We start from the raw sequence: 144179 nt of genomic DNA, 5'->3' as shown, positions 1-144179 counted from the left end.
TTGTTATTGTGTGCAACTATTTGTACTTGATTATATTATATATAGATATAATCAACTTTGGCTTATTTACAATTTTGACTAACATGGTTTATTACTATTTTCTTAAGAAAAAATTGACCACAATTACTACTACGATAAAAGGAAATTATGCATACCTCTTTAAAAAAAACTACAGATGCATCTTCTAACATCCCGTTTTCCCAACTTAAAAATTTCACATTTAAATCAGAGTATTTCAACATAAATGGAATGTCACACTTCTTTTCATAAAATCATAAACAGAATAAAATAACTATTTATCCTTCAAATTCAACAATATATCAATTATTTCATCGCAACGGAATTTATTCAACATTTAAACATCTTTGGCACTAAGGCCTCAACATATATAAAATCTCTTAAAGTTATTCCATAAAAGTATACGTAAGGAATAGAAATCAACAACAAAATTCTCATCCCGTTACGTATCAGAACACCTAAGACACACGTGAGAGAATTCGCTCACGACCGCAACTATTCTTGATTACCTACAAGTTACGCAATTGTGAGGACAACATTTCCAAGCAGAAGGGGTGAGATTTCACATTCAATAATAATAAGCATATAATTCATCAAAAGCATTTAACAACTTAAACTTCATCAATTAATAACATTAACTCTTCTTATAATACTTCATTAATAACTCAACCAACTTCTAATCATCATTAACTTCATATTCATCACATTATATACAACATCATATAGCACATAATAATCAGATCATAAACATCATCATATAACGACATAAACATCACATCATAACATCATCTTATAACAACATAAACAACACATCATAAACATCATCTTATAACAACATAAACAACACATCATATACATTATCTTATAACAATATAAACAACAACGATTAATAAATATTAATACATCACTTAGTTCTTTATTAACAACTAATTGAGAAATGACAACTTAACGACAACGACAATGCAACTTCTACAACTTAAACTCAACATATGCAACTTCAACTTCTTAAACTCAACATATGCAACTTCAACTTCTTAATCATGCATGTGGTACCAACCGGGGCATCAAGCCCTCAACATAAAGAACATAAATACACTCACAGGGCATCAAGCCCTCAACATAAGAGCAAAACCCCCCACAGAGCATCAAGCCCTCAATGTAAGAGCAAAAGCACACAGGGCAACAAGCCCTCAACTTCAAATGAGTATGCATGGACTCAACAACTTACAACTTGGACAACATCAACAACTTATATGACTTCAATACTTTGGAACAACATCTTACAACTTTGTAACTTAGACCAACACTTGCAACTTAATGACAATAATGGTTCAACAATAGCAGAAACACAACATAAACATCTTGCAACAAAGCAACATCAATAATAACAACTTGAATGATATAAACAATAATAATTTCTATATCATACATTTTCAACACCTTATATAAATATCTTAAACTAACCAACAATCATTAATCATTTGATTCAGGCTCTCTGTAAGTCTATAACTTAATAACAACTTTCATTCATATCCCAAGATCAACTCACAACATAGGTTAAATACTCTTAAACACCTTAATTGAACTCATAGTACTTCTAGTTTTGAGGTTTGGAATTATCCCATAAGTTTTGGATTAACTTAGAAATGGTTATGCTGAATTTTCATAAGATTTCACTAAGACCTCCTTGAAGTATTTTCATCATATCTCAAAAACTAAAAATCATTTTCAAGTCAAACCAAAGCCATTGGAAAGCTAACGAAATTATCTAAAACTTTCATGTTTACACCAAATGTCAATTAAAAACAGAAACATGTGAAAAAGACGCAAGAACACGAATAGGGTATGCTGTCACTGTGCAGCTCGCGAGGCGAGTAAATTTATTCGCTGTGGCGAGTTGCGACAGACAGCACTGCGGGAACAGACCAGTTTTCAGCCAAAAACCCAATTTTTCATCCACCCAAATCCCAAATTTGATAGGAAACTTAACCTATGATTAATCTGCAACTTGGACACCAATTATTACCCTAATTCATCAGATTATCTACTCTTAAATCAACTAATTACAACTTCTAAACCTAATTCCCAAAACATCAATACTAACAACAACTACAAGGTTAAACCCTTTTTTAGAATTATACAACCCATTATTAGAGAAAGCTAATCCCACCCTTACCTTAGATTAGATGATCGGTCTCTACGAGATTGCTCCTCTTCTCTTTCTCTGACTTCTCACTTTCTCCCTTTTTCTCCCAAATGCAGTTTGCACGTAATCCTTATTTTTTTTAATTCTAACTCTCCATTTTTATATAAATCCTTAACCTACTTATTTTCTCTTATTTCCAAATCTGCCCTCCAAGTCTCTATATTCTATTCTAATATATATATATATATATAATATAAAATATTTCTATAACAAATAACAAATATTTCTATAACAAATATCTCTATAACATATATATTTCTATAACATATATTTGTACACCAAATAAGAAATATATTTCTACATCAGATAACATATATATTTCTACACCAGATAACATATATATTTCAACATCAAATAACATATATATTTCTACACCAAATAACAAATATATTTCTAATAAATACCAACATATAACATAACAAAATATCACTCATCAAAATAAATCGACTAAATTATAAAAAGACATCTAAACTCAATAAAATAAATAAATAATAAAATAGGGCATTACACATCTCAGACAATATTGATCTTGCATTTGTTCACTTGATCCCTTAAGTAGTGGAATTTAGTCTCAATGTGTTTGCTTTTACCATGGGAAATATGGTTCTTAGCTAGATTTATGGCATACTTGTTATCTATTAGAAGCTTGATAGGTTGCTTAAGCTTGATCATCGACTGTTCTAACACATTTTGTAACCAGTTGGCTTGACAAGCTGCAGATGAGCCTACAACATACTCAACTTCACAGCTTGAGAGAGCAACAATTGGTTGCTTCTTAGATGACCATGAAATAGGTGCTCCTTGCAGCATGAACAAAAAACTTGTAGTTCTTCTCCTATCTCTTTTATCCCGACACCAATCTGCATCTGAGTAATCTATCATGCTGAGCTGCTCAGTTTCTTGTGCCTCAGGGAATAAAATTCCATACTGCAATGTACCATGTATGTATCTTATAATCTTCTTGGCTGCTAAGAAATGAGTTTTGAGAGGGTTACTCATGAACTTGCTAACAATTCCAACTGAATAACTTATGTCTAGTCTGCTTTGACATAAATATCTCAATAAACCAATGAGCCTTCTCAATATAGTTGGATCCACACCTTTATCTTCTTCTTTTACTTCATTTATGTTGTTAGCATATGCAAGAGTGATGGATGAGTTGAAATCTAACATATTGAACTTCTTCTGGATCTCAGTATCATATTTGGTTTGATTGAGTATCAATCCCTTTGTAGTTCTGAGAATTTCCAAGCCTAAGAAATATGCAAGCTTACCTAAACAGTCATTTCAAACTCAGACTTCATGACTGATTTGAATTCTTCATACATACATACATATAATCAGTAAACTTGTTCCTTCACTCCCTTTCACATAAACTCCATGCTCAGCTAGACATTTCTTAAAACCTTGTTCAACAAAGAATTTTTCAATTCTTTTATTCCACGCTCTAGGTGCTTGTTTCAATCCATACAAAGCTTTATTTAATTTGAAAACTCTATCTTCTTTCCCTTTGATTATGAAGCCAGGGGGTTGAGTGACATACACAGTTTCGTCTAGTGTACCATTCAAGAAAGCAGACGTTACATCTAAATGATACAGAGGTCAGGCATTGCTAGTTGCAAGTGCTATCACAAGTCTGATGGTTTCATGTCTTGGAACTGGTGAGAACACTTCAGTATAATCAAAGCCTTCCTTCTTCAAGAAAACTCTAGCCACAAGTCTAGCTTTGTGCTTCACAATCTTCCCTTCAGGATTCAATTTCAACTTAAAGACCCATTTAACATCTATTGCTTTCTTACCATCAGTTAGTTTAATCAATTCCCATGTCTGATTCTTCCCACTAGATTTTAGTTTATATAATGGCTTAGTGTCTACAAGCATTGCAAAATGCACTAACTCACCATCAGAACCTATCTCATCATCACCAGTTACTTGACAATCCTGCAATCTCCTTAGCATTTGTTTGTTTCTTTGTGGTCTGGCTATAGTTGTTGGCTCCTCATATGATACCTCTTCAGAAATAACTTCTTCATTTGTGAGAAGCTCATCAGACTCCTTCTTATTTTCAATGATAACATTTTTTTCATACACACTGCATTCATTTGAATTCCAATCCCAGTATTCTTCCTCTAACACTTTCACATCTCTAGTTATTGAAATCTTCTTAGAGTGTAGATCAAGCAATCTATAAGCTCCAGTGTTGTGATAGCCAACCAAAATCATAGCTTCAGTTTTGTCCTCTAGCTTCTTTCTTCTTGAATCAGGAACATGCTTATAGAAGATTGAACCAAAAACTTTCAAATTACTGATTGAAGGTTTCCTTCTTGACCAAATCTCTTCAGGCACCTTATCCTTCATCTTCTTAGTAGGACATCTATTTAGAATATAAGTTGCAGTGTTGACTGCTGCACCCCAAAATTCATGAGGTATCTTTTTCTCTTTCAACATACTCCTGACCATATCAAGCAAATATCTATTCTTCCTTTCAGTAAGAGCATTGTGTTAAGGAGTGTAAGGAGTTGTAACTTCATGGATTATACCCTGATTTGTGCAGTAAGATTCAAAATCTTTAGAAGTATATTCACCCCCTCCATATGTTATAAGAATCTTAAGCTTCATGCCACTTTGTTTCTCAGGTAACACCTTGAACTTCTTAAATACTTCCAAAGCATCACTTTTGAGCTTTATCAAGTATAACCATAGCATCTTTGAGTATTCATCCACAAAAGTGATGAAATATCTATTTCCACTGTAAGTAGGAACTTTTATAGGTCCATAGATATCTGAATGCACTACATTCAATACATGCTTTGCTCTCATCTTTAATTCAGACTTGAAAGCTGACCTAGAATGCTTCCCCACTAAACATATGTTACATGATTTTTCAACGATCTTCACATTTAACTCCCCAATCACCATATTCTTAGTTTTCAGTAAACATAAGCTTCTAAAGTTCAAGTGTTCATACCTTTTGCGCCAAAGTTCAGATTCATCATCTTTGATTGAAGATTTATATCACATTTCCTCCTTAATCATTATGTTGGTTTTGAAAGTTCTATTCCTTGTAAGATTTCACTGTAGTATAAGCTTCTTTTCAGGATTGTACAGATTCAAGGTATCATTCTCCATTGTTACTGAATAATATTTCTCTATGAGTTGACATACACTTATGAGATTACACTTCATTCCAAGAACATAAAGCGCCTTCTCAATCATTGCTTTATTTCCATCTTTGCCTTGTATGGTTACATTCCTTATACCTTGTGATTTCATACTTCTGCTATCAGCCAATCTCATACTAGTTTTCTTTCTATCATCAAATTCACTTAGTCATTCCTTCTTACCAGTCATATGATTTGAGCATCCAGTATCAAGATACCAAGTATCAAAATGACTGTATCATCATCAGAATGTGAATCTTCCTGAGAAACATTTGCTTATTGATCTTTGTTCTTTCCATTTCTATCTTTATTGAACCAGCATTCAGAAGCATAATGTCCATACTTCTCACAATTAAAGCATTGTACATTCTTCTTGTTAAATTTCTTCCCTTGATTCTTAGAAGATTTACCTCCACTCTTTAAAGATTCAGGCTTGTCACCATGCTTCTGATGATTCTTTCCCTTTTTCTTCTTCCAGTACTCTTTCATGGATTCTTCTTGCTTGAATCTTGCAAGGAGGGATTGTTCTTCATCTTTCTCTTCTTTCCTACTAGTTACCTTCATCTCATGAGCTTCTAATGCTCCTTGAAGTTCTTCAATCTTTGCTTCATTCAGATCCTTGGTTTCTTCAATGGTTATCACCAAGTGATCAAACTGAGATGGAAGGGTTCTCAGGATTTTTTCCATAACTGATTTATCAAAAAGAGTCTCACCACAAATCTTCATCTGCTTTGTGATTGTTAGAACAGATGAGAAATAATCTTTTATCTTATCTTCTTTCTTCATCTGAAGTAATTTGTATTGTCTTCTCAATGACTGTAGCCTAATCTTCTTTACTTTGTCATCTCCACTGAAATACTTCACAAGAGTATCTTATGCTTCCTTGGAACTATCTGAATTAACAATCTTCTCAAACACCTTGTTGTGCACGCACTGATGAATGTAAAAGAGACCCTTGCAATCTTTCTTCTTGGCTTCTTTGTGTGCATTTCTTTAAACATAAGTGGGGTTTCTGGAAGTGATTCAATCCATTTCTAACAATTTCAAGAACATCTTGAAATCCAAAGATGACTCTCATCTGTTTCACCCACCTGTCCCAATTTTCCATTTCATCAAGGATTGGTAAGTGCGCAGCAATATTCCGATCGGAATTCATGATTGATATTCTTCTTGGATCAAACTAGTGTATGGCTCTGGATACCAATTTTTAGAGCAACAATGGTGTTTTACTATATAGTACCAGGTGGATAAGCCTATAGAACAAGGTGGATTAGGGTTTTTGTGTTTGTAACTTAAGAATGAAGAAAAACTCTTATGAGAAAGAGAGAATGAGGGATCACTATATATATATATATATATATATATATATACAAAGGTGTTCCTCTAATACTTGCACACCAAGTAACAAACAAAGGTGTAACAAACTAGCTAGAAAATAGGAAAATCACTTAGTTACTTAAGAAACAATTAACTAACCATAACTAACTAAACAAACATGATTAAGGTTTGAATTACAAACTAACACTTTCCAACACTATATTGTCAAAAAAATGTCATTCAAAATTCCACAAAGTGTGTTGGAGAGTGACTCAAAATTGGAATTACGGAGGTGCCAAAATCGGTGGCCGGTTTGGAGAAATTGGGGCCCGATTTTGGTTGTGTTTTGAGCCTTCCCACTCGACAAATATTAGCATGGAGGTGCCAAAATTAGGGCCCAATTTTTGCTGTGTTTTGAGCCTTCCCATTTGACAAAAATTAGTGCCCGATTTGGTAAAATTGGTGCCCAATATTGTTAGTAGAATAAAAATAGAACGTATTTTTATGGGCTCAGATTTGTTCCAATTTTATGATGGATGCTCTTACCATAAATATAGACCTTGCATCCGATTAAACCTTGAGATGGAGAGAGAGAGGCAAAAACAAGGGTTTAGAAGCCAACAAGAAAATTAGGGTTTGTAGAGTTTGCTCTTGGCAACAAACACTAGGGTTGGGATTGATTCATCTTGGGAAACATTATTAGGATTGAGTCTCTTAGTCACGGGAAGATATTGGAACTTGGGGTAGAATTAGGTTTGAAGACTTATTTTTGGAACCCTTTGGTATCTCTTTTGTAAAGTTACTCATCATAATAGTGGAACGGGTGGCTGCTCTCTCCCTTAGACTAGTTTAGTATTGGACTGAACTAGGTAAACAAATTTTCGTGTATTCTCTCTTTATTTCTTGCGTTGTTTTCTACTTTATTCATTGAGGAATCACTATATATATATGAAGTAGATAAAATAGTCACAAGGAAGGGGGGGTTTGAATTGTGACCCTTTAAAAATTATCCTGAAACTTAAAAATGATTCTCAAGTTGTTTACTTGGAATTATGTTAACTTTCTGACTTCAGAATGTTCTGAAGTTCATAAACAAAAATGTTTACTAAAGTATAAGTGTAAGTGTGTGTTGTGTATACTGTAAATAAAAGAGTATAGAGAAGAAAGAAAGAACACACAAAGAGTTATAGTGGTTCACCCAATGTGGGCTAGTCCACTCCCCACAATCCTGTGAGAGTTTCCACTAAGATGCTTGAGATAACCTCTCAAGTCCTGCACCTTACAATCTTGTTCACCTGAACAATTACAATCCTGTATTCTCTAAGCCTCAGCAGGCTTGCACCTTCTTGCTAAGTTAACCACTTAGACTTTTACAACCTTTGCTCAACCTAACACTTTAGGACCTTTAAAAGCTAGATGAGACTTTGTTACAATTTATATGGAAGTTGGATGTTTGTAAAACAAACAGTGGAAGAAGAAGAAGAGGTTATCCTACAGATAACAAGAGTATTGATTTGCACTAAGTTGATGAAAGACTTAGAGATTGATCAATTTCAATTTGCAAAAGCTTCAAACAAAATCAGAGTTGTTTTCTTGTATGCTTTGCAATGGTGCAAGTTTTGCTAATGCCTTGATCTCTATTTATAGAGTCTTTGGGCTCATATAGCCGTTGTAGGATGTCCAATGGTGTTATGCCATGTGTCCTGGGTCCCACAAGCTTTAACTTGAAATTCTGGGCAAACATTCTGATCTCTGATGAACATCAGAATGTTGTTGTGTTCATGATGATCTTCATCTGGGTTCATCATGTTCTTCATCTGGGTTCATCATGTATGAATGAACACATGAAGTTCTGGGCTATGCATATGCTTTTCATATGAATTTCTGGACAATAACCAATGTATGGACTTTTCTTCATACATCAGAATGTTCCTTTCCCAGATTTTGTCTTGGAACCGGTGCAGGAGGATTTAGTGGGATTCTGCATCTTCATGCCCATGCTTTGAGAGATTGTGTTGTCCTTGTTCAGTACCAACTCTCAAACGTGTCTATCTCTTGTTGAAGATGACAGATTTACTTTGCTTTTGCTTTTTGCTTTTCACCTACTATACTGTTCATAAAGTAAGCATGAGCTGAGCTTGAACATTCTGATCATCAGAATGTTCCATCTGTTTCACTTAGGATGATTTGTAAGACTATCATTTGATGTAATCAAATCCTAATAGTGAAACAATAATGAAGAGCAGTGATAATAACATCTAGGATGATATTCCTTTGTGAAATATTCCTAGTACATCAATGTTTATAGTCTTAAATGAACATTGAATGCCTTCTTTGACATAACCCTTGTATATGCCTTTATTGCTTGATTGATCCATGCAAATGTACTCTTCTGGACATATACCCATGTCACATGTGCCTTGCATGACCTTTGATCAAAGTTCTTGAGACTCTTGGCTTGTTTAAGAACAACCTTCTGATCTCTGCTTAAACATTCTGATCTTCAAGCAACATTCTGATCTAACTTTCTGACCTCAGTGTTAGATCATGAATTCAAATGTCCTTTGATTTCTTGATTCTTGGTATGATCTAAACCTTGTTCCTGTCTTAGTAAAACACTCAAGAGCACAAATTAAATACCAAGGAATTAATCAAAGTCCATTAATTCTTTAATCATATTGGTTTATTATCTTTAAAATTAATTAGGGATTTTGTCTCAACAATCTCCCCCTTTTTGAAGATGATAAACTTATGATTTAGGATTAAGGATTTTGATTATATATATGAAAAATAACAGAGCTTAAAAATTTATTTTAATGCTCCCCCTCATTTTTATAATCCATTATACAGAGTTTTTAAGAACTTTAAAAAGCTCCCCCTCAATTTCATAATATATTGCATAATATAAAAAATGCAAGATTGAACCAAAATCAATATTCATTCATTGATATAAGACATGAAGTACATTACATGATACATTTGGTTCAAAAACAAAAAAGAAATTCAAAGTGCATGTGATCAAGCAAAAGCAAAAGATGGAGTTTGTAAACCCCAATAACAATTGATCACCTAGACCTACTTAGGGCCTATAACTAAAGAAAAACTTAAAGACTTTGAATCCTAAAGCTTCTCCCCCTTTTGTCATCTGCAAAAAGGATAGGGAGGAATTCTGAAAAGATTCATGGAGTGGAGTCTCCAGAATCAGAAGATGGTTCTGCTTCAAAGATGGAGGGGTCATCAAAAACTGGAGGTAAAATGGCCAAACCAGGAGCATGAACTTTGACAGTCCAGTCAGCCAGAGCACACACAATTTTGTGTGTTTTGGTGGAAACCCTGAGAGCCCTAGAGGCTATCTTCTCAGCTCTTGAGGTTTTGGCAGGAGGAGCAACACCAGAAGGTTCATCGTTCTCTCTGTTTGCAGTAACAAAAGTATTCAGAGAGTCAAACAATGCAGACATGTTTGGAAGCTTGCTTGTGTTGGTGGTTTTCATTGGTGGTGGTGGAGGAGTATATGAGGGGATGGTGTTTGGAGTGGGAAGATCAGAAACCAAGAAATTGCTTGCTTCAGCAACAGAACCCATGGTGGATGAAGAAAGATTAACATTCTGACCAGTTTGAGCCATGAGTTGTACCTCCACAGAGGGCAAAGATCCTGAGGCCAGAGGCGCTGGATCTGCTGACAGCTGACCACTTTGAAGGGGTTCATTTGAAGCATGCTGATCATCAAATGCTTGATCATCTTGATTAGCCATAACTTGAACTTCTTCAACATTCTGAGCTTCAGAGACTTCAACATTCTGAGTTGGAGGAACTTCAACATTCTGAGCTTCAGTTGTTTTCTGAACATACTGAGCTGTTTCTTGGCCATCTTGAAACACTTCATTGTTGAAGTCAGTGTTGATATCTTCAACATTCAGATCAATCCCAGTTGAGAAATCCATGTGCTCAACTTGAACTTCTTCTTCAATACTCATGTTTGAGGCCAGTAATTCAGCTACCTCTTGAGTTGCATCATCAACAATCTGAGCATCAAACTCAGTATTTTCTTCAACTCTCTGATTCTGATCAAGAGAGTTTTCCTTAGCATCTTGAGGTATCACTTTATGATCCTCAGTGGTCTTCTTGGCAATCTCAGCTTCTTTTGGAATAGGTGCCTCATCAACCTTCTGAGCACTAACTTCTCCAAGCAGAGCCTTGTACTGAGAACTGCCTTCATGAATAATTTCCTTAGCAAGTTTGGAGATTTCAGAGAATAGGGCTGGAGCAGATGGAGAGGAAAGACTAACACTTGTATTCTTGGAAGTCATATCCCTGATTTCTTCTACCTTTCTTTTCTTCCTTGTTCTCAGAACATTTTGTTTGGACATTCTCTTAGTAGATCCAGAAGTTCCAGAGGTTGTAAAAGTAGGCATGTTTGAGGTGGTGATACGAAGTTGACCTAGAGTTTTAGATGTGAACTTCATGAAATCAAGCTTGCGTTTTTCACCATCAAGTGGTATGTTTGCTTTCTGAAAGATGGAAGTTAGGTGCATTCCATAAGGCAACCCAGCAACTGATTGTTTGACAGCCAAACATGAATCTATCATGTGTTGAATGATGAGAAAGCAGAGGTTTAGTTTAGTTTTGGTGATGAGGTGGTAGAGTATACATAGATCCATGTCAGAGACAACATCAAATGAGCCACACTTTGGAACAAGAGTGTGTCTGATCATGTTGTGAAGAATCTTTGGAACATCTTCCAGATTGGTGGAGTTGAAAGTACGATTTTCTTTGATGTATTTGACTATAAGTTGATTACGATCAACTTTTGCATCATTATACCAAGAGAAAGAAAACAGTTTGTTACCTTCATTAGGAATATTCAAAGCTTCAGAAAGAAAGTCTTGGGTGATTGTGATCTGAACACCCTTGACAGAAGTGATGAGATAGTTTTCATTTTCATTTTTCTTCTGCTTTACAGACAAGTTGGTGTAGAATTCTCTGACCAAACCTTCATAAGTATGCTCTTGTAGAGATACAAAGCTTGTCCATCCTTGTGGGTCAGTGAACTTTTTCAAATCCCATCCCTTTGTTTCCAGACTTTCAAATTCAAAGTACTTTGTTCTGCTCATTGGTCTGAGAGCAATCCTTTCTGCTCTTTGAGCCAGCATGACAGCAGCTACCTTGGAGATGTCTTTTCCTTTGCCATGTCTTTTTGAAGAAGCTTGTTCTTCTTCTTCTTCGTCCTGAGTTGTTTCTTCAGATCCTTCTGTCTCAGTTTCATCTTCTTCTTCTGAAGTCTTTTCCTTAGATAAAGGCATGGGTTCAGCAGCAATTTCTTTTCTCCTTTGAAGTATTTTCTTTGAAAGTTCCTTATCTCTTTTAGAGGAAGCTTTCACCACTCTCATTGTGTCAGAGAGAGTTTGTTCAGAATCTTCGTCTTCTTCTTCTGGATAATCCTCTGTTTCATCCTCAGAGTCTTCATTTTCACTAGAATCTTCGTCTTCTTTTTCTTCGTCAGAATCTAGATTCACGTGAGATACCTTTAGTTTCTTCAAGGGTTTCTTCATCCTTGTTGATCGTCTGGTAGGACGAGGTCTGGGTTTGATGATGGGTTTCTTAGAGGATCTGGGTTTGGAGGATTTGGGAGTATCAGAAGTAGGAATAACTACATCTTGAAGAACGGTGTGAAGTGGAGTTTCGTTTAGTAGTTGATCAGAGGATTGATTAGCAGCGATATTTGGCGGTGGTGATAGGAATCGTTCTTCTTGACTTGACTCATAATCAGAAAATTTTGAGGCGTTTTTGGTTCGAGCCATTTTCTTCATACAAGCAAAGAACAGAGATATTTTGAGAATTTTAGTGGAGAGATGAAAAGTGAAACGTTTGGTTTAGAGATGGATGGGAAATAATCAGAGGTGGTTACTGATTATATGGACCAAGCGTGCAAGAAGGAAGGACAGAGAGAGAAAGAAATGATGGCAGTTGTCATTGGGAAAGATGAAAACTGTCAAAAAGCAGCCGGACAGGAGAGAGAGAGAGAGAGAGAAGAAAAGTAGCCGTTTGTTGGAATATGAAGGGATTTGTTGATTTGATAGTTCAGACTTTACATGGTGGTTAAGCTTCAAAACACAACTTCTCATAATCAAACATTAAATGCTTAAGATTATGGAGGGATTTTTTGAACAAGTCAAAACAAGATCTTACGCATGAGATTGTTTGACCCAGAATTTAGGTTCAGAAGAAAAAGTTTCAAGAACATCATGAATGGATAAACTCAGATGAACATTCTTGTGAATGTTCTGATCGTATGAATATTGCAATGACCATTCTGATCATTTGAACATTCTTACCTGATGAACATTCTGAACTCAGGAACATTCTGAAGAGTGTGAGATTGAGATGGATCTATCTGATTTGTATCAGATGACATCAAGGGGTTTAGTTTAAGGCCCTTAGTGATCAGTAATCAATCTTTATTGGGATTTTTCATGATTAACAATTTTTCTTTAAGAAAATTGAATCTATCCTCAACAAGGGGTTTTGTGAAAATGTCAGCCAATTGATTTTCAGTATCAACAAAGCTTAATGCAATATTCTTTTTCTGAACATGGTCTCTAATGAAATGATGTTTTATTTCAATATGCTTAGACCTAGAATGCTGAATAGGATTCTTAGAAAGATTAATTGCACTTGTATTGTCACAATAAATAGGAACACTTGTGTACCTTAGAGAGTAATCTTCCAGCTGATTTCTTACCCATAAAATTTGAGAGCAGCAACTAGCTGCAGATACATACTCAGCTTCAGTTGTGGAGAGTGCAATAGTGTTTTGCTTTCTGCAAGACCATCCAATCAATGCTTGTCCTAAGAATTGACAGGATCCACTTGTGCTCTTCCTCTCAACTTTGTCTCCAGCATAATCAGCATCACAATAGGCTACAAGATCAAAACTAGAACCTTTTCTATACCAAAGGCCAAGATCAGTAGTACCTACTAGATATCTAAAGATTCTTTTAACTGCAGTTAAGTGAGATTCTTTTGCACATGTTTGAAATCTAGCACATAATCCTACTGCAAACACTATATCAGGTCTGCTAGCAGTCAAATATAATAATGAACCTATCATGCCTCTATATTCTTTTTCAGAAATAGATTTTCCACTCTCATCCTTATCTAAACTTGAAGATGGATGCATAGGGGTGCTCATGATTTTTGCCTCATTCATTTTATATTTCTTAAGAATGTCTTTGACATACTTTTCTTGACTTATGAAAATTCCATTTGAATGTTGTTTGATTTGTAAACCAAGAAAAAAACCAAGTTCACCCATCATGCTCATCTCAAATTCACTTTGCATAAGGTTGGAAAATTCTTCACACATTTTTATTTTAGTAGCACCAAAAATGATGTCATCCACATATACTTGAACAATAAGCAAGTCAGTATTATGTGTTTTTCTAAAAAGTGTGGTATCAATTTTTCCTCTTGAAAAACCATTTTCAATTAAAAATGTGCTAAGTCTGTCATACCAAGCTCTAGGAGCTTGTTTAAGACCATAAAGAGCTTTTGTTAATTTGAAAACATGATTTGGTTTTTCTTTGTCTATGAATCCAGGTGGTTGACTTACATAAACTTCTTCATTTAGAAAACCATTTAAAAATGCACTTTTCACATCCATTTGAAAAAGTTTAATGCTTTTATGTGCAGCATAAGCAAGAAGAATTCTGATGGCTTCTAACCTTGCAACTGGTGCAAAGGTCTCATCATAGTCAATACCTTCTTGTTGGTTGTAACCTTGAGCAACTAACCTTGCTTTGTTTCTGACAACCTTACCTTCTTCATCAAGTTTGTTTCTGAAAACCCATCTTGTTCCAATGATGGTTTTATCTTGATTATTTGGAAACAAGTTCCAAACTTTGTTTCTTTCAAACTGAGAAAGTTCTTCCTTCATGGCCTCAATCCAAGAGTCATCAATAATGGCTTCATTGATTGACTTGGGTTCCATTTGAGAGATCATTGCCATGTTGTTATCTTGAAAGGACAATCTGGTTCTTACACCATCAGTTGTGCTTCCAATGATTTGATCAGTAGGATGATCCCCTACCATTCTCCAGCGTCTAGGTGGACTTTGAAAAGATTGATCTTGAACATTCTGATCATCATCTTTCTCTACTGTGTTCACAGTATTTTGAATTGGAACATTCTGAAGTGTTGGTACTTCAGTGTCTTCATTCTCTTTAGGTTGAGAATGTTCATCATATTCATCAAATATGATATGCATACTAATTTCAACTGTCTGGGTTTTTAGATTGTACACTCTATAACCTTTAGAAGTTGTAGAGTATCCTAAAAAGATAGCTTTATCTGATTTAGGATCAAACTTACCCAATTTTTCTTTATTGTTCAGTATGTAACAATAGCAGCCAAATATGTGAAAGTAAGATATGCTAGGTTTAATATTTTTCCAGAGTTCATATGGGGTTTTGTTAAGAACCTTTCTTATAGAAACTCTATTCAAAATGTAACAAGATGTGTTAATGGCTTCTGCCCAAAAGTAATTTTCAACATTTGATTCATTTAACATTGTTCTTGCCATTTCTTGCAAGGTTCTATTTTTTCTTTCAACAACTCCATTTTGTTGTGGAGTTCTTGCACAAGAAAAATTATGTTTAATACCATTTTCATCAAAGAATGATTTGAAGGATGCATTTTCAAATTCTCCTCCATGATCACTCCTAACTGTGATGATATTATAACCTTTTTCATTTTGAACTCTTTTGCAAAAGTTTTGAAATGCTTCAAAAGATTCATCTTTATGTTTTAAAAATAGAACCCATGTAAATCTGGAGAAATCATCAACAATAACAAATCCATATCTTTTGCCAGTTAGACTTGCAGTTTGAACAGGACCAAAAAGATCAATATGAAGAAGCTCTAAAGGTTTCTGAGTTGAGATAAACTCAATAGTTTTAAAACTACTTTTTACTTGTTTACCTTTAACACATGCTTCACAGATTTTGTCCTTTTCAAAGCTAATCTTAGGCAAACCTCTAACTAGATCAAGTTGAGAAAGTTTAGCAATGGTTTTCATGCTTATATGACCAGCCCTTTTGTGCCAGATCCATTTGTCTTTTTCAAGAGACATAAAACAAGATTCAGCAGGCATATCATTCAGTTCTAAAACATATAAGTTCTTTCTTCTTGAACCAGAGAAAAACAATTTGTTAGAGGAGGTTTGTCTGACTTCACATATGTTAGGTTTAAAGATAACTTCAAATCCACTATCACACAATTGACTTATGCTAAGTAGATTATGTTTTAAACCTTCCACATACTGAACATTTTCTATTTTAGCAGAGTTAAGATTACCTATAGTACCTTTACCTCTGATTTTACCTTTGTCATTGTTTCCAAATGTCACTAGTCCTCCATCCTTCTTTTCAAAAGTTAGAAAACAATTCCTGTCACCTGTTATGTGCCTAGAACAACCACTATCCAGGTACCATGGTTTTGTTCTTGCACCCTGAGGCAGGACCTACATTTGACAAGATAAAAATTTTAGGTACCCATGTAATGTTGGGTCCTTGAGGGTTAGTTCTTCTAAGAGATCTTTTCTAAAAGTATCATTCTGTCTTTTATGATCAGATTTGTTAGAGTAGAAACATGTCTTCTTAGCCTTTTCAGCCTTTTGTGAACTTTCTGATCTATTGAGATGAGAACGTTCTGAACTAAGATTTAAATTATTTTGTTTGATAAATTTTTTCTTAACATGACATACTGATTCATTATGTCCATACTTATCACAGAAACAACATTTAACTCTTATTTTAGCTTTAGGTACAAAACTTCCAATAATTTTGCTTGGATCCTTAAAGCCTAAGCCAGATTTCTTAGTACTTTCATTTTGAGATCCTACTATGTTTTGAAAAGTTTCTGTAGATTTTATAAACCCTGTCAGATCCTTTTTCAATGTTTCAACTTCCTTTTTCAAAAGTATGTTTTCCTTTTGTACTTCAGAAGGTACAGACATAATGCCTTTTTGTTTTCTGTTTATCTCTCTTTGTTTTTCTGACATGTCAAAATGAGAATCTTGCAGAATTTTTATGGTCTTTCTAGACTCATCATACTTGTTTTGAAGTATTTCTTTTTCTTCTTTTATCTCAGAAAGTTCTTTAATTAAAGAGTGACATCTATTAGTTAAGAAGTTTGAATCATATAAGAGACTATCAATTTTATTTTCAAGATCTTTATATAGAGACTCAGTTTTATAGATAATTACCTCTTCCTCATCATCTGACTGAGCCATCAGTCCCATGTCTGTATCTGCATCTTCTTGAGAATCTGATTCATCCATGTCATCCCAAGTGATCATTGCTTTCTTCTTGAAAGGAGGTTTTCTTTGAACCTTTTTGATGTCAGGACATTCATTTTTGAAATGTCCAGTTTTGTTGCATCCATAGCAAGTGACTTGACTTTTGTCAGCTTCAGTTTTGATGCTGATGTTGGTCTTTGGAAACTTCTTTCTGATCTGATTTCTTCTCAACATCATCCTTTGAATTCTTTTAGAGATTAGTGCAAGTTCATCTTCAACTTCTTCTTCATGAACTTCTTCTAATTCTTGTGGTTCTTGCACATCTTCATCAGCAACTGGTGGGGTTTGCTGAGATGCTTTCAAAGCAAGTGTTTTTACCTTCTTCACTGGTTTGTCTCCTTGAAGTACAACTTCATGAGCTCTTAGTGAACCAATGAGATCTTCCAGGTTCATAGATTTTAAATCTTTGGCCTGAGTGATTGCAGTGACCATAGGTCTCCACACACTTGGAAGACATCTCAGTATTTTTCTAATTCTATCATGAGTAGAATATGCCTTTCCAAGAGATCTCATTTCATTTACTATTGTAGTAAATCTGGCATACATCTCATCAATGGTTTCATTTTCACTCATTTCAAAGACTTCAAATTTTCTGACTCCAATGTCAATTCTAGTTTCTTTGACATGAGATGTACCCTCATGATGTATTTTCAGAGTATCCCATACTTCTTTAGCATTTGTACATTCATCAACTCTTTCACTTTCTTCCATGGTTAGTGCACATGATAGAAAGAGTCTAGCTTTAGAGTTTAGTAATACCTGAGCTTTTTCATCTGTTGACCATGCACTTTTTGCTTTGACAGCTCCTTCTTTGGTTGTTGGAACAAAGTCTCCATCTGTGATGACTGCCCACATATCATTGTCTTGAGATCTGAGAAAGAGTTCCATCTTGCCTTTCCAGAAGTAGTAGTTTGATCCATCAAAAAGTGGTGGTCTATTTGAAGATCCTCCTTCAGCTATGTACTTGACTTTAGACATACTTCCTGAATCTTTTCTCTAACACTTGTTTAAGTGTTCAAACCCTTAGAGCTTGGCTCTGATACCAATTGAAGTAGATAAAATAGTCACAAGGAAGGGGGGGTTTGAATTGTGACCCTTTAAAAATTATCCTGAAACTTAAAAATGATTCTCAAGTTGTTTACTTGGAATTATGTTAACTTTCTGACTTCAGAATGTTCTGAAGTTCATAAACAAAAATGTTTACTAAAGTATAAGTGTAAGTGTGTGTTGTGTATACTGTAAATAAAAGAGTATAGAGAAGAAAGAAAGAACACACAAAGAGTTATAGTGGTTCACCCAATGTGGGCTAGTCCACTCCCCACAATCCTGTGAGAGTTTCCACTAAGATGCTTGAGATAACCTCTCAAGTCCTGCACCTTACAATCTTGTTCACCTGAACAATTACAATCCTGTATTCTCTAAGCCTCAGCAGGCTTGCACCTTCTTGCTAAGTTAACCACTTAGACTTTTACAACCTTTGCTCAACCTAACACTTTAGGACCTCTAAAAGTTAGATGAGACTTTGTTACAATTTATATGGAAGTTGGATGTTTGTAAAACAAACAGTGGAAGAAGAAGAAGAGGTTATCCTACAGATAACAAGAGTATTGATTTGCACTAAGTTGATGAAAGACTTAGAGATTGATCAATTTCAGTTTGCAAAAGCTTCAAACAAAATTAGAGTTGTTTTCTTGTATGCTTTGCAATGGTGCAAGTTTTGCTAATGCCTTGATCTCTATTTATAGAGTCTTTGGGCTCATATAGCCGTTGTAGGATGTCCAATGGTGTTATGCCATGTGTCCTGGGTTCCACAAGCTTTAACTTGAAATTCTGGGCAAACATTCTGATCTCTGATGAACATCAGAATGTTGTTGTGTTCATGATGATCTTCATCTGGGTTCATAATGTTCTTCATCTGGGTTCATCATGTATGAATGAACACATGAAGTTCTGGGCTATGCATATGCTTTTCATATGAATTTCTGGACAATAACCAATGTGTCATACCCCAAATTTTGACCTAAGGTCCCACTGACACACGTCTCCGAACTCGGATCAGACTCACATTTCAGTGAAAAATTCGGCAGGGAGGTATTTTGAAATACCTCATAAAGTTCCAAATCGGGCCCTCTTTCTCTCAGTCTTTAATTATTTATTTCCATCTTTTATTCTTTTTTTAAATCGTTTAATTTTTATTTTGTTTTAGTCTTTATCTATTTAATTAATTATTTAATTTTTTGTTTAGATAAGTCCAAAAGAAGTCTGCATTTATTTTCATTTTTGTTTTTCTCATTTATCACTTTATTCCTTTGTTAATATCCATAAAAAATCCAAAAAAAAGGTCCAGGTTCAGAATAACAGTCTGTCACGCGTTTCATCTCAACCCAAACACAGGAACAAATTGCTGTCTCGGCTCCTTTCCAATCCAAATCCAATCACATATTTTTTGCTTTTTCTCAACAAACCCTAGCCTCAAACCACACTATAAATAGAACCTGCAAAACAACCAAAACAACAACAGCAGAGAAGCCAAGGCAACAACAACAGCGGGACACGAGAGACAGAGGAAATACAACAAAAGGGGAAGGAGTAGACGCACAACAACACACACACGCACAACAGCACACACACGCACAACAGCACACACACGGGAGACAGCAACACACACGGGAGACAGTAACACACAGGGACATCCATACTCAAATCCGAATCAAAATCCGAATCAAAAGCTCAACAAAAGGTAGTATTACTTCTCCTTTAGATCTAGGTCTCTGGGTGTATGTTATAGAAAATCTAGGTTTAGAATCGTGTAGAGGGGAAGAAAGCAAGCAGAAAGAACCAAAAAAAATCAAAAATATAAGTTGTTAGGGTTCCGGCGCGGTGGCGCCGCCGCACTGGCCGGCCAACCACCGCCGGAACCCCCATCCCCTTCGCCGGAGAAGAAGAGGGAGAGGAGAGCTAGAGAGAGAAAGAGAACGGAAGAGAGAGAAGGAGGGAGAAGAAAATGAGAAATTTAGGGTTTACAACCCTTATATATCCCCCAAACGGGTCAACCCATGACCCATGACCCGCGACCCGGTTCGTTTCCTTAAGCCCAATTCTTTTTTTCTGCTTTCTGCACACCCCTGTTTACCACTGCACCCCACCATGTGTTTGGACCTTTTTTTTTATTCTTTTTCGCATTTATTTATTTTTCTTAGCATTTTAATTTTATTGCAGACCTTAGAATGTAAATAGGCTTTTTATGTAATAGTCATAGATTTTATATTTCTAACTTAGGGTAGCCGCGCTTTTATTCTTTATGCTCCGTTAGTTTATATATTTATTCAAAAATCACAAAAACATGCAAATAACCAAAAAATCACAAAAAAAACATTTTTCCATAATAAACCTTGATCCTAAATCAAGTGATCGTCCTTTTTTTCATTTTATTTTCTCAATCAAATATCAATCAATTTAATCATACTTCGAGTTATCTTTTTTTTAATAAAAAACACAAACAAATTCTTATTTGCCACTTGGCTTTTATCTTTAAAACCTTTTTCAAAAACTAATAAAAAAACACAAAACCAATCAAACGTTGTTTTCTACCCCGAACTACGAGGTTTTGATCCTTCACGGGTACGTAGGCAGAGGACACTCGTCCTTCCAAACAATAAAAAATGTAGATAAATTAGGTCTCACTTTATTTTCTTTCTCATCACATTAATTCCTTCTTTTCAAAAGCAAGCAAGTTATAGCACATTAAATTAAATAAAACCAAGAGGTTCCCGTAGAGTACTGCGGACATAGAGGGTGTTAATACCTTCCCTTTATGTAACTAACCCCCGAACCCTAAATCTTTTCAAATAGGGGTAGTTTGAACTTTTTCCCCTTTTCTCAATAAAATTAAATGTTCAGTCGTGAAATAATTAGTGAGTCAAAAGCTAATCAAATAGCCTTGATCTCCGAAAAATGACGCGACAGAAATGGCGACTTCACTGGGGATCCCCTAAGAGGGTTGAGCCTAACTTGGCCTTATTTAATTCTCTATGCTATAACTTGCTTAAAAACAAAAATAAAGATGGAAATAATTGTATATATCTTTTATCTTCTCTCTTTCTTCCTTTCTTTTTAAATATGAGTGGTGAGATAAAGCCCTACACCCGGGCTTGAGAGAAACATAAGATAGGACGGTGGTATAACCAAAGTGCCTTTCCGAGAGTCAAGTCTCGTGTTTAGGTTCATGTGGTATAACCCCACTCAATGGAGGAATCTTGAAAGTAATCTATGTTGGCATGAATAGTCGTGTTGGCATTATATTTTCAAGTGACCGTCGAAGTTGAGGACCTTTAGTTACCTTAAACCCATCTTGGCCTTTTAGGACGTAGTGCGGTGGCTAATCAAGAGTAGTCTTGAATTAGTTGATACGCGATACTACACTCAAATGAAAATTTCCTACGCATATTATTGGATCAAGAGTAGTCTTGTAACCTGATAACATTCGGAGGTAGTTAATGACTTTGGGAACTTGGTAGAACCCGAAATACAGGTACAAATGAAACCATAGTCCTTACCAAATGGCGTTGTTACCTTTAAGCTCCATCATTATGGACCTAACATCACCATGCATTCCATGTTCTTTAGCATAATCATGCATACATGCATTCATTCATAAAAACTTTTTTTCTCTCATTAATATCAAAGGACTTAGATAAGTTTCTTGTAAACATCAAAGATATGGATCTTGTAAGAAGGAACACCAAGAAATACAAACTCAAAAACCTTAACTAAGCTTTAGCTTTTGTTAAGAACTTTTTTTTCCTTGGTTTCGTTCTTACTTTTGAAAAGGGAACCAATTGCAACATTTTCACAAATTGCAAAAAAACAATGTTCTTTATCAAGTCTACAATTACTTTGACAAGTCCTTCAAAAAACGTGTCTAAGCATATCATACATCATTTTGCATTCATAATTTCAAGTCTAAGTCTTACACTGTGTTTTTTCTGCTAAAGGTCAATCCATCTCAAAAGAGTCATGGCATCCTCATCTGAAACCCACTCGCATTTACAACACTCGAACAATCATGAGGAAAAGATGGAGTTCCTCGAACAAGAAAATCAATTGCTTCGCGAGGAAGTGGCAGTCATGCGAACTAAGATGGATGAAATGACTGAATTGATGAAAGCATTGACGGCTGCACATAATCAGCCACCACCTCCTCCCCCTATCAGCACTCAGGCCGAAGCAATTGTCTCTATTGCCCCTGAATGGGCGATACCTGTCAGTATTCCACCAAATTCTATGCCAGAAAGTCGTCCTTGGGGTGTCCCTATTTGTCTCAGTGAAGTATTCCAGCCTATTGCTTCTGAAACTCGGATGCCTACTCATCAATATACAGCTTGTGTGCCTCCGCCTCCTGTGAGAGCTCCTCTAGCTGCCATGACTTCCATCCCACAAAATGAAGAACCCATCTTCCATTCAGGGAACATGGAGCCCGATGATAGAGTGAATGACTTGCGGGAAAAATATGATGAAATGCATCGAGAAGTGAGGGCTCTCCTCGGGAAAGAAAAATTTGGAAAGACCGCTTATGATCTCTGTTTGGTGCCGAATGTCCAGATACCTCACAAGTTCAAGATTCCAGATTTTGAGAAGTATAAAGGGAACTCCTGCCCTAAGGAACATCTGAAAATGTATGTAAGAAGGATGTATGCATATGCTCGGGACGATCAGGTCCTAATTTTCTACTTCCAAGAAAGCTTGACTGGCCCCGCCTCAAAATGGTACACGAATCTAGACAAAGCAAAAATCCAAACTTTTCGGGATCTATGTGAAGCTTTTGTGGAACAATACAGTTATAATGTGGATATGGCTCCAGACCGAAGCGATCTTCAGGCAATGACTCAGGGAGACAAGGAAACATTCAAGGAGTATGCCCAGCGATGGAGGGATACCGCTGCCCAAGTCATCCCGCGTGTAGAAGAGAAAGAGATGACCAAGCTCTTCTTAAAAACTCTCAATCAGTTCTACTACAAGAAGATGGTCGGAAGTACGCCCAAGAATTTTGCTGAGATGGTTGGTATGGGTGTACAGTTGGAAGAAGGGGTCCGAGAAGGACGATTGGTCAACGAAAGTGTCCCCGCAGGCAGTTCAAAAAAGAAAGACCAAGAAGTGAATATGGCGAAAGGTCATCCTCGACGACAGGCTCATCCGCAATTAAATCCACCTCATCAGGCTCAGAAAACACCGCAGTATGATCCGATTCCTATGAAATATGCGGAGCTGCTTCCTTCATTGCTTGAAAGAAACCTTGTCCAGACCAGACCACCTCCGCCGATACCTAAGAAATTACCGGCTAGGTGGAGACCTGACCTCTTTTGTGCCTTCCATCAAGGGGCACAAGGTCATGACGTTGAGCATTGTTTCTCCTTGAAGATTGAAGTCCAGAAACTGATTGACGATGATGTTTTGCCTTTCAAGAATTTGAATCCGAGCGTGTAACTGCAATTGGGTTGATGTTTATGTCTTCTTCTGCTACTCGATTTGTTTCTAGTGATATGTTTGTTTTTTTACTACCTTTTCAAAAAACATCCTTTCGTCCCGCCCGAGATGAAAGTGAACTGGTGTAGGGCTTTTTTTTGCTTTAAGAATTGTCATCATTTATAAAAAAGGTCGTTTTGATCCCGACTTTGCTTTTATTTTGTGCTTTTTTTGGAAAATGGTAATACAAAAAACCAAAAAATCTTTCTTTAATCATTCTCAAATATCTGCATAATCATAACTTATACTTACTTGTCAAAATCAATAATCAAATCATGCATTAATAAACCCGTTGAACACAATAACCATGTACTCTCTACCAACTTTGAGTTCCTTGTATCCGAAGCTGAAGAAGAGGAAAGTGAAGAGACTCCCGATGAGATCTCTCGCATACTGGGGCATCATAAGCCGTCAAAGCTACAAAAAATCATGAAGATAGTTCAGAGGATGGCAATCGCTTACAAAGATTAGCTCGAGGTGCTATCATTTTCTTTGCTCAGATATCCTGCTTCAGTACACATTTCAACAGGGGCATCCCCCCTCCTTCGCTCAAGTATACAACATGAAGGTCGTGCTTCTCGCGGAGGTCGAAGTCCCAACAATAGGAGTTCTGCTGAAATCCAAGTTTGAAAGAACTTAAAATCACAAGAGGTTGAAACAAACTTCCAACAATAAGGTTTGTCCCCGTGACTTTCAAGAAGAAGACTTTGTGCCCAAAAAGGTACTACATTTCCAACTAGACTCCAGGGGCAAGTGGACGCCTAACCATGAAGGCTCATGTGCAAGGACTTTTACAACTATGGATGGTGACAAACTTGCACTTCCTATGAATGCCGGTACAGTCAAGAAATACTCTGTCAAACATAAAAGCTCGATAAGTCGTAAACCTGAAAAGGTGGCTTAGGCAAAAATGAGCGTCTCGGTGGACTAAAAACCCAAAAGGGCGGTCCAGGCAAAAGTTAGAGACATGAACAAAAATGATTATCCTGATAGATCGAAAACCCGAAAGGGCGATCTATGCAAAAGTTAAGGATCAAAAGACAAAGTAAATGCATTCGGTCGGACATAATCCACTTGGGGCATCTAGCTATCAAAAGACCTCCGATTCGAAGCATCTGCAGATCAAAGACTCGGAACAGGGGCATTCAAAGTTGTTAGGAAGAATAGCGGTTATTTGTGTTCAATGTACCCTTCCCATTACATTTACCATTATTCCAAAAATTCAAAGATCCTTGGAACCATGCCATTGGCAGGTCACCACTCAATTCATCAAATTTGAGCCTGTGCCCATTTATTTGGAACTCTCATTTATTCTATTTGCATAATTTCTTCTATGTTTGATAGCAATACTTAAAGCAAAAGTTTCAAAATACAAAAACTTTTTTTACATCTTTTGAAAAGTGTGAACAAACAAACACATTCTCTTTGAACTTGTGAGTAGATGGAGCATACATCAGCATCCGTCTCGAGAACGATTATATTCTGAAAGAGAAACATGGCTAAGCATTGTGGAGAGGACCTCTGTCTTGAGCAAAATGCTGTCGCAGTCCAAAAATAAAAATACAAAAAATATAAATGCAAAAAAATCAAAGCTCGCTAAGTCGAAAACCTGAAAAAGCGACTTAGGCAATAGAGAGCGCCCTGGTGGACTGAAAACCCGAAAGGGCGGTCCAGGCAAAAATTAGGGGCAAAAAAAAAAAAAAAAAAAAAAAAAAAAAAAATTCCCGGTGGACTGAAAACCCGAAAGGGCGGTCCAGGCAAAAGTTAGGGATTCTCAAAGAAAATAGAACAGAAAAAGCACGACTACTGAAGCATACCAATGGAAAGACACTCTGTGCCGGTTCACAAATGGCGACTTCTTCCATATCTTTTATTAACAATGGGCTTTACCCCCAAGAGGCATCAGTTGCTACCCTGTGCCAGATCTTACACCGTCAACGGCTCGATTTGTTCACAATAGTATCATCTCCAAGGATGTTTGCCGAGTGTTTGTACTGCGATGTTAGTCCACCTCCCATCTTACCTGTCTTGTCTCGGTTCATCGAGTCATCTGGCATATACGGTCTATATAGTCATGCAGTTATACAGTCTATACAGTCATGTAGTCACACATCCATACAATCATACAATCACGCATTCATCAATCTTCTCACATATTCATACGTTTATACGTACATAGCATATGCACAACATCAATTCACACATAATTGCATCAATCATCCAGAATTTCGTTTTGGTCGTGTCTCTTCAGTTCGGTCTTAACTTATCGTTTTGTGAACCCGCAAGTTTCTAACAAATGAACGTCTTGTTTTACTTTCTTTATCAAAAGTGTCATCCCCAGTGTAGCTGTTCCAGAGATGTCACCAATCAAACATTTCAAGTGGCAAGTCCCAACCAACGGACAACTTGCATCTCACTTTTACCTTATTTCAAGTGACAAGTTCCAACCAACGAACAGCTTGCATTTATCTCTTTACCTTATAACAAGTCACCAAGTCCACCAACGGACCGCTTGAGGTTACCCTTTTATCTTGTTTTTTCCATTTGTCTTCGTACGACTATCTTACGGATAGTAGACAATGTCTTGTTTCGTCTTACCTTCATACGACTACCATACGGGTAGTAGGTAATCTATGTCATTTGTCTTCATACGACTATGTTACGGATAGTAGACAATGTCTTCTGTGTCTTACCTTCATACGACTATCTTACGGGTGGTAGGTAATCTCATTTATTCGTCTTTATACGGCTATCTTACAGATAGTGGACAATGTTTTCTTTCATCTTGCCTTCATACAACTATCATACGGGTAGTAAGGTAATACAACTCTTGTCTTCTTACATCTACCATACAGATAGTAGACAACCTTTTTCCCCCCAGTAAAACTACAATATTCCCCTAGCAGAGTCGGATCCCTTTCTCAAAGAATTTGGATATCCGTTGTCATTTCTCATTCGAGTCAAATTATCTTGCATTCATCACATCAACGCTTCCATGCACTCATACAACCACAAACTCATAACAATCATGCATTTACTGATAATCATGCATTCGTGCGTACACAACATGTGCACGACATCAATTCATACATAAACTCATCAATCGATTCGGTCATGTCACTTCGGTTCAGTCTTAGTTTACCATGGCGTCAAGCCGCAAGTTTCTACGAGTAAAGCGTCTTCCATTTCAAATTTCAAAGGTGTCATGCCCGGTGAAAAACCGTGCTAGGTCATGTCACTAATCAACGTCAATTTCAACTTTAGTTTCGAAGTGTCATCCCCGGCGGAAAGCCGTACTAGTCATGGCGCTAGTTAATCTCGATGTCAACTTCAACTTTAGGTATCATCCCCAGCATAGCTGTTCCAGAGATGTCACCGATCCAACTTTTCGAGCAACTAGTTCCAACAAACGAACAACTCATGTCAATCTTTTATCTTTATGCCCAGCGACCGATTCCAACAAACGAATAGCCTATGTTTTTTCTTTCGAGCAACTAGTTCCAACAAACGAACAACTCATGTCAATCTTTTATCTTTATGACCAGCGACCAGTTCCAACTAACGAACAGCCTGCAACAAGTGGCCAATTTCAACCAACAAATAACTTGTATCCTTCTATTATTTCATTTTCAAAACCAAGTCCACAAATGGACATTGGAGTCCGAACCATTGCACTTTGTTTCGAGATATCGAGACGATGAGGAACAACCATTTTCCCCAGTGAAACCAGATTCCCCAGTAAAGTCGGATCCCTTTCTTCGAAGAATTTGGGTATCCCAGTGTCTTTTCATTCCAGTCGAGCCGTCTTTGTCATCGTGCATTCATAATTAAATCATGAGCATTCATGAACATCTTAGGTCAAAATCGGTGCACTTTTTGTATTTAAGTCTCTTCGGCTCGTCGAGTCAAAGATTTTACCTTCGAATCTCTGAGCGAAGAAACTTAAATAGGGGTATCTGTCATACCCCAAATTTTGACCTAAGGTCCCACTGACACACGTCTCCGAACTCGGATCAGACTCACATTTCAGTGAAAAATTCGGCAGGGAGGTATTTTGAAATACCTCATAAAGTTCCAAATCGGGCCCTCTTTCTCTCAGTCTTTAATTATTTATTTCCATCTTTTATTCTTTTTTTAAATCGTTTAATTTTTATTTTGTTTTAGTCTTTATCTATTTAATTAATTATTTAATTTTTTGTTTAGATAAGTCCAAAAGAAGTCTGCATTTATTTTCATTTTTGTTTTTCTCATTTATCACTTTATTCCTTTGTTAATATCCATAAAAAATCCAAAAAAAAGGTCCAGGTTCAGAATAACAGTCTGTCACGCGTTTCATCTCAACCCAAACACAGGAACAGATTGCTGTCTCGGCTCCTTTCCAATCCAAATCCAATCACATATTTTTTGCTTTTTCTCAACAAACCCTAGCCTCAAACCACACTATAAATAGAACCTGCAAAACAACCAAAACAACAACAGCAGAGAAGCCAAGGCAACAACAACAGCGGGACACGAGAGACAGAGGAAATACAACAAAAGGGGAAGGAGTAGACGCACAACAACACACACACGCACAACAGCACACACACGCACAACAGCACACACACGGGAGACAGCAACACACACGGGAGACAGTAACACACAGGGACATCCATACTCAAATCCGAATCAAAATCCGAATCAAAAGCTCAACAAAAGGTAGTATTACTTCTCCTTTAGATCTAGGTCTCTGGGTGTATGTTATAGAAAATCTAGGTTTAGAATCGTGTAGAGGGGAAGAAAGCAAGCAGAAAGAACCAAAAAAAATCAAAAATATAAGTTGTTAGGGTTCCGGCGCGGTGGCGCCGCCGCACTGGCCGGCCAACCACCGCCGGAACCCCCATCCCCTTCGCCGGAGAAGAAGAGGGAGAGGAGAGCTAGAGAGAGAAAGAGAACGGAAGAGAGAGAAGGAGGGAGAAGAAAATGAGAAATTTAGGGTTTACAACCCTTATATATCCCCCAAACGGGTCAACCCATGACCCATGACCCGCGACCCGGTTCGTTTCCTTAAGCCCAATTCTTTTTTTCTGCTTTCTGCACACCCCTGTTTACCACTGCACCCCACCATGTGTTTGGACCTTTTTTTTATTCTTTTTCGCATTTATTTATTTTTCTTAGCATTTTAATTTTATTGCAGACCTTAGAATGTAAATAGGCTTTTTATGTAATAGTCATAGATTTTATATTTCTAACTTAGGGTAGCCGCGCTTTTATTCTTTATGCTCCGTTAGTTTATATATTTATTCAAAAATCACAAAAACATGCAAATAACCAAAAAATCACAAAAAAAAACATTTTTCCATAATAAACCTTGATCCTAAATCAAGTGATCGTCCTTTTTTTCATTTTATTTTCTCAATCAAATATCAATCAATTTAATCATACTTCGAGTTATCTTTTTTTTAATAAAAAACACAAACAAATTCTTATTTGCCACTTGGCTTTTATCTTTAAAACCTTTTTCAAAAACTAATAAAAAAACACAAAACCAATCAAACGTTGTTTTCTACCCCGAACTACGAGGTTTTGATCCTTCACGGGTACGTAGGCAGAGGACACTCGTCCTTCCAAACAATAAAAAATGTAGATAAATTAGGTCTCACTTTATTTTCTTTCTCATCACATTAATTCCTTCTTTTCAAAAGCAAGCAAGTTATAGCACATTAAATTAAATAAAACCAAGAGGTTCCCGTAGAGTACTGCGGACATAGAGGGTGTTAATACCTTCCCTTTATGTAACTAACCCCCGAACCCTAAATCTTTTCAAATAGGGGTAGTTTGAACTTTTTCCCCTTTTCTCAATAAAATTAAATGTTCAGTCGTGAAATAATTAGTGAGTCAAAAGCTAATCAAATAGCCTTGATCTCCGAAAAATGATGCGACACAATGTATGGACTTTTCTTCATACATCAGAATGTTCCTTTCCCAGATTTTGTCTTGGAACCGGTGCAGGAGGATTTAGTGGGATTCTGCATCTTCATACCCATGCTTTGAGAGATTGTGTTGTCCTTGTTCAGTACCAACTCTCAGACGTGTCTATCTCTTGTTGAAGATGACAGATTTACTTTGCTTTTGCTTTTTGCTTTTCACCTACTATACTGTTCATAAAGTAAGCATGAGCTGAGCTTGAACATTCTGATCATCAGAATGTTCCATCTATTTCACTTAGGATGATTTGTAAGACTATCATTTGATGTAATCAAATCCTAATAGTGAAACAATAATGAAGAGCAGTGATAATAACATCTAGGATGATATTCCTTTGTGAAATATTCCTAGTACATCAATGTTTATAGTCTTAAATGAACATTGAATGCCTTCTTTGACATAACCCTTGTATATGCCTTTATTGCTTGATTGATCCATGCAAATGTACTCTTCTGGACATATACCCATGTCACATGTGCCTTGCATGACCTTTGATCAAAGTTCTTGAGACTCTTGGCTTGTTTAAGAACAACCTTCTGATCTCTACTTGAACATTCTGATCTTCAAGCAACATTCTGATCTAACTTTCTGACCTCAGTGTTAGATCATGAATTCAAATGTCCTTTGATTTCTTGATTCTTGGTATGATCTAAACCTTGTTCCTGTCTTAGTAAAACACTCAAGAGCACAAGTTAAATACCAAGGAATTAATCAAAGTCCATTAATTCTTTAATCATATTGGTTTATTATCTTTAAAATTAATTAGGGATTTTGTCTCAACAATCTCCCCCTTTTTGAAGATGATAAACTTATGATTTAGGATTAAGGATTTTGATTATATATATGAAAAATAACAGAGCTTAAAAATTTATTTTAATGCTCCCCCTCATTTTTATAATCCATTATACAGAGTTTTTAAGAACTTTAAAAAGCTCCCCCTCAATTTCATAATATATTGCATAATATAAAAAATGCAAGATTGAACCAAAATCAATATTCATTCATTGATATAAGACATGAAGTACATTACATGATACATTTGGTTCAAAAACAAAAAAGAAATTCAAAGTGCATGTGATCAAGCAAAAGCAAAAGATGGAGTTTGTAAACCCCAATAACAATTGATCACCTAGACCTACTTAGGGCCTATAACTAAAGAAAAACTTAAAGACTTTGAATCCTAAAGCTTCTCCCCCTTTTGTCATCTGCAAAAAGGATAGGGAGGAATTCTGAAAAGATTCATGGAGTGGAGTCTCCAGAATCAGAAGATGGTTCTGCTTCAAAGATGGAGGGGTCATCAAAAACTGGAGGTAAAATGGCCAAACCAGGAGCATGAACTTTGACAGTCCAGTCAGCCAGAGCACACACAATTTTGTGTGTTTTGGTGGAAACCCTGAGAGCCCTAGAGGCTATCTTCTCAGCTCTTGAGGTTTTGGCAGGAGGAGCAACACCAGAAGGTTCATCGTTCTCTCTGTTTGCAGTAACAAAAGTATTCAGAGAGTCAAACAATGCAGACATGTTTGGAAGCTTGCTTGTGTTGGTGGTTTTCATTGGTGGTGGTGGAGGAGTATATGAGGGGATGGTGTTTGGAGTGGGAAGATCAGAAACCAAGAAATTGCTTGCTTCAGCAACAGAACCCATGGTGGATGAAGAAAGATTAACATTCTGACCAGTTTGAGCCATGAGTTGTACCTCCACAGAGGGCAAAGATCCTGAGGCCAGAGGCGCTGGATCTGCTGACAGCTGACCACTTTGAAGGGGTTCATTTGAAGCATGCTGATCATCAAATGCTTGATCATCTTGATTAGCCATAACTTGAACTTCTTCAACATTCTGAGCTTCAGAGACTTCAACATTCTGAGTTGGAGGAACTTCAACATTCTGAGCTTCAGTTGTTTTCTGAACATACTGAGCTGTTTCTTGGCCATCTTGAAACACTTCATTGTTGAAGTCAGTGTTGATATCTTCAACATTCAGATCAATCCCAGTTGAGAAATCCATGTGCTCAACTTGAACTTCTTCTTCAATACTCATGTTTGAGGCCAGTAATTCAGCTACCTCTTGAGTTGCATCATCAACAATCTGAGCATCAAACTCAGTATTTTCTTCAACTCTCTGATTCTGATCAAGAGAGTTTTCCTTAGCATCTTGAGGTATCACTTTATGATCCTCAGTGGTCTTCTTGGCAATCTCAGCTTCTTTTGGAATAGGTGCCTCATCAACCTTCTGAGCACTAACTTCTCCAAGCAGAGCCTTGTACTGAGAACTGCCTTCATGAATAATTTCCTTAGCAAGTTTGGAGATTTCAGAGAATAGGGCTGGAGCAGATGGAGAGGAAAGACTAACACTTGTATTCTTGGAAGTCATATCCCTGATTTCTTCTACCTTTCTTTTCTTCCTTGTTCTCAGAACATTTTGTTTGGACATTCTCTTAGTAGATCCAGAAGTTCCAGAGGTTGTAAAAGTAGGCATGTTTGAGGTGGTGATACGAAGTTGACCTAGAGTTTTAGATGTGAACTTCATGAAATCAAGCTTGCGTTTTTCACCATCAAGTGGTATGTTTGCTTTCTGAAAGATGGAAGTTAGGTGCATTCCATAAGGCAACCCAGCAACTGATTGTTTGACAGCCAAACATGAATCTATCATGTGTTGAATGATGAGAAAGCAGAGGTTTAGTTTAGTTTTGGTGATGAGGTGGTAGAGTATACATAGATCCATGTCAGAGACAACATCAAATGAGCCACACTTTGGAACAAGAGTGTGTCTGATCATGTTGTGAAGAATCTTTGGAACATCTTCCAGATTGGTGGAGTTGAAAGTACGATTTTCTTTGATGTATTTGACTATAAGTTGATTACGATCAACTTTTGCATCATTATACCAAGAGAAAGAAAACAGTTTGTTACCTTCATTAGGAATATTCAAAGCTTCAGAAAGAAAGTCTTGGGTGATTGTGATCTGAACACCCTTGACAGAAGTGATGAGATAGTTTTCATTTTCATTTTTCTTCTGCTTTACAGACAAGTTGGTGTAGAATTCTCTGACCAAACCTTCATAAGTATGCTCTTGTAGAGATACAAAGCTTGTCCATCCTTGTGGGTCAGTGAACTTTTTCAAATCCCATCCCTTTGTTTCCAGACTTTCAAATTCAAAGTACTTTGTTCTGCTCATTGGTCTGAGAGCAATCCTTTCTGCTCTTTGAGCCAGCATGACAGCAGCTACCTTGGAGATGTCTTTTCCTTTGCCATGTCTTTTTGAAGAAGCTTGTTCTTCTTCTTCTTCGTCCTGAGTTGTTTCTTCAGATCCTTCTGTCTCAGTTTCATCTTCTTCTTCTGAAGTCTTTTCCTTAGATAAAGGCATGGCTTCAGCAGCAATTTCTTTTCTCCTTTGAAGTATTTTCTTTGAAAGTTCCTTATCTCTTTTAGAGGAAGCTTTCACCACTCTCATTGCGTCAGAGAGAGTTTGTTCAGAATCTTCGTCTTCTTCTTCTGGATAATCCTCTGTTTCATCCTCAGAGTCTTCATTTTCACTAGAATCTTCGTCTTCTTTTTCTTCGTCAGAATCTAGATTCACGTGAGATACCTTTAGTTTCTTCAAGGGTTTCTTCATCCTTGTTGATCGTCTGGTAGGACGAGGTCTGGGTTTGATGATGGGTTTCTTAGAGGATCTGGGTTTGGAGGATTTGGGAGTATCAGAAGCAGGAATAACTACATCTTGAAGAACGATGTGAAGTGGAGTTTCGTTTAGTAGTTGATCAGAGGATTGATTAGCAGCGATATTTGGCGGTGGTGATAGGAATCGTTCTTCTTGACTTGACTCATAATCAGAAAATTTTGAGGCGTTTTTGGTTCGAGCCATTTTCTTCATACAAGCAAAGAACAGAGATATTTTGAGAATTTTAGTGGAGAGATGAAAAGTGAAACGTTTGGTTTAGAGATGGATGGGAAATAATCAGAGGTGGTTACTGATTATATGGACCAAGCGTGCAAGAAGGAAGGACAGAGAGAGAAAGAAATGATGGCAGTTGTCATTGGGAAAGATGAAAACTGTCAAAAAGCAGCCGGACAGGAGAGAGAGAGAGAGAGAAGAAAAGTAGCCGTTTGTTGGAATATGAAGGGATTTGTTGATTTGATAGTTCAGACTTTACATGGTGGTTAAGCTTCAAAACACAACTTCTCATAATCAAACATTAAATGCTTAAGATTATGGAGGGATTTTTTGAACAAGTCAAAACAAGATCTTACGCATGAGATTGTTTGACCCAGAATTTAGGTTCAGAAGAAAAAGTTTCAAGAACATCATGAATGGATAAACTCAGATGAACATTCTTGTGAATGTTCTGATCGTATGAATATTGCAATGAACATTCTGATCATTTGAACATTCTGACCTGATGAACATTCTGAACTCAGGAACATTCTGAAGAGTGTGAGATTGAGATGGATCTATCTGATTTGTATCAGATGACATCAAGGGGTTTAGTTTAAGGCCCTTAGTGATCAGTAATCAATCTTTATTGGGATTTTTCATGATTAACAATTTTTCTTTAAGAAAATTGAATCTATCCTCAACAAGGGGTTTTGTGAAAATGTCAGCCAATTGATTTTCAGTATCAACAAAGCTTAATGCAATATTCTTTTTCTGAACATGGTCTCTAATGAAATGATGTTTTATTTCAATATGCTTAGACCTAGAATGCTGAATAGGATTCTTAGAAAGATTAATTGCACTTGTATTGTCACAATAAATAGGAACACTTGTGTACCTTAGAGAGTAATCTTCCAGCTGATTTCTTACCCATAAAATTTGAGAGCAGCAACTAGCTGCAGATACATACTCAGCTTCAGTTGTGGAGAGTGCAATAGTGTTTTGCTTTCTGCAAGACCATCCAATCAATGCTTGTCCTAAGAATTGACAGGATCCACTTGTGCTCTTCCTCTCAACTTTGTCTCCAGCATAATCAGCATCACAATAGGCTACAAGATCAAAACTAGAACCTTTTCTATACCAAAGGCCAAGATCAGTAGTACCTACTAGATATCTAAAGATTCTTTTAACTGCAGTTAAGTGAGATTCTTTTGCACATGTTTGAAATCTAGCACATAATCCTACTGCAAACACTATATCAGGTCTGCTAGCAGTCAAATATAATAATGAACCTATCATGCCTCTATATTCTTTTTCAGAAATAGATTTTCCACTCTCATCCTTATCTAAACTTGAAGATGGATGCATAGGGGTGCTCATGATTTTTGCCTCATTCATTTTATATTTCTTAAGAATGTCTTTGACATACTTTTCTTGACTTATGAAAATTCCATTTGAATGTTGTTTGATTTGTAAACCAAGAAAAAAACCAAGTTCACCCATCATGCTCATCTCAAATTCACTTTGCATAAGGTTGGAAAATTCTTCACACATTTTTATTTTAGTAGCACCAAAAATGATGTCATCCACATATACTTGAACAATAAGCAAGTCAGTATTATGTGTTTTTCTAAAAAGTGTGGTATCAATTTTTCCTCTTGAAAAACCATTTTCAATTAAAAATGTGCTAAGTCTGTCATACCAAGCTCTAGGAGCTTGTTTAAGACCATAAAGAGCTTTTGTTAATTTGAAAACATGATTTGGTTTTTCTTTGTCTATGAATCCAGGTGGTTGACTTACATAAACTTCTTCATTTAGAAAACCATTTAAAAATGCACTTTTCACATCCATTTGAAAAAGTTTAATGCTTTTATGTGCAGCATAAGCAAGAAGAATTCTGATGGCTTCTAACCTTGCAACTGGTGCAAAGGTCTCATCATAGTCAATACCTTCTTGTTGGTTGTAACCTTGAGCAACTAACCTTGCTTTGTTTCTGACAACCTTACCTTCTTCATCAAGTTTGTTTCTGAAAACCCATCTTGTTCCAATGATGGTTTTATCTTGATTATTTGGAAACAAGTTCCAAACTTTGTTTCTTTCAAACTGAGAAAGTTCTTCCTTCATGGCCTCAATCCAAGAGTCATCAATAATGGCTTCATTGATTGACTTGGGTTCCATTTGAGAGATCATTGCCATGTTGTTATCTTGAAAGGACAATCTGGTTCTTACACCATCAGTTGTGCTTCCAATGATTTGATCAGTAGGATGATCCCCTACCATTCTCCAGCGTCTAGGTGGACTTTGAAAAGATTGATCTTGAACATTCTGATCATCATCTTTCTCTACTGTGTTCACAGTATTTTGAATTGGAACATTCTGAAGTGTTGGTACTTCAGTGTCTTCATTCTCTTTAGGTTGAGAATGTTCATCATATTCATCAAATATGATATGCATACTAATTTCAACTGTCTGGGTTTTTAGATTGTACACTCTATAACCTTTAGAAGTTGTAGAGTATCCTAAAAAGATAGCTTTATCTGATTTAGGATCAAACTTACCCAATTTTTCTTTATTGTTCAGTATGTAACAATAGCAGCCAAATATGTGAAAGTAAGATATGCTAGGTTTAATATTTTTCCAGAGTTCATATGGGGTTTTGTTAAGAACCTTTCTTATAGAAACTCTATTCAAAATGTAACAAGATGTGTTAATGGCTTCTGCCCAAAAGTAATTTTCAACATTTGATTCATTTAACATTGTTCTTGCCATTTCTTGCAAGGTTCTATTTTTTCTTTCAACAACTCCATTTTGTTGTGGAGTTCTTGCACAAGAAAAATTATGTTTAATACCATTTTCATCAAAGAATGATTTGAAGGATGCATTTTCAAATTCTCCTCCATGATCACTCCTAACTGTGATGATATTATAACCTTTTTCATTTTGAACTCTTTTGCAAAAGTTTTGAAATGCTTCAAAAGATTCATCTTTATGTTTTAAAAATAGAACCCATGTAAATCTGGAGAAATCATCAACAATAACAAATCCATATCTTTTGCCAGTTAGACTTGCAGTTTGAACAGGACCAAAAAGATCAATATGAAGAAGCTCTAAAGGTTTCTGAGTTGAGATAAACTCAATAGTTTTAAAACTACTTTTTACTTGTTTACCTTTAACACATGCTTCACAGATTTTGTCCTTTTCAAAGCTAATCTTAGGCAAACCTCTAACTAGATCAAGTTGAGAAAGTTTAGCAATGGTTTTCATGCTTATATGACCAGCCCTTTTGTGCCAGATCCATTTGTCTTTTTCAAGAGACATAAAACAAGATTCAGCAGGCATATCATTCAGTTCTAAAACATATAAGTTCTTTCTTCTTGAACCAGAGAAAAACAATTTGTTAGAGGAGGTTTGTCTGACTTCACATATGTTAGGTTTAAAGATAACTTCAAATCCACTATCACACAATTGACTTATGCTAAGTAGATTATGTTTTAAACCTTCCACATACTGAACATTTTCTATTTTAGCAGAGTTAAGATTACCTATAGTACCTTTACCTCTGATTTTACCTTTGTCATTGTTTCCAAATGTCACTAGTCCTCCATCCTTCTTTTCAAAAGTTAGAAAACAATTCCTGTCACCTGTTATGTGCCTAGAACAACCACTATCCAGGTACCATGGTTTTGTTCTTGCACCCTGAGGCAGGACCTACATTTGACAAGATAAAAATTTTAGTTACCCATGTAATGTTGGGTCCTTGAGGGTTACTTCTTCTAAGAGATCTTTTCTAAAAGTAACATTCTGTCTTTTATGATCAGATTTGTTACAGTAGAAACATGTCTTCTTAGCCTTTTCAGCCTTTTGTGAACTTTCTGATCTATTGAGATGAGAACGTTCTGAACTAAGATTTAAATTATTTTGTTTGATAAATTTTTTCTTAACATGACATACTGATTCATTATGTCCATACTTATCACAGAAACAGCATTTAACTCTTATTTTAGCTTTAGGTACAAAACTTCCAATAATTTTGCTTGGATCCTTAAAGCCTAAGCCAGATTTCTTAGTACTTTCATTTTGAGATCCTACTATGTTTTGAAAAGTTTATGTAGATTTTATAAACCCTGTCAGATCCTTTTTCAATGTTTCAACTTCCTTTTTCAAAAGTATGTTTTCCTTTTGTACTTCAGAAGGTACAGACATAATGCCTTTTTGTTTTCTGTTTATCTCTCTTTGTTTTTCTGACATGTCAAAATGAGAATCTTGCAGAATTTTTATGGTCTTTCTAGACTCATCATACTTGTTTTGAAGTATTTCTTTTTCTTCTTTTATCTCAGAAAGTTCTTTAATTAAAGAGTGACATCTATTAGTTAAGAAGTTTGAATCATATAAGAGACTATCAATTTTATTTTCAAGATCTTTATATAGAGACTCAGTTTTATAGATAATTACCTCTTCCTCATCATCTGACTGAGCCATCAGTCCCATGTCTGTATCTGCATCTTCTTGAGAATCTGATTCATCCATGTCATCCCAAGTGATCATTGCTTTCTTCTTGAAAGGAGGTTTTCTTTGAACCTTTTTGATGTCAGGACATTCATTTTTGAAATGTCCAGTTTTGTTGCATCCATAGCAAGTGACTTGACTTTTGTCAGCTTCAGTTTTGATGCTGATGTTGGTCTTTGGAAACTTCTTTCTGATCTGATTTCTTCTCAACATCATCCTTTGAATTCTTTTAGAGATTAGTGCAAGTTCATCTTCAACTTCTTCTTCATGAACTTCTTCTAATTCTTGTGGTTCTTGCACATCTTCATCAGCAACTGGTGGGGTTTGCTGAGATGCTTTCAAAGCAAGTGTTTTTACCTTCTTCACTGGTTTGTCTCCTTGAAGTACAACTTCATGAGCTCTTAGTGAACCAATGAGATCTTCCAGGTTCATAGATTTTAAATCTTTGGCCTGAGTGATTGCAGTGACCATAGGTCTCCACACACTTGGAAGACATCTCAGTATTTTTCTAATTCTATCATGAGTAGAATATGCCTTTCCAAGAGATCTCATTTCATTTACTATTGTAGTAAATCTGGCATACATCTCATCAATGGTTTCATTTTCACTCATTTCAAAGACTTCAAATTTTCTGACTCCAATGTCAATTCTAGTTTCTTTGACATGAGATGTACCCTCATGATGTATTTTCAGAGTATCCCATACTTCTTTAGCATTTGTACATTCATCAACTCTTTCACTTTCTTCCATGGTTAGTGCACATGATAGAAAGAGTCTAGCTTTAGAGTTTAGTAATACCTGAGCTTTTTCATCTGTTGACCATGCACTTTTTGCTTTGACAGCTCCTTCTTTGGTTGTTGGAACAAAGTCTCCATCTGTGATGACTGCCCACATATCATTGTCTTGAGATCTGAGAAAGAGTTCCATCTTGCCTTTCCAGAAGTAGTAGTTTGATCCATCAAAAAGTGGTGGTCTATTTGAAGATCCTCCTTCAACTATGTACTTGACTTTAGACATACTTCCTGAATCTTTTCTCTAACACTTGTTTAAGTGTTCAAACCCTTAGAGCTTGGCTCTGATACCAATTGAAGTAGATAAAATAGTCACAAGGAAGGGGGGGTTTGAATTGTGACCCTTTAAAAATTATCCTGAAACTTAAAAATGATTCTCAAGTTGTTTACTTGGAATTATGTTAACTTTCTGACTTCAGAATGTTCTGAAGTTCATAAACAAAAATGTTTACTAAAGTATAAGTGTAAGTGTGTGTTGTGTATACTGTAAATAAAAGAGTATAGAGAAGAAAGAAAGAACACACAAAGAGTTATAGTGGTTCACCCAATGTGGGCTAGTCCACTCCCCACAATCCTGTGAGAGTTTCCACTAAGATGCTTGAGATAACCTCTCAAATCCTGCACCTTACAATCTTGTTCACCTGAACAATTACAATCCTGTATTCTCTAAGCCTCAGCAGGCTTGCACCTTCTTGCTAAGTTAACCACTTAGACTTTTACAACCTTTGCTCAACCTAACACTTTAGGACCTCTAAAAGCTAGATGAGACTTTGTTACAATTTATATGGAAGTTGGATGTTTGTAAAACAAACAGTGGAAGAAGAAGAAGAGGTTATCCTACAGATAACAAGAGTATTGATTTGCACTAAGTTGATGAAAGACTTAGAGATTGATCAATTTCAGTTTGCAAAAGCTTCAAACAAAATCAGAGTTGTTTTCTTGTATGCTTTGCAATGGTGCAAGTTTTGCTAATGCCTTGATCTCTATTTATAGAGTCTTTGGGCTCATATAGCCGTTGTAGGATGTCCAATGGTGTTATGCCATGTGTCCTGGGTCCCACAAGCTTTAACTTGAAATTCTGGGCAAACATTCTGATCTCTGATGAACATCAGAATGTTGTTGTGTTCATGATGATCTTCATCTGGGTTCATCATGTATAATGAACACATGAAGTTCTGGGCTATGCATATGCTTTTCATATGAATTTCTGGACAATAACCAATGTATGGACTTTTCTTCATACATCAGAATGTTCCTTTCCCAGATTTTGTCTTGGAACCGTTGCAGGAGGATTTAGTGGGATTCTGCATCTTCATGCCCATGCTTTGAGAGATTGTGTTGTCCTTGTTCAGTACCAACTCTCAGACGTGTCTATCTCTTGTTGAAGATGACAGATTTACTTTGCTTTTGCTTTTTGCTTTTCACCTACTATACTGTTCATAAAGTAAGCATGAGCTGAGCTTGAACATTCTGATCATCAGAATGTTCCATCTGTTTCACTTAGGATGATTTGTAAGACTATCATTTGATGTAATCAAATCCTAATAGTGAAACAATAATGAAGAGCAGTGATAATAACATCTAGGATGATATTCCTTTGTGAAATATTCCTAGTACATCAATGTTTATAGTCTTAAATGAACATTGAATGCCTTCTTTGACATAACCCTTGTATATGCCTTTATTGCTTGATTGATCCATGCAAATGTACTCTTCTGGACATATACCCATGTCACATGTGCCTTGCATGACCTTTGATCAAAGTTCTTGAGACTCTTGGCTTGTTTAAGAACAACCTTCTGATCTCTGCTTGAACATTCTAATCTTCAAGCAACATTCTGATCTAACTTTCTGACCTCAGTGTTAGATCATGAATTCAAATGTCCTTTGATTTCTTGATTCTTGGTATGATCTAAACCTTGTTCCTGTCTTAGTAAAACACTCAAGAGCACAAGTTAAATACCAAGGAATTAATCAAATTCCATTAATTCTTTAATCATATTGGTTTATTATCTTTAAAATTAATTAGGGATTTTGTCTCAACAATATATATATATATATATATATATATATATATTTAGTTTTGGACCGAACTAGGTAAACAAATTTTCGTGTGTTCTCTCTTTATTTCTACTTTATCACATGAGAATGGCTAACTTATGTGAGAATGGTGAGAATAAATTGCAGCCATCGGATTAAAAGCAAGGAATGAGATTAAAACACCACTTAAATTACTCATGTGCCAGGCATGTGACCATTCTCTCCCTCTTTTCCATCATTCACGCGCGAGCTTCTTCCTCACAGTGCTTGGACGTTTTTTTTCTCTCTTACTCAGTATTGCTACAAACATTTCTTATTTCATCACATTTCAATCTCATTTTTTCGTCCCAAAATTTTTGCTTCAATCGTTTTTTGTTTCAACACTACTGCTTCAACATCAGTTTTTCTTACCATCATCGTCGCATTTGTTGCCGTTTTCATCGTCGTTGTTTTGCGGTCGTCGCCGTTTTTATCGTCGTTATCACCCTTCAAATGTTTGTTCTTCCTTCCCTCAAACATTGATAACATGTAACAGTTTATTTGTTTTTGATACTTTATAATTTGTCAATCGATTACTTTTTTTTCTTTCTTCCTTCAAATGGTGTTAGGGTTATTATTATTATTTCTTAAAGAAAATGGTGATAGAGTTATTGTTTACTTATATTCTTTTTCATATCGTAAAGCTCACATGTAAATTTTATTTTTATGGAAGTTTATATCTTACGTTTCTTTCTTTTCTTTTCCTTCTTTCTTTATTTTTACTTTTATTGATAATGTTGTGTTTATTTATAGGAATATTAGTATGGAGATGGATGATAATGAAGTTGACTGTGATTCACCTATAGAAGAAGAATTTGATGAGTTAGCAAACAAGTCGGAGGAATGGATTCTAAACTGTGATGCAGAGCTGAAACCTGTGATTGGTAAGGTATTTGATACTTTAAAAGAAGGGGATGATTTCTATAAAAATTATGCTTATGTTGCTGGTTTTAGTGTGCATAATTCTACTGAAACAAAGGATAAAATTGGTGTCAAATGAAAATATTTTCTTTGCTCAAAAGAGGGATTTAAAGTGGAAAAAAAGGTAGATGAGCCTGAATTGCTTATTAGTGATGATTATTTGCCTAAAGGAAGAAAAAGAAATTTGACACGAGAGGGATGTAAAGCAAGGATTGTGTTCAAGAGAACTGATGAGGGTAAATTTGAAATCTCCAAATTTTATGATGGTCATTCACACACACTTGTCTCACCTAGAAAGAAACAGTTATTAAGGTCGGTAAGGAGTGTCAACAATGTTCATAAAAATTTATTGTTTGCTTGCAATAGAGCTAATGTGGGCACTTCGAAAGGCTATCAAATATTGAAGGAGCAAGTTGGGAGTTATGAAAATATAGGATGCACACAAAGAGATTTACAAAAAATTTCAAGGAATATGAAAGAATTGATCAAAGATTCAAATGCAGATATGTTCATTGAAAATTTTAAAAGAAAACATGAAATTAATAATTCATTCTTCTATGAGTATGTGACTGATAATGTAGGGAAGTTAAAATATGTGTTTTGGGCTGATGGCATTAGTCGAAAAAATTATTCTTTGTTTAGAGATGTAGTTTCATTTGACACTACATATAGTACAAATAAATATCATCAGATTTTTGCACCATTCACCGGTGTGAATGATCATCGTCAAAGCATAACTTTTGGAACTCAGAGTCCTCTGAAGAATTTGAATTTGAATGGAATGATATTATTAATGATTTTGGGTTGGAAGAAAATGGTTGGCTTTCTACAATGTATGAACTTAGATGCATGTGGATACCAGCTTATTTTAAAGATATATTTATGGCTGGAATTTTGAGAACAACCTCAAGATCAGAGAGTGAAAATTCATTCTTTGGGCACTTTTTGAATAAGAAGCTTAATTTGGTTGAATTTTGGATGCGCTTTGATTCTGCTTTAGAAGCACAGAGGCACAAAGAACTTATGGCAGATAATGCTACACTTCATTCTATTCCAGCATTGAAGATGCACGTGGATTTAGAGAAGCATGGTAGAGAGATTTATACTCATGAAAATTTTTACATATTTCAGAGTGAGTTAGGAATTCAGTGTAAATTGCGGCATTGAAGGAACAAAACAGAAAGGTGATAATTTAATTTTTTATATACTTGATAATGTTGTGATCAATAAAACAAAGGTGACCAAACATAGAGAGGTTGATTTGAGTCTTTCTAATAACATTACAAATTGTTCATGCAAAATGTTTGACTCTGAAGGTATTCCATGCCGACATATTCTTTCTGTATTAAAGGGGAAAGGTTTTAGTAAAATTTCAAGTCATTACATTGTCAATAGATGGACTAAATTGGCAATAAGTAGACCGGTATTTGATTGTGATGGAAATGTATTGGAGGCATGTTCTAAAGCTGAAAGTGAGAAGATATTAATTTCAAAAGCATGGGCACAGATGTTTAAATGCATGCATATGGCTGGTAAAGATAAAGAGAAATTGCTTCTTGTTTACAAAGAAGGTTGTAGTATTGAATCAAAATTGTCTAATATGAGGAGCGATGTTGAATCAACACCCTCCGATGATGTGGAGGCTTTTATTGGATTCAATGTACCTAAAAAAAATCATGTTCTTCCACCTGAATCGTCAAATACCAAAGGTTGTGGAAAACGGATTAAAGGGGGAAAAGAGAAGGCAATAGAGCAACAACAAAAGAGAACAAGGCTTTGTAAAACTTGTAAGCGATTCTCATCCCACGATAGTCGCAATTGTCCCACAAAATCCTCTTCATAGCTTTTGGTAAGAAACTTTAATATTTTGTATGTACTTTTGGGTATTTATTTTATCATGATAAGATTCTTAACTTTACATTTTACTTTTGGATAAGATGAAGTTCAATTTGCTTTTAGACTATTTTCAATTTTGGATTGTAGTTCTGTATTCTAACTTTGAGAGTATGAACGGATCATGTAATTTACTTTAATGTTTTGTTTTGGCCTTGGCATGGTTGCTTAGCACTTGAACTGCATCATTAATAGTATTTGGTTTGGTTTATAAAATAATTGCACAATTTTAGCTATTGCTTGATTCTACACAAATTCATAATTGAGAAATAAGGCTTGAACAAAAACTGGCATAACAGGAAGGAAGCAATGCAGTCACAGAATTTGCTCCTTAATTGTATAAAACATCAAAACCAAACCATGAAAACTAACGCAAAGGAACTCTTAAGAAAATATAACAGAGAGACTAGGCAAGGGCACAAAACATCAAAACCAAAATAGCTACACACCAAAATCAACACAGACCAAAACAGACTTAGGTTACAACAAAATTAAAAGTCCAGTTCATAGACAAGACAGTTGTGTTATATACATGTACCATTAAGAACTGAATTATGAATTTACACCTCTGTGATATTTTGGAAGTTTGATTGCACAAATACCAAACCAGCCACACTTAGAAAACGCAACGCAGGAAAGAACCCTCAAAATCAAAATTGAAATTGGGAAGAAAAAATTGAAATAATCCAATCCCTAAATCCCAAAAAGAAGTTAAGTAATTAGAAGAAATTAGATGGAATTTGACATAAGGGGATGAAATACGATATTCGAAAGAAGGTATACAAGAATTAGTGAAGTGGAACTGCAAATTCAGAAAAGAGGGAGAAGAAAAATCAGTGACAAACATAAATGAAGAAGCGCACGCTTGAATGATGGAAAAGAGAGAGAGAATGGTCACATGCCTGACACATGAGTCACTTAAGTGGTGTTTTAATCTCATTCATTGCTTTTAATGCGATGGCTGCAATTTATTCTCACCATTCTCACATAAGTTAGCCATTCTCATGTGATATGCCCCATATATATATATATATATATATATATATATATATATATATACACACAAAGGTGTTCCTCTAATACTTGCACCCCAAGTAACAAACAAAGGTGTAACAAACTAGCTAGAAAATAGGAAAATCACTTAGTTACTTAAGAAACAAGTAACTAACAATAACTAACTAAACAAACATGATTAAGGTTTGAATTACAAACTAACACTTTCCAACACTATATTGCTACAAACATGTCATTCAAAATTCCACAAAGTATGTTGGAGAGTGACTCAAAATTGGAATTATGGAGGTTTCAAAATCGATGGCCGATTTGGAGAAAGCGAGGCCCGATTTTGGCTATGTTTTGAGCCTTCCCATTCGACAAAAATTAGCGCCCGATTTGGTAAAATCGGTGCCCGATATTGTTAGTAGAATAAAAATAGAACGTATTTTTATGGGCTCAGATTTGTTCCAATTTTTTTAGGGATGCTCTTACCATCAATATAGACTTTGCATCAGATGAAACCTTGAGAGGGACAGAGGGGCAAAAACAAGGGTTTAGAAGCCATCAAGAAAACTAGGGTTTGTAGAGTTTGCTCTTGGCAACAAACACTAGGCTTGGGATTGATTCTCCTTGTAAAACACTATTAGGATTAAGTCTCTTAGTCATGGGAAGATATTGGGACTTTAAGTAGAATTAGGTTTGAAGACTGATTCTTGTAACTCTTTGATATCTCTTTTGTAAAGTTACTCATCATAATAGTGGAACGGATGGCTGCTCTCTCCCCTAAACTAGGTTAGTATTGGACCGAACTGGGTAAACAAATTTTCATGAGTTCTCTCTTTATTTCCCGCGTTGTTTTCTAATTTTGCTTGTGTTTATTATTGTCACCCACTTTGATATTGGTTGCTTGATTAATTTTCTCAACACATCAAGTATTTTATTGGTGTGATTTTCAACGAATTCACAACAATTAGCGCCCACCGTGGTGCAAGGATCAAACGATAATCAATTATCATGGGTTCAAAGTGTAATATTGAGAAAATTTTCGGAGATAATGATTTTGGGTTATGGAAGGTAAATATGGAAGTGGTTTTAATATAGAAAAAGTGTGACAAAGTATTGAAAGGTAAAGGTGCGTTACCGGTCACCATGTCACAAGAAGAGAAGACGGAGATGGTGGACAAGACCAGGAGTGCCATTATTTTGTGCCTCGGGGATAAAGTTTTGAGAGATGTAGCGAAGGAACCAACCGCGGAATCGATGTGCTTAAAGTTGGATTCTTTGTATATGACAAAGTAATTGGCTCATCGGCAATTCCTAAAGCAACAACTCTACTCATTCAAGATGGTAGAGTCAAAGGTCATCATGGAGCAACTTAAGAAGTTCAACAAAATCGTTGATGACTTGGAGAATATTGAGGTGCATCTTGAGGATGAAGATAAAGTTATACTCTTGCTGTGTTCTCTACCGAGTGAAGCATCTAGCTATAGTTTTGATGATGTTTGCCTCTTTGGTTCTATTTCTATGTTGGTTAGTTTAGATGTTGTTAGTCTAACTTTTCATTTTAGATTCTTTTAAAGCACCCTAGTGAAACAATCGGTATATGTTCATTTGTGTCCTTTATCTGCATGAATCGATTCAACCTTGACTAAATCATCTCATTTAAGTCTCTGACTTCATATGAATCGATTCATGATGTTTATGAATCAATTCATGTTTGGATCGTATCATTCATGTTTGATTCGCATCATAAACTCTCTGACACTCTCTGAATCGATTCAAATCAATCCTGACTCAATTCAGACCTTCATCTGGGCAGCTTGAATCGTTTCACATATCACATGACTTGCAATCTCTCCTTGTGTCTGGGCTTATCTTGGTGTCTGAATCAATTGACTTGTTTAATTAATCGATTCACTCAGTTGTTTTTGTGCGAAAATTTGGCCTTACTAACTTCCCCTTAATATTGTCTCCTCCTCTTTACTCCAAAATTATTGAATCATTTCCAACTATTTTCTCTAGGTCTCAAAAAATCATTGTTCATGCATTCTTCAAGATTAAACACTTTTTCTTAGAATGACTTTGTTCTTTGAGTCTATAGATTCTCTAAGGTGCTAGTAGGAATTGTAAGTTGGTTCTCTCAAGAAGATTAATTGGGCTTAATCAGGGCTTCAACGGACATGAATAAACTCATTCCACCTCCAAAGGACTTGGGGGTCTTTCTAACCGTTCTTGAAGTTGAAGGGGATTCGTTTACCGGATGTAGCATCGAAGGCTTGAGTGAAGAGTTCGCAGGGGTGCACGGGTAATCAAAAATTCGAAGATTCAAGGAGCACCAAATTGAAGGGTTACTTGAAGTTTGGGGGAGTGTTTTACATAGGAGTTGAAGAATTAGGTTTTAATTACAAGGAACTCTTGTAAAAACATTGTATTCAACATTTGTTACATAGTGGATGACCTTGGTGAAAGCGTACTTCATCAAGAAGAGTAGACATAACTCTAGCGAGGACGAGAAAGAGAGAGCTACTATATTTTTTTTTAAGAGAAGGAAACTTGTCTTGACAAGTCCCATTAGATTGATAATAAAAAAAGAAAGAACAACAAATAAGAGGGGGGACAAGAACCTGACCCTCAAGGTTAACAAAACCTAAAAAGAGGTAAACCCAACTATTTATAGCATAATCCCATATAATTTCTCTAGGAATACTATCCCACCAAAATTGAGATTGAATAGAAAAACCAATGTCTGCCAATTTGTCTGCACAATGGTTACCCTCCCTAAAAATGTGAGTTACAAAGAAAGACCTAGAGGAGCAAAGTTTCAAGCATTTTTGCCACCTATTTCTTAGGTGCCAAGGAACAATTTTGATCGACTTGAAAGCTAAGGTTACCAGCACCGATAAAAATATCGGTATTATCTCTTTTTCCTATCCTCTTTACATTTTAACCATTGCATGTGATTAATTGAATAATTGTTAGGATAATTGCTAGTATTGATCTAAGTTGTTTTTCATTGAAAATCAATCTAATTTGTTGAATTAGGTTTCATATAATTTGCTTAGATCAATTGATTTTAAAATCTATTCAATTCTTCAATTACACATGTATTATGTTTTTGAATTGATAGCTTAGTAATTTTGTTCATATAGGTTTGGTTTGAAATTGTATATTGTTTTGTACATTGTTCAAGGAATATTAACATTTGATTATATAATAAGATTTGAATCTTGAATCTTGAATCTCTCAATTCTAAGATTAAATCTTATTTCACATATATTTGTCTTTTTGATTCATTGATTGTGATTGTTCGAGCACGAATCCAATAGTCAATTTTGTTAATATCGGTTTTTATTAAAACTCTGGAAAATCTTTTAAAACACTATTCACCCCCCCCCCCCCCCATCTTCTAGCTTGGTAACCATCTATCCATATAGAACAACAAGTGATATCATAGAGTTTGGTCTCTTCTTACGGGTAACTACCGGAAGAGTTGATCCATATGGCTAGTAAGGAGCCGAAGGGGGCGTATAATAGAGCACCTAACTTTTATGGAGAAAATTACGACTATTGGAAAGAATGGATGTGTGGGATGTCGTGGCCAACGGGTGGTTTCAACCGCAAGATAAGCCTAAAGCCGATTGGAGCGATGATGACAAAAAGAAGGTCCAATACGATTTGAAGGCACGAAATATCCTCATCTCCTCTCTTGGGGTTAATGAGTATCATTCCGTATCTCATTGTAAGACCTCCAAAGATATGTGAGATGCATTGGAAACCCTTCACGAAGGAACCAATGAAGTTAAACAATAAAAAAATTAATACCCTTGTGCAACAATATGAGCTTTTTTATATGAAAGATGGTGAAACCATCTCATCCATGCAGATGAGATTTACTCAAATTGTAAACAAGTTTCAAATCCTTGGTAAAACAATTTCAAACCAAGATTGCACTAATAAAATTTTGAGATGTATGACAAAGGGATGGCAGCCCAAAGTTACCGCTATCAAGAAATCATAAAATCTCGATGCTCTTAGTATGATTACACTCTTTGGAAAATTAAAGGAATATGAACATGAGATTAATTGCTTCAAGTCAAGTGGGGATGACTCTAAGAAGAAGGAAAGGAAGTCCATTGCTTTAAGCACCACTTCGTTCGTCTTTACCTCTTCGGTTCAAAATGATGATGAATCCGATGATGATGCTATAAATGAAGAGGAAATGAGCATGTATGTTAGGCGGTACAACGGTTACATTAAAATAAATGGGTTAAAGCACAATAACAAGAATCTAGTGAACTTTAGAAAGGCCTCAATGAAAGGAAAAAAATTGGATAGTGATGAGAAAGTGGCTAGTTGCTATGGTTGCGGCAAAGTAGGACATTACAAGAATGAATGTCCAGAACTTGCTAAAGAAATAGGAAGATCCGAACCCAATCAAAACTCAAGAGGAAGAAAGGCCTACATTGCTTGGGATGAAGATGAAGTTACCTCCAATAATAGTGATGCCAAAAACAAGGATCAAGACGATCTTTGCTTCATGGTTCAAACAAAGAAAGCTAAAAATGAGGTAATCTTCTCCGACTCCGACTCTAATTCTAACTCCGATTTTAAACCCACCTATAAGGACTTACAAGATTCAAGAAGGCGGAAGGCATTCCGATGGTTGAAGAGGTTGGGTGGAAAACTTGTAGAGCTACTTGGTGTAGGTGGAAGCAAGGGAAGATGAAGCAAGGAGACATCAACAAGGTGATTGATCGTTAAATTGACATCATCACTAATTTAGAGTCAAGGTGGAGATTGTTGGAGAGTGACTCAAAATTGGATTTCTTGGAGGTGCTCTTGGCAACAAACACTGGGTTGAGATTGATTCACCTTGGGAAACACTATTAGGATTGTGTCTCTTAGTCACGAGAAGAGATTGAGACTTTGGGTAGCATTAGGTTTGAAGACTGATTCTTGTAAACCTTTGATATCTCTTTTGTAAAGTTACTCATCATAATAGTGGAACGGATGGCTAATCTCATCAGCAGACTAGGTTAGTATTAGACCGAACTAGGTAAACAAATTTTCGTATTTTCTCTCTTTCTTTCTCTCGCATTTTCTACTTTTTCCTGTGTTTATTATTTTCACCCACTTTGATATTGGTTGCTTTATTAATTTGTTCCACACATCAAGTATTTTATTGGTGTGATTTTCAACGAATTCACAACAAAGTGTTATTTGAACAATCATTTCCTGTAACAATCGTTGAACAACATAAATTTACAAAAAAATAATAATAATAAAATAAAGTAAAAATATAATGTGAGTATAACCGAAAAGGATTTTATATATGTTTAGTCCTTGCAAATAGGGGTCATTTAAAAATTGGTCCCTGTATTCCTTAATCCTGGCATTTTGCCCTGCCAAAATTTAATCACTAAAACTTTCGTCCTTCTCCCCACTTAATCACTGCCACATCACTAATGATAGGGGTATTTTTGTAATTTTACGTTTGTAATTACAATGACGTGGCAGTAATTAATTGGGGCACATGACCAATTTTTAAGTGATTAAATTTTGGTAGGACAAAATGTCAGGATTAAAGAATACATAGACCATTTTTTAAAGGCTAAAATATGGTTTTAGTCCCTGCAAATATGCCTTGTTTTGGTTTTAGTCCCTGGTTAAAAAAAAAATTTGTTTTTGGTCCCTGCAAAATTTTTTGTTTTTGAAAATAGTCCCTGACCCCACTTTTGTGATGATTTGCATACGTGGCACATTATAACTGAACCAATTTTGTAGTTTTTGGTCCCTGCAAAATATTTTGTTTTTAAAAAAGGTCCCTGCAAAATTTTTTTGTTTTTTAAAATAGTAAGGGACTATTTTCAAAAACAAAAAATTTTGCAGGGACCAAAAACAATTTTTTTTTTACCAGGGCCTAAAACCAAAACGAGGCATATTTGCAGGGACTAAAACCATATTTTAGCCTTTTTTTAAATAACCCCTATTTGCAGAGACTAAACACATAAAAGTCTAACCAAAAAAGTTGTCATAAAAGTTTGAAAATTGTTTTTCTGACATAGAATACTTCCTATTGACACAAGTAAATGACACTTTTACCCCCAGCGGCAATTAACAACCGTTAAGCTATGCGCCGATAGTTAACTTTCGTTGCTTTCTGTTATATGAACAAAACAACATAGGAGTTTCCAAAACTCCATTGTTGCGGATTGAAGATCAAGAGGTGTCATTTTTCTCAATTGTTGCAGATTCAACGCCAATTACGCTCACAAAATCAAGTATGAGGAAGGAGCAGGAGGACATGCTATTTTGGTCCTCAGCCAAAAGCAGGTGCCCTAGGGACTGTCGAGGACGACCCAATTGACTTGTGTATGAGGAAGATGATTAAATGTAATGGGTTGTAATATCAAATTATTTTGAATCTTTTTTTATGTTTTTTTTATGGTACATTTTGCTTGACATATTGATACTTTGAATAAATTCGCGTTTTGAATAATTTTAATTAAAATCGCATTTGAATAATTTCGATTAAAGTCGCGTTTTGAATAATTGCGTATTTGAATAAAAACTAATTAAATCTAACGTGAATTCAACTAATTAAAATTGAGTAATGAATAAATAAATTCGAAAAGTGAATAAATAAGATAATTATTGTTCCATTCAAAACAAAATGTATTATGCATATTCAACTATATACGTTATCACATTACATTACATTTCGGAATGTACTTTCCAACTGCAACAATTATCTTACCCTTGAATGGGGCAAATTCAAACTTGCTAAATAGCAGGACTCCAACTTGCGATGAGCATCTTGAATGATGGTATTCAATTGTCAAAAGAATGGGGTGCATTCCTTGACACTTCAATACCAGTATTCAAGATGTTTATCGAATGCTGGATTCCTTCCGTTTAACAAGTTTGAATTACCCCATTCAAAGGAAGACAATTGTTGTTATTGGACGTTTATACCTTCCAACTACAACAATTGTGTTACCTTTGAATGGGGTAAATTCAAACATGCCAAGCAGCAGGACTCCAATGTTCGACCAACATTCCCATAGTTCCATTCAAAAGATTAAATTCTTGTTAGGTTTGGTTTAAATGACGGTATTCAAGTGTCAAAAGAACCAGGTCCATTCATTGACACTTCAATTACTTCATTTAAACCGGCCTAACAAAAACTTAATCTTTTGACAGGAACAATGGGAATGCCGGTAGAACATTGGAGTCATGTCGTTTGGCAAGTTTGAATTACCCCGTTCAAAGGAAGACAGTTGTTGTAGCTGGATGGTGCATTCATTCGGTACCTAATGACGATCTTCTGGCAGAATCAAACTTTTGATGATATCTTTAGTTGATCTCAACAACGTCACCCGCATATCGATCCACTGGAACATGTTTTGCTCCCAAAACATGCTCGTCACGTTTTCGTTGTTCGTTAATTCCACCCAAGTGAATGATACTCTTTACTCGTCGAACGTTGGACGTTTATACTGAACGTGTTCCACCCTCCTTGTGTCTCTGAGGTTGAATTCAGTCAGTTCATCCTTGAGACCTCTTAACGTTACAACAAGGCACTGAACCTTCAACCTCTGAGGTTCTCCGCCGTTGAATTGTGCATGAACGTCGACCCACCCGGCCATTTTTTCAAATCTATACAATTAGAAATTAAAAATAATCAATGAAAAACTCATTCAAACACTTGTAGAGAAAATTTGACATAACCCCTAAAAATCCTAAACAAACCCTAAAAAATTTATAAAAATTCGAAAAAATATATATATAAATTTAAGCAATATAACTTCATTATAACAGGTATTCATAATATATGTTAATAACATTTCAGATCTACAGCATAACCATAATAAAAACAAAAATTCAAATCCTAATTTTTTTATAAAATTCGAAAAAAAATTATAAATTTAAGCAATATAACTTCATTATAAGAGGTATTCATAATATATGTTAATAGCATTTCAGATCTACAACATAACTATATTAAAAACAAAAATTCAAAATTTAATAATTAAACAACAACTAAAATTATAAACATATAAACACATATACTAACTAAAATGTATGACAATAGCATAAGTGATAACTTACTTGTGATTTTAGTGGAAATTTTTTTTGGATGATTTGATAGTGTTTTTTTAGGGAGAGTGAAAATTTGAGAGAAAGATGATGATGGTGATGATGAAGTGAGTGTTTGGAATTATGGCTACTGAGTTGAATTTATCATGAACACAACGGTAGTTAACAACCGTTGTTAACTGCCATTAGAGATAAAAGTATCATTTACTTATTTCAATAAGAACTATTCATTGTCAAAAAAGTTTCTCTCAAAATATATTGCTCATTATCATGGCGTTCACAATCAAACACGGAACCTGACATTTTTCCACAAACTTTACTGCAATGTCATTCAAAATTCAACAAAGGTGGCTTTATGGCTATTATAAACACTCTTACTCCATTTTTTTTTGTTTGTTTGCTAACTTTCGCAAACTCAGAATCTAGTTACTTGCTTCAGTTTAGTGCTTGCTCTTATTCCAAGTTCTTAATTCCCAACCACTATATTTAAATCATGTCAACCCCCAATAATCTAATTGATTTTTTGGTTAACCAAGCCAATGGTGTAAAAGGTCTTGCTGATCTAAATCTCCCTACTGTCCCTCACCAATATATCCAACCTATCCAAGCTAGATTGGACTCATGCAAAATTATCCCCCATGACTCAGAAGAACAATCAATACCCATCATTGATTTCACAAACTGGGATGACCCAGATGTTCAAGATTCAATTTTTAGTGCTGCAACTAAGTTGGGTTTCTTCCAAATTGTGAATCATGGTATACCCATTAACGTCCTTGATGATTTGAAAGCTTCTGTCCACAAGTTCTTTGAATTACCAGTTGAAGAGAAGAAATCTGTGAAAGAGAATTCACCACCTGAAGTTGTGAGGTTGGCCACTAGTTTTAGCCCTCATGCTGAGTCAGTGTTGGAGTGGAAGGATTACTTGCAGCTTGTGTATACTTCAGAAGAGAAAATTCATGCATATTGGCCTGCTGTATGCAAGTAAGTAATTGTTCTCTTTATCTATATAAGCGGGTGGACATGATATCCACGTGAGCTTAGCTGTTGGTAGGGATATTGCATTTTATATGCAGGGGTCGGGATTCGAACCCCGAACACTCTTCTTCACAATTAAATTGGATGAGCTCTATCCACTGGGCTACTTGAAAGGAAAAAAACGGGGGTGGACATGATTAATAGGTTGAACTGAGGTAGACTTTGCATAAATAAATAGGTCTGACCTAGTCAAAAAATCCAAGAGCAAGCATGATCTATTTACTAAGATAAGCTTATTTTCAGATTTGAATCTAACTTTTTTGAAAGTTTGATGATAAATATTGATATCAGTCTTGATTGACTATCTTTTTTTGCAGGAATCAAGCACTAGAATATATGAAATATGCTGACGCTTTTATTAGAAAATTGCTACAAGTGCTTCTTAAGAAACTGAATGTGAACGAGTTAGACAAAGAAAGAGAACACGCTTTAATGGGTGCAATGATATTAGGCTTCAATTACTACCCTGCTTGTCCTGAACCTGAACTTGTATCAGGAGTAGGTCCTCATTCTGATATATCATCAATCTCTGTCCTTCTACAAGATGATAACAGTGGACTTTATATAAGAGGCAAAGATGGTGATAGTTGGATAAATGTTCCTCCTGTTAATGGAGCGTTGGTGATCAACATTGGGGATGTGCTACAGATAATGAGCAATGGAAGGTACAAAAGTATAGAGCATAGAGTGGTTGCTAATGGAAACAAAACTAGGATCTCCATGCCAATCTTTGTCAACCCAGCACCTGATGCTGTCATTGGTACTTTGCCAGAAGTGTTGGAGAATGGAGAGGAACCACATTATAAACAAGTAGTGTTCTCGGAGTATTTCAACTATTTCTTCAGCAAAGCTCATGATGGGAAGAAAACTATTGAATTTGCAAAAATATGATTTGCATTCATCATGGTTGTTGCCATGTTGGTTTAAGTCAACATTGGTCCGACGAAATAATATTTGGATCTACATAATTTAGTGGAACATATTTATATTTCAATCAACATGAGAATTGTGCGGGGGCTGAAGAAGTTTGCTAGAGAATGTGCTAACTTTGAAAATCTGCTTTAATACGTAATTTTCTTTTTTGTTATTGTGTGCAACTATTTGTACTTGATTATATTATATATAGAGATAATCAACTTTGGCTTATTTACAATTTTGACTAACATGGTTTATTACTATTTTCTTAAGAAAAAATTGACCACAATTACTACGATAAAAGGAAATTATGCATACCTCTTTAAAAAAAACTACAGAGGATGCATCTTGTAACATCCTGTTTTCCCAACTTGAAAATTTCACATTTAAGTTAGAGTATTTCAACATAAATTGAATGTCACACTTCTTTTCATAAAATCATAAACGGAATAAAATAACTATTTATCCTTCAAATTCAACAACATATCAATTATTTCATCGCAACGGAATTTATTCAACATTTAAACATCTTTGGCACTAAGGCCTCAACATATATAAAATCTCTTAAAGTTATTCCATAAAAGTATACGTAAGGAATAGAAATCAACAACAAAATTCTCATCCCGTTACGTATCAGAGCACCTAAGACACACGTGAGAGAATCCACTCACGACCGCAACTATTCTTGATTACCTACAAGTTACGCAATTGTGAGGACAACATTTCCAAGCAGAATGGGTGAGATTTCACATTCAATAATAATAAGCATATAATTCATCAAAAGCATTTAACAACTTAAACTTCATCAATTAATAACATTAACTCTTCTTATAATACTTCATTAATAACTCAACCAACTTCTAATCATCATTAACTTCATATTCATCACATTATATACAACATCATATAGCACATAATAATCAGATCATAAACATCATCATATAACGACATAAACATCACATCATAATATCATCTTATAACAACATAAACAACACATCATAAACATCATCTTATAACAACATAAACAACACATCATAAACATCATCTTATAACAACATAAACAACACATCATATACATTATCTTATAACAATATAAACAACAACGATTAATAAATATTAATACATCACTTAGTTCTTTATTAACAACTAATTGAGAAATGACAACTTAACGACAACGTCAATGCAACTTCTACAATTTAAACTCAACATATGCAACTTCAACTTCTTAAACTCAACATATGCAACTTCAACTTCTTAATCATGCATGTGGTACCAACCAGGGCATCAAGCCCTCAACATAAAGAACATAAATACACTCACAGGGCATCCAGCCCTCAACATAAGAGCAAAACCCCCCACAGAGCATCAAGCCCTCAATGTAAGAGCAAAAGCACACAGGGCAACAAGCCCTCAACTTCAAATGAGTATGCATGGACTCAACAACTTACAACTTGGACAACATCAACAACTTATATGACTTCAATACTTTGGAACAACATCTTACAACTTTGTAACTTAGACCAACACTTGCAACTTAATGACAATAATGGTTCAACAGTAGCAAAAACACAACATAAACATCTTGCAACATAGTAACATCAATAATAACAACTTGAATGATATAAACAATAATAATTTCTATATCATACATTTTCAACACCTTATATAAATATCTTACACTAACCAACAATCATTAATCATTTGATTCAGGCTCTCTGTAAGTCTATAACTTAATAACAACTTTCATTCATATCCCAAGATCAACTCACAACATAGGTTAAATACTCTTAAACACCTTAATTGAACTCATAGTACTTCTAGTTTTGAGGTTTGGAATCATCCCATAAGTTTTGGATTAACTTAGAAATGGTTATGCTGAATTTTCATAAGATTTCACTAAGACCTCCTTGAAGTATTTTCATCATATCTCAAAAACTAAAAATCATTTTCAAGTCAAACCAAAGCCATTGGAAAGCTAACGAAATTATCTAAAACTTTCATGTTTACACCAAATGCCAATTAAAAACAGAAACATGTGAAAAAGACGCAAGAACACGAATAGGGTATGCTGTCACTATGCAGCTCGCGAGGCGAGTAAATTTATTCGCTGTGGCGAGTTGCGACAGACAGCACTGCGGGAACAGACCAGTTTTCAGCCAAAAACCCAATTTTTCATCCACCCAAATCCCAAATTTGATAGGAAACTTAACCTATGATTAATCTGCAACTTGGACACCAATTATTACCCTAATTCATCAGATTATCTACTCTTAAATCAACCAATTACAACTTCTAAACCTAATTCCCAAAACATCAATACTAACAACAACTACAAGGTTAAACCCTTTTTTAGAATTATACAACCCATTATTAGAGAAAGCTAGTCTCACCCTTACCTTAGATTAGATGATCGGTCTCTACGAGATTGCTCCTCTTCTCTTTCTCTGACTTCTCACTTTCTCCCTTTTTCTCCCAAAAGCAGTTTGCACGTAATCCTTATTTTTTTTTAATTCTCACTCTCCCTTTTTATATAAATCCTTAACCTACTTATTTTCTCTTATTTCCAAATATGTCCTCCAAGTCTCTATATTCTATTCTAATATATATATATATATATATATATATATATATATATATATATAAAATATTTCTATAACAAATAACAAATATTTCTATAACAAATATCTCTATAACATATATATTTCTATAACATATATTTGTACACCAAATAAGAAATATATTTCTACACCAGATAACATATATATTTCTACACCAGATAACATATATATTTCAACATCAAATAACATATATATTTCTACACCAAATAACAAATATATTTCTAATAAATACCAACATATAACATAACAAAATATCACTCATCAAAATAAATCGACTAAATTATAAAAAGACATCTAAACTCAATAAAATAAATAAATAATAAAATAGGGCGTTACACATCTCAGACAATATTGATCTTGCATTTGTTCACTTGATCCCTTAAGTAGTGGAATTTAGTCTCAATGTGTTTGCTTTTACCATGGGAAATATGGTTCTTAGCTAGATTTATGGCATACTTGTTATCTATTAGAAGCTTGATAGGTTGCTTAAGCTTGATCATCGACTGTTCTAACACATTTTGTAACCAGTTGGCTTGACAAGCTGCAGATGAGCCTACAACATACTCAACTTCACAGCTTGAGAGAGCAACAATTGGTTGCTTCTTAGATGACCATGAAATAGGTGCTCCTTGCAGCATGAACACAAAACTTGTAGTTCTTCTCCTATCTCTTTTATCCCGACACCAATCTGCATCTGAGTAATCTATCATGCTGAGCTGCTCAGTTTCTTGTGCCTCAGGGAATAAAATTCCATACTGCAATGTACCATGTATGTATCTTATAATCTTCTTGGCTGCTAAGAAATGAGTTTTGAGAGGGTTACTCATGAACTTGCTAACAATTCCAACTGAATAACTTATGTCTAGTCTGCTTTGACATAAATATCTCAATAAACCAATGAGCCTTCTCAATATAGTTGGATCCACACCTTTATCTTCTTCTTTTACTTCATTTATGTTGTTAGCATATGCAAGAGTGATGGATGAGTTGAAATCTAACATATTGAACTTCTTCTGGATCTCAGTATCATATTTGGTTTGATGGAGTATCAATCCCTTTGTAGTTCTGAGAATTTCCAAGCCTAAGAAATATGCAAGCTTACCTAAATAGTCATTTCAAACTCAGACTTCATGACTGATTTGAATTCTTCATACATACATACATATAATCAGTAAACTTGTTCCTTCACTCCCTTTCACATAAACTCCATGCTCAGCTAGACATTTCTTAAAACATTGTTCAACAAAGAATTTTTCAATTCTTTTATTCCACGCTCTAGGTGCTTGTTTCAATCCATACAAAGCTTTATTTAATTTGAAAACTCTATCTTCTTTCCCTTTGATTATGAAGCCAGGGGGTTGAGTGACATACACAGTTTCGTCTAGTGTACCATTCAAGAAAGCAGACGTTACATCTAAATGATACAGAGGTCAGGCATTGCTAGTTGCAAGTGCTATCACAAGTCTGATGGTTTCATGTCTTGGAACTGGTGAGAACACTTCAGTATAATCAAAGCCTTCCTTCTTCAAGAAAACTCTAGCCACAAGTCTAGCTTTGTGCTTCACAATCTTCCCTTCAGGATTCAATTTCAACTTAAAGACCCATTTAACATCTATTGCTTTCTTACCATCAGGTAGTTTAATCAATTCCCATGTCTGATTCTTCCCACTAGATTTTAGTTTATATAATGGCTTAGTGTCTACAAGCATTGCAAAATGCACTAACTCACCATCAGAACCTATCTCATCATCACTAGTTACTTGACAATCCTGCAATCTCCTTAGCATTTGTTTGTTTCTTTGTGGTCTGGCTATAGTTGTTGGCTCCTCATATGATACCTCTTCAGAAATAACTTCTTCATTTGTGAGAAGCTCATCAGACTCCTTCTTATTTTCAATGATAACATTTTTTTCATACACACTGCATTCATTTGAATTCCAATCCCAGTATTCTTCCTCTAACACTTTCACATCTCTACTTATTGAAATCTTCTTAGAGTGTAGATCAAGCAATCTATAAGCTCCAGTGTTGTGATAGCCAACCAAAATCATAGCTTCACTTTTGTCCTCTAGCTTCTTTCTTCTTGAATCAGGAACATGCTTATAGAAGATTGAACCAAAAACTTTCAAATTATTGATTGAAGGTTTCCTTCTTGACCAAATCTCTTCAGGCACCTTATCCTTCATCTTCTTAGTAGGACATCTATTTAGAATATAAGTTGCAGTGTTGACTGCTGCACCCCAAAATTCATGAGGTATCTTTTTCTCTTTCAACATACTCCTGACCATATCAAGCAAATATCTATTCTTCCTTTCAGTAAGAGCATTGTGTTAAGGAGTGTAAGGAGTTGTAACTTCATGGATTATACCCTGATTTGTGCAGTAAGATTCAAAATCTTTAGAAGTATATTCACCCCCTCCATATGTTATAAGAATCTTAAGCTTCATGCCACTTTGTTTCTCAGGTAACACCTTGAACTTCTTAAATACTTCCAAAGCATCACTTTTGAGCTTTATCAAGTATAACCATAGCATCTTTGAGTATTCATCCACAAAAGTGATGAAATATCTATTTCCACTGTAAGTAGGAACTTTTATAGGTCCATAGATATCTGAATGCACTACATTCAATACATGCTTTGCTCTCATCTTTAATTCAGACTTGAAAGCTGACCTAGAATGCTTCCCTACTAAACATATGCTACATGATTTTTCAACGATCTTCACATTTAACTCCCCAATCACCATATTTTTAGTTTTCAGTAAACATAAGCTTCTAAAGTTCAAGTGTTCATACCTTTTGTGCCAAAGTTCAGATTCATCATCTTTGATTGAAGATTTATATCACATTTCCTCCTTAATCATTATGTTGGTTTTGAAAGTTCTATTCCTTGTAATATTTCACTGTAGTATAAGCTTCTTTTCAGGATTGTACATATTCAAGGTATCATTCTCCATTGTTACTGAATAATATTTCTCTATGAGTTGACATACACTTATGAGATTACACTTCATTCCAATTACATAAAGCGCCTTCTCAATCATTGCTTTATTTCCATCTTTGCCTTGTATGGTTACATTCCTTATACCTTGTGATTTCATACTTCTGTTATCAGCCAATCTCATACTAGTTTTCTTTCTATCATCAAATTCACTTAGTCATTCCTTCTTACCAGTCATATGATTTGAGCATCCAGTATCAAGATACCAAGTATCAAAATGACTGTATCATCATCAGAATGTGAATCTTCCTGAGAAACATTTGCTTCTTGATCTTTGTTCTTTCCATTTCTATCTTTATTGAACCAGCATTCAGAAGCATAATGTCCATACTTCTCACAATTAAAGCATTGTACATTCTTCTTGTTAAATTTCTTCCCTTGATTCTTAGAAGATTTACCTCCACTCTTTGAAGATTCAGGCTTGTCACCATGCTTCTGATGATTCTTTCCCTTTTTCTTCTTCCAGTACTCTTTCATGGATTCTTCTTGCTTGAATCTTGCAAGGAGGGATTGTTCTTCATCTTTCTCTTCTTTCCTACTAGTTACCTTCATCTCATGAGCTTCTAATGCTCCTTGAAGTTCTTCAATCTTTACTTCATTCAGATCCTTGGTTTCTTCAATGGTTATCACCAAGTGATCAAACTGAGATGGAAGGGTTCTCAGGATTTTTTCCATAACTGATTTATCAAAAAGAGTCTCACCACAAATCTTCATCTGCTTTGTGATTGTTAGAACAGATGAGAAATAATCTTTTATCTTATCTTCTTTCTTCATCTTAAGTAATTCGTATTGTCTTCTCAATGACTGTAGCCTAATCTTCTTTACTTTGTCATCTCCACTGAAATACTTCACAAGAGTATCTTATGCTTCCTTGGAACTATCTGAATTAACAATCTTCTCAAACACCTTGTTGTGCACGCACTGATGAATGTAAAAGAGACCCTTGCAATCTTTCTTCTTGGCTTCTTTGTGTGCATTTCTTTAAACATAAGTGGGGTTTCTGGAAGTGATTCAATCCATTGCTAACAATTTCAAGAACATCTTGAAATCCAAAGATGACTCTCATCTGTTTCACCCACCTGTCCCAATTTTCCATTTCATCAAGGATTGGTAAGTGCGCAGCAATATTCCGATCGGAATTCATGATTGATATTCTTCTTGGATCAAACTAGTGTATGGCTCTGGATACCAATTTTTAGAGCAACAATGGTGTTTTACTATATAGTACCAGGTGGATAAGCCTATAGAACAAGGTGGATTAGGGTTTTTGTGTTTGTAACTTAAGAATGAAGAAAAACTCTTATGAGAAAGAGAGAATGAGGGATCACTATATATATATATATATATATATATATATATATATATATATATATATATACACACACAAAGGTGTTCCTCTAATACTTGCACACCAAGTAACAAACAAAGGTGTAACAAACAAAGGTGTAACAAACTAGCTAGAAAATAGGAAAATCACTTAGTTACTTAAGAAACAATTAACTAACCATAACTAACTAAACAAACATGATTAAGGTTTGAATTACAAACTAACACTTTCCAACACTATATTGTCAAAAAAATGTCATTCAAAATTCCACAAAGTGTGTTGGAGAGTGACTCAAAATTGGAATTATGGAGGTGCCAAAATCGGTGGCCGGTTTGGAGAAATCGGGGCCCGATTTTGGTTGTGTTTTGAGCCTTCCCACTCGACAAATATTAGCATGGAGGTGCCAAAATTAGGGCCCAATTTTTGCTGTGTTTTGAGCCTTCCCATTTGACAAAAATTAGTGCCCGATTTGGTAAAATTGGTGCCCAATATTGTTAGTAGAATAAAAATAGAACGTATTTTTATGGGCTCAGATTTGTTCCAATTTTATGATGGATGCTCTTACCATAAATATAGACCTTGCATCCGATTAAACCTTGAGATGGAGAGAGAGAGGCAAAAACAAGGGTTTAGAAGCCAACAAGAAAATTAGGGTTTGTAGAGTTTGCTCTTGGCAACAAACACTAGGGTTGGGATTGATTCATCTTGGGAAACATTATTAGGATTGAGTCTCTTAGTCACGGGAAGATATTGGAACTTGGGGTAGAATTAGGTTTGAAGACTTATTTTTGGAACCCTTTGGTATCTCTTTTGTAAAGTTACTCATCATAATAGTGGAACGGGTGGATGTTCTCTCCCTTAGACTAGTTTAGTATTGGACTGAACTAGGTAAACAAATTTTCGTGTATTCTCTCTTTATTTCTTGCGTTGTTTTCTACTTTATTCATTGAGGAATCACTATATATATATATATATATATATATATATATATATATATATATATATATATATATATATATATATATATTTAGTATTGGACCGAACTAGGTAAACAAATTTTCGTGTGTTCTCTCTTTATTTCTACTTTATCACATGAGAATGGCTAACTTATGTGAGAATGGTGAGAATAAATTGCAGCCATCGGATTAAAAGCAAGGAATGAGATTAAAACACCACTTAAATTACTCATGTGCCAGGCATGTGACCATTCTCTCCCTCTTTTCCATCATTCACGCGCGCGCTTCTTCCTCACAGTGCTTGGACGTTTTTTTTCTCTCTTACTCAGTACTGCTACAAACGTTTTTTATTTCATCACATTTCAATCTCATTTTTTCGTCCCAAAATTTTTGCTTCAATCGTTTTTTGTTTCAACACTACTGCTTCAACATCAGTTTTTCTTACCATCATCATCGCATTTGTTGCCGTTTTCATCGTCGTTGTTTTGCGGTCGTCGCCGTTTTTATCGTCGCTATCACCCTTCAAATGTTTGTTCTTCCTTCCCTCAAACATTGATAACATGTAACAGTTTATTTGTTTTTGATACTTTATAATTTGTCAATCGATTACTTTTTTTTCTTTCTTCCTTCAAATGGTGTTAGGGTTATTATTATTATTTCTTAAAGAAAATGGTGATAGAGTTATTGTTTACTTATATTCTTTTTCATATCGTAAAGCTCACATGTAAATTTTATTTTTATGGAAGTTTATATCTTACGTTTCTTTCTTTTCTTTTCCTTCTTTCTTTATTTTTACTTTTATTGATAATGTTGTGTTTATTTATAGGAATATTAGTATGGAGATGGATGATAATGAAGTTGACTGTGATTCACCTATAGAAGAAGAATTTGATGAGTTAGCAAACAAGTCGGAGGAATGGATTCTAAACTGTGATGCAGAGCTGAAACCTGTGATTGGTAAGGTATTTGATACTTTAAAAGAAGGGGATGATTTCTATAAAAATTATGCTTATGTTGCTGGTTTTAGTGTGCGTAATTATACTGAAACAAAAGATAAAATTGGTGTCAAATGAAAATATTTTCTTTGCTCAAAAGAGGGATTTAAAGTGGAAAAAAAGGTAGATGAGCCTGAATTGCTTATTAGTGATGATTATTTGCCTAAAGGAAGAAAAAGAAATTTGACACGAGAGGGATGTAAAGCAAGGATTGTGTTCAAGAGAACTGATGAGGGTAAATTTGAAATCTCCAAATTTTATGATGGTCATTCACACACACTTGTCTCACCTAGAAAGAAACAGTTATTAAGGTCAGTAAGGAGTGTCAACAATGTTCATAAAAATTTATTGTTTTCTTGCAATAGAGCTAATGTGGGCACTTCGAAAGGCTATCAAATATTGAAGGAGCAAGTTGGGATTTATGAAAATATAGGATGCACACAAAGAGATTTACAAAAAAATTCAAGGAATATGAAAGAATTGATCAAAGATTCAAATGCAGATATGTTCATTGAAAATTTTAAAAGAAAACATGAAATTAATAATTCATTCTTCTATGAGTATGTGACTGATAATGTAGGGAAGTTAAAATATGTGTTTTGGGCTGATGGCATTAGTCGAAAAAATTATTCTTTGTTTGGAGATGTAGTTTCATTTGACACTACATATAGTACAAATAAATATCATCAGATTTTTGCACCATTCACCGGTGTGAATCATCATCGTCAAAGCATAACTTTTGGAACTCAGAGTCCTCTGAAGAATTTGAATTTGAATGGAATGATATTATTAATGATTTTGGGTTGGAAGAAAATGGTTGGCTTTCTACAATGTATGAACTTAGACGCATGTGGATACCAGCTTATTTTAAAGATATATTTATGGCTGGAATTTTGAGAACAACCTCAAGATCAGAGAGTGAAAATTCATTCTTTGGGCACTTTTTGAATAAGAAGCTTAATTTGGTTGAATTTTGGATGCGCTTTAATTTGATTCTGCTTTAGAAGCACAGAGGCACAAAGAACTTCTGGCAGATAATGCTACACTTCATTCTATTCCAGCATTGAAGATGCACGTGGATTTAGAGAAGCATGGTAGAGAGATTTATACTCATGAAAATTTTTACATATTTCAGAGTGAGTTAGGAATTCATGTGTAAATTGCGGCATTGAAGGAACAAAACAGGAAGGTGATAATTTAATTTTTTATATACTTGATAATGTTGTGATCAATAAAACAAAGGTGACCAAACATAGAGAGGTTGCTTTGAGTCTTTCTAATAACATTGCACATTGTTCATGCAAAATGTTTGACTCTGAAGGTATTCCATGCCGACATATTCTTTCTGTATTAAAGGGGAAAGGTTTTAGTAAAATTTCAAGTCATTACATTGTCAATAGATGGACTAAATTGGCAACAAGTAGACCGGTATTTGATTGTGATGGAAATGTATTGGAGGCATGTTCTAAAGCTGAAAGTGAGAAGATATTAATTTCAAAAGCATGGGCACAGATGTTTAAATGCATGCATATGGCTGGTACAGATAAAGAGAAATTGCTCCTTGTTTACAAAGAAGGTTGTAGTATTGAATCGAAATTGTCTAATATGAGGAGCGATGTTGAATCAACACCCTCCGATGATGTGGAGGCTTTTATTGGATTCAATGTACCTAAAAAAATTCATGTTCTTCCACCTGAACCGTCAAATACCAAAGGTTGTGGAAAACGGATTAAAGGGGGAAAAGAGAAGGCAATAGAGCAACAACAAAAGAGAACAAGGCTTTGTAAAACTTGTAAGCGATTCTCATCCCACGATAGTCGCAATTGTCCCACAAAATCCTCTTCATAGCTTTTGGTAAGAATATTTAATATTTTGTATGTACTTTTGGGTATTTATTTTATCATGATAAGATTCTTAACTTTACATTTTACTTTTGGATAAGATGAAGTTCAATTTGCTTTTAGACTATTTTCAATTTTGGATTGTAGTTCTGTATTCTAACTTTGAGAGTATGAACGGATCATGTAATTTACTTTAATGTTTTGTTTTGGCCTTGGCATGGTTGCTTAGCACTTGAACTGCATCATTAATAGTATTTGGTTTGGTTTATAAAATAATTGCACAATTTTAGCTATTGCTTGATTCTACACAAATTCATAATTGAGAAATAAGGCTTGAACAAAAACTGGCATAACAGGAAGGAAGCAATGCAGTCACAGAATTTGCTCCTTAATTGTATAAAACATCAAAACCAAACCATGAAAACTAACGCAAAGGAACTCTTAAGAAAATATAACAGAGAGACTAGGCAAGGGCACAAAACATCAAAACCAAAATAGCTACACACCAAAATCAACACAGACCAAAACAGACTTAGGTTACAACAAAATTAAAAGTCCAGTTCACAGACAAGACAGTTGTGTTATATACATGTACCATTAAGAACTGAATTATGAATTTACACCTCTCTGATATTTTGGAAGTTTGATTGCACAAATACCAAACCAGCAACACTTAGAAAACGCAACGCAGGAAAGAACCCTCAAAATCAAAATTGAAATTGGGAAGAAAAAATTGAAATAATCCAATCCCTAAATCCCAAAAAGAAGTTAAGTAATTAGAAGAAATTAGATGGAATTTGACATAAGGGGATGAAATACGATATTCGAAAGGTATACAAGAATTAGTGAAGAATTAGTGAAGTGGAACTGCAAATTCAGAAAAGAGGGAGAAGAAAAATCAGTGACAAACATGAATGAAGAAGCGCACGCTTGAATGATGGAAAAGAGAGAGAGAATGGTCACATGCCTGACACATGAGTCACTTAAGTGGTGTTTTAATCTCATTCATTGCTTTTAATGCGATGGCTGCAATTTATTCTCACCATTCTCACATAAGTTAGCCATTCTCATGTGATATGCCCCATATATATATATATATATATATATATATATATATATATTGACAAAGGTGTTCCTCTAATACTTGCACCCCAAGTAACAAACAAAGGTGTAACAAACTAGCTAGAAAATAGGAAAATCACTTAGTTACTTAAGAAACAAGTAACTAACAATAACTAACTAAACAAACATGATTAAGGTTTGAATTACAAACTAACACTTTCCAACACTATATTGCTACAAACATGTCATTCAAAATTCCACAAAGTATGTTGGAGAGTGACTCAAAATTGGAATTATGGAGGTTTCAAAATCGATGGCCGATTTGGAGAAAGCGAGGCCCGATTTTGGCTATGTTTTGAGCCTTCCCATTCGACAAAAATTAGCGCCCGATTTGGTAAAATCGGTGCCCGATATTGTCAGTAGAATAAAAATAGAACGTATTTTTATGGGCTCAGATTTGTTCCAATTTTTTTAGGGATGCTCTTACCATCAATATAGACTTTGCATCAGATGAAACCTTGAGAGGGACAGAGGGGCAAAAACAAGGGTTTAGAAGCCATCAAGAAAACTAGGGTTTGTAGAGTTTGCTCTTGGCAACAAACACTAGGCTTGGGATTGATTCTCCTTGTAAAACACTATTAGGATTAAGTCTCTTAGTCATGGGAAGATATTGGGACTTTATGTAGAATTAGGTTTGAAGACTGATTCTTGTAACTCTTTGATATCTCTTTTGTAAAGTTACTCATCATAATAGTGGAACGGCTGCTCTCTCCCCTAAACTAGGTTAGTATTGGACCAAACTGGGTAAACAAATGTATTCTCTCTTTATTTCCCGCGTTGTTTTCTAATTTTGCTTGTGTTTATTATTGTCACCCACTTTGATATTGGTTGCTTGATTAATTTTCTCAACACATCAAGTATTTTATTGGTGTGATTTTCAACGAATTCACAACAATTGGCGCCCACCGTGGGGCAAGGATCAAACAATAATCAATTATCTTGGGTTCAAAGTGTAATATTGAGAAATTTTTCGGAGATAATGATTTTGGGTTATGGAAGGTAAATATGGAAGTGGTTTTAATATAGAAAAAGTGTGACAAAGTATTGAAAGCTAAAGGTGCGTTACCGGTCACCATGTCACAAGAAGAGAAGACGGAGATGGTGGACAAGACCAGGAGTGCCATTATTTTGTGCCTCGGGGATAAAGTTTTGAGAGATGTAGCAAAGGAACCAACCGCGGAATCGATGTGCTTAAAGTTGGATTCTTTGTATATGACAAAGTAATTGGCTCATCGGCAATTCCTAAAGCAACAACTCTACTCATTCAAGATGGTAGAGTCAAAGGTCATCATGGAGCAACTTAAGAAGTTCAACAAAATCGTTGATGACTTGGAGAATATTGAGGTGCATCTTGAGGATGAAAATAAATTTATACTCTTGCTGTGTTCTCTACCGAGTGAAGCATCTAGCTATAGTTTTGATGATGTTTGCCTCTTTGGTTCTATTTCTATGTTGGTTAGTTTAGATGTTGTTAGTCTAACTTTTCATTTTAGATTCTTTTAAAGCACCCTAGTGAAACAATCGGTACATGTTCATTTGTGTCCTTTATCTGCATGAATCGATTCAACCTTGACTAAATCATCTCATTTAAGTCTCTGACTTCATATGAATCGATTCATGATGTTTATGAATCGATTCATGTTTGGATCGTATCATTCATGTTTGATTCGCATCATAAACTCTCTGACACTCTCTGAATCGATTCAAATCAATCCTGACTCAATTCAGACCTTCATCTGGGCAGCTTAAATCGTTTCACATATCACATGACTTGCAATCTCTCCTTGTGTCTGGGCTTATCTTGGTGTCTGAATCGATTGACTTGTTTAATTAATCGATTCACTCAGTTGTTTTTGTGCGAAAATTTGGCCTTACTAACTTCCCCTTAATATTGTCTCCTCCTCTTTACTCCAAAATTATTGAATCATTTCCAACTATTTTCTCTAGGTCTCAAAAAATCATTGTTCATGCATTCTTCAAGATTAAACACTTTTTCTTAGAATGACTTTGTTCTTTGAGTCTATAGATTCTCTAAGGTGCTAGTAGGAATTGTAAGTTGGTTCTCTCAAGAAGATTAATTGGGCTTAATCAGGGCTTCAACGGACATGAATAAACTCATTCCACCTCCAAAGGACTTGGGGGTCTTTCTAACCGTTCTTGAAGTTGAAGGGGATTCGTTTACCGGACGTAGCATCGAAGGCTTGAGTGAAGAGTTCGCAGGGGTGCACGGGTAATCAAAAATTCGAAGATTCAAGGAGCACCAAATTGAAGGGTTACTTGAAGTTTGGGGGAGTGTTTTACATAGGAGTTGAAGAATTAGGTTTTAATTACAAGAAACTCTTGTAAAAACATTGTATTCAACATTTGTTACATAGTGGATGACCTTCGTGAAAGCGTACTTCATCAAGAAGAGTAGACATAACTCTAGCGAGGACGAGAAAGAGAGAGCTACTATATTTTTTTTTAAGAGAAGGAAACTTGTCTTGACAAGTCCCATTAGATTGATAATAAAAAAAGAAAGAACAACAAATAAGAGGGGGGACAAGAACCTGACCCTCAAGGTTAACAAAACCTAAAAAGAGGTAAACCCAATCTATTTATAGCATAATCCCATATAATTTCTCTAGGAATACTATCCCACCAAAATTGAGATTGAATAGAAAAACCAATGTCTGCCAATTTGTCTGCACAATGGTTACCCTCCCTAAAAATGTGAGTTACAAAGAAAGACCTAGAGGAGCAAAGTTTCAAGCATTTTTGCCACCTATTTCTTAGGTGCCAAGGAACAATTTTGATCGACTTGAAAGCTAAGGTTACCAGCACCGATAAAAATATCGGTATTATCTCTTTTTCCTATCCTCTTTACATTTTAACCATTGCATGTAATTAATTGAATAATTGTTAGGATAATTGCTAGTATTGATCTAAGTTGTTTTTCATTGAAAATCAATCTAATTTGTTGAATTAGGTTTCATATAATTTGCTTAGATCAATTGATTTTAAAATCTATTCAATTCTTCAATTACACATGTATTATGTTTTTGATTTGATAGCTTAGTAATTTTGTTCATATAGGTTTGGTTTGAAATTGTATATTGTTTTGTACATTGTTCAAGGAATATTAACATTTGATTATATAATAAGATTTCAATCTTGAATCTTGAATCTCTCAATTCTAAGATTAAATCTTATTTCACATATATTTGTCTTTTTGATTCATTGATTGTGATTGTTCGAGCACGAATCCAATAGTCAATTTTGTTAATATCGGTTTTTATTAAAACTCTGGAAAATCTTTTAAAAAACTATTCACCCCCCCCCCCCCCCCCTTCTAGCTTGGTAACCATCTATCCATATAGAACAACAAGTGATATCATAGAGTCTGGTCTCTTCTTACGGGTAACTACCGGAAGAGTTGATCCATATGGCTAGTAAGGAGCCGAAGGGGGCGTATAATAGAGAATCTAACTTTTATGGAGAAAATTACGACTATTGGAAAGAATGGATGAGCGTTCACATCCAATCGGTAGATATGGATGTGTGGGATGTCGTGGCCAACGGGTGGTTTCAACCGCAAGATAAGCCTAAAGCCGATTGGAGCGATGATGACAAAAAGAAGGTCCAATACGATTTGAAGGCACGAAATATCCTCATCTCCTCTCTTGGGGTTAATGAGTATCATTCCGTATCTCATTGTAAGACCTCCAAAGATATGTGAGATGCATTGGAAACCCTTCACGAAGGAACCAATGAAGTTAAACAATAAAAAATTAATACCCTTGTGCAACAATATGAGCTTTTTTATATGAAAGATGGTGAAACCATCTCATCCATGCAGATGAGATTTACTCAAATTGTAAACAAGTTGCAAATCCTTGGTAAAACAATTTCAAACCAAGATTGCACTAATAAAATTTTGAGATGTATGACAAAGGGATGGCAGCCCAAAGTTACCGCTATCAAGAAATCATAAAATCTCGATGCTCTTAGTATGATTACACTCTTTGGAAAATTAAAGGAATATGAACATGAGATTAATTGCTTCAAGTCAAGTGGGGATGACTCTAAGAACAAGGAAAGGAAGTCCATTGCTTTAAGCACCACTTCGTTCATCTTTACCTCTTCGGTTCAAAATGATGATGAATCCGATGATGATGCTATAAATGAAGAGGAAATGAGCATGTATGTTAGGCGGTACAACGGTTACATTAAAATAAATGGGTTAAAGCACAATAACAAGAATCTAGTGAACTTTAGAAAGGCCTCAATGAAAGGAAAAAAATTGGATAGTGATGAGAAAGTGGCTAGTTGCTATGGTTGCGGCAAAGTAGGACATTACAAGAATGAATGTCTAGAACTTGCTAAAGAAATAGGAAGATCCGGACCCAATCAAAACTCAAGAGGAAGAAAGGCCTACATTGCTTGGGATGAAGATGAAGTTACCTCCAATAATAGTGATGCCAAAAACAAGGATCAAGATGATCTTTGCTTCATGGGTCAAACAAAGAAAGCTAAAAATGAGGTAATCTTCTCCGACTCCGACTCTAATTCTAACTCCGATTTTAAACCCACCTATAAGGACTTACAAGATTCAAGAAGGCGGAAGGCATTCCGATGGTTGAAGAGGTTGGGTGGAAAACTTGTAGAGCTACTTGGTGTAGGTGGAAGCAAGGGAAGATGAAGCAAGGAGACATCAACAAGGTGATTGATCGTTAAATTGACATCATCACTAATTTAGAGTCAAGGTGGAGATTGTTGGAGAGTGACTCAAAATTGGATTTCTTGGAGGTGCTCTTGGCAACAAACACTGGGTTGAGATTGATTCACCTTGGGAAACACTATTAGGATTGTGTCTCTTAGTCACGAGAAGAGATTGAGACTTTGGGTAGCATTAGGTTTGAAGACTGATTCTTGTAAACCTTTGATATCTCTTTTGTAAAGTTACTCATCATAATAGTGGAACAGATGGCTAATCTCATCAGCAGACTAGGTTAGTATTAGACCGAACTAGGTAAACAAATTTTCGTATTTTCTCTCTTTCTTTCTCTCGCATTTTCTACTTTTTCCTGTGTTTATTATTTTCACCCACTTTGATATTGGTTGCTTTATTAATTTGTTCCACACATCAAGTATTTTATTGGTGTGATTTTCAACGAATTCACAACAAAGTGTTATTTGAACAATCATTTCCTGTAACAATCGTTGAACAACATAAATTTACAAAAAAATAATAATAATAAAATAAAGTAAAAATATAATGTGAGTATAACCGAAAAGGCTTTTATATATGTTTAGTCCTTGCAAATAGGGGTCATTTAAAAATTGGTCCCTGTATTCCTTAATCGAGGCATTTTGCCCTGCCAAAATTTAATCACTAAAACTTTCGTCCTTCTCCCCACTTAATCACTGCCACCACATCACTAATGATAGGGGTATTTTTGTAATTTTACGTTTGTAATTACAATGACGTAGCAGTAATTAATTGGGGCACATGACCAATTTTTAAGTGATTAAATTTTGGTAGGACAAAATGTCAGGATTAAAGAATACATAGACCATTTTTTAAAGGCTAAATTATGGTTTTAGTCCCTGCAAATATGTCTTGTTTTGGTTTTAGTCCCTGGTTAAAAAAAAAAATTGTTTTTGGTCCCTGCAAAATTTTTTGTTTTTGAAAATAGTCCCTAACCCCACTTTTGTGAAGATTTGCATACGTGGCACATTATAACTGAACCAATTTTGTAGTTTTTGGTCCCTGCAAAATATTTTGTTTTTAAAAAAGTTCCCTGCAAAATTTTTTAGGGACTATTTTCAAAAACAAAAAATTTTGCAGGGACCAAAAACAAAATTTTTTTTTACCAGGGCCTAAAACCAAAACGAGGCATATTTGCAGGGACTAAAACCATATTTTAGTCTTTTTTAAATAACCCCTATTTGCAGAGACTAAACACATAAAAGTCTAACCAAAAAAGTTGTCATAAAAGTTTGAAAATTGTTTTTCTGACATAGAATACTTCCTATTGACACAAGTAAATGACACTTTTACCCCCAGCGGCAATTAACAACCGTTAAGCTATGCGCCGACAGTTAACTGTCGTTGCTTTCTGTTATATGAACAAAACAACATAGGAGTTTCCAAAACTCCATAGTTGCGGATTGAAGATCAAGAGGTGTCATTTTTCCCAATTGTTGCAGATTCAACGCCAATTACGCTCACAAAATCAAGTAAGTTGTTACCATCCTATTACATTTCTATTTTGTGTGATTGATTTATTAGTTTTTTTTTTTTTTTTTTGCTTAAATTGCGATTATAAAGGTTTATTGATTTTATGATAGTTTAGGTTGTTTGAATTGTTAGGTTTAGGTTAGAATTGTTTACATTGTTAGAATTGTTATGAAATTATGGTAGAATTTTTAAGATTAGATGAATTGTTGTATAATCATTGCGATTAGTTTAGGTTTGTTATGAAATTTTGTTGTTATGAATTTGTGATAGAATTGTTACGATTAGTTACGGTATAATTTTTAGGATTAGTTTAGGTTTTGATGAATTATTGTAGAATTGTTACGTCATGATGTAGGTTTTGATCGCTGATTTGTTTATGTAGATATGTCTCAGAATCAGGGAAACGTTGAGTTGAACAAGAAGAAGGAGGGTAATGACAAGAAGAAATAAAAATCACCGATGACATGACACGGAATCACATGTGATGGATCCATCAAAAAGAAGGATTCGAAGGTGCTGGTGTATAATCATTCGAGGTTGAGGAGGAGCGGGAGGACATGCTATTTTGGTCCTCAGCCAAAAGCAGGTGCCCTAGGGACTGTCGAGGACGACCCAATTGACTTGTGTATGTGGAAGATGATTAAATGTAATGGGTTGTAATATCAAATTATTTTGAATCTTTTTTTATGTTTTTTTTTATGGTACATTTTGCTTGACATATTGATACTTTGAATAAATTCGCGTTTTGAATAATTTTAATTAAAATCGCATTTGGAATAATTTCGATTAAAGTCGCGTTTTGAATAATTGCGTATTCGAATAAAAACTAATTAAATCTAACGTGAATTCAACTAATTAAAATTGAGTAATGAATAAATAAATTCGAAAAGTGAATAAATAAGATAATTATTGTTCCATTCAAAACAAAATGTATTATGCATATTCAACTATATACGTTATCACATTACATTACATTTCGGAATGTACTTTCCAACTGCAACAATTATCTTACCCTTGAATGGGGCAAATTCAAACTTGCTAAATAGCAGGACTCCAACATGCGATGAGCATCTTGAATGATGGTATTCAATTGTCAAAAGAATGGGGTGCATTCCTTGACACTTCAATACCAGTATTCAAGATGTTTATCGAATGCTGGATTCCTTCCGTTTAACAAGTTTGAATTACCCCATTCAAAGGAAGACAATTGTTGTTGTTGGACGTTTATACCTTCCAACTACAACAATTGTGTTACCTTTGAATGGGGTAAATTCAAACATGCCAAGCAGCAGGACTCCAATGTTCGACCGACATTCCCATAGTTCCATTCAAAAGATTAAATTCTTGTTAGGTTTGGTTTAAATGACGGTATTCAAGTGTCAAAAGAACCAGGTCCATTCATTGACACTTCAATTACTTCATTTAAACCGGCCTAACAAAAACTTAATCTTTTGATAGGAACAATGGGAATGCCGGTAGAACATTGGAGTCATGTCGTTTGGCAAGTTTGAATTACCCCGTTCAAAGGAAGACAGTTGTTGTAGCTGGATGGTGCATTCATTCGGTACCTAATGACGATCTTCTGGCAGAATCAAACTTTTGATGATATCTTTAGTTGATCTCAACAACGTCACCCGCATATCAATCCACTGGAACATGTTTTGCTCCCAAAACATGCTCGTCACGTTTTCGTTGTTCGTTAATTCCACCCAAGTGAATGATACTCTTTACTCGTCGAGCGTTGGACGTTTATACCGAACGTGTTCCACCCTCCTTGTGTCTCTGAGGTTGACTCCTTGGTTGAATTCAGTCAGTTCATCCTTGAGACCTCTTAACGTTACAACAAGGCACTGAACCTTCAACCTCTGAGGTTCTCCGCCGTTGAATTGTGCATGAACGTCGACCCACCCGGCCATTTTTTCAAATCTATACAATTAGAAATTAAAAATAATCAATGAAAAACTCATTCAAACACTTGTAGAGAAAATTTGACATAAACCCTAAAAATCCTAAACAAACCCTAAAAAATTTATAAAAATTCAAAAAAATATATATATAAATTTAAGCAATATAACTTCATTATAACAGGTATTCATAATATATGTTAATAACATTTCAGATCTACAACATAACTATAATAAAAACAAAAATTCAAATCCTAATTTTTTTATAAAATTCGAAAAAAAATTATAAATTTAAGCAATATAACTTCATTATAAGAGGTATTCATAATATATGTTAATAGCATTTCAGATCTACAACATAACTATATTAAAAACAAAAATTCAAAATTTAATAATTAAACAACAACTAAAATTATAAACATATAAACACATATACTAACTAAAATGTATGACAATAGCATAAGTGATAACTTACTTGTGATTTTAGTGGAAATTTTTTTTGGATGATTTGATAGTGCTTTTTTAGGGAGAGTGAAAATTTGAGAGAAAGATGATGATGGAGTGAGTGTTTGGAATTATGGCTACTGAGTTGAATTTATCATGAACACAACGGTAGTTAACAACCGTTGTTAACTGCCATTAGAGATAAAAGTATAATTTACTTAAGAACTATTCATTGTCAAAAAAGCAATTTTAAAGTTTTCTCTCAAAATATATTGCTCATTATCATGGCGTTCACAATCAAACACGGAACCTGACATTTTTCCACAAACTTTACTGCAATGTCATTCAAAATTCAACAAAGGTGGCTTTATGGCTATTATAAACACTCTTACTCCATTTTTTTTTTGTTTGTTTGCTAACTTTCGCAAACTCAGAATCTAGTTACTTGCTTCAGTTTAGTGCTTGCTCTTATTCCAAGTTCTTAATTCCCAACCACTATATTTAAATCATGTCAACCCCCAATAATCTAATTGATTTTTTGGTTAACCAAGCCAATGGTGTAAAAGGTCTTGCTGATCTAAATCTCCCTAATATTCCTCACCAATATATCCAACCTATCCAAGCTAGATTGGACTCATGCAAAATTATCCCCCATGACTCAGAAGAACAATCAATACCCATCATTGATTTCACAAACTGGGATGACCCAGATGTTCAAGATTCAATTTTTAGTGCTGCAACTAAATTGGGTTTCTTCCAAATTGTGAATCATGGTATACCCATTAACGTCCTTGATGATTTGAAAGCTTCTGTCCACAAGTTCTTTGAATTACCAGTTGAAGAGAAGAAATCTGTGAAAGAGAATTCACCGCCTGAAGTTGTGAGGTTGGCCACTAGTTTTAGCCCTCATGCTGAGTCAGTGTTGGAGTGGAAGGATTACTTGCAGCTTGTGTATACTTCAGAAGAGAAAATTCATGCATATTGGCCTGTTGTATGCAAGTAAGTAATAGTTCTCCTTATCTATATATGATTTGCTTTATGTATTACCTTAATTAATATACTCTTTACAATTATTATACACATTCTTCCAATGAAGTGTTGTCAACTTGTCAATAAATATGATTACTTATCTGTTTTTATATTCATTAATTGACGTGACATCATTAGACGCATGTGTAAAATAATTGTAGTGATAGAGTATACTAATTAAATTTATTATTTATGTGATATTTTCTCATGAACCTGATGTCAGTCTCCATTTAACTGATGTTGATGTAGCCGTTAAGTTATTGACTTGGATCAAAATGCTGCCTTTTAAAAGCTCGAGGGTGTCAAAAAACTATGTTTAATGGTCACAAATGATCATTTATAGTGCTAGAATGATCATTCGCGGCGATTAAACGTAACATTTTGACACCCTAGAGCTTTTAAAAGGCAGCGTTTTGATTCAAATCAACAACTTAACGGCTACATAGCATTAGTTAATTATTAACTGACAACAGGGGTAACGGTGAAATAATTTATCAACTAAAAGAACCTATTTGAAACTTAAAGGACTAACTTGGGAATTCTGTCAAAGTAAAAGGACCAAACGTAGTATTTGGCCTATATGTTATTAAGAGATTGAATATGAAATGGTAGTGAAGAATGGAATTGATTTTTTGGAATAGATGACGGGAATGGAGAAATCACCATTTTATTTTAGTTTTTGTACAATTGTTTATGAACAGAGAAGAAAATGTAAATAAAGATATCTGAATTTCTTTATAAATCATAAACTGTTTATTGTACCCTTTTGTGCTTATTGCATAGAAAATAATTAGTAAACTTTTCTACACACAAAACATCAGGAAGCTTATTCCAATTATGAGTCATGTACAAACAAGTATACAAAGGACCAAAGTCATATTTACAAGATGAAGAGTAATAATGGAGTGGAAATTTGAACTATTTACTCTTTTGTTTGTCATGTGATGTGAGCTATTTGAATGTAGCTTAGTGTATATAAGGGTACAATGTTTATAAGAGTTCAAGCAGGGTGGAAATAGGTTGAACCGCGATAGACTTTACTAATTTTTTTGAAAGTTTGAATATAAATATTGATATCAGTCTTGATTGACTATCTTTTTTTGCAGGAATCAAGCACTAGAATATATGAAATATGCTGACGCTTTTATTAGAAAGTTGCTAAAAGTGCTTCTTAAGAAACTGAATGTGAAGGAGTTAGACAAAGAAAGAGAATACGCGTTAATGGGTGCAATGATATTAGGCTTCAATTACTACCCTGCTTGTCCTGAACCTGAACTTGTATCAGGAGTAGGTCCTCATTCTGATATATCATCAATCACTGTCCTTCTACAAGATGATATTGGCGGACTTTATGTAAGAGGCAAAGACGGCGATAGTTGGATAAATGTTCCTCCTGTTAATGGAGCGTTGGTGATCAACATTGGGGATGTGCTACAGATAATGAGCAATGGAAGGTACAAAAGTATAGAGCATAGAGTGGTTGTTGATGGAAACAAAACTAGGATCTCCATGCCAATCTTTGTCAACCCAGCACCTGATGCTGTCATTGGTACTTTGCCAGAAGTGTTGGAGAATGGAGAGGAACCACATTATAAACAAGTAGTGTTCTCCGACTATTTCAACTATTTCTTCAGCAAAGCTCATGATGGGAAGAAAACTATTGAATTTGCAAAAATATGATTGGTCGGACGAAATTTTATTTGGATCTACACAATTTAATGGAGCATATTTAAATTTCAATAAATATGAAAATCATGCGGGGGCTGAAGAAATGTGCTAACTTTGATAATGTGCTTAAATACATGTACTTTTCTTTTTGGTTATTGTGTGCAACTACTTGTATTTGATTATATATAGAGATAATCAGTTATAAAAATCAGCTTTGGCTTATTTGCAATTTTGACTAACATGCATGGTTTATTACTATTTTCTTAAGAAAAAGTTGATCACAGTCGCTATATGAAAGGAAATTCTGCATACCCCTTTAGGTATATGGTGTGACAAAGGAGTTTATATGTAGCACAGACCTTTAACTCTATTGTTCAGAACCTATAACAACATCCTGTTAGTCTATGCTTGTCCTTACATTTCACTAAATTAGACAGAGATGACAAATTGTGGGAGGCGGAAGAGTTTTTCTGGTACTCCCTGTCTTATGTTTCGACCTGCAGGAGCAGCTGTTTGTCTCGGTTCCGGCAAGGGGGTTGTCAGTAACATGTTAGCGTTTTGTAGTATGTGGCCACTCCTTGTATGTGTTATTGAATAACATTTTTGCTGTTTCAAAAAATATAAATACATCTTGTTCCTTTTATGATGCATTACTTTAGGGAACCAAACAAGTTATTTACAGCATCAACCATAGAATCAGACGGAAACATTCAAAATAAAAAACTACAGAGGATGCATCTTAGACAACTATTTTCATAAGGGAAATAGCTTATAAATTTGATTAAAATTCATATCCTATTCTGTATGTTTCCTCTATGCAAGTAAATGCTTGAATTTTGAGAACTGGTATAAAGAAGACACAAGATTATTGGATACATAGTCTATCTTCTGGTTTTCACTTGGAATATCTTAGGCTACCAAAAACATGAGGACTCGTATTCATCCTGCTATTTTAACTTTTTACAAGTATGAGTTATGTTGATTTTGAAAAATATACACACACATCATGAGACTTCAAAACTCATGACATTAATCAGTAAACTTACAAAGATAAAGATCAAGTGAAAACTTACTAAATTAGTATATTCGCGGTAAAAATACATCCCAAAACTAAAGAATTGCATATCCATAAACAATAACAATAACCGAAAGTGTGGAGTGTGGACAAACAAACTTAATCAATAAACAATGACCGAATCTCTTCGAATTTGTGTTTCGGCGTAACACAAATTCACAAAACAGACTTGTGAGGTGATGATTCTCATCACTTATAAACACATATTTAAATTATCTTTTAACTGATTTGGAACTCTTTTAACACCCCCTCATATCCAACACTATTGACTTGGTGCGTAAAAACAAATGATGGGTAGCGTGATAGCGAAAATCTGATAACAAATAATCCAATACTCCCTCCGTCTTTAAATATAAGCAAAATTGACTTTTTAAATTCATTCAATTAATGATGTATGTGGTTCATAATATGAACCACATACATCATTAAATGAATGATTCTAAAAAATCAATTTTGCATATATTTAAAAACGAAGTGAGTAGGTCTTAAAATGAGTCTGATACCATCTTAAAAACCATTGTTGATACTAACACAACTACACAAAACAAACTTATAATGTGAAATAACACAACTACACAAAACCAACTTATAATATGAAAATTGTCGCTACTTATAAACAAGGATCGAAACCATCTCTCAAACTTTTTAAAGAATGGCAAAATTACACTTTTAGTCTCTTAATTTTATTTTAGGTAACAACTTAGTCCTTTATCTTTTTTTCATTTCAATTTTGTCCTTTTGATCCATTTACATATGAATTTTTAAGTTCAAAATTCATGATTTTATTTTCTTATGGTCTTTCAGTCTTCAAATCTATGATCTTTATCTATACTTGCATAAGAATATTTAATTTAAAGCTTGAAAATGTATATGAAAATGGACAAAAAGGATCAAATTGAAATTAAAAAAAAAAAAAGATAAAGGACCAAACTGTTATCTGAAATTAAATTAAGGGACTAAAAATGTAATTTTGCCATAAAAATCATTAACAATAATAAATGTGAATAATTTTTTATCCATATTGTTAAAAGAAGAAAAAATTAAAGATAACATCATGAACAAGACAAAACAAGCCAATCACAACGAATGCTTATTCCCAAAGATAAATTAACCAATCACTTTCTTGCAAAGGAAGGGACCACAACCACGAGCTTAGATTAGATACCCTCCTACTCCTATATCCTATGATGAGCTTTGTTTCACGCACCATTGTCTGCTGGTCTCACTACACACACACGTACGCTAGTCCACTTTCAACATTCCACACCCACATATGCGGCGCGTCGATACACCTCCGGCAAATCTGCTCCTCTCTCCCACTCTCCGGTCACACAATCATACACCAAAACAAACCCATCTCTTGACTTCACACACCCACCAACTTGGATCAACATCACCTTACCTCCCATTCCCACGCAACTAAACCTCATTCTCGTGTGGACTCTAATCGGCGACCGCATTGGCGGGCTTTTTATCCTACACCATTCACCAAACGCGCCACCGCCACCGTTGCATTTTCTTGTTGCATCAAAACTCCAAAAGGAAAGCTCCACCGTATGACTAGTCAACATGTATATTTTCCCGGCTACGGCACAAGCAGCCACCACACAACCTCCACCGGGCACCGCTCGACTCTTCAGCCACGTACGTCCCTCCACTTCAAACAAGTCCATTGAGCTTGCATACGCTGCGGCGTGAGTCTCACCTCCCAAGCTAGCGCGTGAGAATTCATTTTGCTCCAATGCGCCAATTCTCAACCCGCCAATCACGTAAAATATTCCATCCCATGAAGCTCCAATGCAACCGTATCTCTTCCTCGGCGCGTGCGCTACCACGCTCCAACTATTTCTAACAGGATCATACTCCTCGACCGTGGCTGTCTTCGAACCTCCCCCTGCGATGTAGATTTTTCCAGAAACAGCCGCCATTGCAAATTTCTTTCTTGGGGATATCATGGCGGCGCGTGGGGTCATTTTTCCCGTCCATGTGTCGTAAACCACAGTAGCATTTCTTCCGACAACGAATATCCTAGGACCAATTGAAGCAAGGCGTGCTTGAGATAAAAGCGAAACAGCGTCGTAGCAAGGGAGGAATACGGCGGGGCTCCAAACGCCGTTGAGGAGAGTTGCGGTGGAGAATCCAAAATCGGTGGCTACAAGAGCGATGACTGTGTGGTGAAGGAGGTGGAGACGGCGGCGGAGGTCGGAGAAGTCAGACGAGTGGAGGAGGCGAGACCAGCGACGGCAAACGAGGGAGAGAGAAGGGAGGGAAGAAGGTGGAAGACGAGAGAGGAAATCTAAAACGATGTCGTCTGGGAGGGAGGATATTGTGGTGGCTTGTGTATGGGAAGTAGTGTGGGGTTGCGGTTGTGAAGAAGAGAGTTTTATTGTGGTTGTTGTTGTTGTTTCATGAGGATTTGGGAAGCAAGATTTCATGAGCCATGTGAAATGACGAGAGTTGCAGGTTTCTTTGTGGGGACTCCTCATTTGGTTGAAGCAAGAGAGAAAGAGATAGTGAACCAATGAGGAAGCTGCCACTCCTAAAAATGGTGGTTCTTTCTTTGCATTAGATTTTTTATTTGGATATCACTTTATTTTGTTTATTTATTCAATAAAAAAAATGAAAAGAAAATTAGAATATGAGATAATAAATCAAGTTGATGTATTTTTATTTTTTTCAAAACTATGACCCAAAAAACAAAAGTTAAATTACATTAGGAATCATTTAAGTTTGAGGTTTTTTAACAGATTGGTTCTTTAAATTATTTTGATCATACATAAGTCTTTAAGTTTAATGTTTGTAATAGATTAGATTTTAAGTTATTCTGGTCACACATAAGTCTTTTAAGTTTGTAAACGTTTTCAATTTAATTCTTCTGTCACATCATCGTTTTGGTTAATAGAAGGACTAAATTGAAAATATTTACAGACTTAAATGACTTATGTGTGACCAAAAAACTTAAATGTTTAATCTGTTATAAACCTCAAACTTAAAGGACTTACGGTGTAATTTAGAAGAAAAAAAATATCAACTTTGTTTTGGAGGATAAATGAACTTTTTAATTCCTTTTCTTATATTCTTTTTTAGTTTCAATTGCATTCTTTAATGTTGTTACCATGTTTAGTTATTTTTTTATGGTCTTGGACTTCTAACATCTCTATTAGGAGTAATGATACATAGACATCCTTAGGTGGCAATACACCCCTTGACACCCACATAAAAATCTGACATGTGTTCATGTGGACCTCACACAAGCACACTTTCTCTTTCATCTTCTCTTCTCTCTTTCTAGTGCATGAGGTGTAGAAGGATGTATGAGAATAAATGGTGTCTATGTAACATTTTCCGATCATTAATCTCTATGTTGTTCCTATCCGTCTATCGTCCCTCGTCAATCTCTTTATCAAAGAAGTTATTGAAGTCCTTAACTCCATGAAACCTTTCAAGGCCTAGCCCTAATGACTTTCGATGCATCTTATTTAAACAATATTGACACATGATGGGCGTCTAGGTGGTGACACCTTGAACCTTGTCCATAACGCCTTTTGCTATTACCTTTAAAACCCTTCCCAAAAGTGGACCTCCTCACGGTCTCAAAGGAACTGAGACTTATAAGTCTCAGCAACACGATATAAAAAATTATTTCCAAAGTCTTGGTTAATTGTTTTTCCCCACCTTGATAGCGTTATTGGTCCTTGCGAAAGAAGTTTTGTGCGAGGTAGCGGTACTTATTACAATGTTGTTATCTTGCAGTAAATTGTTCATGACATGAGAAAGTCCAATAAAAAGGATGATGTTGCTTTCAAACTTGATTTAGAGAAAGCTTTTGACAAAGTCAATTGGGATTTCCTCAAGGATTGCCTTAATGACTTTGACCTTTCCTCATCAATAATTAAGCTCATCATGCATTGTGCAACCTCTTCCTATTTTTTCTCAGGTTTCCACCTTTCGAAGTCTAGGGATTTCTACTCGACAGGTGTTCCTCGTACGAAGATCAACTGTCTGACCGCTATATCCAAATCTTGAGCACCACTTTTCTTGATAACTATCTTGGTTTTCCTATCCTTAAATGTAAAGCAACTAAAAGTCATTTTAACTTTATCACTGTGAATATGCAAACTAGATTGCCTTCTTGGAAGGTTGGATCTTGCAACCTCAATTATGTCTTTCATACCTTCATACTACATGCATGTTACTTGGCTTCTTCAAAATATTTGTAACATCATTGATAAACCAAATTTATACTCAGTGATAATTGAGGGAGCTTGTTGTGCAAATGTGACTAGCACTAGGTTAGGTTAGTGTTAAAGCTCATTCTCAAAGTTCTCCACATTCTAGTTCATATCAACTGCAATTTTTTTTTTTTTTTTAGAGAAGTGAAGTGCAATGATTAATTGTGATCAAAATTATCCTTCTCATTCTTAATCCAAAATGGCTAATATTGAAGACAATTTGATGTGGAAATTTAAAGTAGAAAAAGAAGAACAAGAGTTGAATGAAAATGAAAAGAGTTGTTGATCTCTTGTTGATCATGGTTAGGGAAGATTATTTAAGGTGCCCCATTATCTCATGGTGTGATTCACAAGCTGCAAGTTCTGAAAGAAGTTCACATGCTTGAAAAATAGTTCATTCAATGGAAGTTTCTTTTGGTTTGGTTCCTTACAAAGAGGTTAAATTAATTAAACTTTTTAGATTCATGTTGGATAACTTGTTTATTGCATTACTTAAGTTTTACTTTTCACATATGTACGTGATTCTGCAAATTTAATCATGGTCAATGTTTTATTAAGAAAATAAGTAATTAAAAGTTTAATCATAATCAAAGTATACAAAATAAAATAAAATAGATGAATATTAATTTTAAGGTCTTGTTAACCGGTGCCTCTGAAGCACGGGTTAAGGAATCCAAAAATAGAAAAATTGTATTGAAAATATAAATTGTTACTTTTGACCAACTAATTTTCACACCACTTTTCAATAAAATATTACTTCTTTTAGCTACTTAACTAATGTCCCGGAGACACTGTTAACCTTAATTTTATAACATGGAGTGTGCTCGTGATCCAGCTGTAGTCGAAAGTTTCACATCAAAGACTGAACTTGATAATGAAATATGATGACATGAATAATGATAATAACATTGCATTGTGCTGTGACCCCATGTGTCTTCACAGAAAACAAATTCCAGATCTAAGAACAGTATATCAATTGCAATGTGAATTTGTTTTCTTCATTTTGAACATGCATGCTTAATTTTTATTTTTTTTCTTTTCAGAATGCAATTTTTTTAATTTTATTTGGCATTTGGTGCGTAATTAGATCGGCTTTTTTTAGGGACACATGGCATGTGATCCACAAATGAAGGAGTTGAAGAGAGGAAATGCTTTTTAGAAAATGAAATAATTGTGAAAGGTGAAAACATTGAATTCATGATCCATTGTCTTCTTTATAATTCCAAGCCATTAGAGTTTGGTCTTTAAATGTGTTTTTCGTTAGCCATTTTAATGCATAAAATTAGCAGCTAAAGATATGCATAATGATATTTTTGCAATGCCAATATAACTAAGGACTATAATGACACTGTTTCACACATTTATATATCAAAATGACATTTACTCCTTTGAAAGGAGTTAAAGGAGAGTAATTGTTAGTCTCCTTTTCTGGATTGAACCTAGAGTATAGGAGATTTATTATTAGAATACTAAACTACACCTATTAGAGACAACAACCCACCAAAACTCACCTCCGTCTCAACAAAAGGAGACATTAAAATTTCAAAGGAAAATGTTAACGAGTGCTCCTGGGGCATTCAGGGGCACTCTTTAATTTAAAACTACGAGTAGTACACTTATCTAGTGAAACATATGGCGTAGGTAACAGATTTGTGCAGTACAGTTAAAATATGTAACATATCATATATTAAAGTTTGAATAACTTCTACAGATTACACACTATTGAGTATTACGATCAATTCGACAAGACAAAGCAAACAACAACCCTCCCTCAAAAAAAGAAATAAAAGAGGCACAAACCAACACACAATGTTCATCTAAAACCCGTGACAAGGTAGTGCTACGAGGATGTCGTGAACTTGAACATGAATCACGTACTCAAAACACGAACCATGCTCGAAGAAGAGTGAAATCCAAAATGCAACTGATATTCACAATGAACGCTGACAGGATCATCTATTTCAAACGTCACAACTTGATCTCTCAAGATGCACAAATGGTTATCAGGTTTAGAAGTGATGCCTCTAAGTTCAGGTCCATTTTACTTAACTTTATAATGGATCTAAGCAGTAAATATAAGAACTGATACTGATAACTTGCTGCCACTTATTCCTCAATCCTGCAAAAGATCACAGTATTAAAATTTCACATGTTTTCATCTTGTAAAAAATTTGCATTCATCTTCACAGATATTAAATAGACAGGCTCCGATGGAAACTTGTGAATGATAATGAAGTGAGAGATAGGCACACAATTTTTACACGATAAGTTTAGTCAATTAAGTAAAAGAAATGTGTTTCGACATCCTGAATTTTGGTTTTTGCTTTTGTAAATTATTCGTATTCTTTTAATCGAAGGCCTCATACCACAGATTATTCGATAAATCTATTTTATGTTTCAAATTAAGCTGGGAAAAAGTACAAATTTATTTGATTTGTTCCTTAACATAACTAAATTGTCAATATTGAAACTCTGCTAGACAATAATTTAAAACTCTAGAATCAAAGTAAGCCCCTGAAGTAACAAATATAGTAACAATCAAATTTCTACAAGTTAGGGGTGGCATTAGTTATACCGGTGTTGTCGATGGTGGATGGAAGGAGGCCAAAAATCCACCATATAAACACAGCATTGCGGCCTAGAGCCGCCATGGAAGGCATTCCTTCACAAATTGGCTATGACAATTGTCAAGAGAACTACCACGTTATTCCGCCATAGCGACCATTTAACAATGCTGAATAATATTATGATGAATACGTCAGAAAGAAGAACATACTACCATCAGAATTTGAAAAACAACATTCTGAGGCACAAATGCAAGATACTAGTGAGTCGATTAAATTTATTACTATCATGCTTGGTCATGACATACTAGACAAGTTTCAGTCTCAACAATGAAACATAAACATGCATATGCAATTATGCATACACACATAAAAAGGAGTAAGAGCAAATAAGCAACATAGAGTAAAGAAGTTAGCAAACCTCATCATCGTCTCCACCATCTTCCTTACTCTTCTTGAGACGGGTAGTACCGCCTTCTTTGCTAATAGGCAATTTCATTGCTCCAAATGGTGTGTCAACATCAATATGTCCTTTCATAGTGTATCCTGTACCTTTTCCTCTCATCATGTCCCAAAGTGCTGACCCAAAATCCTTCGGCCTGAAGGTAATTGGAATATCAATGGAACTAATCCCACCTTTTTCAATTTTTGCAGACTTTGCAAGATCAGCACCTCCAATCCTATCATCACCAAGCCATACCTCATAATCAAGAGCATTGAGTCCCAAGTCAAAATCATTCTTGTTATCCAACTTCAAATGAAGAATAGCAACGGTCTCTTCAAAAGAGAAACTCTGAAACTGAATTTTCTCAAGATCAATATCAGGCTTGTATGGAATTGGGATTTCTCCGGTTTTTTCCAAAGGTATAGTGATCCTTCCAATCACAGGAACATCAACTATGAGATCAACCTTCACCTTATAAGGAATGATACTTCCTGGTTGAATATCGGCATATGTATTCTTTATGTCATCATAAATCAAAGTAACAGGAATTTTCACAGTCTCCTCTCCATGTGCATGAATTGTACCGGAATCCGGTATTAAACCCGAAACTAGCTTCCTCCCATCACTCTCAACCAAATAGTTAATATCAATTAGGGGAATTGGCACCGGATTCGGATTCTTTATGAGAATATCAACAACAAGATCTGCTTTTTCAAGATTAATTTTAGGAATGTGTATCGCCGAAACATCTGCAGTTGGTTTCCCAAACCCAACTGTTTCCTCAATCTTCTCTCCAATGTCCTGAATGAAACCCTTCACTGTATTGAGAAATCCACCCTTTCCATCATCTTCCTTTTGTTCTTCACCCCTTTTCACTATTTCTGGTTTATCCGATGTCGACATCTCTACATAGCAAAGGGTAAATCAAATTAGATATTTTTTTTCCTTAGCCCCGTGGTATGAAGCACATACACTTTTCAGATTAAGTTTGTTCCGGTGTCGGACACGCATTGTGTCCGGTGTCCGACAGCACATATTATTACACTGAATTATGTGGTTTTCTTAAATTATTAGGGGTGTCAGCGTCTCAGTGCCCGTGTCGTGTCTGGTGTCCGTACCCGTGCTTCATAAGTGGCCAACATATACTCAGTTAAAGACACACGGGTATGGGGGACGGGTTCAAATCAGGGTCTACACATAAAATGTCATCACAGTCAAACCACTAAATTGTAACAACAGGAGATGAGATTAGACAAAAATCCAATCACAATAAACCAAATGAAAACAAAGTTAACTTTATTCATAAGAGGTTGAAGAACCATAGAGAATATAGATCATTCATACAAACACAAACAGGTCAATCATTCATAATACAAATTTTACATGACCAGTTTAAGAAAACATTACAATTAACAATTTTACCTATGTGGTTTTCCAGTAGAAATCTCTAAATGGTGGGAAAACTTAATCACAACAAAACTTAATCAATGATCACAAAAGTCCAAAACAACCATGGTGGGAAAATATAAATCAAAATAACATTGAATGAATTAGAAATAGCAGAGAGAAGTACCTGGTAGATTGAAATGAAACTGAGAGAGAGAGAGAGAGAGAGAGAGAGAGAGAGATCAGAGAGGTGCTTAAAACAGTAAAGAACAGTGGGAGATCAAGATTATGAGAGCCATCAGTTCATTGACGGCCCAGATTTTGCCACAAGTATCTAGGACTAGTGATAGCCGTCCATTTGAGTTCTTAAATTTTTTTGGTTTAATTGAAATTTTGGTCCTTTTATTTTTCAAATTTTTATGGATTTGTTCCTCTATTTCTAAAATCTGATCATTTTGATCATCAATATATTTTTGAAGTATAAAATTGGTGATGTGATTTCTTTTATACAAAATATGATCTGGCGATCGAAAAAGATAAATTAAAATTATTAGAAAATTTCTTTAAAAACTTTATTTAAAATGTCATATTTGATAAATCTAGTTTCTCATCCTTCATCCATAAAAAATAGTGATAAATCTAGTGATTTAAATGATTTTCACGTCTATTTAGTTTTTCCTTTCATGGTTTCATCGTCTTAGTGCGATGTTGTGAGGTCATGGCCAACCAGATATTCAGATTTAGCCCCCTTCCACCACATGCGATCACCGCCAAGTCCTCCCTCTCCGAATCTTCAAAACTCGCCGCACTATGCTTCATAAAGGAGTGGCTGAAGAAATTTTGGTACAATAAGAAGGACATGATCCAACCGAAGCTTGGATCATGTCCTTTAAGAGTATTCCAATCCTTGAAGTATACATTGCACTTGAAAGTAAATCCACTATCACTCATAACAAGTAAATCCATTGGAAAAAATGCAATGCAGAAAATTCTGACAGTATTTGGATCAATCAATCAATAAAAAACCATCAATTAATACCTCAAACACTGAACTTGGCTTTCACCAATTCCATAATTGGTAAACTCTAAAACTTTCATCAACTATCACTCACAAAGGCTAACAAAAAAAATGCCCTGGTGTTGGTGAAAGAAAATTATATAAAGGAATTCAGACCACAAGGTATGATTCTATAGCACAATAAAAAGGCATATTTCACTTTTACACACACTTGTAATACAACAAGAGAGGGAAACTCAAATAATTACAGTCGAGAACGTAATATTCAAGTAAGTCCCGTCATGTTTCTGAAGAAGTTCTGTGATCTGGACCGGCTAGAACAATCTGCAAATAAGGTATTGGAAATTTAGCGACGGAGACATGAATGCTAAAATCCTAACAAATATTGCATTAGTTTCAATCTATTGTAAATAGTTTAGAAAGACATACATTACAGTCAAATGCAAACCTCCTTGCAAGCATGATAGCTGCATTCCTTTCTCTCTCTGATTCAAAAGCTAATACGAAAGAGAGTCCTTGCTTTGGTTGCCAAAATAGTGCCTGCGCCGCAGCATTGCCACCTCCTCGAACTCCACAAAGCTGAAGAAAACAAGAGAGAAAAAGCGCCACAACTAAGTATATGACAACAAGCAAGAGAGGGAAAGGAAAATATCAAAATGGTAGACCGCCGAAAATGTTAAAAACAGTATTTATAATAACAGGCTAAATAAAGAGTTATCCAGAATTGACAGTTACGACAGTTGAAATACCTGCATTGAACTCGAATAGAATTCTTTGGCAATTGTTGTTTTCCCTTTACAAAGCTTCATTCTCATCTTACCCACATTAAGTATATGAATAGATTCAGTTGAATGATGTGAGTCATTTGTCTGGGTTACAACCACCTGCAAAGTATTCAATATAACTATTATTATCGTCACTTGAGACTTTTCAAATTTGATATAGTGAAATATTGAAAAATCAAGACACAATTACAATTTACCAAAATTAGACACTAATTGAAGGTTTACGATAAGACTAGAGGGACAAGCATGGATGGATCCATATACAAGAACAAGTGATGAATAAACGATGAAAAATAGAGACATAACAAGCTATGAATGATAAAGCTTATATAACATCTCAATTAATTAAAATCATAAACTTATATTGATGCTTTTGCTAATTATAAGAGGGAAAAAATGATAGAACAAAAAAGTTAAAAGGATTGTAGTGACATACATTGAATTCAGTGTCATGTTTTCGAACAAGGGCCTCTACATAGTTTCCCAAACCAGCAGCTGAAAACAAATAAAAACTCAGTTTAACCTCAACTTGATTGGACAGAAAAACAGGTCCATTTCTTTGAATTGAAGCAAATACATAGAAGCAATTATTGTTGACTACTTAACCAAAAGTGCATGAACCAGCATTGTAGCAAACCTGGTTCAATTGGACCGGTGGTTGACAATGTGATCTGCAAGCCTTCTGAAATAATACCAACTTGCAATATGCGTCCAACGTCAAAAGGTTCTGGGGCATAAACTGATTTGGTAGCTCCTGAGAACACAAAAGCCTTGTTACATAAAAGGAAAGGAAAAAAATAAACAAAACTAACTGATATGGCATCAATAACAATACATATCCTTCATAGTGCATCACCAGGGTATTTATAATAATGTGGACCAACATATTTGAGCAAGTTAATGGCACATCGTTTTTTTTTTCTCATAATGCTTTATAAATTGAGAAGGCTTATCCCACAAGGCGGAATTGGCTACATGAATCGAACAACATCATAATGTCTCCTATAGGTGTTTTCGGTCTTCTGCTACCTCTAGTGATTGGACTATCCTTCATCTGATTTACTATCCTTACTAGGGAAATTTATTTTTGAAGCAGATAGAGAAAACCGTATTATGATCTATGCCAAACAAAGTTAACATGTAAAGTAACAAACATGTAAGTTCATGAATAGGTGAGATTCAGAGCTCCCAACCTCCTGGAATACTGGAAAGCATATGGCATTATAATTGACTCTGTTTAAGGGACTCACAGTGTGTGCTCGTCAATGGCAGTTTTCTACTCATTGCATCTAATAGTACAAACCAGACAGAGAAGCGCTTCAAGGTATATATTCCATTCGGCTAATTCAAAGAATTTGGCCGATATGACGGAAAGTATAACTCCTCTTTGGAGCAATTATATATTTTGTTCGACATAAAGGGTGTATTGGCTAGGTTACCTTTTCTTTTTTCTTTTTTCAATTTCAATATTAGTGTTGTTTATAAGAGGTACCCTGATAGACACAAAATGATGTGTACATGAATGCATATTTTATTTCCTACTAATTTTTTTTACTAATAGTTGTATTATAGCTAATTATATATTACGTATGATGGTACATTGGATCAGTAGCGATTATTTACTAATAATTTATGCAGTCCTTATGAAGAACATCTTGAGGCAGTTGATAGAATACTCAGATATTTGAAGGTCACTCTCGGAAATGGTCAAGTTTTTAAGACTGGTGAAAGAAATGTGTCTATCTTTACTGATGCAGACTGGGCAGGTCCAGGTTTAGTCACAGGCAGAAGATCAACCTCAGGATATTGTACCAATGTCTAGGAAAATCTTGTGACACGGAGAAGTAAAATATAAGGAGTTGTGCAGAAGCTGGGATTACGGCTATAGATTAGGGAATTCGTGAAGGATTATGAATCTACCCAACCACAATATACCAGAGGTAGATAAAAGTAGAAATCATGAGTTCAATGATGGATACCCAACTGACTCGCATGAAGACCCTTGAAAAGCAAAAAAGATACCTTCAAAAGCTATTCACCAAGGAAAGTGCAAAACTTTAGGAAGATATACCTGAAATAAGTTCCTTTTTGGCACTTTCGGGTGATACTCGATACCACTGAATTGAACATTCTGAAAGTTCGGGGGCATTATTGGAGCAAGGTTGAATTTGCAAATACGAGCCTAATGTTTCAGTCCCTTCTAATTCATATAAATGAGGAACATTTTCCTCTCCTTTCTTTTCCCTTGCCAACTGAAAAGTGAAATGGAAGAAAATCAGTGATAACTTAGAATGGAAGACAATTATATTATTCCTCAATTTAATAAAACAAACATATAATTCACTTCAGTTCAGATGGAAGAAATGATTAAAAAAGCACAAGAAATAACCATGTAAGAGCTTCTTCAAAGATCATCCCAACTCCATATCTCACATTACATCTTTGTGGAAGGAGTATGGAAGATTCAAATGTTTTGCATATAAAGTGATACCGAGTAGGCTTAAAAAATTTAAAAGAACGAAACATGTATGCAAGACAGTGGGAGTACAATATCACAAAAACAGCTCCTCAAACTACCCAACTGAACACCAAAATATAAAACCACATCGATGTTACCCAATATAAGATTAACTAAAGGATAATGTTGAAGAAAATAACAATGCCGAAAGTCTTGTATTGTACATCAAAATTGTAAATATTTCATAATTAAAATCAGAACCTCTTCAAAATGGCATAACATGATAGGCATACCTCTTTTTGGAGTCGAAGATAATGTCTAGACTTTTCTGCAAGTTGAGTCCTTAATGCTTGAAGCTCGTGCTCCATATCCATAACCTGAAAGTCAATCAGAAATCAATTTATTGAATTTCCTCAAAATAATGATAAAAAAGTCAATATCATAGAAAAATGACGAGACAAAAAAAGTAGTGGAAAGAAGTGTATTTCAACAAAGGAGAAGAATATCAATCATGCACACAAAAAAACTGCAGCCAAAATCATAATATTTTTCCCTGAAATGCTCCAATTCTGAATCCATTATACACCTTCTTAGATGCAATATCTTGCACTTGCACTGATTCAAATTAGTTATTTAGTTTTGAAAGATATCAGCGGTCATACATCATTAGACCTGCTAAGTAGCTATTACTGAAAGCAAGCAAAACAAACATATCAACATTTGAACTCATAAACAATAAACAAATATGGCACTGTCATGACGGTCGAGACAAATCAAACTTCCTTAACAAAAAAACAGAAAAAACAAGGCTTGAAAATTCAAATCAAATGTACTTCATGTACTGCATACGTATGTACACAGTATTTTTCCTAATGATTTCATAACCAAAGAGAGGTAGGGTCAGGGAACTACAACCACGAACAAGAGGATGTTTCAAATAATAATAATGATTGATAAATGATGAGAGATACCTTGCTCGGCTGATGCAGCATTTTGATTCTTCGAGCCTCTTGAACCTCCTTCATTAATTGTTCCAGGTCCTGCAGATCCCACAGAACTAAACTTTATTAAAATAATTTTTTCTCAGTCGATGTCGATACAACACGAAAATATCAATCGATACATCACGGAAATATCAACCGATAACAGTTACACTTTCTATTCATACAACCAGTATTTTGATTATTGAAGAGTCTTTCTTTGTTTAATTTTCTTGTGAAAATATTTCTTAACAGAGAATATAAATAATGAAAAGGAAAGAGAGTCAAGAATGATTAAATACACATCACAAATGATTAAACACCCATGCACTAAAGCACTAGATAAGCAATACAATTATTAAATTTTATGGAAAAAGGTCCGTAAAAAGAAACGAATTCATCCAACTGCATACTACCACAAATTCTGACATCTTTGTTTTATCCTAAAGAAATCTTTAAACAGAAACAAGAGAAATTGCTTGTAAGTTTTATGAACAGGTCACTGATTGTGTTTTAACACCCTTGACTAAGTACTGTCCAGCCAACAAAACTAGATCATACATGAGTTTTGAAATCCAAATGGAGTTGTTAACTAGACCCTTCTCTATGTTAAAAATGGGGAAAACATAAATGACAAGGAAATAAAATGAACCTGGTTTCCTGAAGTTCGAGACATCCTCTCATGCTCTTGAAGAGCCTCCTCCACTCTTTGAACTGCTGCCCGGGCATTATCTATTTCAAAACGAGCAAACGCTCTTTCCTCATATACAAGTTTCTTAGCATCTTCAGAAGCCTACAAATGAATCTAGATACTCAGCCTTGGAAAAGGAAATTTCTTTGTAAAGCCAAGTATAGAGGATTTTAGTTGAAAAAGAATCCATTTCACAAATAGGAATTAAATATTGAAGTTATCTTCAATGTAAAGATCAAATAAAAAGGAAGCAAAAACTAGACAGCCTAATAGATCAATAGACAGATTAAAGTACTGCAACACGCAGCATTCATTGTATATGCACTTCTATATGTAATAATTACAAATTTGCTATCTATTGATCATTGCAATTGCAAATACTTTCCGATTATTCAACTCTTTCTTTCAACTCAAAATAATACGCTTCTCAATTTGTGGCAATGTGCAATTTGTGATGCTTTTGGTTGAAGCTGAGTGCTTGCAGGTTATGGAAATCATGATGCTTCAATTTTTTATAAGTGTGAATGTTGATCTTGTTCTGTTTTCAACTACCGCAGTCATATTTGTGCTTCTATCACCAAAAAAACAAGAGATTGAAGAAGTTAACATCACCTGCTTAAGAAAATTTGTTAGCTTTTTCACCTCAGCCTTCTCTTGTACTAGCTCCCCTTCCCTATGAGTTAACTGAACTGCAAGGGCTTCAACCTGCAGATTGAACACTACTGTATATGTTACAGTTGATTAAAGATTGCGTAAGCACAAATAAACTAATGGAAAAAATATTTTATAGAAATTTTAGTTTTTTCACTAAATATTCTATAGAAAATTGTAGTATTATATACATGAGAAAACTGTCCCATTATTCATTCACAAAGACTTTTCATTACATCTCTCCTCATCCATTCTCCCATAATTCTACTCTGTCTCCATCAATTCCCTTGTGAGTGTCCCCCACACCCCCACCCCACCCCTAATTACAAGTTCTTTGAAATCACGCTGGAAATGTTTGTTAATACAACAAAGTTATTACGAAACACATTAATGTTTAAAGAACAATGACACCCTAAAATGCTCCATAGTCACCAAATGTATCAGAATCTCTTAAAATGATGACATAACTTGCTTTTTGCTAGAACATCACATAATGAAATATAAATATTTGATGTACCAAGCAGCTCCACAGAAGGCCATGACTCGTATATGAGACCTCTAGCAACATGGCATTGGTTGTAAAGGGCACTCAACTGTCCAGATATACCACAATCAATTAAGACTATCATGACTCTTAGAAATCAGGTTGGGCCTAACACAACTCCACTAAACCGGCTTGTGAGGTGAGGATTGCCCCCATGTCCAGGCCATCTTTTGTTCGATGTGGGACAGGGACTCTTTAACAATGACAATGCAGAACAAATACTCACACATTGGTGCCGAAACAAGGCACTGCAAGCGAGATTATCATAGAAGCATAGGAAATAGAACTAACCAAAGAAATAGCTTCGTGTACATCATCCTTATTTCTTCCCGTCACTCGACCTTTTAAGGATTCCAACCCATCTCGGAGCTTCTTTAAAAGAACATGCTTCTCTAGTGAAGCTGCTTCTCTAAGTTTAGCCTGAATCCCACAATCAAACAATAAGGACATTGATTATTTCAATTTGGAAAATTAAAAACCAAAAAGAAAATGTGTATGACCTCTTCAGATAACTTAGCAGCAGCTGCCAAACCCTTCTCAAATTTACTCGCAAGGTCGCGAACTGAGAGACGTTTCTGCTGTTCCAACAGCTGTGCAGTCTCACGTGCAACAACCTCCTTCATCGATAGCACTTTCGGGTCATCCATGATCTTATTATTAGATCCAATTTGATAAGTAGGAAATCGAAGAGAAGCGAAAATTACATCGGCTGATACCACGTCCTTATGCATCATCATAGTGTCACCAAAACTGTGGGTCACCCTTGTCATTTTTGGCAAAGTATTACCTCTGCAAATCACAAAAATGAAATCTGATTCATATGCAAAAATAATGATAGTAGGCAGATTACAATTTACAATGAATTTTACATTCATACCATAAGAAAAAAGAAACATTCACTCACACAGTCACACATTTATGTATAAACAGAAGAAAATATTTATCAAATTCAGAAACTAATAAATTGAGATATCATTAGTCCATTCTACCTAACCATCAAGCTTATTAACAATGTTACTAATAAATAAATAAATAAATAAATAAATAAAAGAAGAAGAAGAAAAGACAAAGGTTAAACTTACAGTACAGATGATGGGTAGTTAAGGTTGAGATTCTATGATGAGAAGTGGTTGTTCAAACTTAGTTATGCACCAAGAAGGTAGCAGAGAGAGAGAGAGAGTGTAGTAGAAGAAAGATGATAGTTTTGCTTTTTTGAAAGGAAAAAGAGAAGGAAAAGAGAATACCGCCCCAGTCCTGGTCCCTCAACTGGTGGTTTAGTGTTATTAACGTTTTCAGCTGTATTTTATTATATTCTTTCGAATTCGTCTCACTTTCGACCCTGCATATTATCATGCATTGTTTTTAGGGATATACTTGGGTCGGCTTGATACCAAAATCATATATGATACTCTAGTTTGGGTGATATAAAATAACCGCTCATTGTACTATTGAGTCGATTTGGACAAATTCATTAATTTATGTTTTGGATCGGGTAGTGGGGTTACTCAAATTATTTTTCTAATTTTGTTGTTAATATTAAATTAATAATGGTGAGTCCTCGTATTTTTTCTTAAAAATTACTCAACTTTTTTAAAAAAAAATTGTGTAACTTATTTTCACTATATTTTAGCGTTATAAAATAATAAATGATAAATCAAATAATAAATTTTATCATAAAATACTTACAAAAAAACTAAAGTTGCATTACACAAGGCTATATTGAAAATCAAAACATGTTAGAGTTTCAAATTAGGATGTTGCACTTTTTTCTTATTTTGAAAATTATATCGGCTTATGACCAAAACTTTATTTTTAAAAGATTATGACCAAAATTTTTGGTATTCTCCTTCTTCCATATGAAAATAAAAATCAAAATGTTGACATTATTGGGTAAGTGGGTTTATTAGGTATGAGTCTGGTTTTACCTGAACCTGTAATTTTTTATGGGTTTTTCATTTTTAAAACCATATACTCACCCAATAATCCAACCCACTTTTTTTTTTAGCGGATTTTCTAGATTGTCCAAACCCATGTACACCCCTAGCTAACCCAATGATAACTTAAAGTTAGGTTAACTTTCATGTTTTCTAGAACTAAAATATTATAATATAAAAAATATATATTTTGTTGATAACAAAATCACATTTTTAATTAACACCTATAAAAAAATTACTTTACAAATACAAATAATAGCTTCAAAATGGTAAATCCCTCCACAACCAAATTACATTTATAATCATTTTTTTTAACAAGTCAAAATGAGATATATTAACAAAAAAAAATCTGCTCCATAGCACAAGGAGGGCATAAAGAAGCAGAACAAAATTACAACATTCAGTCCTTAAAGTTCAGATAGAGAAAAACAACGGTCAGCCAATCCCAAACAAACAAGGGGTTGTTGCCACCACATATGGTAACCAAATGGAAAGCTACATTTTTAGCTTTCAACCACGCTAGAGAAGTGGATTTTACCTTTTCCATAAGTTGCATGATTGATTTAACATTAGTAGAGAACAACCTATTATTTCGTTCATTCCAAAGAATCCAAATACAACATAGCCAAATCATGTGTAAGAATGAACGGCGAGAAGTGTACCCTCCTGAAGAATATTTGAATTTATTAAAATGCTCCATGACATGTTGAGGTTCCACAAAATACACACCTATCCAAGTCTTCACGAGTTGCCAAACAGAACCAAAAGTTGAACAATGTAAGAAGATGTTCTGTTGTTTCATTTTGGCCACATCCTTAAACACACAATTGAGAATCAATGGGAATAACACCACGACACAATAAATCATCCTTTGTAGGCAATCGGCTGCGGAAAAGTTGCCAAGCACATATAAACACCTATAGAGGAACATTATTATGCCACACCGCTTCCTAAACGACATCATGGTCGTGAATGTCCTGCCTCATGAGCATTTGATACACACCACGAACTGTATAGCCATCTTATGCATTCGGGCACCAAATTCAAACATCCAGACTAGAAGGGTCCTGCAAAGACACGTTAGCAAGTAAAAGCTTAACTTCCCCCACTAACTTCTCCTCCCACGCCAACAACCAACGCCTCCATCCCCACGCCAACAACCAACGCCTCCATCCCCACGCCTCCCCTTCCTCTCCCCACCCTAAAGCATGCATCTCTCCCACCGTAACGTCCTTGTTAGTGGACAAATCATACAACCTCTTAAATCTCTCCCTCAACGACACCGACCCTACCCAATAATCCGACAAAAAAATGTAGAAAAACCATTACCTACACGCTTCAAACCAACTCCCACCCTTAACTCCTATTCCCTCCTGAATTTTCACAATCTCACGCCACCAGGCTGACCCCCTCCTACCTCCATCTTTAAGGCGCCCTCTTTCCTCCCCATACTGGGAGGACATGACCTTAAACCACAGACCATCCCTATCTACGAGACACCTCCAACAACACTTTCTTAATAACGTTATATTAAATTCATGCAATCTCCTTACCCCCAAACCACCAATCTCCTTCTTCATGCATATAGAATTTTAGTCAACCCAAGAAATTTTCCTATTATCCTCACCCCCACCCCAAAATAATTGTATTAAAATAGATTCAATGGAGGAGAATATACCTGCAGGAGCTCTGTAAAAAGAAAGGGCATAGAGAGGCAATGAAGACATGACGGGTTTTAGGAGAATCAAGCGGCCACCGAAAAACAAATTTATGCTCTTCCAATCAGACAGTCTAGCCTTATGCGATCCATAACAGGTTCCTAGAAAATCAAGCGTCTAGCATCACCACCAATGGGGAGACCAAGATACATAAAAGGAATACTCCCTATTTTGCAGGATAAAACAGTGGCAGCTTCATTCAACCAAGACTCATCCACGTTAATACCAACCAACATACTCTTATGGTAATTTACATTCAAACCAGACATATCCCCAAATAACATAAGAATCGCCCGCAAGGCTCTAACATTCGCCCAACTCTTAGTACCTAAAAATAATGTATCGTCTGCGAATTGCAAGTGAGAGAGCATAGTTGCATTGTGCGCCCCAACTGAGTACCTAGTAAATAAATTCACAATCACTGCCTCAGTCATCAAGACGTTCAAATCTGCAGCTGCAATGAGAAAGAGAAAAGGGGATAACGGGTCACCTTGTCTCAACCCCCTCTTCAATTGGAACTCTTCAGTAGGACTCCCATTAACCAAAATTGAAGCGGTTGTTGTACTGACACACTCTTTCATCCACTTGCACCACAAAGTTGGAAACGCCATCCTTCCCATACCATCATCCAAGTACCCCAATCCACATAATCATACGCCTTCTCAAAATCTACTTTAAACAATAATAAATCTTTTTTCATCTTACAGGCCTCATCAACCACCTCATTAGCTATAAGAATGTCGTCAAGAATTTGTCTATCCTTTACAAAGGCTGATTGTGACTCTGAAATAACGGTACCCATAACTTTTCTCAACCGGTTGGCCAAGACCTTCACCAAAATTTTATACAAGCACCCCACTAGAGCAATGGGTCGAAAATCATTCAGGTGTTGAGGGTTATCAATCATAGGAATCAGAGCAATGAAAGTACTATTGATTCCTTTAAACAGACGACCGTTGTGATGAAACTCATTAATAAATCTCATAATATCACTTTTCAAATCCAACCAGAAGTCTTTTATAAAACCCAAATGAATACCATCCAGTCCAGGACTCTTGAAACTATCACAGGTCCACACCTCAACCTTCACCTCCATCTCACTAAACGGGTAAGTCAAAAGAGTACCTTCAGCAAACGATAAGCTACGAAATTGTAAATTATCCACCCGAGGTGGAATTATGTATGGCGCTTGAAAGTGGTCATAGAAGTGATTATAAACCGCATCCCGAACATTACAAACGCCCTCCACCAGATTATCACCAACCAGAATAGATGAAATAACATTACTACGGCGTCTGCCTGACATGATAGCATGAAAGTATTTAGAATTTGCATCCCATTCGCGAAGCCATAATAACCTGGATTGTTGCCATGTGATGCTCGCGTTTGACCTGGATAAAGACTTAAGGTCGCTTGTCATGTTATGTAATTCAACCACTTCCACTTATGATAAGACATTCACCTCTCCCCTCGACTCCATCACGTCAATCTGAGATTTTAAAGATTGAATTATGGCTGGTAAATTCGTAGTGTGTGTTAAATGTCAATCTTTAAGAGCTGATTTTAGTAACTTCAATTTTTCCTTCACAACATATCCCCCCCCCCCCCCCCCAACCCTCCACAATAAAAGATTGCCACTTTGAACGAACAAACTGATGGTACCTTGGTAAATCCAACCAACATTTCAGCATGCGGACCGGCCTTGGCCCCCAATTCTCCTCATCAACTGATAAAACCACTGGACAATGGTCAGACAATCCACGTAATGGTGCGACTTGCAAAGAATTTGGCCACTGAGAGCACCACTCTTCTGATAACAAAAAGCGATCAAGGCGACTCATAGAGTTTCCATCCCCTTTGTACCAAGTAAAATTACGACCATGAAGTGGGAGTCCACCAACAGATTATTATCAATAAAGTCATTGAAGGGATCACAATCCAAGGAACGAATAGCAACCGCCCTCGACCGCCTTTCCTCCATATTCCGAACCGCATTGAAATATCCACAGAAACAAATATTTTTTCCCACTAAATGTTGCATGTAAACAAATAAAGCATTCCATAATGACTGCTTAGCTCCATTATCACAAGGTGCATAAATATTGAACAAGTAAAATTCATCATTATTATGAATAAATCGACCATGAATGATTAAAACATGCTCCATACTAACCGATGACCAAACCTCCACCGCAGACGAATCCCACATAGTTAACAAACCTCCCGACGCTCCCTCTGCCGGGCGATATTGATGGGATAAAATCACAAGTGCACGGTTCTTTCGAAATAGTAAAAAGAGAGTATCGTTCCAATAGGGAGTTGTTTAATTCAATTAACTTTAGTTGATGATTAGAGAGAGTTGAATTTGCAAAGTTGGGGTTTTTTAACGGTTGAAAATAATATTAAAAGAGAGCCTTGGGATTATTGGTTCGTCATGGCGACAAATGTAACGCGCTCTTTGTTTATTTGATTATTTTTATAGAGTTTAGAGTCTATTATATGATTTATGTGATTTAATGATTATGTGGTGTGTTATTATTTTATTAAGTGGCCTTATTTTATTATTTAATAGAATAAGATTTGAAAATAAAATAAATATTGAGATGAGGAGCTGTTTTGAGAATTTAGAAAGTTTAGTGGGATAAGAGGAAATAAGATAAAATAGATGGGAAGAGATAAATAGGAGAGACTAGGGTTAGAAAGTTTTCACGTGAAACTGCTTTTGGAAAAGGGAGAACCAGAGAAGATAGGAACCAAGAGAATAGGCTGCCAATCAATAATTCTAAGGTAAGGGTGGGACTAATATTCAATTATCTTAAGTCATTGATTCTGAAAATTGTATTTAACTTGTTGTAGCTTTAGTTTTGAGAATTTGGAATTAGGGTTAAAAGTGATGAATTGAGGATTAGATGATGGAAAACTGTTAGATTGATGTAGAAACTGTGTACAGACCTTAGATAATCCATATGATGACAATTGGGATCAGTTTAAAGGTTAGAACCATGAGATTATGTGTATTTTTGAGAAAATCTGCATTCTGCCCGAGCTGACATTCATCGCTCGCCTCAGCGAGCAGCTTGCCTCACCTCGCGAGTGATGAACTTCATCGCTAATCAAAAGTTTACAATCAAGACGGCTAAATTATAGGGATAAGAATAAAAGCTGATATCATAAAGATGTAAACAAAATATTTACATAATCGGAATAAAGAAAACTAAATCAGGGCAGCAACTCAAGAAGAGAGAAGGGGACTACTAATCACAGCCATATGATGCCTTTGAAACTTAGTTTTGTGGTGCATATTTTAGACGCGCAGATTAACAACTAATAAATATTTCTTTAGTATAAATTTGTCGCATTGGTAGATATACACCAACATGTTTAAGCGACAGCCCTTGACTTTTATTAATTGTCATTGCAAATGATACAGTCAAAGGAAATTGTTTTCATTGAAACTTAAAGGGAATCCTGACATCTAAAGGCGATATAGATAGCCTGGATACAAAAACCTGATCACCAACATTACTTTCGGAAATGACCCTCCCCTCAATGGCGTATCTTCCCATCTTAGTGATAACCAATTTGGTTCCTTTGCATAATCCATATCGTGTATCTATATTTCTCAACAACATAACTGGCACACCAACCTTTAACCTTAATTTGTGATTAGGCAGTCCATAAGTAGTGATGGTGTTGAGGAATTCGGGTGGATGAACATCGTCAATATGATCACCGTTTAAGTTACGATGAATAGGTGAATCATAACTCAAATAAACCTTCTCCTCACTTGGAACCATGTCCAACATATAGCCGTTGATCTTCTCAACTATGGAATGTTTTGTTGTCAATATAGCTCTATTTTAAAAGTAACTAATGTCTGCCACTCATGCTCTCCAAGATGTTTGGTTAAAACGGTAAAATTATGGTTGAAACAGTAAAATTATGCAATAGGGTTTAGGTTAAAATTAGGGCTTACAGATTAACTTTAATAGATAAGAAGATTAATAACTAGACCACCGACCCGTGCTGTCGCACATGCCATATTGCAGTATATATGAGAATAATGTATATCAAATAAAATAGTTGATGTTAAGTTGTATAGTTCAATTAAATCAAGTACATGATTTAAAACATAAATTATGAAATAACTTTATAGACTCGTCAATCCACATGTCTATTAAAAACCACGAAATAACCGGATAGATTTAGAATACTGAAATGAGAAACTTACAAACAAAAATAAATCATATTTTTATATATGATAATATGATTAACATCTTTAGCATGTTGAATTTTAATGGGCTAGTTTACCTTCTTAAAAAAACTTCAAATGAATTTCATTTTGAGTATATAGCAAGAAGAGTAAATAGTTTTTTTTTTTGAAGAAATTAAATTAACCCACGTAAATTGGCACCGGAAAGAAATAGTGGCTTAATTGAACTTATTTCAGCGAAGTGAGAAGTTTCAAACAAACCTGCATATGGAGATGTCCTCCTCTTCTAATTTGTCGTTACTAATTCAAATATATTATGTGGAGGAAGTACGATCAATGCACATATTCCATTCAACAATGTAAATGTAATGCATCCAAATTTTAAAACTGTAAAATATATATGCAATTTTAGATAAAACTACTACTTGCAGCGATTTGTCAAAAACAAAGGTTTTTTGAAGAAAACAAAATCATATATGTTTTACTTGCTGATTAAAAAAACTATATATATTTAGAAACTGAATCACATTCATTTAAAAAAGAAACAGCAGAATCATATAGAATATGAAGGAAAAAAAATAGAGATCCACAAAGAAGCAGTAACAATACTTCATTTTCTTGGAATTAAATTCACATATTACAGATTATAACGTTATTTTCATTGAAATTGAAGAACGAATTAGGGAAACAACAATAGAAATAATAAATTCAAAGTGGTGGTCACTATCTTAGAAGAATAGCGTGCAGTGAGAAGAACAGCGCCGTCGGTAACGACCTTGGTGAGAATCATCTTCCTTGCTGTGTTTTTTATTGGTTGTATTTTGTTCCTTACCAAACATAATTTGTTCACAATGCTGTAGATATTATTATTTGCACATTAAAACACAAAAAGATTCACGCTGAAATGTGGTTGTGGTTGCGATGAAGGAGGTTTGGCCGGAAACGATGGTGTGCTGCGATCTGAAAAGCTCATCTAAACAAATTGTGAAAGAGGGGAACAGAGAAAGAGAGGGAATGAGAGATGAAATTAACACACACAAATAGCAACAACAAAATACGTAACAAAGCATAGAAACCTAACCTGAAACACCTGCGATGGATAGATTCGGTATGGAAGAACCGACAAAAACTGGAGCAAGAAATAAAGTGTTGAAATAAAGATTATCTGAAAGAAAACTATTTGTTTTGTTCAAAAAAATAGGAGTGATTTGTTTTGTTCAGAAAAATATGAGGGATTTGTTTCATTCAAAAGAATAAGAGATTTCTGCAACAACACTCACCGCCCTTTTATATTAGAGTAAATTACACTCCCCTCCCCTCAAAGATGCTTGAATTACACTTCCCTCCCCTCTTAAGTTAAAATATACACTCCCCTCCCCTCTTATTCAAAACATATTAGAAAAAATTTCACCCTGCTCCCCTAAGAGAAGCTTGAATTACATCCCCCTCCCCTCTTATGTTAAAATCTACACTTTACTCCCTCAATATTCTTTTTTATTATTTCTAATAATTGAGCAAAAAATAATAATTTAACACACTTAAAAAAAAAATAGTATTGCGAGTCTATTTTAATATAATAAAAAATTGAATGCATATTTTTCGTTATTTTTTATTCACAATTTCATTAACATGTAGTTTTAAACCCTATTATAAAATATGAAACAACCCAAAACAAAATTAAAATATGTGGAAAATTACTAAAATCATTAAAGCATGATTATTTAAAAGTTAATTTTATACTCTAATTTATAAAATCAATAGAAATATATTTAAATTTAATTATCATTGACATTTAAACTATAAAGAAATGAATTAATTTTTCTTAAATGATGATTCAAAATTAATATATATTATAAGAGTATTTATTTATGTTCAAATAGATTAAAGTGTAGTGCATATTTAATTATTAAGGGAGGAGTTTGTAATTCAAACATCTTATATTGGAGGGGAGTATAACTTTTAACATAAAAAAAATATTGAGGGAGTAAAGTGTATATTTTAACTTAAAAGGGGAGGGGAGGGGAGTATAATTCAAACATCTTTGAGGGGAGGGGAGTGTAATTTACTCTTTATATTAATGGTGTTTACCTCATCACTTAAATTGCATTATTTAAACATTACTCCCATGATGTACGAGAAATTCACTACCAAATCTTATTTATCTTATCGTATATTTCATAGTACACAAAGCAATATTATACAAAAACAACACTGTACATGATTTTCCCTAAAAAAAAACAATCACCGAACATGATTCATACACTATCATGTGAAAATTATATCATAATAAAAGTTGTTACAAGGAAAATATAACAAAATAATAATAAAAATTATTACAAGAATAAGATAAACTAATAATAATAAGATTGTTACAAAAATAATAGAGTAAATTACATTCCTCCCTTAAAGATGTTTGAATTACACTTCCTTCCTTTCTTATGTTAAAATATACACTTCCCTCCCCTCTTATTCAAAACATTTTAAAAAATATTTCACTCCCCTCCTTTGAGAGAAGTTTGAATTACATTCACCTCCCCTATGTTAAAATCTACTCTTTACTCCCTCAATATTTTTTTTTTACTTCTAATAATCTATAAAAAAAAAAATAGTCTAACAAATTTTGAAAAAAATAGTATTAGAGATTCATTTAAATATAATCAAAATTTGAATACATATTTTTCGCTATTTTTTATTCACAATTTCATTAACTTCTAGTTTTAAACCCTATTATAAAATATAAAACAACCAAAAATAACATTAAAATATGTGAAAAATAACTAAAGTCAATTAAGTAATGCTTATTTAAATGTGAATATTATACTGCAAATTATAAATTTAATTATAATTGACAGTTAAATTATAAAAAAACGAATTTATGTTTTTTAAATCGTGATTCAAAATTAGTATATTATAAAAATATTTATTTATGTTAAAATAGATTAAAGTGTAGTATATATTTAATTATTAAGGGAGGGGGTTGAAATTCAAGCATCTCACAAGGGAGGGGAGTATCAAATTTACTTTTCAAAGGAGTGAAGTGTATATTTTAACATAAGTGGGGAGGGGAGTGTAATTCAAGCATCTTTGAGGGGAGGGGAGGAGAGTGTAATTTACTCAAAATAATATAATCTAATAATAATAATAAAAGTTGTTACAAAGTTAATATTGAGATTTGAAATTAATTTAAGGATAATTATGACAATGTAATGAAATTTTAAAGAGATTTGTTCCCCTCCCCTCCCCTTCAAAAAATTGAACCAAACACTTCAAATTAAAAATTTCTCCTCCCCTCACCTCCAAAACTCTAGAACCAAACAGACTCTTATGAATAAAATTGAAAGAGCAATAAACAAACTAAACAAAATGAAGGTGAATTAATACTACAAAATCAATAGTAATAAATTTTAATAAATATTATATTAATGCGGGCTACCCGGAGCTCGGTGGGCTAGCCCGCCATAGGCTCAGGCTTATACGGGCCTGGGCTTAAAATGTCCAGTTTTAAACAGGCTTAATTTTTATGTTCAAGTTCGGTACTTTTTGGGCTTTTACAGCCGAGTAGATCCGATCCGTTTTGACAACTCTAATTATCTCACTTATTTTTTATTTTTTTTAAAAGAATAGATAGTCTCACTTCATCATCATAATTTTTTTTTTGAAAGACTTCATCATCATAATTGAATCCGTCAAAAATCAAATATTTGAATAAGTCAAAAATCAAACATAAATTTGATTTTTTATTTTGGTCTAAATATTTTCGTGTAAATAATTTTTTGGTCTAAGTATTTTCTTATAAATAATTCATCTAGTCATATTTATAAGCAAAAAAGTATTTTGAGATTCATTCAATATATAATGTATCTGATCTTTATAAAGACCAAATACATTATGTATTCAATCAACCTAAAAGGTACATTTTTGTTTATAAAAGTGACTGGAGAGAGTATATTACAAAGAAAAATAAAAAAATTCATATTCATATAAATGCTCTGAACCATTTTTGAATTACAACTACGGTTAAAGTTACACAGAACACAACAATGGGAACACGAAAGAGACTCATCTCTCCAACAACACAACCTTCTTCTCCAGATCAAAAACCTCAACAACAAATCACTGACCCACCAATTGCGCCTCCAAAATGGGGTTTTCTTTTCAAGCTCTCTCTCTTTTCCATCCCTTATTTCTACCTCATCTTCTTCCATTTCACCATTGATTCTCATCTTCGAAGATCCATCATCATCAATGCTGGATTGAGTCTTGTTGGATTCTTTGTTACTGTTAGAATGATCCCTGTTGCTTCTAGATACGTTCTTAAACGGAGTCTTTTTGGTTATGATATTAATAAGAAGGGTACTCCACAAGGGAATGTTAAAGTGTGAGTCTTTCTACAATTTTTTTTTATTTTTTATTTTTTTTATGTTAATTCTGTTCATTAATCATGTGGGTTTGTCTTAGATTTTGATTTTATTTAATAATCATGTTTATCGTTGTTGTTTTCAATGTATTGAATTGACAGAGAATTCATCATTTTGGTGGGATATAGCTTCAGTTTAGGATCATAATAATTTCAGTCATATTTATACATATTTTCTCTTTTCTAATTGAGTGTACATCTAATTATTTGTTTAGACCCTGTTTGGATAAACATATAAGCTATTTCTATAGTAAAAGATACACAAGTTAACGAGTCAAAAGTAGAAGAAATATTGTGTTGTAATCAATGCATTGAACTTAATTTTTTTTACTTTTGATTAATTGAATGCACGAGAATGTTTCTACTTTTGGGTTTCTTAAAATGTGCCAAGTTAGCATGCATGACCCTAAAAGATAAAATAAAGTCATATTAGTTTCGCATAAGTTATAAGCTGTTTTTATAACCTATTCTGGAGTGCTTATGAAATAAGTTGGAAACAACTTATGGACATGTCATAAGTTATTTCCATAAACTCCCCCAAACAGACCCAAATGTGTTTATAATAAGATTAAGTAAGTCAATCCAAACACAAGTGTAATTGCTCCTTCAGTTCTAAAATGAGATATATGTAAATTTCATGTGGAGGTTTAAGCTCCTCTTTTGATCATATACATGTTGTTACCAATTGTTCATCACATCCTTTTGGTTTTTTATGTTGATTATTAGTCTGGGTTCACTCAGTGGTAAGAGCTTAGCATTTTAACCTCGAGGTACTGAGTTTAAATACCCTCTGGGACAGTTGTAACATGGCCATTAGCGTCGCTTTAATAAAAAAAATTCCCTTCCTCAATTTAAAAGAAATATGTGGTTCTCTCTCTTTGAATTCTGATACATGTATTGTAAAATGTCTATGGTGTTACTATTTAGCAGACCAATTATTCTATTTGATAATTCTTCAAATATGGATATGTAAATTATAGTCATTCAGATTGTTCGCCTAGAAGTTAGAATACTTTTTTTACTTCGAGTCGCTGAAATGATATAATTATATTTTTCCTTTATCATTGGGATTCTTGAATGAGGCATCTTCATTTTACATTTTAATTTCATATATATAATAATAAGAATAAGAATGTGGATGTTAAAATGGTTGATGGTTTAATTTAATCATCAACTAATATGCTTGAAACATGTGCACATAGAGATTGAAATGCTCAGGTGTACTCTAGAAGAAAGGTTATATCCTTTGGTTAAAATAGTAAGTTGAAGATGGTAGGAGAAATATTATTAATCTTTTTTAGTACAGTAAAAGTTATAAAATTGAAGCTAAAAAGTTCAATTAGAGAACAAAACTTTAGCTAGGGTGAATTTGGTTTATGTATGTCATGCATGCATAGCAAGAAATAAAATTCTATTCAACTAAATAAATTTTTGGTACTAAAGTTTTGATTGTGCCGTATTTTCCAATGCAGGCCTGAGTCATTGGGTATAGTTGTTGGTATTGTCTTTTTGGTTGTTACAATAGTATTTCAGTATTTCAACTTCACAGCAGATTCCAATGTAATTATATTTTGTAAGTTACAAACTAAAAGTATGGTAATCAAACTAGTCAGGAGGATCATGATTTTAAATTGCGGTTGTTGTTATTCTGCAAACTTTTATATTGCAACAAAGTTCAGCCAATGCAGTCGAAATTGCGGTTGCAGAGACCTCAAATCCTTTATATTGCGCTTGCAATTTTAGTTATCAATCACAATTTAAAATCATTATCCGTACCATACGTCTTGAGAATGATATCAATAGAATATTGGAGCATTTAAATATATCAGAAATTATGATTTTGCAGTGGCTTGTGGAGTACAATGCTGCTTTAGCATGCATCTGTTTCATGACATTGCTTGGATTTGTCGATGATGTCCTTGATGTCCCTTGGAGAGTGTGAGTATACAAGTTTTCATTATTTTCTTCCAGGATTTATTCATGTCAACTAATGTTAGAATAATTTCTTTTTTTTATTTTATGGTCGATGTAAAGAACAGAAAATTAGTACTACCATCAATTGCTGCACTCCCTTTGTTAATGGCATATGCTGGACACACAACCATAGTTATACCAAAACCACTTGTACCACACATTGGCATAGAGATTTTGGATCTTGGTAAGCTTTAGATACCTCTATGCAAATGACGCTTCAAGAGATACTAATAACTCTAAAATCTCATTACCTTGACTTTTTTTTAATCACGCAGGATGGATATATAAACTATATATGGGACTATTGGCTGTTTTCTGCACAAATTCCATCAATATACATGCTGGACTAAACGGACTTGAAGTCGGACAGACAGTGGTTATTACATATGCTGTAAGTCGAAAAGCTTGTATAAGTAAATAAGATATACTTTGGTCATAGAAAATGATTCATACTATGGATTTGCAGATTCTGATACACAATATTATGCAAATTGGAGCGTCAACAGATCCGGAATATAAGCTAGCACATGCATTCTCCATTTACTTGGTGCAGCCATTGCTAGCAACCTCTTTGGCCTTACTTTCTTACAATTGGTATTTAATAGTATATCTCTATCATTTTATTTGAAACCTTATATTCACATATAACTGAGAGTAGCTCGCTGAAAGTCTGTTGTTGTTTTTGTTCTAGGTATCCATCTTCAGTTTTTGTTGGTGATACGTATACATACTTTGCAGGGATGACAATGGCTGTGGTTGGTATTTTAGGCCACTTTAGGTATATCCTTGCTTTATCTGACAAAAATATTAATTTGGCTATCCTTTTTTATGTGTTTTCAGTGCTAATCAAGTTAAAACTTGGAATTAATTTTTCTAATTTCTTGTCTGACTTGAATTTTTCCCTTTCTTTCTGATAAGTGATTTTGCAGTATTTTATGTAAAAACCTGTAGTTTTTCTCTCTGTATGTTAGATAAAATACCTGTTTAGAAAATGGACCATTTGATTTTTCATCTCAACCATAAACTTGTAATAATAACCTTCCGAGTCTATAATGTATAAATATCTCAATTTCTTCCTTCTTCCTTAAAATATTTATAAATATGTTTATTGATTAACTTATAAAAAAGAAGAATGCTTTGGAATAATATGACTTTCTGAGTTTTGTTTCAAATGCTACAATGTATGCGGTCAACGGATGACGTAATTAGCAAGGCATCTACAAGGATCTGGACAAAGAGAGAGAAACATTATTATAAATCTTAAATTTCGTACACTGGGATTTATTGTATTATAATGATTATTATTGTTTGTTTTCTAATAATCTCTCTTTCATTATTTGCTTCAGTGAAACGCTCTTGATTTTCTTCCTACCTCAAGTTTTGAACTTTCTCTTGTCACTACCTCAGGTTTGACACTAACAGAATCTCTCCATTTTGGATAAATTGAATCTCTTCTGAACATGTTTTCTAACATAGGATATACATTTTCCTTCAGCTTTCTGGCTACATTCCATGTCCACGTCATCGTTTGCCGAGGTATGCTTCACATGGATTTAACTAGTTTGATGCATCTTGTTTGGTTGAAATCTCACATGTCATCTACTCATTCAGGTTTGACCCTCAAACTGGACTACTGACCGGAACAAATGATGGAACCCTCGTCAACTTCTTTCTAAGAAAATTAGGCCGGAAATCCGAGAAATCACTTTGTATATATCTTCTTATTTTCCAGGTGATGATTCCCCGCTCTTTTGTTTAATTTTACCTTTTTGGTTTGTAATTCGACTAATATCTAAGTTGAACTTGTATTTTTGTTTTGTTTTGGGGACAGGGTATTGCATGCTGTTTCTGTTTCATGCTGAGGTATTTCCTTGCTGGTTGGTACAAATGAATAACTAAGCTGATAAAGTAAGACATGGAAAATGAGAACCACCTGAGAGATTGCATTGTTGCATAATCATTTTTGTAGAAAATCTTATTTAGTGTAATTGGATATAGGAATTTCTCTTGTTACTTGAATGCTGCATGATAAACATCACAACTTCAAAAAATACACGTTTGGAAATGTTAAACCTAGCAACATTTTATATGTCATACCTTCACAACTAAGTTAATTTCTATTTTATATGATCATCAGTCTTGTAACACCCTAGTATTATCTACTTTATTGTACTCCAATCACGTGTTATGATTCAAAATAGCATATGAAAAAATAGACTTGGGATAACAGAATTGGTTGAAGTAAATGGGCATGTGGCTTGTGATCCCATATGACCATGATGGTCATTACGTTGCCCTTCACAGTGGCAATTGTCTAAAGTGAATACTGAGTATTGGGAGCAATAGGCTCAAGAGTACAACCTGACCTGCTCAATCAGGCTCAAGTTATAGCTCTCAATGGTTGGGATTAACATATCAATTTATTTTGACCATGATAGTCACATTATAGTGTAATTCTTTCTTTACGTTGTGAATATCACGGGGTAATATAGCACGATCTATATGCACATTGAATTAGGATGATTTGTTACTCTGATTTTAACAATACTTTGATAATTTTAACAATAGAATATTGATGAGGATTTTTGACGTGGTCGAAATAAGAAAGGAGCCTAAACCTTGCAAAAGTAGATGTTCGGTAGTTCAACTAGTTTGAGGTAAGAGATTAGAGAAATTGATGAGTTAAATGTCCAAGATGTGACAAGAAACAAAATATTAACATAACTAACATATTGACATTTATCATTAAAAAAACGTTGTCAAATAGCAATACAAACAATAAATTTGGGTTGTTTTGTCAATCTTATTTTAGATGTGGCAGTAGTAAAAATAAAGAGGATTGCAAGGGAAGGAAAACGATACAATTTTCAACAAGAATAAAATTAAATTTGATAAAAAAATAAATAAAAAAAACTTCAGTCAAATTGGAGAAAACATGTCCTTGAAGTTCTCCCTTCTATACTGAGTACTGACTTCTATGTCCTTTTATCTTTTATAATTACCAATCATGCCCCTGAAGTGGAGTTTGCACCCAAAACTTACTACACATTTTTTTGGGTAATATTTTTGGGTAATATACTTGAGTGTTCTTTGCTCAATAAAGGTTAACTTCTACTCCCTCTGGTCTCAAATGCAAACAACTTTTCACTTTTTAGGTTCATTCAATATAGACCACATGCAATATTTATTGAATGCACCTAAAAAGTGAAAAATTGCTTACATTTGAGACCGCAGGAAGTACAACATCTTCATTTCTGACTTAGCCCAATCAAACTTCTTTTAACCTTATACTTAATTTTGGTGAAAAAAAAATCCTTATACTTAATTGTTATTACTCGAGAACTAATTAATTAAACTCAATAGTTGTTTTCAGTTCTATTGTCTAATTAATGTTTTTGGGATGTTACAGTTGTTATTGCAGTATGATAAAATTTGAGATAATAGAAGTTAAGACAAGTTAATACTGAACTGTTATTTTGAGGTTTGTCTAAGCCTGTTTAGTGTAGTATGTCACTGGTAATGTTCCAATCAAACAAATATTAAGACGTGAAATATGTATTTATATAGTATGCCACATAAAAACACTGAATAAAAGACAATTTACTCATGCTGCATCAAGTGAGGAAGAGTATAGCAATATTTCCATTCTCAGCCTATGTCTCAAATGAGTCGAGCTACAGAGTCAAGCTAAGCTTTTGTTTCTATCAAAAATGATTAATCTGATTCCTGTCACTAAGGCCCGTTTACAAATCGTATATCATTCAAATAGCCTTAGTCAACATCCATAGCATGCTCACTAGTAGTGCCGCTGGACCACAGCTTTATGGTGCGATCATGGGAGACGGTAACAATATACCCACCATCTGCAGACAGTAAAAATACATGCCAAAATCAGTACAAGGGAGGCAAAAATAACATGGACACATACGAACCATGCTAATCTCTTAAGTATCGGACAAGTTACATGATTATAGTTTGAAGCTTTTATATTGTGTGACAAGAATATATTCCACTGGAAAAAAGTACAAATACCTTTAAAGCACATAAACTAGGACATACAAAGAAAACAGTTCCCAAACACAACAACTGGCACATATTACATATATTGCTCGATCTTGGAACATAAGATGTTCTATTTTTTCCTTTTGTGATGATAATGTTTCGAAAACACACTCAAGGTTTGCACTCCATATTTCTAAACAAATTTCTAGCTTATAAGCCACATGAGAAGTTTTTTTTTCTCTCTTTTCTGAAACGGCAAATTATATTATTGAAGGCCGTTTCCCAGAACAAGTTGTAACAGGGAGGGCGAGAGAAATACAACACTGTGGCAGACCTAAATGTGTGACAACAACCACCTGGCTGGTCCACAGAAAGAAAAAAAATGAAACCAAAAACTAATACACCCAACTCAAAGAGCCCAAAGGCCAAGCCTAAATCAGAAAACCAAAACCACCTAAAGAAAAACAACTAGTGCAGTCACGGGATAAACAACCAAACACAGGGACAGCAGGCACACCAGAATAACATCTCCTAAGGAAAAACAGCCTCTGAACCTGCACAGTGCCGAAAACAGTGCACAGCAAACGGAAACCAGTGGAGATTCCAGCCGGAATTTGCCCAGAGATAACGACAGAACAGGAAAACACGCAGACACGGCGATAAAGCGGACTGCCCATGCTCTAATCAGACCCAGAAACTACTCTCAGCATTCTCAGTCCGCGAAGCTGTCAATACGGTACCTATACTGTAAATAACTCAAAAGACAGTATCCGGGGTCCCAACGCCACATGAGAAGGGTATGTAAAAGGAAAATAAAACCCTCATTTTTCAGCATGGCAATATGATAATAAACGAATGAAAAACCATTGCTCCGGATTTCCTTTCACTTTGGCAACACTGCATAATCTGGAGTAGAGATCATTTTCATAAATGGGAGATCTCCGTTGTTATGGTTTTGAATGCATAAACGACTATCTCACTATAATAAGAAATGTGTGTCTTTACACCTAACACTAATGGAGCTTTCCACTACTTTTGGAAAATGGAGAGAATTCTTACCCCCTCAGTCTGTGGCAAGAAGGAAACACATGCAGTAAAACAAAGCTTGCATATTTTTTTGTTTCACTGAATTTTCCAGGGAAGCTTGCTTGTTCAGTTAATTACAACAAACTATTCCGATATATATATTCATTACCATTTCAAAACATCCTCTAGTTAACTTTTTAATTCATCATTTACAATTGAAGGCAGAACATGGGTGAGGTCAAATGGACACATCAATCACATAATAATGGAATAACACATAAATTAGCAAAAAAGGTGCCACATATGTATAATTCATTTATAAGATAGAAATCCTACCTCCAAGAACATCCAGAGAAGTAACTTTAGCTTCATGTCCCAATAGTGTCTTCACAGGCTTAAAGTCCCGGCCTGACCAAACCTGGAGTTAACACATAAATATAAGTATACTCAAACGAAATAAACTACTAAATGACTTCTTTACAAGAATAGTTATTCTAGGTAGAAAGAAATTGAAAGGTATACCTTGGCCGTCATGTCATATGAGGCAGTTACCAAAAAGTAACCCTCCTGTGGCTCAAATTTGACCTGTGATATTAGATTAGAGTGCGCGGGAATGGTGTACAAAGACTTCTTCTTCCTCAAGTCCCAAATACGACAAGTGTTATCTTCACCACCGGTGGCTAAATGATATCCATTGGGAGAAAAACTGATGCCAAGAATCTAAAAATGAAATTTAAGAATGGTCAGCCTGACAAATATTGATGGAAAAACAGATAGAAAGATGGATAAAAGAGAAGAGGGCGATCCTTGATATCTTACCGATTTGACATGACCTTCTAGTGCAAGAACACTTCTCCCAGTTCGAAGGTCCCATACACGAGCCAGAGCGTCTAGTCCACAAGACGCAGCTAACGATCCATCATGATGGAAATCCAAACCATATACACTTCTACTATGGCCTTCTTGAAGAAGCAACTCCTCTTCTGTTTCAACATCCCATAACCTCCATGTCTTGTCGTAGCTAGCAGTGCCCAAGTACTTCCCTGATGGATGGAAGGCAATGCGTGCAAGACGTTCAAGATGACCCTTAAATGTTCCCAAAAGAGCTCCTTGATCATTCCAATACTTTGCTGTCCGGTCAGCAGAGGCAGTTGCTAAATGATTTTTGTGCACAGGAGAATAAGCAACATCAGTAGCACGCTGGGTGTGCCCCTTCAAGGTAGAAACTTTTTTAACATTAGGCATGCTCCACAACTTGGTAGCTCCAGTGAAAGAACTAGAAAAGAAAAAAAGCCATTAGAAGATTAGACAAGGCAAGTAAGATGGAAAATTAAACCTTAAGCTGCACAATTTGCAAAAAAGACATACCAGGTAGCAAGCCCTTTTCCATCCCGGGAGAACGAGCAACCAGTAAGTGGTCGATCATCTCCGATTTCACTGAATTCAAGATTCAAATTCGCTGCCTGCTTCAATGTCCAATCAATCTCCGCATCCACATCTTCATCCGGATCCTCTCTTCTTCTCTGGGCACGTTGAATACGCAATGCGGCCTTTACTAAAGAATATTTCGCAATATCAATCCTTGCATCAAGGAGAGACTTTGACCCTTCAGTGTAAAAAGGATACTGCAGATCATCCTCAGCCTCATCTTTTGGAGCAGAAGTTGCGGCCTCTTCATCCTCAAGAGCTTTCATTAGCTTTTCCAGCTGACCATCCGCATCCAGCTTTGCCATAATCATCCGCAACCTATCTCGTCTCTCCATCTCCCTCTCACCAAAGAGAGTAATCGGCTCACCAAGATGGCGAAGACGGGCCCTCACTGCCATGTCATTGGTGGGAACAGCAAGAGCAGCAGCTCGCCTCCTCATCATAAGGTCTTGCATGGCTTTCTCCTGCCGCTCCCTCACCAGTCTACTCTCTTCTGATATCTCATACTCCCCAGTACCCTTATTAATTCTGGTGGCTGCACCATCATCATCATCCGAATCAGAATCACTAGACCCAACCTCGCCATTTTGCGGTACCGGCGGCCTAATAACCGGTGGGCGGATTGGGAGCGGTGCCAGAGGTCGGACAAGAGAGGAAGGAGCTGTAGGAATTGGAGCCAGAGGTGGCAAGACAGGAGTAATAACCGGTGGTTGAGTTGGCTGGGACGAAACTAGAGGGTTTTGATCTTGAATATCAGAAACAGGTACAGACGATTCAGTCGTTGTTGAATTTTCCATCTCCACTTTCATGATTCCTAGCAAAGAAATTAAACAAAATCTTAAAATTTTGTAAAACCAAACTATAGCACATTAATTAAAAACAAAAGTGTTGTAATATCGTGAAAGAACCAGAATTACAAAAGCAAAAAGAATGCATAAAGGAATAGAAAACTCTAAGTAGCATAGTAAAAATCCTTATACTAATTAATCAAATATATGTTTTGAAAGTGTAATAATTCATTACATATTACACTAACACGAATTTACAAAACACAAGAGTAGTTTTACAGCATCATCCCATAAATCTATAACTCATATTATCTTTGAGAACATTTATCGAACAGTTTAGATGCAATTTGAAAAACTAAAAGAAAAATAAGAATTGTTACCTCAAACGACCAACCTTCAAAATCCCTTGCGCTCTCTGGGATCACAAATTCAGTGTCTCTGTTCGCTCGGTTGTGTTGTGCTGTGTGTGTGAGTAAAGAAGAAAATGCGACTCACTCACTAATTAATTGTTTCTTCCAATATTTAGATAGTGAAGAGAATTAAAAAAAACAGAAAGAAAGAAACTTGTTGCTTCAAATTCATCTTCCTTCCGCAAAAGATATGCGGATGTAGTGTCTAGATCCAGCAACCATGACCTGACCATGGTGTTGAAGGGATTTTCTATCTGGTATTAGAAAGTTTACGGGAAGGAAGGTGTTTAAGACTATTTATTATTGAAAACTTGAATGAAGAAAATTAGAAAGGGGCTGTAGATCTAGTTAGAGAGAAGGGAGGCGCAACATAACCGGTATAGGGTTTAGGTTTTCACTGCTCACCTTTTATTTCTTCTTTTTATTTTTAATTACATTTCATTTTATTTGAGATATATAGTAACTCCCTTGCCTTTTTTTTTTCCTTCTAATAATAACTTTTCTTAGGGAGGGTTATAATAATAACTTAGGTACCGTTTGGTCCGGCTATTTTTCAGCTTTTCTACGTTTTTAAGGAGAAGTTAGGCCAAACACAATATCAATAAAGTACCTTCGAAAAAGAGTACTTTTTTTAGAATGCATAAAATTGAATGGAATGAGCTTTAACCAAAAGTTGTTGAATGCTACTTCAAAAAACTATTTCTCCCCAATTTATTTCACAAGCATCTCTCTTCAACTCCCGCCGGCAACCTTTTGTTTTATTTTTTCAATACGCTTTTTTCATCCTTTTTTTTTTTTTTTAACCGGTCCATTTAATTTTTTAATGAGGTTCCATTTAAGTTTATTATCTATTTTTTTAAGGAATTTTATTATCTTTTTATCACTTATATATTAATTTCAATATCTTTTGATCATCACAACCACGCAAATATTTGTATTCACGCTGTCAATGAATGACACCGAATATTTTTATTCCCTTTCTTCAACCACGGAAATACACACACACATTAGTGTTTAGAGTAATACTTTATGTTCCTCTTTCTGTTTTTTTTTTGTTATGCTAATGCGTATAATTTTTGTTAGTGTTGTGTAATGCGTATAATTATTTTTATAAAATTTTGATTTTAATTAAAAGTACAAGTGTAGTTGCCTAAAAAAATTATACTTATATATAATTTACACATTTGTATTGTAACAAACTATGCATATCTTTTTCTTATTAAAAAAACTAAACATATCTTTTTCAATGACACCAGCAATGTAACAAATATAATATTATATATATAAATTCTTATCTTTTTGACCAACACTAAAAATATGGTATTCTTATAACAAAATTTGTTATAGAGTATAATTGGAAAAGAAAAAACCAATTATTCTCATTATATATACACACATATACATATTATAGATATGATTGAGCGTGACGAAGAAAGCAATATAAATGAAGAAATCAGTTCATATAATCCAGGAAGAGTGCAAGATGGAGGCTACATGAATAAAGTTAGAAATCAAATAGGAGTTGCGTTGATGGAGAGTAGAAATATTTGAGTTTGTGATGATTTATGTCTTTAAAAAAAAATGATTATTGTTTTTAATTTTCCAAACTACTTTGATATTATTTATGTTATTATTTGAGCCTCCTTAAATTATTTATCCTATTCAAATATTTAACAAGTCGTTTATATGATGATACAAATTTGTATTCATGTTACACAAAATAAACGTCATTGAGTAAATATAGTATTGATAAAAATATATCTTTTATATTTTAAACATTTTTTCCTTTCAAAAAATATTTTAGACATTTTTTTATTTATTATGTTAATTCATAATGAATTCAAAATTTTTTTATTTATAGACAATGCATAAATATATGCAAGGTCCCGGGTTCGAACCCCAGACACCACCAAAAAATAATAAATTCAAAGTTTTGTACAATATTTTGCCAAACAACTTTTAACTCAAAAATAACTTTAGAACTAAAAAAAAAATAAAGAAATCAAATAGCTTTAACCTTTTTCTTAAAGAGCTTTATTTTAACTTTGTTTTAAAGTAGCTTTTAGACCGAAAAAAAGTCTGGCCAAACGGTACCTTAGTTTGTCTTTTATTCTTCCGTTGGCTTTTTTTTTGTAGGAGTTTTTATTTTATTTTTAATAAGGCATAGCTTTATTGAAAATGATTTTGTTGTTGATCAACTTGGAAATCAAGCAAAGTCTTTTTTTAGTTCAACATGTGAAACTTGGTATAGTTTGGACATTTTGACTTGTAGGAAAATATTTGAATGTCCTCAATGCTTGCGTAATTGCTTACTATCGTAAAGCAACGATTCTTTCCTTTTTTTGTCAACATAGTGTTGTATTTATTTTTGCTTGTACAATTTGCAGCCCCTAGATCCGCTGCAGTGAAAAACATTAAGGAAAAAATTATTTAATGCGAATTGGAATGGAATCTCAAACATTAAACACGCAATTACACACATTGATCAATCTCAACCATTAATCAATCTCAACCATTAGTTAAGATCTCTATTAAAAAAAGAAAATTTTATGGTGAAGTCATTAGAATGACTTTTCAAAAGTGTTGTGAGTAACACCTCACTATTTATACAGTGATATCAAAAGTTTTGTCCCCTTAGTATCATCAATTCATCAGATTAACAAGAATACACTTAATCTAACTTTATCCTACCTTGTTTTAAGTGTAACACCCCACAAAGTGTAACACTCGTATGATATCAACAACTATGTTTGCATGTTAAAGATGCCAACGATAAAATAGTACGGTAAGTCCAAGATGTTGCAAGCATTACTAGATAAATTACTACTGATCATTAATCAGTAATCAACAATTTAAAAATAAATCAAACATTAAGATTAAAATTAATTTTTTCAAAAAAGTCAGTTTCACGAGTGCACCATAGAAGCTCCCTTAAAAAAATGAATAAGAGTCTAGTTGATATTACAAATTTTTGAAATACATACATTTATATTATTTATAATTTACTTCAAAACTATAATAATCAACTCAAAAGAAATAGACAGAATCTCGATCATTTGTTAACATGTGTCTTAAGAGTACATGTTAAATAACTTAAAATTGATAATTTTACATGTGTAAAATCAATATGTTGACTATTTAAAAGTTGGTTGCGTGACTTTTTTTTTTAAAGTTGGTTGCATGAGTTTTCTACATTAAGTACATTAATGTGTGCCCAATACCAATATAAGTTTTAGCCTCACAAAAGTGTCTCATTTAGACATGGCAATGGGACGGATCGGGGGCGGGTTTAAGCATCCTCGTCTCCGCCCCCGCTCTCATCCCCAAACCATATCGAAGGTAAAAATTGAACACCCAACCCCGCCCCTAATGTGGACGGATCTCCTGGACCCGCCTCTGCTCCCACCCGCAAAAACTCTATTTTTTTATTATTTTTTTGACAAAAATAAACGATATTCATTCATTCAAATTGATAGAGTACATCAATACAATACAAATTCAAATTCGCTAAAAACAAAAAGGATGAATCTGTGAGCAAACTCACGGCATCCATGTTAATAGCATAAAACGGCAAAGTACATATGCCTACAAATATGACTAATATGACTGTAATCATGTCTCCGGAATACTCATGTCTCCAGATCTGCAATGTTGACGACGCCAAAGTCATTGTCATTGATCGGATCTGCACTTGCTCAAAGCTGATCTTTCAACCTGAATCAAATAAACACCGCACTAAGACGGGAAATCAAAAACACACCGCACAAAGACGGGAAATCAAAACAAACAGAGTCGTTCAGAGACGAGGAAATCACAAAAACAAACAAAAGAAAACAGAAAATATGTGAAATCACTTATTCAATTAGGATAGAAGGAAAAACAATTTAGAGGAGTGATTTTTGGGTCAAAATTGACTCTAAATCACCCCTCTGAAAAGAAGAAGACGAAGAAAAGGGCGACGACTAGGGTTTGAGAAGGAGAGAAGAGAGAGGAAGAAAGGGGAAAAAACTCTATTTTTTATAAAATATTTAAAAAATGCATATTTTTTCATTATTTTTTAGCAACAAAAAACAATAATTATATTAATAATCCTCTTTAAAAAAAATTATATTAATAATTAAATATCTCTTGGATCGGATATCGAGTTTTAAAAAAAAACAATAATTATATTAATAATTAGATTGAAGAAGATGAGAAGATTCTTCTTCATCCAGAACTGAAAGGAAAAACCAGAGAAGAAATGAGTTTAGAACCTTACTCAGGGACACAAATTAGATCAAGCATAATGGGAATTCCGGTTCGCATTAACGAGGAAGTTATAGCTTTTGTCCTCAGAAGGCCAGCTACAGGAGATTATAAAGCTGGTATCACTAAAGTAAAAGATAGTCCTTGGAATGAGATTGTAAATCAGACTATCTACAACAAAGCAACAAAGGGCACGTCTTCTGATATGACTGCTCAAACCAGAATGATGCTGAAGATTCAGAATGAGAATCTGCTACCAAAAGGTGGTGGTAGTGATCAGCCTTCACTGGAGCACAAGATCCTCCTTCATTTCTTCATAACAGGCGTAAAGGCAAATGTGCCCAGATACATCTTCAGGCATATGGTAAACAGCTCAGAGAGAGCCAGCTGAAAAATAGGTGTTGGGTGCCCTATGGAAGGCTTCTTTCTGAAATCTTTCATCAAGGAGGTCTTCTCGATCTTCTTGAGGAAGTGGATTTCTTCACTGATGATCAACTGGGAACTGTTACAGGAAAGATCATCAATGCAGAAACTCTGAGGTCCATGGATCTGATCAGTGCAAAGGATGTTAAGAAGCTGAGCACAGATATGATAGAATCTGATGCTAAATCAGCCCTGATGAAGGACTTTCCTCCGATATGCAAACAAGACCCTCTGGATGTTCAGATGCACTACATCAGAGAACATTTTGAGAGAACTAAGGTCAAAATCAGCTTGAAGGATGTTCCTGAACAGATGTATGGAGGAGCTCTTCCTATTGCCAAGAGCAGGAAGACAAAGAGCAAAGCCTTGACCAAGGAAGAATACTTGGTAGAAGAAGTTCCAAGTAAAGCTTCTAAGAGATCAAAGGCTGCTGATAAGGATGGTGAAGCTGCACCTAAATCCAAGAAGGCTAAGACTGTCAAGACTGAAGGTTCAACTGTTTCTGCTTTTGAGGAAGTTATTCAGAAAAATAGAAACAAAGAGCCAGAGGTTCGAGATGCTGCTAGGGAAGCTGCTCTTCGTGAAAAGGCTATCAGAAAGGAAGCTGCTCTCCAATCTATCAGAAGCAAAAGAGCAAAAGGAGAGAGAAGTGTTCAGGAGCGTATGAAGGAAGCTGCTGAACAAGCCAGAAGAGAATCTGAAGAGCCTAGTCCAAAGAAGGCTAAGAAGCCAGTGCCAATGGAAATGCCTTGTTTCAGAGTCACTCCTGAACAAGAGCAAGAGGCTAGAGAAATTGCTGCAAAAGAGATTGCAAGGAGAAAGCAAATGGCTGAACTCTACAAGAGAGAGAGAGAGAGATGAAAATCTTAAAGCAGCAGGGTATGAGGTGGATGCTGAGAAAGCTGCTATTATTAACTCATTAGCTGCTGAATTGGAAGAGGAAACTGTCAAGGAAGGAGCTACTTTATTAAAGCAGGCTCTGAAAGCTAAGAATGTTTCAGGAGCAACATCTTCAGAAGCTCCTAGATCAGAAGCTCCAAGAACAGAAGCTGCTAAACCAAAAGTTCATCCATCAGGTATTCCTTCAGTTCCTAAAGCTTCAATCAATGTTCAGACTTTCTCCCTTCCATCTTCACCCTCTTCATCATAACCCTCCTCCTCATCCTCCACTGACTTAGATGACATTCCTCTGAGTCAGCACATCAAACAAAGTCTACCAAACTTCAAACCTTCAAAAACAACCTCTTCTGAAACAGACTTTGAACAAATACAAATCAATTTCTCCAAACAAAGGATAAAGATCTGTGAGAACCTGCCTAATGATCATTTCTTCCAACCACCTATCTATGAACCTTTAAACGTTCAATACCCAGAAACCAACCAAACACCACAAAAAGCCTCTGAAGTAGCTTCAGAAGCAACTACTTCAGAAGACCCCCAACAACATGAAACTTCAACTCTACACAACCTAGAAAAACATTTAGGAGGTGAATTGCAACCAACCCCCACAAAGGCCTCTAAAACAGTCCCTGAAAAGACTGTCTTAGAAAACCAACCTGGAACCTCAACCAGCCAAGAGCAAAGTGTTCATGAACAAACTGTTCATGAACAAGTTGCCTCTGAACTACCCCAAACAAACCAACAACCAGAAAACCTTAATCACTCACCAATTCCTGAGCATCAAACCACTTATGACCAACCTTCTTCATCTCATTCAACACACATTCCAGAATCAATACCTATCCCAGATACCATCCTTGAGTCTGAATACATTGATGAAGAGCTTCAAAGGATTAGTGATGAAATTCAAGGACTTGTTCTACTCAGAAAAGTTCCTTCACTTTCAGTTCACTATGAAGACCAATGGATGAATCTTAAAGCTGGTCTGAAGAAGGATTTCGCTGAGTTGCTGGAACTACTAAGTGAAAAATGCATCACAACTCATGCTGATTTAATGAAGAAGCGTTTGGAAGAACTTCACTCTGCTGAGAAAGAGGAAGAGAAAGACTCTGTGCTTCTGTTAGCCAATACTCCTTTCTTTCCAGAAAATGATTATGTATCAAGAGGAGATAGAATTCGTCAAGGGCTGAAAAGAAGACTGAGAGCTAAGAATGAAGAAGTTCAGAAAGCCAAGCAGAAATCTGATACTTTGGAAGAAGTAGTGAACAAGCAAGCAGAAGAACTCAAGAATCAATCTGAGCAGATCAAGTACTTGATGGAACAAGTCTCTAAACTAGCCAACCCTTAGTTGCACACCATTTTTTTGCGTGTTTAGATTTTGTTTTAAGTATAAACTTGCTCTGTTTATGTATCTTAAACTTGCTCATCATGTATCAATTGCATATATTCATTGCTTCTGAATCAAATTGCATGTTAATATTTTATGCTCTGATACTTATGTTTATTTAAAGATTAAACTCATGTGCTCTGATGCCTATTTACAAACTCTGTCTTTTGTTTTATTTACTTTTTGTTGATGACAAAAGGGGGATTAGTTGTATAGTATTTTTAGGCTCTGAGCCCCATTAAATTAACTTGATTAAGTTAACTTTTTGCTCTGAACCAATTTTTCTTAAAAAGCTTGGTATTATTTTAATACTTCTGAAATTTTATTAATTACCTTGTGCGGATTATATTGAAATTTAATTAACAAGTATAGAATTTAGGGGGAGCTTTCAAACCTCACCTTAAAGGCTATTAGACTCAGGGGGAGCTTACAAACCTCATACCCAAAAGTCAACGTGTTAATTAGGTTAACAACAATTGAACATTTTTAAATACTATTGTTTGTCATCATCAAAAAGGGGGAGATTGTTGGAACAAAATGTGTTTTACAATAAACCTTAAATAGTTAGGAGGAGATTGTTAGAACAATATGTGTTTCACAATAAACCTTAATGAGTTTTGATGATAACAAGGTATTAAAAATTGTCAATTGGTTATTGCTAACAATTGTTCAAGTGCACAGGACCATATGCAAAGTCATTCAATTTCAATAGGTCTTGGAAGAACAATAGAGAGCAAAGGAATCCAAAGCGTCTGAAGAAAACTGCGTCTGAAGCTAAGAAGTGCTTCTGAAGTAACAAGTGCCTCTGAAGTGATGACGTCATCAGAAGGCATCAGAAGCAGAAGTCATCAGAAGCAAGATTTCATCAGAAGCTATATCATCACCAGAAGCTACAAGTGATCAGTAAATTTAAACTGAAGATTCAAAGGAGCTTTTTTTCGTTTCAACCTCGTCTAGAAGAACGAAGAATTGCAAGGGAGGTATCAACGGTCATTTACAAAGCACTGGGTACTTGTCCTTCATTTTCAGCGTTGACAAAGTACAAGTGTACAACCACTACCTCCACTACCCTGTTCTTGTCCACGCTACAAGACAAGACAACAGCTCTACCTGCAGAATTTGTTCCTTCAAGATAGGAATGAATTTGAAGTTAATTCTTCAAAGGACTTCATCCAAATCAGGCAAAAGATTACTGGTGGATGATCAAAGGAACTCAACGACTCTTTAGACGTGCTAAAAATCTCAACGTCTCTTTCACACCTCCATATAAAGGAAGTGAAGACTTGAAGAACAAGAGAGAGACATCACAAGTTAAAAGCGCACAAACTCTGCCAAAATTGTTTCTCAAAAGCACTTTGAATTTCTTCACTGATTTGATATATCTTAGAAATTCTAGAGAGTCTTTTATTGCATTGTATTGTGAACACCACTGATTGTATATCAAGTGTTCAAACTCAAACATATTTTCTGTGTAATTCTGTTTGAATAGAAGTCTCTTGCTTTAGTGCTTGAGCATTGGAAGTCTCTTGCCTGCGTGCTTGAGCATTTGAGAAGTCTCTTGCCTGCGTGCTTGAGCATTTGAGAAGTCTCATACTTGAAAGTATTGAGCAGTTGTAATCTGTGAGATTATTGATTTAGTGAAAATCTCCTTGGAAGTGCAAGGGTAGACTACTTCCGGATTGTGGAAGGAACCAGGATAACTGCTTGTGTCTCTCTTTCTTTTCTCTGCTCTGTTTTTATTCCGCTGCATATCTAATTCTGAACATCACATCAGAAGCATTCCTAACCAGCTTCTGAAGTGTTATCAGAAGAAGGATTTTAAAAGAGAAAAAGAAAACACAATTCAACCCCCCCTTCTTGTGTTTTTCTCACCTTTACAGTCCATACCACCAAAACAACTTCTTCAAATCATGATACATTTTCGTAGCTCCTGGGTGAATACTCAAGCTACTTCTGTGACTCTCCTCAAGAATCATCTTCTTAATCTCTTCATCGTCTGGAATACAAATTCTACCTCGAAACCTTAATACACCTTGATCATCGATCTTGAAATCACTATCTTCAATCTGATTACTAGTAACCAACAAATCCACAAACTTGACATCAACTTTCTGTGCTTCCTTAATACTTTTCAAAAATTCATTATCAATCTTCAACATTCCTAGCTTAACACTCTGAGATGACATTTCACAGACTAAACTCAAATCTCTGAACTGTTCAAGCAACTCGAACTCTTTTACCATCATAGCGGACATGTGTAAATTCTTCCTACTCAAGGCATCTGCAACAACATTAATTAGCTTTACCCGGATGATAATTCAAACCAAAATCATAATCTTTTAACAACTCAAGCCATCTTCTCTGTCTCATATTCAATTCCTTCTGATCAAACAAATATTTCAAACTCTTGTGGTCACTAAACACTTCAAATCTCGAACCATACAAGTAATGTCTCCATATTTTCAATACAAAGACCACATCAGCTAACTCCAAATCGTGCGTAGGATAATTCTTCTCATGAATCCTCAACTGTCTTGAAGCATAAGCTACTACTTTACCATCTTGCATAAGCACACCACCTAAACCCAACTTGGACGCATCACAATAAACAACAAAAGGTTCATCGCGTTATACTCATAATGTCCAGGTGCATTTGTAACACCGAACGACATCACCTTATACTCATAATGTCCATACCGCATTCTAAAAGCTGTCTTCTGCATATCTTCATCTTTCACTTTAATCTGGTGATAACCTGACCTCAAATCAATCTTGCTGAAAACACGTGCACCCACTAATTGATCCATCAAATCATCAATTCTTGGAAGTGGATACCTATTCTTTATCGTTACCTTATTCAACTATCGATAATCAATGCATAACCTCATACTGCCATCTTTCTTCTTTACTAACAAAACGGGCGCTCCCCAAGGCGAAACACTTGGTCTTACAAACTTTTTCTCAAGCAAATCCTCTAATTGTTTCTTCAACTCAGTCAACTCAGAAGCTGACATACGATAAGGTGTCATAGACACAGGCTTCGTTCCAGGAACAAGATCAATAGAAAATTCAACTTCCCTTTCTGGAGGCACATCAGGAATTTCATCAGGAAAAACTTCAGGGAAATCGCATACCACTTGTAGCTTGTCAATCACCGCTCGATTCTCAATAGATAAATATGCCATTAAGGAGAACATTAGAATTCCATCTCGTTCTAACTGCTTCAGCTGCTTAGTAGATAAAAATTCTGCGCCACTTTCCTCTTCAGCAGAAGAGAAATACACCGACTTACTAAAACAATTAATATGAACATGGTTGTACTCTAACCAGTTCATACCTAGAATCACATCCATACCACTCAAAGGCAAACAAACCAAATCAATTTCAAAATCACGATCAAACATAGACAAAGGACATCTTAAACATACGAAAGAAGTAGTCACTGAACCCTTAGCTGGAGTTTCGACAACCATCTCTCCATTCATATTTGACATGGGAAGACCCAACTTAGAAGCACAATCAATAGCAATAAAACAATGTGTAGCACTAGGATCAATAATAGTAACTAAAGGTGTATTATCAATAAAACATGTAGCTCTGATCAAATGATCCTCATTCTCAGTCTGAGTACCAGTCAAAGCAAAAACTCTACCAGTAGTCTGCGCCTTCTTCGGCTTCTTGCATTGCCATCCTCATTGCAATTGAAGCATACTATATCATCATGTTTACACTCAGCAAGTGTATGACCTTTCTTACCACAACGGAAACACCTCTTCACATCCCCAGGACAAGCATTACTCTTGTGGCCTTTCTCACCACAAGCATAGCACACAATCTCAACAGGAGCATCTTTCTTTCTAGGGCGCCTATCATCAACCATTCTCTGTTTACCCTTATCGGCAGGAGCATTGTAAGGCTTAGGACGGCTCTGCTGACCCTTGGCCTTCCGCTCATTCACAATCTTGTAATGAGCCTTGGTATCATCCTCATAAATCCTGCAACTGCTCACCAGCTTAGAAAAGTCACGGATCTTCTGGTAACCAATTGCTCTCTTGATCTCAGCACGCAAACCATTCTCGAACTTGATACATTTAGAGAACTCAGCATTCTCAGCGGTGTAGTGTGGATAAAACTTAGCCAACTCCATAAACTTGGCAGCATACTCTGTCACCGACATATTCCCTTGCTTTAGCTCAAGGTACTTAATCTCTTTCTTCCCGCGAACATCTTCCGGAAAGTATCTGTCCAGGAACTCTCTCCTGAACACAGCCCAAATAACCACAACACTATCTTGCTCTAGTGTAGGTAGAAGACTAACCCACCAATCATCAGCTTCCTTAGCTAGCTGATGTGTGCCAAAACGCACCTTCTGGACCTCTGAACACTGCATGACCCTAAAAATCCTCTCGATCTCCTTGAGCCACGTTTGAGCTACATCAGGGTCATACCTTCCTTTGAACACAAGAGGATGATTCCTCAAAAAAGTCTCTAGCATCCTCACATCAGCATTTGCACCCGCATTAGCATTAGGCTGTTGTCCCACAGCTTGAGCAACAGCTTCCAGTGCAGCAGCAATCGTAGCGTCGTTTCTACCAGCCATTCTTAGTTTTCTACACAACACCCCGTTTGACACGACTCATCTAATTGGCCGGACGAACCGACCTGCTCTGATACCAATTGTAACACCCCGTTTTCCCAACATAAAAATTTCAAACATATATCAGAGTAAAACATCGCATAAACGGGATATCACACTTCTTAAAAATCAGAAATAGATAAATAACAATTTATCCTGTAACATAAATCAATTTCAAAACATCGCAACAGATTTAGTTCAACATCGTAAAAAGTCTTGGCACGCAGGCCTCATCATAATATCTCATAAAATCAGGTAAACAACTTATTCATAAATCATATACGTAAGGAATAAGAAATTTCCACAAAAGATCCCATCCCGTTACGTATCAGAGCACCTAAAAGACTCAGTGAGGAATGAATCACTCAATATAGCGACACCAACAACCTACTCTTGATTACCTGCAAGTTACTCATACGAAGAGCAACATTTCCAAGCAGAAGGGGTGAGATTTCACAAAACAATAATATTAAGCATATAATTCAACAATGATATTTAACAACATAAAATCATCGTATTATTCATCATAAACAATAATGTATCATTTAACACTTCATTCGTAATTCATATAAACATTCACAACTTATCATCTTCGACTCGACAAATGCGATTATGCATCTTAGACGTCTTATATGCATGTGGTACCAATCATCGTAATAAGTATTAATATACGTCCAGGGCATCAAGCCCTCATCGCTATTGAGCTAAAGCTCCAACGTGTTGAGTACAAAGCTCCAGGGCATCAAGCCCCCAAAAATGAAATGCAAATGCATGGACTCGACCTCTTAAACATCTTAAAATAACAACCTCTTAAGTAAGTCCAATAATTTGGAACATCATCAACATCAACTTAGACCGACTCATTCAACTTAGTTAAATAACAACAGCAACATAGACAGTATAAACAACAGCATGACATAATAATATCAATTGCAAGTCAACAACATCTTAAATATTCAATTATACTTCAAGTAATGCATATAACATTATATCACATCATAATCAACATCAACACATCTTAAACAACTTCACAGATTATAATTAACATCATCATTAAATCTTAATACTACCCCAAGGTTCAACTCTCAACAACTCGTGCAACAAAGGTCGCAAAATCCTAACAAGGCACTTTGTTTCTAGGTCACTCGCGAGGCGAGAGCCTCTACTCGCCGTGGCGTGTTCAGGTCAGATTTCCAAAGGTTTCATTCTAAGTCTTTCCAGGTTCAATGTCATTCTACATTCTTTTCTAATCATAATTAGACATGTTCAGGCACTCAAAGGCATCTAAGGATCAACTCAAAAGTCAAAATCACGAAATCTTGCATGCTCTCTGGTCAAGCTCGCTAGGCGAGTAGGATTGCTCGCTGTGGCGAGCTGCATCGTGCAACTCGGGAGGCGAGTAAGGTTTGCTCGCGAGGCGAGCGATGAACTTCATCACTCGCCGTGGCGAGGATCATTGCTCGGGAGGCAAGCGATGAATGTCGCTGCGGGCAGAAGTGGAGTTTTTCATAAATTTCATCAATTCTCATGGTTCTAAGCCTAACATTGATTCCAGAATTCATCCTAAACATTTTCTAGGGTCTAGGAACAGTTTCTACATCATTCTAGCAACTTTTCACCGTTTAATCATCAATTCTACCAATTTGACCTAGTTTCCAATTCCTCTAAAACTCATCCTAATTCATGCTAAATGTAACCATTGAATCACAGACTTAATAATGTTGCAAGTTAGTCTCACCCTTACCTTATAAGATGAAATCGCAACCCTCCTCTAGGTCTTCTCTCTTCTCTTAGCTTTTCTCCCTTTTCCAAAACTTGTTGTACGTACAATGTTTTTTTCTATAATTATGTCTTCCCCTATTTATAACTCCTCTAACTATTTTATCTTATTTCTCTTTCTCCCCCAAAACTCTCTAAAATCTCAAAACAACCCCGAAACTCAATATTTATTTATTTTTTAAATCTTATTTTATTAAACAATAAAATAAGTAACAACTCCTCATAAAATCATATAATTCATCTAAAAATCATATAAACCTCTTAAATAACACATATATCATATAAATATAATATAAACTCATCTTAATAACTTCTAGACTCAATTAAATAATTAAATAATTAAATAATCAAAACAGACGTTACACTATTGATTGTGCATATAAGTTGGGTCTGGTTGTATCTGATATGAAAGGAGAAATGGTTGTTGAAACTCCAGCTAAGGGTTCAGTAACTACTTCTCTTGTTTGTCTAAGGTGTCCGTTGTCTATGTTTGGTAGAGACTTTGAAGTCGACCTAGTTTGTTTACCGTTGACGGGTATGGATGTAATTTTTGGAATGAACTGGTTAGATTATAACCGAGCTCGTATTAATTGCTTTAGTAAGACGATGCATTTTTCTTCTGCTGAAGAAGAGAGTGAAGCTGAGTTCTTGACTACGAAACAGTTGAAGCAGTTGGAGCGTGATGGAATTATAATGTTTTCCTTGATGGCATACTTGTCATTAGAAAATCAAGCTGTGATTGACAGGTTGCCGGTTGTGTGTGAATTCCCAGAGGTTTTTCCTGATTAGATTCCAGATATGCCACCAGAGAGGGAGGTTGAATTTTCAATTGACTTTGTTCCAGGAACGAAGCCGGTGTCGATGGCACCTTACCGTATGTATGCTTCCGAATTAGCTGAATTGAAGAAACAGTTGGAGGACTTGCTTGATAAGAAATTTGTAAGACCAAGTGTTTCACCTTGGGGAGCGCCGGTGTTATTGGTTCCAGGTTTGAAGTGTTTAGTGATCACAAAAGTCTGAAATATTTATTTGATCAGAAAGAATTGAATATGAGGCAGAGAAGATGGCTTGAGTTGTTAAAGGATTATGATTTTGGTTTGAATTACCATCCGGGTAAAGCTAATGTGGTTGCAGATGCTTTGAGCAGGAAGACGTTGCATATGTCTGCTATGATGGTAAAAGAATTTGAGTTGCTAGAGCAGTTTAGAGACTTGAGTCTTGTTTGCGAGTTGTCACCTCAGAGTGTGCAGTTGGGTATGCTGAAGATTAATAGTGATTTCTTGAGTAGTATCCGAGAAGCACAGCAAGTGGATGTCAAGTTTGTTGATTTGATGGTTGCTGGTAGTGAAACTGAAGATAGTGACTTCAAGGTTGATGATCATGGTGTGTTGAGGTTCAGAGGAAGAATTTGCATTCCTGATAGTGATGAGTTGAAAAAGTTGATTCTAGAAGAAAGTCACAAGAGTAGCTTAAGTATTCATCCGGGAGCTACAAAGATGTATCACGACTTGAAGAAATTGTTTTGGTGGTCTGGGTTGAAACGAGATGTTGCTCGGTTTGTTTATGCATGTTTGACTTGTCAGAAGTCTAAGGTTGAGCATCAGAAGCCTGCAGGGTTGTTGACATCGTTAGATGTGCCAGAGTGGAAGTGGGATAGCATTTCCATGGATTTTGTGACGAGTTTACCGAACACTCCGAGAGGGCATGATGCCATTTGGGTTGTTGTCGACAGGTTGACGAAGTCGGCACACTTTATTCTAATCAGTTATCCGGTAGCTCAGTTGGCGGAGATTTATATTCATAATATTGTGAAGTTACATGGAGTTTCGTCGAGTATTGTGTCAGATAGAGATTTCAGGTTCACTTCTAGATTTTGGAAGAGTTTGCAAGATGCCTTGGGTTCGAAGTTGAGGTTGAGTTCGGCTTATCATCCGCAGACAGATGGTCAGTCAGAGAGTACGATTCAGTCGTTAGAGGATTTGCTGATGGTGTGTATACTTGAGCAAGGTGGAGCTTGGGATAGTCATCTACCGTTGATAGAGTTCACGTACAACAACAGTTACCAATCGAGTATTGGTATGGCACCGTTCGAAGCTTTGTATGGTCGGAGGTGCAGGATGTATCGCCTGTTTTGATTATTTAATTGAGTCTAGAAGTTATTAAGATGAGTTTATATTATATTTATATGATATATGTGTGAATTAAGAGGTTTATATGATTTTTAGATGATTATGTGATTTTATGAGGAGTTGTTACTTATTTTATTGTTTAATAAATTAAGATTTGAAAAATAAATAAATATTAAGTTTAGGGGTTGTTTTGAGATTTTGGAGAGTTTTGGGGGAGAAAGAGAAATAAGATAAAATAGATAGAGGAGTTATAAATAGGGAAAACCTAGTTTAGAAGAAACATAACGTACGTACAACAAGTTTTGGAAAAAGGGAGAAAAGTCAAGAGAAGAGAGAACCACCAAGACGAGGGCTGCGATTTTGATCAATAAGGTAAGGGTGAGACTAACTCTGCAATTTTATTAAGTCTATGATTCAATGGTTAGGTTTAACATGAATTAGGATGAGTTTTAGAGGAATTGAAAACTAGGTCAAATTGGTAAAATTGTTGATCAAACGGTGAAAAGTTGTTTGAATGATGTAGAAATTGTCCCTAGACCTTAGATAATGTTTAGGATGAATTCTGGAGTCAATGTTAGGATTAGAACCATGAGAATTGATGAAAATTAAGAAAAACTGCACTTCTGCCCGTAGCGACATTCATCGCTCGCCTCCCGAGCAATGATCCTCGCCACGGCGAGTGATGAAGTTCATCGCTCGCCTCGCGAGCAAACCTTACTCGCCTCGCAAGTTGCACGATGCAGCTCGCCACAACAAGCAATCCTACTCGCCTAGCGAGCTTGACCAAAGAGCATGCAAGATTTTGTGTTTTTGACTTTTGAGTTGATCCTTAGATGCCTTTGAGTGCCTGAACATGTCTAATAATGATTAGGAAAGAATGTAGAATGAGATTGAACCTGGAAAGACTTAGAATGAAACCTTTGGAAATCTGACCTGAACTCGCCATGGCGAGTAGAGGCTCTCGCCTCGCGAGTGACCTAGAAACAGAGTACCTTGTTAGGTTTTTGCGACCTTTGTTGCACGAGTTGTTGAGAGTTGAACCTTGGGGTAGTATTAAGACTTAATGAAGATGTTAATTATAATTTGTGAAGCTGTTTAAGATGTGTTAACGTTGTTTATGATGTGATATAATGTATTATGCATTACTTGAAGTATAATTGAATATTTAAGATGTTGTTGACTCTCAATTGATATTATTATGTCATGCTGTTTTGTATACTGTCTATGTTGCTGTTGTTATTTAACTAAGCTGCATGAGTCGGTCTAAGTTGATGTTGATGTTGTTCCAAATTATTGGACTTACTTAAGAGGATGTTGTTTTAAGATGTTTAAGAGGTCGAGTCTATGCATTTGCATTTCATTGTTGGGGGCTTGATGCCCTGGAGCTTTGTACTCAACACGTTGGAGCTTTAGCTCAATTAGCGATGAGGGCTTGATGCTCTGGAAGTATATTAATACTTATTACGATGATTGGTACCACATGCATATAAGAGGTCTAAGTTGCATAGTCGCATTTGTCGAGTCTAAGATGATAAGTTGTGAATGTTATATGAACGATGAAGAAGTGTTAAATGATACATTACTGTCTATGATGATGATTTTATGTTGTTAAATATAATTGTTGAATTATATGCTTAATACTATTGTTTTGTGAAATCTCACCCCTTCTGCTTGGAAATGTTGCTCTTCGTATGAGTAACTTGCAGGTAATCAAGAATAGGTTGTTGTTGCGTTGCTGTCGTGAGTGGTTATCCCTCACTGAGTCTTTTAGGAGCTCTGATATGTAACGGGATGGGATCTTTTGTGGCAATTTCTTATTCCTTACGTATATGATTTATGAATAAGTTATTTAACTGATTTTACGAGATATTATGATGAGACCTGCGCGCCAAGACTTTTTACGATGTTGAACTAAATCCGCTGCGATGTTTTGAAATTGATTTACGTTGAAGGATAAATTGTTATTTATCTATTTATGATTTTTAAGAAATGTGATATCACGTTTATGCGATGTTTACTCTGATATATGTTTGAAATTTTTATGTTGGGAAAACGGGGTGTTACACAGGACTCCTTTGTGTTGGTTTGAATCGGGAGAAAGTGTTGTGTTGGGACCGGATTTGGTTCATCAGACCACGGAGAAAGTCAAGATGATAAGAGAAAAGATGAAAGCGTCGCAGAGTCGACTGAAGAGTTACCGTGACAAGCGTAGGAAGGCCCTTGAGTTTCAAGAGGGAGATCATGTGTTTTTGAGAGTTACTCCTATGACGGGTGTAGGACGTGCATTGAAGTCTAAGAAACTGACTCCTAAGTTTATTGGTCCATATCAGATATCTGAGAGGGTTGGAACAGTGGCATATAGAGTGGGCTTGCCACCATATCTTTCGAATTTGCATGATGTGTTTCATGTGTCGCAACTTCAGAAGTACGTAGCGGATCCTTCGCATGTTATCCCGAGAGATGATGTGCAGGTTAGAGACAACCTTACAGTTGAGACCTTACCGTTGAGAATCGAAGACCGTGAGGTGAAGAAGTTGAGAGGCAAGGATATACCTCTAGTGAAGGTTGTTTGGGGTGGAGTAACCGGTGAAAGTTTGACTTGGGAGCTAGAGAGTAAGATGCGGGAGTCTTATCCAGAGTTGTTTGTTTGAGGTAATATTTCGAGGACGAAATTCTCTAAGTTGGGGAGAGTTGTAACGCACTAGTCGTTGTTTTATTTATTATTGATTTATTTAGAGTCTTTTATATGATTTTAAATAATATTTGTTGATTATGTGGTGTGTTATATTTTATTATATAGTTTATTTTAATATTAATTAGAATAATGTGAAAATTATTATTATTTTGGAGTTAGGGGATTTAATTAGAAATTAATAGAATTAAGGGGGAGTAAATGAATTAAAAGGGAGTTATGTAAAGGGGAGTTAGGAAAGAAATAGTCAGAATTGCTTTTACGTGCAAACAGACAAGTTTTGGAAGAAAAGGGAGAAGAGCCAAGTAGAGCCAAGAGAATTCAATTCCGGTGCATTTGTCCTTCTGAATTAAGGTAAGGGTGAGGTTTGCTTCAGTAGAATAGATATTGAATTCTGATTTTGGTTTAACAGGTTTCTGGATGAAAATTGGGAATTTGGGTTAGGCTTTGAATTCTTAGTTTTTGGTGAATTGGGTGTAGATATTGTTGTTTTGGTGTTAGAAATAGGTTCTGATTGCATACAACATTTTAATACATATCTGTAAACTAATTTGGGGAGTGAAATGGAGGAAATTGGGATTTTGGGGAAAAACCTGCATTCTGCCCGTACTGATGTTCATCGCTCACCCCACGAGTAGCCTAGTCTCGCCTCGCGAGTGAGCAACTTCATGGCTCGCCTCGCGAGCAGAACCACTCGCCATGGCGAGTTAGTGAGTGAGAACCCTGATTTTCAGATTGTTGTTATAAGGTGTAATTTGGTTAGTTTTGAGTGCCTGATTGTTTTTAGAGAGGACTGGGAAAATTTTTTAGATTAAAAGGATGAATAGGGAGCTTAATAATTAAGTTTTAGTGAGAAAAATGTCAAACTCCCGAGAGCACCATTTTCTTGCTCGCCTCGTACTCGCCATAGCGAGTAACCCATTCTTGGAGCTCGCCATAGCGAGCAGATGTGCTCGCGAAGCGAGTTGCCCAGTTTATGAAGCTGTTTGTTAAGTAATTGAATGATGATGAATGAACTTGATGTAGAACCATGATTATGATTAATTGTGTAATTTTCTGGGATTGTTGGATTACTTATGATGATCTGCTGTTGACTGTGATGTATGCTTTTACATTAATGAAATCATACATGTTGAATTGTGGAGTTGTAAGTCATATACATATATGCATTGCTAAGTTGTATGTAGATATACACAAGTGGAGTCTATTGCATAAGCATATAAAGCGGGAGGGCTCTTGCCCTGGAACGCCTTGTTGTTCAAAGCGGGAGGACTCATGTCCTGGAACACTTTATTGTTCAAATTGGTGAGGGCTTATGCCCTGATGAATGCTTTAACCATTCCATATTCGGTGAGGGCTTCTGCCCTGTAAATTGGTACCACATGCATGTGCATTGTCGCATAGTCGAGGAGTCTTAGCGGTGTTGTCGAGTAGTTGCATGAGTCGTTGTTGTTGGTTGTAAATACCATTAGTGTTGATGTTGTTGATTATGAGATATACATTTATAAGGAATAATTATTATTATGTTAGGGTGTTAGATTCAATTGATGAATTTTATATCTATATTTGTTGTTGTGAATCTCACCCCTTCTGCTTGAAAATGTTGTCCTTCCTATGGGTAACTTGCAGGTGATCCTGAGTAGTAGGTGGTGGCTCAATGTCTAGGACTCTGATACGTACGGGATGAGATTACTTTATTTATTTTTCATTCCTTATGTATCACATTTTTTGGAACATGCCGATGTAGCCCATTTTGTTGGTTGTTGAATTATTTTGATGAGGCTTTTATGCCAGGATATTTTGTGGAGTATTAAACATGGATGTTGATGTTCTTATTTAATGAAAAACATTCCGCTGCAATTTATTGAGGATAAATTAAATAGTTTTATATTCTATTTAAGAACTTTTGGAAAAGTAGTGTGACATGCCCGCTTTGGTGTTAAACTCTGATGTTATATTTGTTATTTAATTGCTTTGGGGTAACGGGGTGTTACACCAACATTTTGGAATGACAACTTACAACTTGATCAATATTCAACAGCAACAGAAACAACACAAGTAATTCACAACATATGAATAATAATGACAAACATCAACTCTTTAACATCATACATTTTCCACATAAGGTATATACATATTTTACCATAACCAACAACAGCAGAGACAACAACATACAACAGCTCATGATATAACAATATCAAGTGACAGTCAACATCAACCTAAACATCATATATAATTCACATAACGCATATACAATTATATATCACATTAACAACAACATCAATCATCTATTTACATCTTAATCAAGATTCAACAGCAACACAGGCAGCACATATACATCTCAAGATATAAGAATATCAAATGATAATTAACACCAACAACATCTTAAAACATCACCCTATGGATTATCTAAGGTCTGTACACACTTTCTACATCAATTCTACAAGTTCCCATCAATTAAAGATATTCACGTCAAACCAAGATAGATTCATCACAACATAGGTTAGATACTCTTAAACACCTTAATTAAACTCCTAGGCTCTGTTTGGATTGACAGAACATAACGGAGCGGAATGGAATTGAGTGGAGCGGAATGGAATGGAATGGAACAAAGATTCAATTCCATTGTTTGGATATGTTATGATGTGATAGAATCATGTTTCCATTCCATTGTTTGTATAGTGAACGGAACGGAACAAGTTATAAATTTTCATTCCATTTTTACCCTTATTTAAAAAATAATATTATTATATAAACATATTACTACTACAACTTTATTGCCTTCAACCGTTAAAAACATCCAAACAAAAGTTGAGCATCCTAATTTGATATAGACATTCCAACCAAATGACTGCATTTCTTAAGAACTCTATAACAAATCTCGGAATATACATGCATGTTCAAACTTCAAAACCCAATATAACTCATCAGTTTGTATACTAGCTAAATTACTGGTAAAATAGCAAAAACAAAATTGAAGAATATATAGTCATACTTCAACATAGCAAAGTTCTTTTTATTTTTTTATTTTTAAAAAAAAGGTAAATATAGAGAAGAAAAAAACATGCCAGAGCAAGAAACAATAAGCATGCATATGAGAAATTAAGAGGAAAACATGTCAGCAATGAAAAAATTAAACAGGAGAAGAAAAAACCGTAAGAAAAGTAGTTGAGAGGAACATGTTAGAGGTCAGTATGAAACTCTATTCCATTGGATACACCCCAAATTGGGGGGAATGAAAAATTGAAGGTTTGGATGGTATTGGATGGAATGAGTTCCATTGTATTCCATTCCACTCCATTCACTTTTTGCAAATCCAAACAATGGAATATAATTATGTACCACTCCATTCCATCACATACCACCAATCCAAACATAGCCCTAGTACTTCTAGTTTTGAGGTTTGGAATTATTTCATAAGTTTTGGATTAACTTAGAAACGGTTATGCTGAATTTTCATAAGATTTCACTAAGACCTCCTTGGAGTATTTTGATCATAAATCAAAAACTAAATGTCATTTTCAATTCAAACTTTCATGTTTACACCAAAGGCCAATTCTGTACCTACCAATACCAGTTTTCATTTCAAATTCGGGAAAAGTTGTGCTGAAATTCATAAAAATTCACTGTGACCTACGTGTAGTAATTTGACTATAACTCAAGTTCTATAAATCCTTTTGATGTTAGACCAACGACATTAGAAAGCTAACATTCATACCTACAACTTTCGTGTTTACACCTAAGACCAATTCTTAATAAATTGAAATCAATTTTGTATACTTATTTGAATTTTGACTTTGGAATGTGCAAGACTAAATCCACTTGTCTTGTTTGTGTAATTTTATTTTATCACTTTAGCCACTGCCATCTCACCTTTACTTCTTACCTTTACTGGTTGTTTTGGTGATATTCCTTCATATTGTTTTTGTTCTATTTTGGTTTAATATCTCATGTGAAGATCGTCATTTTGCTTTATGTTTCAGCCTGGTTGGACGCTCTTTATCGTCAATGGATATTCATGCACCGTCAAAATCTTCTCATTGCAGACACCCTTATTTTTGGTAAGTGTTGCACCCTACTCTTAGTTTGATCTGTGAGTAGAAATCCTGACCCAAACATAGGATCTATGATGCTGGTGGAATGCCTCCAAAAATATCTGTTGCCCAGAAACGTCGTATTCTTGGTCTTTTTTCTTGGACTTTACACTAATGTTTATTGAGTTCTAAACAATTACATTCTCTAGTCCTTTTTCTTCTGGTGACGTTTTGTAAATTAAATTAATTATGATTTGTTTGAAGATTTAGTCAGAGTTATAAATATGAATATCATTTATTTGTAGGATAATATTTAAAACTATTTGAATAGAATGCATAGAAAGTTTACTGGCATTAATGCTAAGCTATTTTCAGGTTTACATAAATAGTCAGGGACTGAAGGGGATAATAATTTACTGAGATATCTTATGGGCTCTTATTTTCAAACTCATTTTTGTATAAATCACAAATTTCCATTTTCTATCTTGATATCCAATTCCCTCTTAGACTTCAAATTTGAAATTTCATTTTTGGTGATAAATTGGATTGCTTTTTGTTTCAAAATTTCATTTAACTTTCTATTATGATGCAGGCGTATGCATATGTCATATGTGTTATTGGACCGTCACAATATTCCTAAAGACTTAAAGACCTCTAAAGGGGCTTCTTAGACCTCTCAAGAAGGCCTTAGCACCCTTGAAAAGAGCCATGAGGCCCAAAGGCGCGCTCTACCCACAGCACCGCCATAATGATCTCTAAAATCTTCTAGAAACCGCCATAAATACGTAAATACCCCTATTACTTGGAGAATAAGAAACCAAAACCCAAGTCCATAGAAGGCTATAAATACCACCCTTGAGAACAATCTCAAGGATCGAATGATCAGTCTAAACCCTAGTATATGATTCTTAGCCCTAGAATCTCTTATTGTACTTTTTGCAAGTACAGTTGGCGCCGTCTGTGGGAACGGTAAAACTAACCTTGGCCACGATTCTTTAGCTCGGTACAGAGAAACACTGAGTCGTAGTCCTCCCTACGATTCGGAATCCTAACCTTTACGCAAACCTAAATCGCACCGCACGTACGATTTAGAGAAAGACCGCTATGGCAACACCAGAAGAAGCTGAAACGATGAAGAGTCAGATCGCCCAATTATTGGAGCAGAACGAAGCCCTACTCGCTTCAGTGGAAACCATTCAGCAACAGCAGCAACAAGAAAAGGCGGACTGTCATCACGGCGAGATGGATGTACCAGAACCCCAGCCGTTCTCAACTGAGATATGGAACGCTCCCGTTCCGGATAACTTTAAGCCGCCACACTTGCCCACTTTCGACGGGAGAGGAGATCCATCTGAACATGTAACCGTTTTCAACACTAGGATGTCAGTGTATGGAGTTGCTGACTCCCTTAAGTGCAAATTGCTGGCGGGGACCTTCTCTGATGCAGCTTTACGCTGGTACATGAGCCTTCCTCCCTTTTCTGTTGTTGGTTATCAGGATATGACAAAGAAGTTCACCCAACAATTCTCTGGAAGTCGCCATCATAAAGTTTTGTCAACTAGCTTGTTCAACGTTCGACAGGGCCAGAATGAATCGCTGAGAGAATATCTTGCTCGCTTCAACGATTCAACAATCAAAGTTTCTAATCCCAATCAGGAAGTTTTCGTTGGAGCTTTTCAGAATGGCTTACGCGCTGGGTAATTTAATGAGTCACTAGCGCAGAAACCCGCTGATTCGATGGAAGAAATAATTGCTCGAGCTGAATGCTATGTGAAGGGAGAGGAATCTAATGCAGAGAAAAGAGCTAGGGATGCCAAAGAAAAAGGAAACTCAGGGGCAGAGCGGAGGAATCCTTATGTTCCACCTAACAGGGATAGGGGAACCTTCAAAAAGCCTCACGATAAGGGACCTCATCGATATTCGCATGATCACTTCACCCCCCTAAACACCCGCCCTGAAAAAATTCTCAGAGAGGTTCTCGAGTCAAGAATAATCCCGCCAGCTGCGGAACCCCGCGTCAAGTACATGGGTCTCAACAAAAATGCTTGGTGCAAGTATCATCAGGTACTGGGCCACGACACGGACGAGTGCATTCACTTGAAGAGAGAAATTGAGAAGCTTATTCAGAACGGGAAGTTAAGAGGTTATACCAAGAACAACGAAGATAGACGTCGGCCGGAGGTAACCCTTGATAAACCCGCCTCAGAGCCCAAATTTACGCTTCATACCATCTCAGGTGGTTTTGCTGGATGCGGGGAGTCTGGTAAGTCACAAAAGAAGTATGCTCGCCAAGTGATGCTTCTAGGAGATGCTCATGCTTTAGAAAAAATCCCGACTATTTCCTTTTCTCAGGAGGATTTCGGACAAATAATCCCTCATGATGATGATCCTTTGGTCGTTTCTTTCCAGCTTCTTAACTAGGAAATCAAAAGGGTACTTGTGGATATCGGTAGTTCTGCAGATGTTCTTTATTATGATGCTTTCAGCAAGATGGGTTTAAGCGAAGAACAGCTTCAACCTTTCAAGGGAACCCTATCAGGTTTCACCGGATAGAGAGGGTACATGTTCGTGGTTATGTCACTCTAAAAGCCACTTTCGGAACCAGAGATCAACAGAAATCCATCAAGATCAGATATTTAGTAATCAACGCGCCCAGCTCATACAACGCTATCATTGGGCGTCCTTCCATCAATCTCTTAGACGCTTTCGTCTCCACTAAACACTTGATGATGAAATATCCCCTGGACAATGGGCGAGTTGGGATAGTGAGAGGCGATCAGAAGATCGCATGAGAATGTTATCACGCCAGCCTCAAACTCGGCGTGAAAAGCGGTGAAATACTCGGTGTAAATCTCATTGACCTTGATCCACGGGAAGATTACCAGCAAGAGCGGATAGAACCTATTGAAGATTTGAAAGATATCACGATTGGGGCAGGCCCTAATCAGACCACTAAGATCGGAACCTCGCTCGAAAGAGCTGAAAAGCAAGACTTAATTCAACTTTTACAAGAAAACTCTGACCTTTTTGCGTGGTCTCCTTCTGATATGCCCGGAGTTGATATTAAAGTAGCTTGTCATCATCTGGTAGTTAACCCAATAGTGAAACCGGTAATACAGAAGAAGCGGAAGATGGGCAAGGAAAAGCGAAAGGCAGTAGATGAGGAAGTAAAAAAGTTAAAGGAAGCATGTTTCATCAGCGAGATCAAATATCTTACGTGGCTCGCAAATACTGTTCTAGTAAAAAAGTCTTCAGGAAAGTGGAGAATGTGCGTGGATTACACAGATTTGAATATGGCATGTCCTAAAGATCCCTAACCCTTACCAAATATTGATCACCTGATAGATAACGTCGCCGGGTATAAAACCCTGAGTTTTATGGACGCCTATTCCGGCTACAACCAAATCAAAATGGATCCTTTGGACGCCCCTAAGACTGCTTTCATGACAAATCAGAAAAATTATCACTATGAGGTAATGTCATTTGGTTTGCGAAATGCTGGAGAAACTTTTCAACGCTCTATGGATACTATTTTTAGCGCTCAAATTGGAAGGAACCTGGAGGTATATGTGGACGATCTCGTGGTAAAGACACCGACTGAGGGTCAACACTCAGTAGACTTAAAAGATATTTTTCAGCAAGTGCGGAAGGCAAACATGCGCCTTAACCCCGCTAAATGCACGTTTGGAGTACGTGCGGGAAAATTTCTGGGTTTTTTGTTAACCAGAGAGGGTATTGAAGCTAACCCGGATAAATGTCAGGCCATCATCAGCCTGAGAAGCCCATGCAACGTTAAAGAAGTTCAACAGTTAACAAGAAGATTGGCAGCACTATCCAGATTCCTTTCTTGCACAGGAGACAAAGCTTTCTCTTTCTTTGCCACATTAAAGAAAAAGGAAAAATTTGAATGGACTCCGGAATGTGACGAAGCTTTTCAGAAGATCAAGATTTTTCTCACCACGCCACCTATTCTTCATCGCCCAACACAGGGGGCGGTCTTGTCTCTATACCTTTCAGTTTCAGAGAACGCTTTGAGCTCCGTCCTCGTCGAGAACTCAGTGTTTTTAACGAGGCACCCCAACTTCTTAAAAAATGCGTGATCTTTATTTACTTATATTATCAGAAATATGCTGTTTAAAAAAAAAAAATCTGAAGAGAGCGCCATCAACCTTATTAAAGGCTCTGCACTTGGTGACCCGGTAAAACAGTCCGAGAGAGCGCCATCAACCTTATTAAAGGCTCTGCACTTGGTGACCCGGTAAAAAATCCGAAGAGAGCGTCATCAACCTTATTAAAGGCTCTGCACTTGGTGACCCGGTAAAACAATCCGAGAGAGCGCCGTCAACCTTATTAAAGGCTCTGCACTTGGTGACCCGGTAAAAAATCTGAAGAGAGCGCCATCAACCTTATTAAAGGCTCTGCACTTGGTGACCCGGTAAAAAATCCGAAGAGAGCGCCATCAACCTTATTAAAGGCTCTACACTTGGTGACCCGGTAAAAAATCCGAGAGAGCGCCGTCAACCTTATTAAAGGCTCTGCACTTGGTGACCCGGTAAAAAATCCGAAGAGAGCACCATCAACCTTATTAAAGGCTCTACATTTGGTGACCCGGTAAAACAATCCGAGAGAGCGCCGTCAACCTTATTAAAGGCTCTGCACTTGGTGACCCGGTAAAAAATCCGAAGAGAGCGCCCTCAACATTATTAAAGGCTCTGCACTTGGTGACCCGGTAAAAAATCCGAAGAGAGCACCATCAACCTTATTAAAGGCTCTGCACTTGGTGACCCGGTAAAAAATCCGAAGAGAGCGCCATCAACCTTATTAAAGGCTCTGCATTTGGTGACCCGGTAAAACAATCTGAGAGAGCGCCGTCAACCTTATTAAAGGCTCTGCACTTGGTGACCCGGTAAAAAATCCGAAGAGAGCGCCATCAACCTTATTAAAGGCTCTGCACTTGGTGACCCGGTAAAAAATCCGAAGAGAGCGCCGGTAAAAATTATGTCAGTTAGAGAAATGTAAAAGCAGAAAATAAGGGAAAGAAGCGTAAGTCGTCAAAACTCACGAAGGTATAATTCAAGGTCCTCCGAATCCGCTTCTTTGTTCAAAAGTTTTCGGATGTCTGTGTGAAGCATCCGATCTAAAAAGCCAACTACATCTTGTTCATAAGGAGTCATTTTTTTATAGTTATAACCTGAGACAGCCGAAGGATTAGCAGTCCATCCTAAGGGAAACCTAACCTCGCCCGCAACACTAGTAACACTCACTGAGGAATCTTTTGATGCTTGAACTCTCAAAAAACTCTTTTTCCAATCCCTTTTAAAATTAGAAGCAAAGGGAGGAAAGAGCTGTTTCCCAGGATGTGCGCTAATTGGTACCCAGGAACCTTTATCCACTCCTTTCGTTCCGTAGAAGTGGAAAAAGACTCCGGCAGAAGGA

The 144179-nt window shown here is 35.4% G+C and overlaps 8 protein-coding genes and 1 long non-coding RNA gene across 12 annotated transcripts in view; 3 read left to right on the top strand and 6 right to left on the bottom strand.

The window, feature by feature from the left end:
- The window catches only part of LOC11413539 (feruloyl CoA ortho-hydroxylase F6H1-3), a 1862-nt gene extending 1790 nt beyond the window's left edge, over positions 1–72 (top strand). Inside the window, exon 2 of the mRNA XM_003599672.4 lies at positions 1–72. This exon is cut by the window's left edge and continues 764 nt beyond it. The gene's annotated coding sequence lies outside the window, so the exon portion shown is untranslated.
- A 2665-nt stretch (positions 73–2737) lies between these two features.
- On the bottom strand, positions 2738–3397 carry LOC120579514 (secreted RxLR effector protein 161-like). Its single transcript, XM_039831929.1, has one exon. The coding sequence runs from the start codon at positions 3395–3397 to the stop codon at positions 2738–2740; it is 660 nt and encodes a 219-aa protein (XP_039687863.1).
- Positions 3398–52964: 49567 nt separating this feature from the next.
- Positions 52965–78008, top strand: LOC25488887 (feruloyl CoA ortho-hydroxylase F6H1-3). 3 transcript variants are annotated; one of them, XM_039832318.1, is made up of 2 exons: positions 52965–53682; positions 77218–78008. In XM_039832318.1, the coding sequence occupies exons 1-2, from the start codon at positions 53192–53194 to the stop codon at positions 77789–77791; spliced, it is 1065 nt and encodes a 354-aa protein (XP_039688252.1). In that variant the 5' UTR covers positions 52965–53191; the 3' UTR covers positions 77792–78008. The 3 variants fall into 3 exon arrangements, with proteins under 3 accessions (XP_039688252.1, XP_039688251.1, XP_013459496.2); XM_039832317.1 differs by lacking the exon at positions 77218–78008 and adding an exon at positions 54054–54758 and having other exon boundaries at positions 52968–53682; XM_013604042.3 differs by lacking the exon at positions 52965–53682 and adding an exon at positions 75358–76081.
- A 1814-nt stretch (positions 78009–79822) lies between these two features.
- Positions 79823–81426, bottom strand: LOC25488886 (F-box/kelch-repeat protein At5g26960). Its single transcript, XM_013604041.3, has one exon. The coding sequence runs from the start codon at positions 81338–81340 to the stop codon at positions 80108–80110; it is 1233 nt and encodes a 410-aa protein (XP_013459495.1). The 5' UTR covers positions 81341–81426; the 3' UTR covers positions 79823–80107.
- Positions 81427–84739: 3313 nt separating this feature from the next.
- On the bottom strand, positions 84740–87824 carry LOC25488885 (uncharacterized). Its single transcript, XM_024779686.2, has 3 exons — positions 87669–87824; positions 86072–87000; positions 84740–85205 (listed from the first exon to the last, which is right to left on the bottom strand). The coding sequence occupies exons 2-3, from the start codon at positions 86996–86998 to the stop codon at positions 85200–85202; spliced, it is 933 nt and encodes a 310-aa protein (XP_024635454.1). The 5' UTR covers positions 86999–87000; positions 87669–87824; the 3' UTR covers positions 84740–85199.
- A 657-nt stretch (positions 87825–88481) lies between these two features.
- Positions 88482–95874, bottom strand: LOC25488884 (stomatal closure-related actin-binding protein 1). Its single transcript, XM_024778071.2, has 13 exons — positions 95691–95874; positions 95109–95397; positions 94900–95028; positions 94026–94118; positions 93375–93515; positions 92714–92782; positions 92036–92119; positions 91356–91536; positions 89922–90038; positions 89721–89779; positions 89249–89383; positions 88929–89078; positions 88482–88823 (listed from the first exon to the last, which is right to left on the bottom strand). The coding sequence occupies exons 2-13, from the start codon at positions 95376–95378 to the stop codon at positions 88779–88781; spliced, it is 1473 nt and encodes a 490-aa protein (XP_024633839.1). The 5' UTR covers positions 95379–95397; positions 95691–95874; the 3' UTR covers positions 88482–88778.
- A 7184-nt stretch (positions 95875–103058) lies between these two features.
- Positions 103059–103709, bottom strand: LOC112419785 (uncharacterized). Its single transcript, XR_003009836.2, has 2 exons — positions 103555–103709; positions 103059–103446 (listed from the first exon to the last, which is right to left on the bottom strand). It is a non-coding gene; the product is annotated as an uncharacterized lncRNA (long non-coding RNA).
- Positions 103710–106464: 2755 nt separating this feature from the next.
- Positions 106465–110997, top strand: LOC25488882 (UDP-N-acetylglucosamine--dolichyl-phosphate N-acetylglucosaminephosphotransferase). The gene is made up of 11 exons (XM_013604037.3): positions 106465–106851; positions 108363–108450; positions 108737–108828; positions 108930–109048; positions 109140–109255; positions 109331–109458; positions 109556–109642; positions 110211–110271; positions 110360–110400; positions 110476–110596; positions 110696–110997. The coding sequence occupies exons 1-11, from the start codon at positions 106514–106516 to the stop codon at positions 110753–110755; spliced, it is 1251 nt and encodes a 416-aa protein (XP_013459491.1). The 5' UTR covers positions 106465–106513; the 3' UTR covers positions 110756–110997.
- A 1389-nt stretch (positions 110998–112386) lies between these two features.
- Positions 112387–116890, bottom strand: LOC25488880 (U4/U6 small nuclear ribonucleoprotein PRP4-like protein). Of its 2 annotated transcripts, none has more exons than XM_039832316.1 (6): positions 116673–116890; positions 115261–116134; positions 114712–115168; positions 114415–114612; positions 114229–114310; positions 112387–112727 (listed from the first exon to the last, which is right to left on the bottom strand). In XM_039832316.1, exons 1-6 carry the CDS (start codon positions 116749–116751, stop codon positions 112636–112638), a joined length of 1782 nt encoding a protein of 593 aa, XP_039688250.1. In that variant the 5' UTR covers positions 116752–116890; the 3' UTR covers positions 112387–112635. The 2 variants fall into 2 exon arrangements, with proteins under 2 accessions (XP_039688250.1, XP_013459489.2); XM_013604035.3 differs by having other exon boundaries at positions 116489–116864.
- Positions 116891–144179: the final 27289 nt, after the last annotated feature.

Source organism: Medicago truncatula, chromosome 3, assembly GCF_003473485.1.
Source record: "Medicago truncatula cultivar Jemalong A17 chromosome 3, MtrunA17r5.0-ANR, whole genome shotgun sequence".
Lineage (NCBI taxonomy): Eukaryota > Viridiplantae > Streptophyta > Magnoliopsida > Fabales > Fabaceae > Medicago > Medicago truncatula.
Note: the sequence above shows the minus strand (reverse complement) of the source record. Positions and strands in the feature narration are given on the sequence as shown.

Coding starts and splice junctions, on each gene's coding strand:
- LOC25488885 (XM_024779686.2), bottom strand. CDS start 86,998: ATGTCGACATCGGATAAACCAGAAATAGTGAAAAGGGGTGAAGAACAA.
- LOC25488882 (XM_013604037.3), top strand. CDS start 106,514: ATGGGAACACGAAAGAGACTCATCTCTCCAACAACACAACCTTCTTCT. Junction 108,451..108,736: donor ACTTCACAGCAGATTCCAAT/GTAATTATATTT, acceptor ATGATTTTGCAG/TGGCTTGTGGAGTACAATGC. Junction 110,597..110,695: donor TATATCTTCTTATTTTCCAG/GTGATGATTCCC, acceptor TTTTGGGGACAG/GGTATTGCATGCTGTTTCTG.
- LOC25488887 (XM_039832318.1), top strand. CDS start 53,192: ATGTCAACCCCCAATAATCTAATTGATTTTTTGGTTAACCAAGCCAAT. Junction 53,683..77,217: donor TATTGGCCTGCTGTATGCAA/GTAAGTAATTGT, acceptor CTTTTTTTGCAG/GAATCAAGCACTAGAATATA.
- LOC120579514 (XM_039831929.1), bottom strand. CDS start 3,397: ATGTTAGATTTCAACTCATCCATCACTCTTGCATATGCTAACAACATA.
- LOC25488886 (XM_013604041.3), bottom strand. CDS start 81,340: ATGAGGAGTCCCCACAAAGAAACCTGCAACTCTCGTCATTTCACATGG.
- LOC25488880 (XM_039832316.1), bottom strand. CDS start 116,751: ATGGTCAGGTCATGGTTGCTGGATCTAGACACTACATCCGCATATCTT. Junction 116,135..116,672: donor AGATGAATTTGAAGCAACAA/GTTTCTTTCTTT, acceptor TTTCTTTGCTAG/GAATCATGAAAGTGGAGATG. Junction 114,311..114,414: donor CATATGACATGACGGCCAAG/GTATACCTTTCA, acceptor TGTTAACTCCAG/GTTTGGTCAGGCCGGGACTT.
- LOC25488884 (XM_024778071.2), bottom strand. CDS start 95,378: ATGACAAGGGTGACCCACAGTTTTGGTGACACTATGATGATGCATAAG. Junction 95,029..95,108: donor CTGCTAAGTTATCTGAAGAG/GTCATACACATT, acceptor TGTGGGATTCAG/GCTAAACTTAGAGAAGCAGC. Junction 88,824..88,928: donor GGTTTGCATTTGACTGTAAT/GTATGTCTTTCT, acceptor CCTTATTTGCAG/ATTGTTCTAGCCGGTCCAGA.